The sequence below is a fragment of the Aplidium turbinatum genome, chromosome 2 (assembly GCF_918807975.1).
Source record: "Aplidium turbinatum chromosome 2, kaAplTurb1.1, whole genome shotgun sequence".
Taxonomy (NCBI): Eukaryota; Metazoa; Chordata; class Ascidiacea; order Aplousobranchia; family Polyclinidae; genus Aplidium; species Aplidium turbinatum.
This window is the reverse complement of record NC_137473.1, coordinates 47417569-47543499: the sequence shown is the minus strand read 5'-3', so window position 1 is coordinate 47543499 and position 125931 is coordinate 47417569. Positions and strand designations below refer to the sequence as shown.

Genomic DNA, 125931 nt, shown 5'->3' with positions numbered 1-125931 from the left:
AGGAGCAAATTTTGGTTTGTATCAGCTTCTTGAAGGGAAATATTTTCATCAGAAAAAATGACCAAAATAATAAAAAATGACCAAATTTTTTATAGTCATTTCAGACAAATGGCTGAAAAGACTCAGCCAACAAAAAAACCCCACAAACTTAGTTTTTGAGCTGAAAATCAGTGATATTTCCTTCTCCTGTGTATTCTCGACATTACCATTCGATGGTTCATCTAAGTATTGGCATTGACATATGGTGAGGAAATTTCAAATCAGATCGTAGAGTAACTTATGCTGCTGGAATAGTCACGTAACTATTCATGGCAACATTAAGTAAGCCAGCTAAACTTGACGCGCTATTTTCGACGAGGTCTTTCCGTTGTGAGATCAATTATGATTCAACAGAACACAATGTTTTGTTCGCAATGTGTGAGAATTAAATTGAAAACCGATAAAAGATAAGGTGTTTAATGGTCTTGGTCGCAGATATTGCCTGCATTAACGACGTCTCTTACCGCTATTATCACCTAGCGGCCTAGCCAACCTGACATCGTTGTTTAATGCGGCCAATATCCTACACGCAAAAATAAAAAAATAAGCTCTTAAAACAGCTCTTTCTGCTGTTTTGTCTCGTGAGCTTTGCACATTGCTCAACAAGTGTATAATATAAAGTTTAGAACTGACAAGAAATCATTAAATTTGAAAATTACGTTTAAATCACTGCAAATAACTGTTAGATTAAACGTATTCAAAACTTTTACTTCAGCCGACGCCATTTCACACTCTGCAATCTACGTCGGCAATGATTTTTCCACAGCAAAAATGTGTTCATTTTAAAAACGGGTCTGCTGCTAATCGGCTAGTCTGATTTGGCTGGTCCGATTCGGCTAGTCCGATTCGGCTAGTCTGATTTGGCTAGTCCGATTCGGCTGCAGTCTTTTTCGGCTGGTTTGTTGGATTTACTTAAGGATTTTGTTGGATTACAGAAGGATTATGGTTGGATTTTCAAAAATTTGCCGAATAGGGAACTAGCTGAGAAAGACTGTACCCGAACAGGGAACTAGCCGAATTGGACAAGCCAAATCAGACCAGCCGAATCGGACGTTAGCCAAATCGGACTAGCCGAAACGGGCCATTCCATTAAAAATTGCCAATCTGGAGACAACTAGGGATGCACAATACAGAATGTCGAATCTTAGAGATTCGAATCTCAATGTATTCGAATCGCATTTGCAGTTTTTTTTCGGATATCAGGAGTCGAAAATAAATATGTTAAATGAACAGTGTGCGACGTTAAACAAATGTAAAGTTGATATTTTCCGTCTTGCGCGCCGACTTTTTTCGTGGACTGTTTGTTCCAAGCGCCTTTTTTCTTCCTTCATATGGTTCACACAGTTAGGCCTATCAGAACTGCAGACACGCAGTGCGTTCCCGTACGAGTGAATAATTCAGGCCTCAAAATTCACGACAGACATGTCCGCCGTCACAGCATGTGATGTCCGCGGGAAGTACCATCTAGATCGGTCATATTTGTCCGCCGAGAAATAACACAGGAATTAGCGATACAAATCGTCACTGCATGGCACGAACAATTGTTGCGAGAATATAATTTTTGCGCATTCTAGCGCGCATCTTGAAAATGTAAATACTGTATCCCTTAACTTCTATTGAAAACTTTCGATTTTTACGTTGATTCAACGATTGATGACATTGAATCAGCGTAACAAAAAGAATTGTGACGCAAGAAGCCACACGACCTCGTTCGGTGAAAGTTAACCAGGTATGCGGCGTATTTAGCAGCTACACGGCGCTTTGGCTCTTCAGTCTTCAAGTGCATGTAGTTGGTCTGATGAAAGCCTTTCAGAGTGACTTTGCTGAAATTTTAAAACGCTTTCTAAACCGTAGCTATAGTTCTTAAATGGCAAAGAATTATCAAGATGAAGTAATTAAGCATGACAATTGACGCTAAAACTGGTGTGTCCGCCGATATAGCTGCTCAGACCAGACACGTTAGTCCACCGTTAACAAAAACGAATTTCGAGGCCTGATAAATAATTTGTGTGTGCGGCCACGAATGATTCATTACATGTGCTGTACAGTACTGCGAATTGATTTACACCACGCGCTTGAGATTCGTGAACTGGTGAGCAGTAGACTGTAGAGGATTAAAGGGATACTAAAGGAAAAACCTGACTTGGCGATTGTACACGTTCTTTGTGTTTAAAATACTAACCATAAAACGATTTTCAATAAAATTTTGCCCCATTGCGCTCTGATCAGCATTCCGCGCCTGCTTTTGTCAGAGCTTTCAAAACGGGAATAGGCGTGAGCAGCAAAGCGTGCGACTGTACAGTCTACGTCACTATAGACTAGCAATCAGCTGATCGAGCAATAGTTGTTGCTGCGGGCGATTTAACTGTAGGCAATTATGTATGTACATCAAAACATCAGATTTCAACATCAAAACATCAGATGTGGTAACGTGGCTTTTGTTATTGCTGTCGATAGTGATGTATTCTCGAGCAGTGTTTCCACTTTTTGGTCATTTAAAAAAAAGTAAAAATAAATGAAACATTGGACTTTGGGCCTTGCCAGTGCCATTGAAAACAACTTTTTTTCGGTAATTTTTTTTTTGAAATGTATTCTTGAATGTTCAGTTTACGCATTTTAATGCTTGATTCCCGTTTGAAATTTTTTGAAAAGTTTGATAAAAATCATAGATTCACAGTAACACAGGCATCAATTATTGCTTCGATATTATTTGGAAAAAATTGCCGCGTAATTTCAGAATAGATTCGAAATTCTGGATTCGAAATTAAGTATTCTAGAATATTCTAGAATAGCCAGGTATTCTGTATTGTGCATCCCTAGAGACAACAGCTTGTCCCGTTTATAAGTTGAACCTGTCTTTTTGAGGTGGAAATCACTTGCGAACATCTCAACCTATAATCGAGTATACACGGTATTGATAAAAGACTATAAAGATTTTCGATAAAAAACAGAAGAGAAAACGCTTCGCCGTTGTTAACGCTTTGAAGATAAGTAGTTAGCCAAATGAGCGAAACGAGGTTAATAAAACCGATAGCGGGTTTCCACTCTGCTTGAGATCATGATTTTTTGCGTTTTATTTCGATAACTTCTTTAGTCTTGATCGTTGTTATTCACTCGCACGAAAAGGAAATAAATCAGCTTGTTTTCCAACTGTTCCAATTATGAGCTAACAATATCAAAATTTTTACGACTAGGCGTACTGCATGCTTAAAACTAATTGTTTCAAGCAGCGGTTCTAATAAATTCGGTTTGCAACCTAGGTGTCAATATGAAAAAGACAGTAAGCTCACGTCCTATTTTAATTAAATAAAATAGCGTTATGGTTATAACGTCATCACCTTTTTCGCCCCTCAAGGTTTTTTGAAAAGTTGGCGCCTATGACCATAAAAGTAACCAAGAGTACGGTATGATGTCAAAATCGTAGCTTGCCAGATGTTTTGCCCCTGAGATCTTTCGTCCGGACTTTTCAGCCCTACAAGACATCAGCTACTGTCATGGAAAGCGCAAGATTACAAGTGGCAGAATACTGAGACCGAAACAACATTTTATTTGAAGTTGAAAAGAGCAAAAACAACTTGTGCAGTAATTGTTAGAAGTTTTATTTTTGCGAACTTGACTTAAACTATTGAATGTTCTTTGCGTTTGCATCATCTAAAACTCACTTACTTTAAAGAACATGATCTTACTGTAGTTTAAGCTTAAGAGACTTTTTGTCCTTTATCGACTTTGAATAAAATAAGATCCGAACTACGATGATCCAATTATCTGCACAACCGGAAAATGTGACGATAATTTCCAAAGCACCAAGGGCCGAAAAATCGCCAGGACAAAACATATGCCATCAAAAAACATATAAACCAAAATTCAGGGGACGAAGCGTTCAAGGGACGAAATAGGTCGCATCCCATAAATAATATGATGTGAATATAGGATCAATGTACGTATTTTTGACCATCGACGTAATTGCGACCACTTTACAAATTTGTAAATATTTTGTAATTGAAAAAAATTTGACAGTTTCTTTATCAATAATGTTATCGGAGCTGGTATACAAGTCCCCCCCCCCTCATTGGTAACTCAAGACAAAAAGAAATTGACCAAAACATGTGGATTGAAGTGTGTGAACAGTGAAGCAAAGGTAAAGTAGTTTCACCCTATATATTAGGTCGAGTCCTGTACCTTTATCATGAGTTACCATTGGGGACTTGTATACCAGCTGGATGCAACCTAGTTCGTACCCTGAGCAGTTCGGACCCTCAGTTCGTACCCTAAAAAGATCGAAAGAAAAAATTAAAAAAAGCGGAAGTCGCTGATCGCAGTTTCCGCAAACATTTTAAAATTTTCCCCCTGAAAAGATCGAGAGAAAGATAGCACAAAGCCGAAGTCGCTGATCGCAGTTTCCGCTAACCTTAACCATAGGCTAATCTATGCTCTAACCCTAACCCTCGCTGATCGCAGTTTCCGCAAACATTTTCCGTAGATTCCGCTAACCTTTACCCTAACTCTAACCATAGATTAATCTATGCTCTAACCCTAACCCTCGCTGATCGCAGTTTCCGAAAACATTTTTCCGCAGTTTCCGCTAACCTTTACCTTAACCCTAACTATAGAGCAATCTATGCTCTAACCCTAACCCTCGCTTATCGCAGTTTCCGCAAACATTTTTCCGCAGTTTCCGCTAACCTTTACCCTAACTATAGAGCAATCTATGCTCTAACCCTAACCCTCGCTTATCGCAGTTTCCGCAAACATTTTTCAGCAGTTTTGCTAACCGCAGTTTCGGCTAACCCTAACTCTAATCATCGAGTAATCTATGCTCTGCTCTAACCCTCGCTGATCGCAGTTTCCGCAAATATTTTTCCGCAGTTCCGCGGTTTCCGCTAACCCTAACCCTCGAGTTTGTTTGCGGAAACTCCGATCAGCGACTTCGGCTTTGTGCTATTAAACTGCGATCAGCGACTTCGGCTTTTTTTAATTTTTCTCTCGATCTTTTCAGGGTACGAACTGAGGGTCCGGACTGTTCAGGGTACGAACTAGGTTGCACCCATACCAGCTCCAATTATGCTATGTATGTATTTATTTTACTGCAACACAACTACTAACCCTATTAAATCTACAAACCATACAATTAATCAAAAATCTGATCGATTTTAGGCTACTACAATTTTCCAACACTGACAGTAGGCTGCAACAATAGGCGTGGATAGAAATAGAATTCCATATATCTCCTGCTCCTTATTACAGCTCCACTATAATCTAAAATAAAATTGACACTTTTGTAAATACCTGATAATTAAGAAAAACTAAGTGTAATGTTTACTAATACTAAGTGTTTTTGAGAGTTCTCAAACTTTTAAGGCAAAGACGAACAAAAAGTTGTTTTTGTCTCTGGACGATTGATTTGAAGATGAAAATTAAAAAGTGACTTTGTCAAACTTTTGGCCTCACCAGAGTTGCCAGTTCCATTTTATAGTTCAGTCCCAAAACTACAAGCAGCTTATGCATTTCGAAAAAGAAGTTGAAATTAATTATTTAAACGTTTATTTCAGACCTTGTGATCCATAAGAAGAAAAAAGAGAACGATTATTTTCTTCTAATCTGTAAGTTCACTTGCATGCAACATGCACTAAAAGACATAAGCAAATGTTTTCAGACTCCTAATGAATGCTTGGTTAAGCCTAAGCTTTCAAATGTTTAAATAGCTTGAAAGTAGCCTATACGAAGGCTAATCTGTTGTCTCAATGCTCAGTCGTGTTATGTCAGCAAACTCTCTTTTGAAATTATATTTGAAAAAGTTGTTTCAAAACTCAACAAGTCCTTGTACAACATCAACTCATTGGTGTTATTCAAAGTGTCATATTCACCAAGACGAAAAAGAATAGGCTACTTGAGGTTATTTCTGCGTTCGTGTGTAGGCTAACCGTCGATGTAAACAAAAAATGTTATGTCCAAACTTGATACGCAAACGGTTGCTTTAACGGTTGCTTTGTCTACTTTACTCTTTACATGCTGATTTTCTTTTGGCTTATTCAGTTAGGTTAAAGTAGGTTTGTAGGCCTAGTAGGCTACTGATGTCATGTATTAAAACCATGTTATTAAAACGTTTGAAAACCTTTGTTTTGTAGAATTTTATACATACGGAAGTAGGCCATACACTGTATACTGTATTTACAAATACACTGTATTTATATCTCTGCTTGAATATTTCACTCATTGATTGATATTGTTTATTCGTTTTTATTTTACGCCCACCACGATAATGTAGGTAACAACAAAACAAACACTAATATAAGAAACCACAATATAATTTGTTGACTGGCATGGTCTTGGGTTTTATTTTCGTGATGAGAGATATTTGATAAATGACTCTGATAACAGCAGACCGCCCCTGACGTGGGTACGTGACGATTGCTTCAATGACGATAGGAGTTTGTCAATGTGCTTCTTGACACCTAACATGTTCAGTTGGACTGCCTGAAGGGCTTGGGTGACAGGCTCCAAAATTGAAGAATACTTGGCGATGATAGGCTAGCGTTACCAGGGCCGGATTTACCAGTAGGCAGAGTAGGCAGTTGCTTAGGGCGGCAAAATATACGAATATATTACATTGATAATACTGTAAGCTACTGTACGTGAATATAATAATTCACAACAAATATATTCAGATATATAGCAATTAATAAATATGTTATCACATCACACACAAACAGTGCGGCAAGTCATGTATGACAAGTCGTCGCCCCTAGAGTACTTCACGCTTGATTGGTTTTCAACAACATGTGCTGCTTAGCGTTTCTTTTAGTTATCTGTCTCGCTTAGTATGGAGGACTAGGCTTATTGTCTGTGCAATTTTTATTAATCTTTGTTCGGTTTGTTTCACTGTTAGTAAATTTGAAGGAGTCTATAAAAAATGTTTTTAGTCAATGTTAGGTTGATGGAAAAGTTGCAGGCTATTTTGTATACTTTATACTTGCCTTGATGCTTAAAGTATGTAAACAAGCCAAAAAGTAAGACTAGTAGGCCTATACAAAAGAACTTTAGTTTCATGAAGTTTTATAAAAATGGCGGTATTGAAGACAAATGAGAACAAGTGCCTGTGTTGTAGGCTATCGAAAAATAGAAAATCACCATCAAAAAATTTTTTGGGGGGCGGCACTTTTCTCATCTGCCTAAGGCAGCACTTAGGCTAAATCCGGCCCTGAGCGTTACTACAAAAGTAGCGGTTACAGAAGCGGTCCGCAGCTGGTGTGCGGTCTGCCGTCTCTTAGCATTCGATTCGTGCTGCGCTAAATTCTCCAGCTGCCTGTGAATTTCGGTGAAATTTAGATTCTTATACTTTTGTATTTCACGCTCCACCTCGTTTCACATAACAATGGCGTGTTTGGTATTAGGCATCTTCGTTTCGGGCTCTCTCTAAAAAAATTTATCATAGCCTTCACTGTTCCAATAGTGTTCCGTACATCCGAAGGTGATCCGAAACTGCATTCAGATCGTTGACCACGAGATTAAGGCGATGAGCTGAACAGTGGACAAATACTGCCAACGGATACTCGCTTCTAATACGTGCCTGTACTCCATTTTCTTTGCCTGCCATAGTGGAGCATCCATCGTATCCTTGACCACGTAGTTTATTTAAATTTAGACCGTAGGCTACTTATTAGGCCTACACTGATTTATTATTGTCCCTGCAATCGTTTCTGCGTCCATTTCGTTCAGTGACGCAAAACCAAGAAACTCTTCTCGAATGACGAGATTTTTTTTCGTCGAAAAACCTCACTTCAATAGCCAGTTGCTCTTTTCCCATAAATTGTCTGGATTGTGTAATGGCCAAATTCTCAAAAAATTTTTGCATTTGGCCGAAAGGGCAGAGAAAACCCACGTTGACCCCCCTAACAGAAAACTTGCGGACGCCCTTGAACGGAATGTGGCTTATGAATCTCCATTTTTTTATTTTGTGAGTTCGTGTGGTGAAAATTCAGAAGCCGAACGAGACTGTGTTTGACAAAAAAACCCTAATGTAAACTGACAAATGATGCGATTGAATGTCAAAATATAATAATCGGTATCCGATCAGAATGATGATCCGAATTCCGAATGATTGAAAATTTGAATGCTGAATTACGAATGTAAAAAAATGATAATTCTATGTAGCCTAATAATGTAAAAAATGATCATTATCCTTAGGCCTAACACTTGTTTGTCTGGAGTATTTGTAGTAGCCTACCGGTATCTTTAGGCTTGGAAAAACACCATAGTCTACAGGCTGTAGGCTGTAGCAAAAAAGGCCAAATATGAAAATTGGAGCGAATTTCAACAAGTGATCAAGACAACTTGTTTAAAACAAATTAAAAAAGGTAAAACATGCTGTAAATACGATAAGGTAATGCAGAAAACTAGTTCTTTTCCACATTGACACAACGCGCGCAGACGTTAAATCTATGTAAAAAAGAACCCGTTCGTTGAAGCCGTGTTTTTGACTGACCAAAGTCCAAGTCAGCAGCCAAAAAAGACCCAAGCAGAAGTAATAAAAAATATTTTAAATTCAGATGTTCAGTACGAGGTTGTAAAAAGATGATAAGATTATACAGCGTCGATGTTGAATCAACATAAAAAGTGATAGTGACCAGTGGCGTAGCCAAGGGGGGGGGATTGGGGGTTACAACCCCCCTTTGGCACGCGTGTGACGTCACGATATTGAGAATGATGCTTTCAGTCAAAAAAAATTGCCTAATTTTATACAAAACTGCATTAAAAGAGCGAGTTTTTCTAATACCAATAATTCAAACATCTCAGCCAGGAATTAGCAACAAGAAAACATAGAGACTTAGCTTTATTTCCGAAAAATGCCGAAAAAAGCATGATTTTATCCTTTTGCTATGCCACCGGACAGCACCATTTTATAGAAATATTTATACCCACATTTTTGTTGAAAATGCTCTCAGAATGCACCAAATTCAAAGTAATTTTTCAAAAATTTCTTGGGGAGGCCCCTCAGACCCCCCGTCGCTGAGTCGTCAAACACCCCCTCTTTTCAAATTCTTGGCTACGCTACTGACAGTGACTGACTAGTAACTAGTTATATTTATATTATGCAATGAGAGAGCAAAGTCCGAGTCAGAAATCGAAGGCAAATTTAGAAATTAGTCGTTTATATTTCTTTGCTGTTTTAATATCTATTGTAGGCCTATCGTTTTTTGTTAGTCTTTCAAGGTTTTGTGCGTTACTTCCTGAAATGGCTCTGCCCACGGTAGGATTTCTTTCAGAAATTTTCTTTGCCTACCTGGCTTTTTATGATGAGCTAAAGTATCAATAGTGTTCTCCTGAATTTTGATAACCCACCAAGTTCGATCAATATAGCAATTGTCTTTTTGTCTTGTTTTTTTTTACTCATATTTTTTTATTCCTACAATGTTAAAAAAAATTCACTAGCCTTTTTTTTTCTAAATTTTTAAAATCTTTATTAAGGTGTTGCGACCTGCCATATTTTAAACTTATTGTCCTGCTTTAGCATCATGAACGTTATCATGTCCGCGTTTTGTCGCTTCTACCTTTTTCAAGACCTTTGTTATGTTTGGCATAATTATATTGTTTTTCGTTGTGATGGTCAAAAATAAAAACAAGTTGAACTGAACAGAACACATTATCAAAAATAACTGTCCAGGAAGAGGTATCCACACAAATTATTAAACTTTACAAAGTTCAAAATAATTAGCGATTCCAATTTATCAGCCAATTTCTGTTATTAAACATGTGGGCTTCAATGACGCAAATGTTACGTATGAAATATGTAGAAAATAAAGGAAAATTAGTTTGGGGTTGGGTTTTTACAGGTTGGAGTAAACGCAATTGGCATGATCCTACAAAGTAGCCTACAAAGGTGTGTTTCAGGCTACACACCACTTTGTCTAAAACGCAAAAATACAGCTTAGAGAGTATTTAAAACAACCATACTTTAATAGAATCTGATTGGTAAATAAATTTCTTTTTTTCACTCACTTTCTGTAAAGTGCTCCAAAAAAAATGAAGCATTTTATTTAACTTATTGCACATCAAAGCGTTTTAATTTCAATTTAAGTTTGCAATACGAACTCTCAAATTCAGAGATTTGCATTTTGATATTGAGTGTGTTTTTGGGAAAAGGACAAGTATTGAAATCACGCATTTATTCACTATAAGACAGGGATATGTCCAATGATCGAGATCTTTGACACCTTTTTCAGATTTAGTTAGTCATTAGTCATGAAAAAAAAGGAGTGTGGGGGCGGGTATCTTTTAAAGTTTGTCATGCTTGAGTTATTTTTATACTTGAATGATGATCAGAATATGTTTCTTCGCTTCGCTTATTCGCTAATTTCTATAGGTGGGGTGGCAAGAAGTACAGCAAAGGTGTTTCCATGTCACTGTAGAGTTTGGATGCTCGGCTTGCGTGTGGTTTTTTAGTTGCCCTGTGAGCACAAGCTAGAAGTGCAGTTCTTCAGGCTACGTAATAATATAGAAGGTAGGCTAGATGAGTGTTTTAAGGGGCGTCTTTAAATGTCCCAAAGCTTGAATGAGTCCGATTCGGTGAGTCCGATTCGGTGAGTCTGATTCGGTGAGTTTCTAACCTCTAACCCCTAACCCTAAATCGGCAATGATAATTAGGCTACGGTACCCAATAATTTAAAAAAAAAATTGAAAAAATCCTCCGTTAAGGGATCGGACTCACCGAAACCGGCCATTCCGGAATAATACACTGTACAGTTGAATTGATAGCTTTAAAGTTTGAAATTAAAGTAAGGTTTCAAGCATAACCTTATCATTGTTACCTTTAACTTATTAAAAAATTTATCTGCGCTACTTTTACAATCATAACTGCATCCTAGCCTATTTATTCTATGCAGGCTGAGAAAACCTCAATGCTGCCACAAAAAAGCCTTTTACAATTATCAATACAGCCTAGCTTATCTATTTTACCGTATGTAGGCTGAAAAAACCTCATAGCTATCAATTCAACTACTACAAGCTTTGTTAGGTTTGCAATCATTTAAAGACACCTGCTTAAACCTATAGTAATCACTCATTGAGTGCGAGTCAAAATATCAACTTCAGTTTAGCCTAAATTTTATGATGCATTTGACCATGTTCATTTTGCTTTGCTGGATGGTATAGGATGGTGTAGTTATGTGTACTTGTGCCAGCTGCTTAAAGTTTACTATGGTACCATTGCAGCTAGTTTTAGCCTACTATTTTATGCTCTCAGCAAAAACTAAGTTAACAAATCATAACCTGTCGCTTTTCTACGTCCACTTACATAGTGTAATGATACAGCCTTTGTGTGAAATGGTATAAGATGTTGGTTTAACACCACATGAAAGCAGCTTTTTTAATTGGCAAATCTGTTGATTGAAAATGGAAACAGTTTAGTTGATAAACTCTGCTTTCAGCTATCGCACTACTGTAGGGTACATTATTAATTGATTCTGAGAATCTTCATCCTAACATTGAGCAAGCTTTCTTGAGATTTACATCCTGGCAGTGTTGCTTTTTTCCACTAGGTTGGTCCACTAATTGAAGAGCTGTTCTTGAAATGCATTGCTAAAGCCCACACTCTGAAAGTCAAATCAACGCTGCTTAATTTTGACGTTTTTTTGTACACAAAGCTGGTGCTATTCGGGCGGACAAATTGTATCCTGCCACTACATTGTCACCAGAGGTGGGCATTTGCTACTTTAACTAGCTTGCTACCGCTACAAAATGACAAAAAAACTGTGCTACTCACTACCAGTCAAAGAAAAGTGGCGCACTGCTGCCACTCGGACAAAATGTAACATGCTCTACTGCAACTTCTACATGTTACTTTTGTCTTAAACTGACACTGGAAGGGAGCAAATCTTTTCGGCGCAGACAGTTAGGCTAGGCGCTGGTCAAATAGGTGCGCACACTGTGGCATCTAGATATTTAGGTGCGGAGCACTGTGGCGCTCGTTCATTTAGGTGCTATTCCTATTTACATTCCTGTATATTAGCCATTTAAATATTTAATTATTGTACTTAAATAACATCATGGTAAAGGTTAGGGTGGTCCAAAAAAGTTTTTTTATTTTTTTTTCAAGTGCTCATTTATTTTTGAGCTTCATTTGATTAAAAAGTTAAGTTTCCAAAGTTTCATAGTGATTCGTTCACTGTAAGTACTGCCTAGGGTTTTTCATTCTTTCAAAAATCTCAATTTTAAACCATAGGTCATTCCATATCAAAACAGCCAATATGAAGAACAGCCTCATTCAATTTTCATGAAGATAACTTATAAGTTATTATGGTACCTCTCAGATTTTGCTGAAAAGTTGTCATACTATGCCTTAGACTACCAAACGAAAGAATCCTAAGTTTTTGATCAATATCTCAAGCGGTTTTCCTATGGCGGCCATTTGAATTTCGGCTGCTACCCTCGTTTTTGACTTGGGGGGGGGGGGAGGTAGCGAATAGCAATTTCAGCCATTTTCAGAGCCCCATAACTTTTATCGTAATTGTGGTAGAAGACTATAAATTGCTGTGCTAGTTCATTATAAACTATACTACACAATGCAATAGTAAAAAACAACATCTCTTGATGCATAAGTAGGGGTGTTCAATTTTGATTATTTGGATATTCGAAATTCAATTTGTTTTCGATTTCCGAATTTCAATTTCGAATATCACAACTATTCACTTCACTAAACTGCAAAATGAGATTTTATTGAAAAAAACGACATGAAAATTCGTTAGAAAACGCGAAAAAAAGCCATGGAAATTTGCGGAAAAAAAAACACAAAATAACGTCTACAGCTCCAGAGCCCAGGCCCATGTTGGTGTTTATGAACACAAGCTGATCGACATGGTCACCCGTCAGTCGGGATCTCAGCTTCGTGAAAGTCAGTCCAGTTTTTGAAAACGATCGCTCCGCTGGAGCCGAGGTCGCTGGGATCCCAAACACTTCAAGTTCATTTTCACAGCGAGCGATTCACTGCCGCGACATTTCACTGCAGAGTGCAGAGGTTTCGACTCGAAAGCGACATCGAGTATGTTTGCAAGCGCATAAAGCTAAACGCACGCTCCGTCTACGTAGCAAATTATGTTGTTTTTGGGTGCATTCAACATTTGATGACATTGAATCGACACAAAATGGTAGATTTTTGCTATGTCCCAGGCAACAAAATCAGTCATTTTTACATTGATTCAACGTCTGCAGACATTAAATCAATGTAAAAATGACAGATTTTGTTGTCTGGTGTTGGATTGTAGCATCACAACTCGTCCATAGTGATTATTTATCGCGAAGCTGTTGCGGTTTGCATTCAAAAAGTGTTTTCCTGCTGCCGATCGCTAGTTCATCTATTGTTTTATGTATCAATAAGTGCGTGCACCTCAATAAAATATAAAATAAAATAAATAAAACAGGTCTTGAAATACCTCAATGTTTTCATTAATATTATGTTTGTATCTCTTGTGTAGACTTTAGACTTTATCGTGATGCATTTAGACTTTATCACAGACCTTGTTGACAAAAAAGAGTTCAAATTCCATGAAACGCCATAGTCTATCAATATAGATTAGGAGTCAATTTTACCCATTTTTACCAAAACAGCATTCAGATATCATAAAATCCTGATGTGATACAAAAAATCTGATGTGATTTTTGAATTTAGCACGCAAAATACACCCTAGAATGACATTTACTATGCTGACACAAAAAGTGTGTTGGCTTGTGTTATTGTTAAATTTTCTCTGACCTACATTACGTACTTGAGATCATTTGCCAAAAATGACCAAAATGTTACATTTTAAAGACATAAAATTTATAGTGAAGGAGTTTGATAATCAAAGATTTTATTTTATGAAATGAAAGAACAAATGTATGTGTTTGTCTGGTATAAATTTCAGCATGACCATAAATTGCCCACGCGGTCAATTGGGGCTCTAAACTTAGGGGTAAAAAGGGCCATTTCTGCCTGATAGGGTATTCAGACCCCCATAAGATCTCTGTTAATGGCACCACAACTCCCAAATTTAAGTTGGCACAAGAAAAGTTTCCAAATATTACAAATAATTAGGTTTTAAAGAAATATTTTGATTGGTTTGGGTGGTAGAAGCATTTGAAAATTAAAAAAAAACACTTATACGGGCAAAAAAGCAGGATTTTGATGACCCACCTAACACTTATGCATCAAGAGATGTTGTTTTTTACTATTGAATTGTGTAGTATAGTTTATGGTGAACTAGCTCAGCAATTTTTAGTCTTCTACCACAATTACAATATAAGTTATGGGGCTCTGAAAATGGCTGAAATTGCTATTCGCTAACCCCCCTCCCCAAGTCAAAAACGAGGGTAGCATCCGAAATTGAAATGGCCGCCATAGGAAAACCGTTTGAGATATTGATCAAAAACTTAGGATTCATTCGTTTGGTAGTCTAAGGCATAGTATGACAACTTTTCAGCAAAATCTGAGAGGTACCATAATAACTTACAAGTTATCTTCATATTGGCTGTTTTGATATGGAATGACCCTGTGGTAACTTGAACTCAATTCTTCAAAGTTTATCTGCTAACACTAAACGTTTAACGTCATTTTTTTTACAAGAGTAGCCTACATTGTTATTTTTTTCGTGTTATAAGAAGTAGGTTTGGTGGCTTTGCAAATCCCCAATACATATTTTAAACCTTTTGGTTTTGCCATCTTTTCCTTTTGTTGGTGCTACAGCTGTGTGTTTGTGATGTCATTTGCTATTATGTTTGCGCCAATAAAGAAAAATAAAATTGAAGAAATTGAATAGAATAGACACTTAAAAATAGGTTCAATTCTACAGAAAAAAGGAAATTCACTTGCACATTTGGGAAACGTTACTCTGGACAAACTTTCGCTTGCATGATTTTTGTGAATGCTGTGAGTGGATTTAGGATTTCCATTGATCTATCGTCTTAGGTTTTCCACACAAGCTTTAGCCTACATGCAGCATGTGTGGAGCCCATGATTTGTCCTGATCACCCAGGCGAATTTTAAAGTAAGCCTATCTGAGATATGCTTGTTTCACAAAACTTGTTATGGTTTGCCTTTGGTTAGGAACAGTAGCCTATAACTGCCACGTATGTAACAAAGAACATCAGAGTCATTTTCACACTTGTTTGAAGATGTCATTCTGCTACTTATTTACACCACAAACAGAATTAACACCTTGCTAATATGAAAAAATCTGAATACATGAAAATTCAAATAAAAATGAGTTATAGACAAGTTTCACATAAGCTTAAATCTCCACGTTCAGCGAAAAAGATAAAACCGATGTTATAGCCTATATCAAAAAGTAGAATGGTACTAAGCATTCAGGCGAAAGTGAATGTAACCCTGCCTGTAAGGGGTGGTTTATGGACAGTTCTTAGAAGGTAGCCTACATAAGTTGGATGGTCTACTACCATAGACAGATGATCCACTAGCCAGATGGTCTAGGTGACTCTTTCGACCAGTGGACTATCTAGCTAGGGGGGCTTCTGACTAGTGTACTTTCTGAAGGTAGGTCGGTCACTCCAATGGTCATGGTGTCATCATACATCTCCAAATATTACAAAATAAAATCATTTCCATAAATATGACAAATTTTCAAACACTATTGGCTCATAAGGTCTTTATAAAACGGTAACAGTAAGAGAAAATTTGGCCAAAAAGCCAATATTATGAGAAAAAATATCATGCAAAAATCTCAAAAACCTGATGTGATGGGTAAAATCTGATGTGATTTTTGAAATCAGCAGCCTCAATATACCCCAAATCACATCTTACATTGCCGACACAAAATTTTTGATCTTTTTTGTTGGCCTGTGTAATTTATCATGAAATCAGTGAAAGTAAGTAGGTACTATGCTTTGTGATCATAAACATTGGAATGCTGACACTGTTGACCATTAATTTATGTTCAAAATGATGCTTTCATCTCTTCTCACCCATGAAAAAGTACCCACTTACAATCAATAAGCTATGATGTGGAGATAAAATTGTAGGAAAATGATCAAGTCGTGCGCTTGCTGCAAGATGCTTGACAGTGCGTCCAATTCCGTCACATGGGCTTCTTCCATGCAAAGTGGCAAAAAAGTGCCATTCAGCAGAAATGCCAAAGTCATATTTGTGATAGTACAGGTGTGGTGAAGTTCTTAAATAATTTTTATATGTTTATGTATATGATCACTAAGCATAGTACCTACTTACTTTCACTGTTTTCATGATAAATTATTGTTGAATTTTCTCTGACCTGCATTACGTACTTGAGAATATTTGCCAAAAATGACCAAAATGTTACATTTCAAAGACATAAAATTTATAGTGAAGGAGTTTGATAAATAATCAAAGATTTTATTTTATGAAATGAAAGAACAAATGTATGTGTTTGTCTGGTATAAATTTCAGCATGACCATAAATTGCCCACACGGTCATTTGGGGCTCTAAACATAGGGGTAAAAAAGGGCCATTTCTGCCTGATAGGGTATTCAGACCCCCCATAAGATCTCTGTTAATGGCACCACAACTCCCAAATTTAAGTTGGCACAAGAAAAGTTTCCAAATATTACAAATATTTAGGTTTTAGAGAAATATTTTGATTGGTTTGGGTGGTAGAAGCATTTGAAAATTGAAAAAAAAAAAACTTATACGGGGCAAAAAGCAGGATCTTGATGACCCACCTAACACTTATGCATAGGGGTGTTCAATTTCGATTTTCGATTCAATTATGGTGATATTCGAAATTCGTTTTTTGTATCGGACATATTAGAAATTATAGCAGCCCTTTCGGCTGAACGTGGTTGAAAGTAACGCAAGTGGCGCAAAATCTGTCTTGTCGCATTTTGCAAGCGAAAAAAGACTTTGACGCATGCGCATCGTCGATCATGTGACTATCACACGTTCTCGCCGGTCCAACGGCCAGTCCTGCACCAGGGATGCCAGGTTGGCATTTTTAATGCCAAATTTCACAAATAGCTAGGTTGTGCAATAGCAGAAAGTGTAGGCTGAGCTTTGTCGCAGTTTTATCCATTTTTTACCGAATCCATAGGCGCCTAAGCCGTGGGGGCAGGGCCGTAGTCAGATCGCAGAGCAAGAAGGGGGCCGAAAAAATTTAAATGGGCAAAATCATTATAATTGTAGCTGTTGCTTGAGAATGTTGAGATTTTGCCAAGGGGTAAGCGAAATTTTTTTCAGGGGGGGGTGAGGCCCCCTTGGCCCCCGGCTGGCTACAGGCCTGCGTGGGTGCCAGGCCCTCACGCATATTTCTGTGTGGGGGCAACTTTTTATGCTGTATTGAATGGTTTAAAATTGAGATTTTTGAAAGAATGAAAAACCCTAGGCAGTACTTACAGTGAACAAATCACTATGAAACTTTAGAAACTTAACTTTTTAACCAAATGAAGCTCAAAAATAAATGAGCACTTGAAAAAAAAATAAAAAATTTTTTTTTGGACCACCCTAGTAAAGATGCCAAAATGCTAAAGTACAGTACGGTAGGCAATTTAATTTTTGTGAGCCCAACAAAACATCTTTTTGTTTTTTGTTGAAGTCATTTTGTAGTAACTTTACAAACGAAAACAAAAGTAATGTAATTCTAAATAACACTTTAAATTTTAGTATTCACTATTTCTTGTGTCAAGAAGGAATTGATGTTTATTTCATTCATGGAAAGGCTCAAATTTTAATTACAAAAATTATTGACCACATATGTTGTCATTGTAAAATATGTCTAGACTTTTTGTAATATTGCACAAGCTATTTTCTAAAAAGTTATGGCTGACCAGCATTGTTGACAACAATTTAATTTTATTGCAGTACACACTATCAGTATTCTTCAACAATAACTTTGTGCCATAATGTTTTTTTATTTATGTGAGATTTAACGTTTGCATGATATAAAGATACCAGAATAAACATGTCGCAAGCTGCTATAGATTCCTTGAATGTTTCACTGTTACCATTGGAAGTACGGGCAAAGTTGGCAGAACTGGATATAGAAATTTCAGAAGGTATGTATACCAACATGGTTTTAGAAGTATTAGCTGATTTTCTGCAATGGAAAAATAAGTGTCATTCTGTAAAACATCAGCATGTTTCACATAAATGACACTGGTTGCATGGTTGTTGTTCAGTATTATGTGTTAAACCTTTCATTCGACATTTACTTGTCAAGTCTGTTAATCTGTGTTGAGTTGTTCTTACATGCAACCAATTCTTCATATACGTAATTTATCGAGTCTTCATATAGCATATGATTTTCTGGAATACGATACACAAAACATAATCTTTTTGCTTGCATTTGTTGAAAGGTTGGCATTTTTGTTATACAGTATATATGTGTATTGTGTAATGTTGCTTTAGTTTAAAGCTGATTTGTCCACTTACTGTATCATATATTTTGTATGACTGGTTTTGTAAGTTTAGTTATAAGTTTAAAACGTTTAGTACCGTACACGTACGTCGTACGGTTTAAATCATTTTGCAATAATTTTTATATAATTGCAAATTCATTTAAAGATGATAGTCCAAACTTATTTTAGTAAAAGTAAGATCTCAGTTGTTAAAAGACGAAAATGTGTGTTTATTACTTTTATTGGTACAATTTTCTTGTCATTTAATCTCATCCTTTTTATTTTTGATTTCTTGTTGTTATTATACCAATGAACCTAGTATGAATTGATATGCTTTAAATTGTTATACCTACTTACTGCCTGTAAGATGTAAGTGAAGTGTCTTAAGTGTAACTTTTACCAATTGTTTTGTTATTCATTTTTACTTTATTTATTTATTTATTTGCATCAGACTCAAAATGGTCTATATCAGGGGTCCGCAAATAGTGGGTTGTGACCCAAATTTGGGTCACGAGACCATCCACTGTGGGTTGCAAAACAGTTTAAACTTACTATCAATACAACTTGTAGGGAAAAAATAAATACAATCATATACTCTGTGATGTGGTGAATTGCATACAATTTTGTACAAGAAAATTTACACTTTCAATGGTAGTAGCCTAGTCGCCGCTTATTAAGCCCGCAGTTAATAGGTCCATCCGCTTATTAAGCCCAATTTGGTCCATTCCATAATTACTGAAAGTATAGGGGTGGCAGAGAATCGTCCCTCGGTTAATAAGCCCAAAATTGTCCGGTCCGGATGTAGGCTTAATAAGCAGAGACGACCGTATAGGAATTGATAATAAATTGCAAAGTATTTTGCGCAAATTTATATGCTTCCGAAAAGTTTGGGTCGCAAAGCTTTAGAACGATTGATGTTTGGGTCGCGCCAACAAGTATTTGCGGACCCCTGGTCTATATTACAATCAAACATAATTTAACATAACAGTTCATTATGATTTCTATTTCTGCTAGGGTATATAGGACATGGGTAGGACAACTGCTGAGTGCTGGTAGGGAATCAGCATCAGAAGTAACAGTCTCAATATAATCTACCCAAGCATTATGGACAAAGTTTCTGTATTTATCAGTTTTCTTCCAAATACTACAATTAGTTATCAAAAAGGCTTCTTAAAATGCATGCACTGTATTGTATACACAGTGAAACATGTTTTCGACAATGCACAAAGAAATGTGCTTTCTGTTACACCTTTCCTGTCATGTCCTTTTTACTATAGTATACATTGAAAAATGTGTTGGATTATGATTTCCCAAACTCCATGTCAGCAATTATCTCACTTATCTACAATTCTATATGTACAAGTTAATTATTAACTTAACTGGAGGAGTGTCTACCATTTCCAATGGCATGTTTTGTTGGTGCCAGGAAGGGCATCCGGCCATAAAGTTTTGCGAACCTAAAATTTATGTGCAGTGATCAAACTGGTTGACCCTGATGTTTTGGGATAAAGACCAGGCTTCTTTGAAGCAAAATAGATGATGATGATTATTACAAAACAGTGACTTGTTTTGTAAAACGATTTTCAATTGTTGTAAAGAAAGTTTTGAGTTCATTATTTTTTTAAATGTTGCTATATTTCTCTATTGATTTTAATGAAGCTTACTGTTATTTGCTGGTTACACAAGGCAGGCAGCAAACGCTGCTGATGATCTTTGGTCTCCATCTTAGCACTAGAATTACCCTCAGCATCTTATGATAATCTGTATATAGTAGCCTATCATGTTGCTGTTCATAGGAATGTGTATTTTAGGATAAATTTGTTTGTGCTGGTGTGAAACAAACATACAGACCTTCATGAGGATAAAATTACCTTGTTTGAGGAAACAACCATTAAAAAAATGTATTTATCCACTTTTGGTGGCGAAATCATCACAGTTAGCAAAACCTGTTCTTTTTACATTGATTCAATGGCTGATTTGTCTGTCAATGTGGTTGAAAGACCGTTGACCACTTTTCATCATGAAAGTTTGTTGTATTTTCACATGGTAGTCACTTTATCACCAGTGTACTTCGGTATTTTGCCATTGATCGAACGTCTATTCTACAATCATTGGATCAATGTACAGAGGACAGCTTTCGTTGTTTGCGTTATCTTTCAGGAAACCAATATCCCGCCTCCCATTGTTGTAACTTTTTGGACCATTGAAAAAAGCGACTACTTTTTGCGTTACTTTAACCGTTTTGGCAATTTTTTCTTGTGACATAAAGATAACTAGTAAAATATCAACGTTTTATCGCCGAAGTCATAATTTAATCATTGACATGGTTGAAAATATACCATATTCAAAACCTTTCATGTCTTGTTTGGTTCCCGGTCTGGGTACCTTACCTTATGGGTAAAGAAATATACTTAAGTGAACGAAAAAACAAGACACTCCCTTCCTTCTTCAAAACAAATCTGCTCCGTTGTCTGTCAAACCCTAAACTTCCACTTCCAAAGACCCCAGCGCTTGAAATCTCGACGTCTTTTTGCCTCGCCATGCTGCAGTTTTCTGGAACTCCAACTTCCACATTTCTGAAGTTTGGAACAGTAAATATAAAAAAGGCGCGAGACCAATTCAATTCACAATCCTTCCCAATACCAATACACCACTTGGAGCAGAACTACCTTGAAAGAAATGGGTGAAGTTCAATCGCTTGCAAACTGGGTTGGACCGTTTCAAAAGCAACCTGTTGTAAATGTAATGGGACCTAGCTGACTCACTATCTTGTGCATGTGGCTCAGATTTTCAAACTGCATACCACATTATCTGCCAATGTCCTGTATACCGACCACAGGATAGATATGTGGATCTAACAACGCTCTGTGAGCACACAATCCATTGGCTGCTGTGCCTGAATATAATAATGTGACCTGCGACGGTTTCAAACGCAAGAAGAAGCTGATCTTCCACGCAGCCAGGAAAACTTCAGAGCAACAATTGTAATGTGTAATGACTGTATCTGTTTTCTTCAGGAGACATCACACAAAAAGGATATGATAAGAAACGGCTGAAGCTTATCGAGCCGTACCTCGCTCTTGCTGCTAAAGAGGGTGAGTGAAATTTTTAGCTTTTTTGTTCAGGTTAACGTATTTCAAATAATGGAACCACCAAAATATAACTTTGAAATATGGAGCAGCTAACCATTGCCAAGCGCAATGATACAATGAGTTTGGAAGCTTTGTTTGCGCCTATACTCCGCAGCCTTGACTTATTCGTGCCTTTAATTTTGCAAGTTTTCGGAACGCTTTGTCTAGGGTATTTCGAAATGGAAATATGATCTGTTTAAAACTGAAAGATATGCATATTCATTTGTCTTGGTTCCGTCTCAAAATAAAAGTAGTGTCGTTTAGTTGTAAACTCAAAGCAGCACTTTTCCGTACTAAATATTTCATGTTTATTTCGTTTCAAATCGAGTTTTTGTGACATATGTTTGTTTTGCCAAACATAATTAATTGAAAATAAGTTAAACAAACGCTTTGTTTTGACCAAAATAATGTTAATGTTTCTAAGGATGCAACCACCTACCAACGCTAAATCTATTTAATTCACTTTTGGTGGTCTTATGAGTATAATCAATTAATCATGTGATATCTAGCATAAAAGTCAACCCAGACAGCAAATCAACCGTGTTTTTATTGATCAATGTAAAAAACGGTTGATTTGCAGAGTGTGAACGAGCTGCCGCCCTATTTTGGAGAGGTTTACTTGGGATGTCATAAAATTTATTCGGGTAATTATTGTGTGGCATACTTAATTGTTGGTTTTTTTCGATTTTCTGTCTGCGTTTACTGGCTTATTTTGCTCTTGGTGACTTCTCTGTTCGTATTTGCTTCCCAATTATTGTAACTACATCAAGGTCAAACTGCGAGTTTTGCTATACAACAAACACAAGGACCAACAGTTGATCGATTTTTCTTTCAGCGCACAGTCTTTCAAAGCCAAGGGACCAAGGGTGGATTCGATCAGAATGGCATGATTAATCTGCCCGTCTCATGCTTCGCTAACGCGCGCTGTACAGTATTATCTTTTTATACTGACTGCGTATGAAATTTAGGGTTCAGATCAAGGCCTACGCAAATTGGTCACGGTTCAAAAAGAAAAAAGCTGGCTAAAGTTAAGACTCAATGCGCTTCATTCTAGGATCTGCATTATTCATTGGATGTTATTACCTACATATCAGGGTTTGTGGATTTTTTAAACAGTCCAAAGGTGTTTACTCGACCCATTTTTGCTCATACTAAACTTTCCTTATAAACCCGTGATCTCTAGACTCGAAAGGAAAAGAGAAATACAAAACAACAATCTAAAATCGACCGACATTGCTCTGCAGAAATTCACCAGTCTAAGTTCTTAGTAACAGCAGCCAAGGTCTTGTCTATGACCTGTCACTGATATTGGCTGGGATGTCCACTTTCGTTCCGAATGTATCGTAGCAAATTGCCGTGACGATTTTTAAAATACATTGCTATGGTCAATATCTTTGAGTCTTTTGCTGGGTTCTTCCCAAACAGGTTGTCATAAATTGAACTTTGAGGATAAACATATTGTGATTGCCGTTTGTCAAATTTCGTATGCAAATGCTCTTTATTTCCAACAGAATCCCATTGTCGTTGAGGTTCTATGACTGTGGGCGACTCATGAAAGTTTGAAACGATTTCATGCTACACACAATCAAGACGATTTGCCGGGAACATTATTAATTAATTAAAAAGCTAATGATTTTTTCATGTTTCTTTAAAGTATGCTGGTGCCACTCTCATAGTAATGATATTAAAATTTGCGCTTATTTCGATAACACAAGGTACATTGCGAGTCACAGATGCAACACAACAGAAAATTGCAATCAGAGAAGTACTATACAGTAGTCGAGTCACTCATTGCCATACCGTGTTAAGTATATTGCCTAGACACAGTTGCGTGCTTTCGAGAGGTTTCCAACCGACGCTCTTTGTAGCATCGCACGGTCACTTTCACCTCTCGGCCACGTAACCCACGGTGACAATACCAGTTTTAATCTTTGTCCACGAGTGTTAATATACCAATTATTGTAATTGGTGCTAGATTTATATTTTACTTTTTGTGACTAGTAGCCTGCTAGATTTACAAAGGCTAAATTCTTGTGCTAAGTTACTGTATTGATATTACTTTACAATTACAGAAGTACATTGGGGTAATTGTTAGAGTTTTGGTAGAAAAATAAAAGTTGTTAACTCGTCTCGCTCGTACTGGTTTTCTGATAGGCCGCAATCATTACCTTTCATCTTAAAAAGACTCACGCCTGTGGCTAAAATCAGCATTATGGCATTGTATGGCCAGTTTTGTACGCTGCACAGAATTTGTTAACGTAGCGGCATCTACAACACCGATTGGTGTCAGTGTATTGCGTTTAGTCAATTCAACGTTCTAATAAACGTAACCTATAGATCAAAAGCTGCTTGTAGTTAAGGTAATTCATACAGTCCTGTGCCCTCAAAGTATGTCGAACGGATGTGCTGTTCGGTGTTCGTAACATGCCCTCCGCCATGCTATTCATACCATCACAGAAATAGTCTTGGGCTTCCTTTTCTTTGTACTTTCGATTTCACTATGACATCACTTCCTGTTTTCATGCAGTAGTTTGCGTACACATCTGTGCCCAAACAACCTTTAGCTATGAAGTTTTTAGAAGTTATTGTTTTTAGTTTGCAGTTCATATTGAGTGAAGGTGTATGTCTTTTCAGTTATTCATTGCCAGAGCTTATTCAGAATTTATAGTAGCATTGGACTGCGGACGTAATCCAATTCAGATTACTTTAAATGTAGACTGATTGAGTTTTCAATCCTTGATGCAGGTAAACGTAATGTGCTTCAAGTGCAGTATCTACAGTGTAGCTCTTTGGTTAAATGAGAAGGGGTGAAATTTAGTTTTCGTTTGTATGTTTTTAGTGTTAAATTAAAAAGTCTTAAACCTTTTACTACAAAAGAAATAGAAAATACCAAACTAAATTGATGAATTCTAATACATTGTCGACCTTTCATCACACAAGTATGATATTGTCAGTAGGCCACTAACCATTCTTATTCAAATAGACATTTCTTTCACTATTGCTTGATTTTATGGGAATGGCCCGTTTCGGTGAGTCCGATTCGGTGAGTCCGATCCCTTAACGGGGGATTTTTTCAATTTTTTTTTTAAATTATTGGGTACCGCAGCCTAATTATCATTGCCGTTTTAGGGTTAGGGGGTTGGGGTTAAGGTTAGGGGTTAGAGGTTAGGAACTCACCGAATCAGACTCACCGAATCGGACTCACCGAATCGGACTCACCGAATCGGACTCACCGAATAGTAGCAGACCCGATTTTATACATCGATTGTGAAGAGTTATGATATAAGATAATTTCGAAATATACCTCGTAACGAAGGTTTTACAACACATAAAGCACGTCACGTAATCCAGTCCTTCTGACCTTTACTGAAACTCCATTTCAGGATAAACTCATTTTACCTAATTATTTTTCTGATCAATGGAATGGTGCTTTCCATTGCCAAATAGGCTAATTTAACACTGAAAAAATGCGTGTAAAAGCGTTTATTTTCTTTGGAACACATGCGCACTGATTTCTTGGTAACGTCAATTGCAGTAGACCTTTTGCTTGGATCATAGCTTTTCTGTGACATTTCAACAGATGGTTACCTTAAATGGCAAAAAATTTTGGCTGAAATGCAGTTTTGTGTCATGGCAGTGTGCCTTTTAAAAACCAGGTGAAATTCTCATGAGTCTTAGAATAAAGATTTTACGGCCATTTGTTCGAAACGAATTCAGAAAACTTTTTACCTATGTAATCTTTGTCTTCAAATTAAACAATAAATTCTATTACTAAAAGTGCTCAATACCAAGCAAAAAGCCAAGCAGAGCGAATTACATCGAATATAGTTAGTATTCACTAAAACCTCTACAGCCTGTTTCACCCTAAAAGGAGGATCATTAGAAGGTCCTAAAAAATATGCAAAAATAATAAAACGGTAATACCTGAAAAGATATTAAATATTATAACCTTAATTCAATCTGCAAAAAAAAACATCAGAATTACAAAGGGCTACCTCCATCCGTTACCACAAAAGCCTCACTGAAAATATCCAAATAGAAACCAAGCAGATTGATAGGCCTACTATATATTTATTTATTATGATTTGGTTCTATTTGGACATTTTAATTGAGGCTTTCGTGGTAACGGATGGAGGAAGCCCTTTGTAATTCTGATGTTTTTTTTGCAGATTGAATTAAGTTTATAATATTTAATATCTTTTCAGGTATTACCGTTTTATTGTTTTTGGATATTTTTTAAGATCTTCTGATGATCCCCATTTTAGGGTGAAACAGGCTGTAGAGGTTTTTAGTGAATAGTAACTATAGTTGATGTTTTTAAATTAGATATATATACGTCAGTCATGTCCAAAATTTCTCCAAACCATTATGCTCAACTGGACAATGGACATGCATCAGCTAACCGGATCTATGAATATATTTCCCTCAATCAAAGTCCACTGATAGACGTTCGATACCCAATTCAATCACATTAAAGATTTCTTTTAAATGACAACTTTTTTTATCTGAATAAAGTTGTATTGTAGTTGTACCACATGAAATGATACCGGTTTGGTCGATACGTTCATTGTCCCAGCGTTTGTTGCTTTTATCTGGATAGATTTCAGTTACAAGTAACACCGTACACCGCACCATTTCGGCTACGTCTTCGCACGACTTTGTTGAAACGGTCATGCTGACAGAGTAGCTTGTATTTGGATTGAACACGTCATCAATATGGATTATATTAGTATTCGAAAATCTGTTCCACATAATGTTACTGAGCTTGCTTCAAACCCTTGGTATTCCAAAGCTAGTGCGTACGCTTCTTTGAACTCTGCATGACTTCAATTTCGCGGCACTTTTGTGTGATAAGTGCTGCTGGTGTTGAGAAGAAGTGATCTTCCTGGCGTCAGCACAACCTGACTACTCACAATAGAACAGCGAGCATTGTGTTTCGCTAACCATACCGGTGTAGCCTCCACACTAGCCATCAAGACTTTTTCAAAAACATGTGTTTCTCGGCAGTCAAGTGCTGCGGTTGATAACTATGTGGCATGAATTAGTGGTGCGATGCTAATGAGCCCAGCCTCATTGGCGAAACCAATACCTTCTCGAAACACGTGTCTATCGCTGTCAATTTTTGCTACGCTCGACTGCCGAGAAACATAAGTGCTGGTGTTGGCTGTCTTTTTACATTGTAGTAAAATCGGCTGCGCGGTCGAATGGCGAGATCTCTGGAATGACGTTCGGAAGGACGTCAGCTCAACACTCAGCTGTGTCTTTGGCAAGAAACTTTGCCTGAAGTTGACATGAAAATTAGTTTCCTTAGATTTCCGGCCACTCAATTTAAATCTTTACCAACGAAGCATCATCTCGGATGCGACAAAAATTGTAGTAAACAGTCTTGAATCTGCGTTATATATCGAGTGCTTGCAGTTTAGGATCACGTTTTTACGACTTTGGTGTGTTAAGGCTTGTGAGATTTTGGTATGTTAAATAGATACTTTGTGTTTGCGTTGATGCAACTACGTGAAATGTCGCATCTGTTTGCCATGATTAAGACCATTGCTGAGACTACAGAGATTGCGTTAGGATGCACACAAAGCTTCCATTTGAATATTGTGAAGTGGTTTTTGCTCGTTTTCGATTGATTTATATGGCGTTCTGCATACGACACAAAAATTAATTAATCATCAACATGTGCATTAATTACTGTGATCTATACCAGACAGCCCGTGGTTAATGATAGCTTTTTTCATACCGCATTCGTTATGTCTCCACGTGTAAGCAACAAACTAAGCAGTACACCGCCCAGGTGACAAAACTGATCTCTTAACATCAGTTCAACGTCTGCATACGTTAAATCAACGTTAAAAAGACCCATTTGCCAGCTAGGCGTACTTAGGCTAGTTTGCTGCTTACAAAATACAAAGCGCCTTATTTTTGATTTACCCCCACAAATAAAATCATTGTGGTTTAATCATGGGATTTCTATTTAAACTGTAGCCTTGCTTTGGCTCTCATCTTTCTTGACAGTATTCCAGTTAGCAAAATACGTTATTTTTACATTGATTCAACTTACGTAAAAGATGAATCAATGTAAAAAGACAGATTTTACTACTATATTTAAGATGGTAATCTATGTCAAATAAACCAATGCGGGAGGTATTTTTTATTATTCCAGTCAAGATTTTCAATTGTGCTGTAGTCAGAATAGTGCTTTGATGCATCAATGTTAACCTATCTTTTTTCGAATCGCTGCTTGCCTGCGTTTAGCTTTCCTTCAATGTTGGTAGTTTATCAAAACATGGGAGCGATTTCGAGTCGAGATTCGTATAACTTTTATCAAATGAATTTGAAGTGCTGTCGTGCTTTCCTTGAATGCAATGTAGCACAACAACGTTACAAAGTGACTCATTTTTCAATGTTTGAAGATCCTTTTCTTGCTTAATTCATGAAACAGCAGTTGTGGTCAAATTTGATCTCTTCCTTGCAAAGAAGATTATTATGAATAAATGCTACATCAGCGATTATATATACATGCAGTTTCTGCGCTACAGTATTTTTGGCTTTTAAAGCCTAGTGAGGAGAATGGGACATTACCGTAATGTTTGTTTAACTGTTGATTAGGCTACGCTCAAGACTCAACAAAGTTTCAAATAAATATCAAAACGCTCCAATAACTAGGCGGTACGCTTTAAAGCTGCCCTTTAGAGGAATTTTTTAATGTTGAACAATTTGTATATTAGAAGCACTGACAAACAAGACAGTACGCCTTTTAGACTAACATAAACATTAAAGTCGATTTCTGTGCCCCGCTTGTTGACAAACCTTGTCCATACAAGATTCTAGGGAAAGCCACATTCAACATTTGCTGTATGATGTCAATGTTTTATGTGCGAGTGGGCAGTAGGGTGTGTTGTATGCTGAATGTCTTCTTTAGTTTGTATGTATTCGACTGTGTGTACTACTCGAGTTCAATACAGCGACGAGCTTCCCTTGGAGTGAAACTGAAAAAATGAGATATAATTTTTGTTGTTTTTGGAACTGTTTAGTGTTTATGTGACGTGGTAGTGAGTGTCACACATATCGTGTTGGCATGAGTTTAAAGCCCACGTCCCTTTTGAGCCCGTTTGTAATAAGCACATTTTTCCCCATTATTTCAAAGGCTGGCCAACTCTTATTGACTGTGACACTTGAATTTTCTTCAGCCGTCGTACAAATGCAGAGCCTTGCTCATTTAACATTGCTTGATTGTACAACATGCAGTGCTGGTCAAGTTTTTTACGATATAAAGACAGTTTCTGCTTAGTGTCCTACTGTATTATACACGTGTTCCGTTATGCCACTGTATCAACGGCTGCGTGAAGCTTTTTTATGACTTCACTCATTTTTTCCCCAACGGAAATGGACATGTTTTTGACACTTAAATAATGAACCTGATTGACTACCAAGATGTCAAAAGAAATCACGACTATCTCGCTTAATGTTTTTAGTTGATTATGGCTCAAAAGCAATTATTCAAAATTTCGACTCATACAGATGCTTTCTGAAGGAATAAATCTTTTGTGAATACCCTTCAAACAAAAGAAAGACACAAAGCATGATTGAAATTTTCCACTATTATTGCCCTTATGTAAACAAACCTCTTGGCCCGGATTATATTTCTGTGTCGCTGCTTTATTATTAATGGAGCAGAAGTAGGACATCGAACTTTGCATCAAAAGGTTAAAGATTGTTCAAGGAAATAAACCCATCTTTCGGTAGTTAAGTTAAAATGGTAATTGGTCACTAAATATAAATTTTCCGTTTGTTCGGATAGCAGACTGAACTGTAAACTTACGCCAAATGCAAATCGTTGCCATAATAGGGGAATACGATATCAGTTCTTGGTAACCGATAGCTGATTTCTGCTTGTTTTTGTTACCTGCACTTTGTTGAAATCGAATCTTTGAATCTCACAACATTTTATGACGTCAAATAGACTGTGGGTGAATTTGAGTCCACAGTGAAATATATCAAGCATGCATGCCACGTTTTCACGCAGGGCGCCTTTTTCTGGTCTATGCAATCTAAAGTATACAACCACAAATAAGATATTTAAGTAACAATCTTCATTTATTTCGACAATTCTAAACTAGCTCCTTAATGAAGTCGGTCGTGTTTGATTGGCGAAACGTTAAAGCAAGTGCAGATCATCACTTTTATTTTGCCATAGTTAGTTCAAATAAACAAAAAAATGTATCCTGCCACCGCTTTATTTAAGTCCAGTAGGCTGTGATCATGCCTTGAATTAAATGTGTAACACACAGTTTCATTTATGCTTAGTTTTTTAATCTACTAAAATGGCATCTGTTTACATTGTTCTTTCGGAACGGTTTTCATTTTTGATTAGTTCCACAGCAATGTTTGTGGTAATACAATACTTTTTCCTCTCTGATATCGAACTCCAAAAAGTTTAACCCTGAAGTAGCAAAAGAACGTCTTTGTAAGATTAAAAGATGATTTGTGTAGAAGGTTAATTTTTTTACTTTGCCCTACCCAGACTTTTTTGATCTGGATGAAAGCTACCAAGAAGGCAGATATCGTGCACTACTGCACCGTACTTTGGGTGACAACTTCTGCATCTTTAATTTCGAATTTTGAAAAAGTACCGACACCTAGGCTAGACTGGGTCAGATAAATTCTATTAAATTTTGTGTAATTTGTCGGACATTTGTCATGTTTTGGCGACTGGCGGTTCGAAGACTTCTCAAAACTTTTTATTATGATGCTGCTTTGATAACAAGTTGGATATGATACTATTTTACTGCACGACTGAACAGCATTGCTCTTTTAACGATGCTGTCAGGAAATCGTGAGTGAATAAGCATTACGTGAAAATAAATTGTACTTTGACGTCATTTGTATCAAACGAAATGTACAAATTTGATGTTAATTGCAAATTATGCTATTTTTATTTTAAGCCCTTTTTTCAAGAAACCTAATGTTGAAATTTGTGATTCTGAGGAGCAACGCAGCTTGGCCAACTCTTTACAAGACTGCATTGTCGACACAAAATGATTAGCCTGTATTTTTCTTTTTCTTAATTTTAATTCTAATAATAATTGAAGTTTTTAAGAACGTGCCCCACAACTGTTTTTCTTCACTTTTCATTGTCACATGTTTTTTATTCTTATTTGGATGCTTGCGAGGCGCCAGAAGGGATTTTCTTATTTGTTTATCATGCAAGATTCAGCTTCGGTTTGTGTGTAGATCTTGTCAATTTAGGTGCTTGGGTTTTTATTTCTGAGTCACATGGCGCGTAAAGTGTATCGACCACTGCCTATCAACAATTAGTTAATTATTTAGCACAGGAATTTACTTCAACCCCAAACCGTTATGGTTTGAGTAGTTCTTACAGTGGGTGGTGAAACCAGCCACAGTTCTCGCTCATGATATGTTACATCTCATCATAAACTTTCTTCGCAACGTTCTATTTTCTTTAAACATCAAATCATTCATTATTTATTTTACGTAGATTATTTCATCGCTTCAGCAAATCAGCCCTTAATTCGTTAAAGTTTATAACTTTTAAAGTTCATCTTTGACGTTTCTGATCACATGTGCCGTGTCTGATTTCAGGTTTGCTTAATTGCATCAATACAAAAGTGATATCTAGTTTTAGTGTGGATCATCGTACGCTAGTTTGAATTAGTAGCCTTTTTATTAATTGTCGTTTTTCATATGTGCAGTGGTGAAACACGACACCACATACCTCACAGTAAACTTTCGAAAGAATCACTGTTTACATTCGAAAAACACGAAAAACCTTTACAACTCTATCATTCAAAATTGCATGTACTGTATGGAACACTTGTGTTACAGGTTTACATGTTAGCCCTCAACTGCAACACCGACCTCCTACAGGTAGAGACGAGCCTTCACCTTCACGGCCAGGTGTGAAGCTGAGAAGACAAGTGCACAAGTCGCGCCAGTCGAGACGGGATGATCGTTACAGATCAGGTGCAATTGACTTTTTGAGATAAATGGCTATTTTGTCACATGTGTTTATAATACGAATATACACTATATACAGTATATATTTATACTATATAGGCTGCTTTGACTTTATGAGATGTTTTCTTTATTTGATGTTTATCGTATATAGAGTCGGTGTTTTTAATTCGAGCTTGCTTTGCTAGGCCAGATATCTAATTACAATAGTCTGAAGTAACAAGAATATGAAAAACATTATTTTTGTGACAGAAGTATAATATCTGAATTGAAAATTACCTGTTCAGATGCTCACACCGAAGCAGTACAAATAGCCTTGGCAAGACACCGAACTCATCGCATCCCTGAGTTACCTCTTGCGGTCAAACGACGGTCACTGATGGTCCACGACAGTCTTGGCGACAGCTCGGGTACGATGTTAAGTTTACTCATGTCAATTTGTGTTGTAAATTTGTTATATTAAATTTCGAGAATTACAGCCAATCTGCTGATTTTCTACTCGTAAGTTTTCGGCATGAAAGGCTAGAAACCTTTTTGGTAATCTGAAAATGTTCGATGGACAGAAATTAATAACAAAACGTCTGACTTCTATCCACAACTGTAAACAGATGTTTAGACAACTAAACGTATTAGTGTGTTTAGCTCAGCCTTGGCAAATGTCTAATCTACTTTGTGAGAAATCATATGGATATAAAGATTTACATCAAATATCATTATAACTTCTAAAACCTCTACAGCCTGTTTCATCTTGAAAGGGGAACCATCAGAAAGTCCTTATGCAAATAGAATTTGAATTAGAGTAGAATTCGAGATAAAATATTGTTGATAAAATATATTAATAAAAATAAAATAATTAATTTAATATTTGAATTAAGATAGAATTCGAGATACAATAGAATCCGAATTCAAATAGACTTTGAATAAAGACCTTCTGATGATCCTTTTAGGGTGAAACAGGCTGTAGAGGTTTTAGAAAGTAGTAACTATAGTTGATGTAATTTGCCCTGCTTGGCTTTTTTGCTTGGCATAGAGCACGTTTTGTAGGATTCTTCTTCTTGCCTTTGAATCCGCCGCAGGTCACGTTGTTATAGCATTTGTTGGTTGATTTAAAGATTTGTATGTTTTGATGTTAGTTTCAAAGCTATCTGAAATAAACGTTTTTTATTCTCTTTATCATCAGTTGTTGAGGGTCTGTGATATATTCCATGATTTCGCATTGTTTTGGTTTATCATGTACTTAGTCTTCACAACACGTTTTTAAACCAATATTTCAACAAAGACGATGAAACCGACATCTCCTCTATCGGTGACGCGAACTCCTTGCAAAGAAGAACCACTGATGGGATGTCATCCGGAGGGAGCGCCTCTTCCTCTCCAGCTGTGTCTTTGCAACGCACTCCTAAGCAGACTGTTGAACAACAAAAACTAAACGCTGTAAGCATTGCGTGAGATCCAACAACAACATCAAACACATTTTTTACCATTGAAAGCTGTTCAAATATCTTCTGCTGTGTGTTGCTTTTTATTTTATAAACGTACTTTTTATTTTAGATTTTTTTAAATAAAGCTCTACGTTGTGATTTAAGGTTATCTTATGTATATACATGTAGTGCAGTGTAGTGGTATTGGCTTGTTATTGTATTGATTGATTTAGAAAATAGAGACCAATTTTGTCATACTAAGCACTAGTAGTATGTATTTACTTTAAGAAGATTTGATTACTATTTACTGGTCAATAAATTTTAACTAGATCTTTTATCAGAGATACAAGTAAACTTTTTTAGATGAATTTTCGGCGCCGATTCCAAATCTGCGCTCATTTTTTCTCTAGCACATCAGGTTTTGAAAATACATTTTAATATTTTTATGTAACTAGTTGTATAAAAATACGTTTCTAAAATGCAACTGGTAATCACAATGCATTGTAAAACCAGCTTTGTGCAAGCTTGAGGTCAAAATTGTCACTATTATGTCAAATTGCGTCGCTATGGGTCAATTTTAAACAACAAAAATTCAAATATCTCAAATCCTGGTGTGCTGGAGAAAAAAATAAGGACATTTTCGGAACTAGCGTCAAAAACCCTTCAAAAATTGCCTAACCTGGTCTCTCTTTAAAACCTGCTGTTGACCAGTGATAATCAGATTAGTACTGACTAATCATAACAAATAATAAATTTGTAGCAGCTTTTTATGTCTTGCAAAGTTAACTATGCTTTGCAAAGTTGACATTTAAATCACATAGTATCATCTCCAATACAGGACTTGCTATTTTGTTTGGATAACTTTTTTCGATGATTGCATTCTTGTTCTAATGGTGTCGGTTTGTATGGTGAGTTGTTAGATCGTTGACCGGTTTCTTGCTGTTTTCTATTTCTAGGTGAAAATAGAAATATCCAACCCTAAGATCGTATCTAGTGATGCGGTATCTGCAGGTGACGGAAATACTGGGTCAGATGAGGCTCGCCATCCTCCAACTCCTTTAACCAAGAAACTAGCTAATATCATGCCCCAGATACTACCAGGTAGATATCAATACAAGTCATTTGTTTGCCTTCTTTGCCAATCATTGAAAATTGTTGCAATGTATTTTTTTTTAATCAATATAGTATTATTAGAATAGTTTATCAGGCAACGATTTTTCAACTACTAACAGCAACTATAAACTTTACTGGTCGACCAACGTCAGTGGTTTAAACCAGGGTTGTGGGTTTTGAATTGGGGGGATTTCGGAAAAGCCTTGTCGGTTTTAAATATTGTCTAGGCGTGTGTTTTTGGCCCCACTTCATAACCTACGCAAGACTAAGGAAGCTGGAGTTAATTGAAAGAATAAGTTCTTTCAATTGTGAAGAAGAGTGTTGCCCAATTTAAAAATCAAATTGCCCATCAATGGATTGGACATCGTTAAGATTAGACAAGACATTGCGTCATGTAGCATCTTTATTTCTTTTTCAGGTAGTCGTCCTCTTTCACAAAACTATCTTCCTGATGTTGCAAATATATCTGTTGTCAACAACGCTGTTCCCTCCTCTGTGTCCGCTCCCATCATGGAATCCGCGAACACCGAGGAACAGTTTCGAAAATTATCCATGTCCTCGCAGATTTCTTTTATCAATCCAAACCCGGAAAATCCAGGTCAATACATAGATTTTCACACAACGCATGCTATCTCAGGATAGCAATGCGTGCTGTTAATAGCGCCGTATGCACCTTGCAAGTATGCTTTGTCATCATTGCTTTAAATACAGACAGATTTAGAGCTGCCCTTGAAATACGCTACTGAGTACACGAAATTCTGTTTCACGCTTTAAAAGCTCATTGACATAAACTCACCGGGTATCGAACCCAGATTTACTGACTACGGGCCGAAAGCTGGACTTGCAAATCTTATTATTTGGATTCTCATAGTTTAAAGCATTAAAACCAAAAAAGTATCTGAAATCTTCTGACTTAAATTTAACTGCAAAAAAACTAAACAATATGAGTACAGGATTATTGCGCTGTATCTACTAGCGAATCCTAACACAGTGCAGTGCTGTTCTTGAATAAATTTGTTTTTTATAGATATCGCCGTGACCAAAGTTTCAGCGAAAATTCAGCAACTCCTACTAACATTAAAGGTATGGATTTTGAAACATTAACTTGTTAGTTTCTGGTTAATAACAATGGGTTTGTGTCTTGTATATTTGAAAATACTGATCGACCCAAAGTAAAATAATTTTGGAGATATAGGCCGCCATATGTTTTGTAATGAGATGTAAATAATTAATAAAACTTTCGCATAAAACTTCTGTTTTCAACTTTCAATGCAAAGAGAAAGCAAAAAGTTGTCATAAAATAGGGATTATATTGACAGAGTTGTTTTGTGATTGCTGACTAGTTTAGTGAACACAGTTGCAGTAGTAATTTGATTTTGAAATAATTTTCTTATTGATTTTGCCTGTATGATCATTGATCACTTCTCGAAGTAGCTTTAATGTAAGCCCTTGGGTGGAATATGCTAGTGATTTTAATGAATTAGTTTTTTATTTATTTTTTGTTTCAAGTCTAAACTGTAACCTGTCATGCAGCTGCATTTATCGTACAAAAAAGTTTAGCCATATAGGCTGTATTTAGATAACATGCTCTTCGTATCGCACTGTGACAAGTTTTGATTTATAAAAGTGGACCTTTGTACTTTAAGGCTTTGAGCCACTGTAAATCAATACAAATATGATTCCCTAGTCATTGTGTTTCCACCAATACAGGAAGACCACGAAAAAAGCCACGTCATTGACAAATTTCAACTACCAACTCATCAGGTTATGGTTGAACAGAGCTGAACCCTGTGTGTGGTGGATAACAAAATACAATTGAGCAAAATTTTTGCTCTTTTGTTTTTCGAATGAATGCTTTGTTTTCTGTTTTTCAACCTTGATTTCAAGTTAATTTTGTTTTATTTAGCATTGAACAACTTTTCTCTATCTTCGGCCTGAAAAAGATTCTTCTGCTTTTGTTTGAATCAGGGTTGCCGTTAAATATGGGTTCATTCCAGGCCATAGGGAAACGAGAAATTTTTCCATAAAAAGCAACATTGCATTTCTTGGAATTTTTTATTTGTTAACACGTAGATATGTTGCAATTCTATGCAATGTTTGCATCATATCGTGTTTAATCATTGTTCACGTATATAGTGTTAGTTTGAGCAACTACATGATTGTACGTGCTTGATGCACGTTCAAATTTCATTGGGATCTCATGTATATTATCTTGAACTCCTCATGACACGAGAATATGTTGCAATGCGGTTCTGTTAATACTCAAGTGTATTTTCATAATACAAGAATGGAAAAAAAAACTTGCACTATCAACGTGAGCACCCCTGATTTAAATCACATTTGTTTCACTAACCAAACCCTTTCCAGTACCTCTGTTCCAGTACTTGTCACTTGTTTGCAAAAGTGTTGGACCACGCATCTGCTGCATTATCAGTCTGGCAGCTCTTCGTTGTTGCTTCGTGCTTTTATGGTCATTGCTTTCTTTCTGACACAGGGTTATGTTATTTTTAAGAAAATATTTCATCAAAAACATTTTGTTTATGATTTCACACGAGCTCGAAACTTGTTCACGAAGGCATATTAGAAACATTTCAAGTAAATACGTAATCTGTCCCGTCGATTAGTAATAAGAATTCAAGACAAACACTGAGTTTTTCACAATTTTTCCACATTTTGAAATCAGACAATTGGAGGTGCCTAGATTCAAAAGCTTAGAAATTAGATTGAAGCAAAAAGTTTTAAGACCATTACAACACGTGTTGATTGGTCACCAAGAACAATAGATCACTGATTTTTGTCTGGTGCTATTTCTTTCTCTTACTGTTTAGCTTGGTTTTTGTTTGCTTTGTTCTTAACAGCCATGTTGATTTTTTGATCTCTTTATCTAACTAACAACCCGCTTGGCAGCAACAGCAGCAGCATCCTTTGCGCTGTTTCTTACTGGATGTTAAATTATTTAATCGTTTCTAAAGTGTTTGTCTTTTTATTGAGCATTGGTCGTGGTATTGAGCATTGGTTGAGCATTGGTCGTGGCTTGCTTGGACTTACTTTTACTGCCAAGTGTCAATGCTTATTTTTATCGTTTGTAACAAACTCGCCTGCAGTTTTATCAAGAAAATTCTTTATTTTAGAGACCGAAGAAAAAACCTCTTGCTGAATACTTTCAAGATGATCAGGTGATTAAATATGTGGTTAAACACATTTTACAAATCCGAAGTTTTTCCTAAAGCACACAGCTATAAACCTTGGTTATTGGTCAATTGTTTGTAGTGACAAAGACGTGCTACTGGAGGCTCTCAAAAATGGAATGTTGTTAGAATGATCTTTTTTGATTTGCGTGTGTTGTTACGTTTTTTGTTCACTGTATTGTTACGACTTTCACGATCACATGATGCCAGGCAGACACTTAGTCATGATAAATCGTATTTTTTTGGTTTTTAGACTTAAATCGTAATTTCACTTTTGATAGAGTTAGACTTTTCTTTCTGCCGTCACCAAGCGACTCTAGCCGAAAATGTATACGATTAGAATTTGCACTTAGAAAAAGAAAAGTTTGAGTTAATACAAGTTGGATTTTGATTGGTTTTGTCTTTCAAGAAATCGCATGGGCGTTTTCCTTGTTTTCATTTATTGGTTAATTGGTTTCCAGGAAGAACTGCTAGAAAACCCTCTTGTTGATGAAAACGCCCCCAAACCGGAAGGCACTGTGACCGCCCCTCGTCAGGGGGGACAACTGCCCCCTCAAACCAACCTCCCCCACTCCATAGAAGCTGCCATTCACAGGTTGGTAGAACGACTTACTTTATTGAGTTAATGTCGTTGAATAAACTCTTCTAACACGATTTGATTTAAGACGACACTGAAATTGTGCTGTTTTAATAGTCTGCAGACGTTGAATCAGTGCAAAACGATTGATTGGCTTGTGTTTTAATTTGATCTTACGAGACATTTTTGGTGTTGGTTAAATTTAATTTTTAAAGCTTGCTAATTTTTATAACGAACAATAATGTTATTTTGTCTTTGGCTCCTTTCAGATGCGGCACAGCCAATCCAAAAGCTCCTTGTCTAACTTCTGTGGAACGAAACGGAAAAATGTCATACACATTGACTTACGGTTAGTACCTTTTCAGACTGTTTCCATTATAGTCCGATTGGTTGCTTGAAGGGTGACATCACAAGGTCAGCCAAACAGCGTGGTAGTACCAATTGTTCCAACGACAGTGTATTGAAAGAACAAAACTTTGTTTGAAACGGCATTTCGTGTAAATTTTACAAAGAAAACTACCTAGTCCTAGACTGTTGCGCAGGAGAGTGATTCTATGTTTCTGTACATTCATAAGCATATAAAAGCAACCAACGACACGGTATTTAACATAATATGCAGAAAGAGATTAAAAATTGCAAACGTTTTTGGCTGTACGACATGTTAGCCCTTATCAAGCATCTGAACAACTGAATTACTTATACATGAAATGAAAGTGTGAACCAAACATGACAAAGGAATTAAAGTGTCTGTTTATTCACTTTCCAGGGAAGCTTCTCGAACGTATGCGAAAAGTAGCCTTCACTCTCACTAACAAACGCAACAATCTTCAATCTGGCCAAAGAGTCGCTCTAATTTACCCGAATTCCGAACCTGTCCCTTTCGTTTGCGCGTTCTATGGTTGCTTTCTTGCTGGCCTCGTTCCCGTGGTTGTTGAAGTGCCAATGTCATCTGAGGTATTTCGGCTTTCATCTGCTTGCAAACGTTTAATGATGGCAAGGTTTATTATATTGTAGCTCTGAATTCGTGTCATATCAGCTACTTCTCAGCCAGCAAATTAGTATTTTTTACATTGGTTCAACGTCTGCAGATATTGAATGAATGTAAAGAGGACTGATTTGCTGTGTGATACTCGTCAGTTCGATAAACGTCTAGAGTACACGACTGTGTTTTTACAAATGACTCTATTACGTCGTGTTTACCAGCCCTAAGCCTGTATGCGACAACTGAGCTAATAACTTCTTTTGTAGGATCCCGGGTGTCCGCAGCTGGGTTTCCTTCTTGGAAGTTGCTCTGTCAGCGTCGCTTTGACGTCAGAGCACTGCCTGAAAGCATTGCCAAAGAATGAGAAAGGAGAAGTGAATCGGCTCAAAGGTGAAAATCTTCTTTTACTGACGACCTTACAACAACAAAAACTTAGTAAAATTAGGCTTTAATCATTTTTTGTTTTGTCATTTTGTCATTTTTTTGTCATTTAATGTCCGTTTGCAGCTTTGTTATATTTTTTTTCTTTTGTTTTAGGTTGGCCAAAGCTACAGTGGATACCGACGGACTCTCGTAATCTCAGCAAACCCCCTTCAAGTTGGGAGCCCTCCGGACCCGAATCTTCAAACCAGCTTGCTTACATTGAATATAAAACCGACAAAGATGGGAGTGTCATGGGCATTACCCACACTAGAGCTGCCATCCACAGACATTGCAGGTGAAATATTCAATTGTTTAATGTTTCATAACGATTTTTAGTGTCAAACGACGTTATATTGACGTGTTATAAATCCTTTTTTAAAGTTCGTTTCTCATTTGAAAATCTTGAAACCTATCTCCCAATTCTCTTGATGAAAAAGTAAACAAATAAACTCCACGTAAACACAGATGTGCCAAGAATGGTTTAGCTTTGCCGTTGGCTATGACAACCAAATTAATAGGATTTTGACACCGTACCGTGAACTACATACATCCGCAAGTATCTTACTGAATTAGCTGTTGCCACTTTTTATTGCTATTTTTTTTAGTCTGCGCTTGTAAAATCTTTTTACTTGGTTGATGTGCTCTTTTTAGTATATCACAAACCTCCCAGAAAGCAACTGAACAACGTGAAACGCCAAAGCTTTTTTTCCAATCAGCACATAGACAGCTTTACTACCAGGATGTTCCGATAATCTCGCACGTCTGCGTCACGCTCAACTCGTGACATTAAAGCGTTTGCCATAATACCTTGTCACTTGTTGTTGTGCAAGCACCGTTTTTTTTACCTTAACGGAGCTTTCAAGGCAACCAAAGACGGTTCATCTCGATTCGACAAACAGAAATTATACTTTGAAAAAATGACTCCGAATTACGTCATAAAAACGTTATAACAAGATGATTGTTTAACATTTCGTCGTCTGAAAACGAAAATGTGCTACGTCCAAAAAACAAGTTTTTTTTAGAAGCTCTGCCTTCAACCTGTATGCGTGCGAGTTGGAGTTAAGGAATGTATTGTATTAAGTTTAAAACTATATGTCATAGACTTCACGAGAAACTGGCTAAAACGAGCACAAAAATCACATGGGAAATAAAATGCATCGAAAATTGACACAGCCGACTTTGGTGTCCAGGCGACGATTTTCATAGTGTGCAATTAAGCATTGTAGGTAAGCTCTCCATTCAGCCAGATTTGAAAAACGTAATTATATCTGGCAATAATCGCATGCGGACTCTTCAAGCTGTCAGCCACAATGATTTTATCGTTACTCTTACAAAGATACGTGGTTTAAACTTGGAAGAAGGGTTTACCAGTCCGAGCATACGTTCTCACAATCAACGAAATCATCGTTTTCCAGATAGTAAAATTGGATGGATGTAAAGCGAGCTGGTTTTGTTAGCTTGGTTGAGGACAGACATGTTCTTCTTTTGTTTGACGTTAAATTGACATCTTCACACGTTGAATCAACTTTGCTACAAAAATTTTGAAAGCAATTTTCTCAACAGAAGTCTGGTAGCTGCCTTCAGTTACAACCCTGGCGATACCATGGTCAATCTCCTCGATTTTAAAAGAGGTTTTGGATTAGTGCACGGCATTTTGGCGGTAAGTCGATTTCCTCTGCTTTAGTTTGCGTCTGATCTTGTCTTCTGCAATTGCGAAACCTCTTCTCGGCTTAAATCTATCATGCAACCACATTGAAGCCGTCCGAGAAAGTTATCCATTTTACTCACAATTTGAAGACATTGCTTTGACACAATTTTGTCGTAGTGATAGAAAAAAAAAACAAAAAAAAACGAAATACTCATTTTAAGCTAAAACCTTCAGTAACAATTCATCATCTCTATACATTCGATTTTACACAAACAGAGCTTGTTTTGCGGGATGCATGTCTTTTGCGTGCCGTACGCGCTCATGAAGCTCAACCCAGTCCAATGGCTTCACATTATCACTAAAAATAAAGGTGAGTGGATGTGGCCTTTTCCTAAAGTTGTTTCAAACTGCCGCAAGAATGTCATGCTGCACCTAAGTCGCTCATTTGATTGGTTCTTTTTTTTTTAATTTCTGAAATTTTACTCCATGTGCTCGTAGACTCATTGAAGTACCAATAAGAATCTTTCATGTCGAAAGCTTAATCGTTTTGTGGTTTTAGAACGTTTGAGCTATGACACATATGTGTTGGATCGCTGATTCAAATCCCACTTAACTATCACGTGTGTACAAGTGTAAAAGCTCAAACGCATCACTTTTTGGACACTCCTCGCAATTGATGAGCATTTGCTGGGACTACAAGGTCTAAACTTGCAGCCAAACATTTTTTTTCAGCATCTCTGGCTCTCGTAAAGTCACGTGACCTCCACTGGACGCTTGCCATGCAGCGGGAAAACTCCAGTGTCAATCTGAAGACGCTCAGAATGCTGGTGGTGTCCGACGGTGCTAATCCATGTAGGTCGAGGAAAATTTCATTTTTTAACGTTGATTCAACGTTTGCAGAAAATGTAAAAACGACGGATTTTTCTTCCTGGGAGTTTATGTTCTCCTGTGTATTGTATTAAGATGAAACTAATATTGTTACCTTTTTCTTTTTGTTAGATGTCTTTTGGTGAAATGCACGCTGTAACTTCATTGATATAAAGTATATTATTAGTTATCACTACTGTTGGTATAAGTTTTATACACATATATTATAAGTTTACAGCACTCCACATAGAATGTTTTTGTCACTTGGTAAACTAAAAGTGGTGTCTTTTACCTTGTGTGATTAACTGTTTCCCGCTTGAATGTCAGTGAGTGGTTTCCCCGTGATTGATCAGCTGACAGCTGTCCATCAATCACGACCAACAAACGTTGCCTTTTCGTAAACTTTTAGAAGTTTGTTTTAACGTCGCTAGTTCAACGTTGAAACAATGTAAAATAGCAACGACATTTGCTTCAACTTCGTTTCAGGGTCAATCGGATCGTGTGATATGTTCTTCGCCGAGTTTGAGAAGAGAGGTTTGAATCGAGATGCGATTTGTCCTTGTGCTTGGTCCCCCGAAGCACTGACCGTCGCCATGAAGAGGTGAGGGCTTGTCTTTCGTTGTCCACCAATGCCAGACCTCGGCTTTTACGTACCAAGCGACCTTTTTCATACGAAATCTAGAAATTGTTGTATTGATCGTAGAATGACAGTACAAGCCGCGGATCCTGCTGGGAGGTTGATGGTTGATTGATTCATCAAAAATAAATCTTTCAATTCGGTATTGAAGCTTTTATAAATTAATTATTTTCCGATCACCAAAGAAATTACTCAGATTTGTGGAATAGTGTTTAGAATTTTGAGGAAGCTTTTTGTTTTGTGCAACTCGTAGCCTAATCAAGGAAATCTGTTTGCAAGCCATTTAAAATGCTTTAAGTATCGAAATTCGTACAGTTTGAGACGTTTTTACAAGGGTAAAAAGTTTTACCATTGCCCGACTATTGACTACTAGAAAGCGATCGTTTGATAACTGAAGGCATGGGTTCGGTGCACGGTTTGTTAGCACACTATTTGCTTCTTTGATTTGACGTCAAAGCTACTTTCCACTCAGGAATGCATTTCTAATTCAGTGGAAGAACCTTGTGAATATTTAATAGACACAAAACCAACTGCTGCTCAGTGCTGTGTGCGACTGTGCGTTCACGTAGAAAAACGTTAAAGCAACGTAGTTGCACAATTTTGTTAGCTGTGTGTGTGTGTTTCACTGCTTGCATGAGCCTGATAATCCCAAGTTGTCCCAACGTCTATCCCAGACAGCAAAATCCGTCAATTTTACATTGAGTCAACGTCTGCAGACGTTGAATCAATGTAAAATTGACGGGTTTTGCTGCCTGGATAGTTTTCTTCAATTGCGTTAAAAGTAATTTCTTTGTTCACCTCCATTCTATGCTTTCCAACCAGCTAATCAATGCTTTTTTACATTGGTTCAACGTCTGCTCCATTGGTTCAACAACTCGATCTCTACATTCGTCCATGTAAATCAATGTAAAAACCTCTTTTTCTGACTGTTTTCTGATACAGTGCTGATAAACTAAAGTGCTGAGCCAACACTTTTTGTTTCGCTTTCGATATAATTCCGAAATTTAGCCTTTTCAACTACCAAGTCTGTAAACAATTTTTAAGACTTTTACATTGTTTTAATGTCTGGACGACATTGAATCAATGCAACAAAACTGTGGTTTGAAAGTAACATATCATATAACTAAACAAATGTCATTTGTATCTACAGTTTATTTATTGTGTAACTAAAAAGTTAAAGAAGGTTTTCTACTTTTTTTTTAGGTCTGGTCGATCGGCAGTGCGCACAGCGTTATCATTGACTGATATGTCATACAATGTCATACACGAAGAAACTCCTTTAAGTCAAACTCCATCCGTAGTTTTGCAAGATTGCGGAAATATATTACCCGGATGTAAGTTCACGATTGAAGTTGCCATTTTTTATGTTTTAGATATCCAGCAACGTGAAAGCGATGCAAAGATGATAATATTGCTTTTTGGGTTGTGTGTGAGCTTGTATGCGAAAGATCATGCGTCTCCGTCTACGTTATTGTCTGAGTTTTGCTGCAATAATGGACAAACAGAACTTTTTAGCGTATTTATTTCTACCTTCTCGTCCGTTTCAATTTTTTGCTTAGATGTCTCAAAAAAAATCTCAAAAACGTCATCAATTCAATTTTCGCAGGCGCTGCTGCAGTTGTCAGGGTGGAGGACGAGCCGTACCTGTGTCGAGTGGACGAGGTTGGCGAGATCCTGTTGTCACCGAAGCCATCCGATTCCTCAGAGATAGGCTCCTGGTATTATGGCCTTAAAGGGATAACTGACAAAATGTTCAAAGCCCACCCCATCGACCAAGGGAACCATGGACAAGCTGATACCGCATCCTACATAAGAACAGGACTGATGGGTTACATTAACCCGGTTAGTGATAAAAAGTAATTGTTCACCCCAGAGTTAGGGAAGGCCCTATATTTTAGACCTGAACCCAAAAATGCAGCCTTAAACCCGAAAACTGTATGGTGCGTCATCAGCGAGTAGTGGTATATCTTTGATGCATTTCATCAATATTTTTTAGTAATAATTATTGTTTCTGAATCCCATCAAGCACGTTTGATTGACAAGTGCGACCCTTGAATAAATCCACATTTAAATATTGCTAACGATATTCCTTGAGGATTTCCAATATAGCACAAACAACACCAGTGTATTAATCTTTTAAAACAATCTATATAAACAATAGAAAGTTTCCTCTTTTGGTTGACAGAGCGGTCGAGTGATGGTGACGGGCAAAACCGAAGGCATGATCAAGATATCCGATCGTTTTCACAACGCAGACGACATACTGGCTACTGTGCTGGCTGTTGAGCCTGTACGCTTTGTTTACCGAGGAAGGTAACATTTCCAAATCCCTATAATCGGGGGATATCAAAACTAATGGTTTGGACTTCATGAAACCCCCATGTTTATGAAATAAATGGAAAAATATGAAGAAATTATAACGTTTTTGTTATCTCTCTCATGGGCTGTTTGGTATTGTAATGCCCATAAATTAGTCAATGATTGATTAGTGTCCACAAAAATCAAGTTCTTTATGCCATGAAATCAGGTCCTTTATACCTCTCAAGTCACGAGTACATTTCGCTAAATCCAACTCAATATTTCAGAACTAGATCGACTACTTTTGGTCAGCATATGGTTAAGTCTAGAAACTTTAGAATCTAGTTAAAGGCGAGATGTGTTTAATATAGAAGTGTTTGGTAGAGGTTGTTTCCACATGTTTTTTTTCCTTTCGAAAGGGTTGCTGTGTTCGGTATTTCTGTGCTGCGCGACGAGAGATTGGTTATTGTCGTGGAGCAGAAGCCAGATTGCCTCGAAGAAGAGTGCTTCAAATGGATGAGCAGTGTCCTTCAGGTGGGTTGCTGACTCTTCTTTTCTGCATCACTTGCTATAGCTAGATATTCGCCGGGTGGCTGGGACTTTGAACTTGGGAATAAACAATTGTGTGGTCAACAGTTTAATAACACAATATGATAGTAATCAGTGGTAAAGAATTTGTCTGTCCTAAAACATAAATACGTTTTTTTCTCGCGTTTGTGTGCGACCTTTGACTTGTTAGCAGGGCCACAACACGCACGAAGCCATTTTATGCCCTTACCCAAGCAATTGATGTGGTAAATGACCCACCTTCGTTGCTTATAAGCAACTTTGCATGCTTATTGGTTATACTAAATACGATTTCTTTAGCCTGGAGTTTTTGGTATTTCAAAAAATAAGAGTCGTACATTCTGCCACTTCATGTCATAAACGATTTGTATTTTGCGTCATTTCTTTGATGTTGTTCTCTGTAGTGGAAAGTTTCTGAGCTTCTTTCATTTCCAGGCTGTTGAAGGCATCCATAATGTTGGTGTGTACTGTCTTTCCCTTGTCGGCCCGAACAAGCTTCCCCGCACGCCTCTTGGAGGCATCCATTTATCAGAAGCGAGAAGTCGGTTTTTGGAAGGGAACCTCCAGCCTTGCAATATTCTGATGAGTCCTCATCTGTGCGTGGTCAATCTTCCGAAACCTCGCGAGAGGCATAAAGACGTTGGTACGCGTTTGAGAGTACGCTACATTGAAAAACCTTAGCTTTTAGGGTGTTCATAGGACGATTCTTGCACTATGTGATCTCCGCTATACCTTTTCATGCACACTCCTGAAAGCTTAAAAATTAGACAATTTAGCATACAAATCTTCTGGAATGTGTTTTTTCAAATGGATTAGTTAATAAAATGGAAAAATAAAGGTGCAGAGTTAACTATCCACAGGTACAAGAAAAGGTATAACTGGCATGGTGAATTTATTTTCAAAGTCAAGCAGGTGTAATTGGAGTTACTTTAGCGTTTTTGTCAACATGCCTATTTGCATTTGTAGGATCAGCAATAAAGCTCAAACACAGTTTTGTTTCCGATTTTTGAAATATTACGTTTAAAATGGTACTTTGTGAGAAAACGTGCTTGAAATGACCTCATTTTACCTACCACAGGGCCAGCCTCCATTTTGCAAGGCCAGGTAGTTACTGGCTTGCGATTGGCTGAAGCCAAAGGTCGTGACCTCGCACCTCTTCAAGACGAAATCGACGCGGTGGAATCCAGCCCTAAGTTTCAGTATTTGTCGGAAATCCTCAAGTGGAGAGCCCAGAGCTCCCCCGAGCACGTTTTGTTCTCACAAATTGGAAGCAAGGTGACTTGTTTGTGCGGTGTATGATTTGTTTAGGTTTGTGTTCAGTGTTTTGCACGCTAAAGTCGTCACACAACTTTTCGTATGCACGCTTTGGCAATTCTCGTCAAGTATAACCGTATGCGAAAAAAGTAGACTAAGCAAAAGCAGTCAAAACTTTGCATTTTTTTTTTCTTGAATGTGGGTAGAATTTAACGTTTTATTTTCATCATTGCCGCACGTATAGCTGTATTATAGTTTTCTATATAATTTACAGGGCTCTATATCGAACCAGTATACTTGTTTGCAACTGCACAAGAAAGCGGAGAAGATTGCTCAGTTGCTTCTGTCTCATGCCCTACAGCAAGGTAGCACATCCTTGTCTACAGGAGACCATGTGGCCCTCCTCTTCCCACCAGGGATCGACTTCATCGCAGCCTTTTATGGGTGCATGTACGCCGGTTGCGTCCCTGTGCCAATTAGACCTCCTCACCCACGGTCGTTAGCTTCTACACTGCCGACAGTCAAGATGGTTGTTGAGGTATAGATTTTTAAACAGAATTTTGGTTTGAGTCAAATTGAGTGCATCATTTTTACTCATCATTTTTATTGGAGTGCTGTTTTCAACACCAACATAACACCATCAGTCAAAGTCAGTCAAAAACTTCTGCTCTGTATCGCGTATCTTACAAAAATGAAGTCTGTTTGTTTTAGATGTTGCAGGTGTAATAGAACACCAGTTTATCTTTAAAAAATTTACGTGCCAGTCGCCCTACCACATCTAAACACGTGGCTATCATCAGGTTTCGAAAGCTACTGCCATCTTGTCGTGTGGTTCGATTATCAAAATGCTTCGTGCGAAGGAAGCAGCTGGCATCATTCAAGGCACTGGCTTGTTGTCGTGGCCGCCTATTCTCGACGTGGAGGACACCCCTAAAAAGCGCGTACCGATCACGTACAGACCCCCCACTTCCGAATTGTTATCTTACATCGATTTCAGTGTTACAACAGCCGGCACTCTAGCTGGCATCAAGGTAATATTTCACTTTTTTTTAAATATAGCAATTTTGTGATTTTTGTCGATTGTACACGTTAATACAACGTTTCAACAACGTAAAGTAGCGTTGTTTGTCGTTTTATTGACAGTATCTTGCAGATGTCTCATTACTCGTCAAGCCAATTGTGTCGTTCCATGAAGCTCCAGTGTGAATTGTACCCATCGCGCACAGTCGCACTTTGCTTGGACTCGTACAGTGGCCTTGGTCTGGTACTGTGGTGTCTCAGCAGGTAAGATGGATGTGAACTTTACCCCGCTCAGACAACAAAGTCCGTCATTTTTACATTGATTCTGCAGACGTTGAATCAATGTAAAAATGACGGATTTTGCTGGCTACGTAAGCTTATGAAACATTTGGCTATTGCCGCCAATGGAAGACGGTTTCCCTGTAAGAAATCTTAGTTGCTTTGTTTCTTTGCATGTACGTTGTTACAATGTGGTCAGGCTGAAGCATTTTCTCACGAAATTTTAAAAGAACGTGTTGGGTCATTCTTTCTGCGCCAATAACGTTTCAAAGTTAAAGTTCTAACTTAGTGAAGAAGATGATTACAAAAAACTACAAATTGTAAATCCGGGGCATTGATAAACCTGAAAAGCCCATTTTTGATAAAAATTGACGAAAGTGAACTTATGTAGAAAAGATCGTTTTTCCTGGCTACGGTGTAGCTTCCACGCTAGTCATTAAGACTTAGTTTATGAAACTAAGCTAATGCTTCACTACTTGCTCTGTCTACAGTGTGTATTCCGGACATCAGTCGCTCCTCATAGCTCCAAGCGAACTGGAGACCAACCCGCAGTTGTGGCTCAACGCTGTCAGCCAAAACAAAGTCAGAGACACTTTCTTATCGTACAACGTAGTGGATCTCTGTACCAAGGGCTTAGCACCTCACATACCCGCCTTGAAAGTGAGATGAAACATCATTGTGCCCAGACAGGAAATCAGTCGTTTTTTTACATTGATTCAACGTCTGTAGACGTTGAATCAATGTAAAAAACGACTAATTTGGTCGTTGTTGGACTGGTTTCCATGCATAGGGTTTTGTAATGATTGACATTGCTTGTTTTATGTTGTGGTTTAATCTATTTCGTTTTAATCAAGTAGCCTTGCAAGAGTGAGTGGTAATCTCTATTTATTCAATAATAATTACTGATTTTGTCATGTGACGACATTGATGGTGAGTCTCTAAGATCTATTTCAATGTAGCTTCGCTTACCTCACATTAATTTTCATTTTCAATTAAACAAAACGTACGTTGTAAAAGCATTAATTTAAATCGTAAATGTGAAAATTACTGAAGTGCTTTATTATAACCGGGACACTAACGACCAAAAATGACTAAATGGAGGCAAGAAATAGGATATAGAGGTGTTTAATGATAAAAAACTATTGACTTCACACTATGCTCATTAAATTTGAAGAGCTTTTGCCCAACAATGGACATTTTAAGCTAAATAATTAATTATCAAGTTAAAATGATGAAGCTATATATTGATCATTAAGCCGAAATAATGATCATGATGATAACATTCTCAGAGTCGTGGAGTCTCGTTGAGTCAAGTCCGGACTTGCGTGATTGTGGCCGAGGAACGACCCCGGGTTCTCCTGACTACAAACTTCACTAAGTTGTTTCGCGACCTCGGCCTCTCACCGCGCGCGGTCACCACTGCTTTCGGCTGCCGGGTCAACGTCGCTGTCTGCCTGCAGGTGGGAGAGAAAGTAGATTGGTTTTTACTTGTTGAATATGACTATTGTTGAGAGTGGATAATGGAAGTTAGGTTTTGAGACAAACGTTTGAATTACAAACAAATTTGAGCTATTTTTTCAAATTATATTTGATATTTAATTATTTACATAATTGCAGCACGAAAGCTTTTAATCTATGACATGATTTTAATCCAGTCTTTATATTTTTAACTCAACGTTAAAGCCAGTTAAGCTAGGCAAGCTCTCCGAGCAGCGGTTAGCTGGTGAACCTTACCTGGTATGTCGTGTATTGTGGAGTCGTGCTGAGTGGGAGTCTTGTCTTGTTTGTTAATTGTTAGCGTCACCGTTCACTGCTTCAAATGTTACCATGACGTCAAGATGTCTTTCCTTGACGTCAGAATTTTTGTTCGTTTCCCGATAGCCATTGAACACTTTTCATGTCAACGATTCTTGCTATTTCAATGTTTAAATTGTCTTGGTAATGTGCTTGTCAGATGTCGCTTTTCTCATGCACTTCATTCATGTTCTTCAACAGGAATTTGTTTTAGTGTTGCCAGTTGTTGAGTAAGTGTTGCCAGTGATTTCATCGTATGAGAAATACTTTGAAAGTATGTAATTCGGCATGTCAAAAAAACGTGAAGTTTGATTTAAAATCTCGTGTGGGTCATAATCAGAACATGGAACAGTTTTTGATAATTTTTCTCTCTCAGAAAGTAAAACTCGTCTTTTTCAGATTGTACAAATGAGATTTTACCAAGTGACGTCATGTTTCTGTTTTTCAGGGAGCGTCATGTCCCGACCCCACGACTGTGTATGTGGACATGCGGTCGCTACGCAACGATAGAGTGTCGCTTGTCGAGAAAGGGTCGCCTCACAGCCTTTGCCTGATGGAGACTGGAAAGGTATGAAAGCATTTCTCTTGTCAGATGTTCTCCCAAAAAGTATTTTACTTCACTCTGCGGCCACGCGTAGAATCAAGTTCACGCGGCTGTTTTAGCAAGATGTATAAGGTAGACACATAGATTGCCTTCCTTGCCTTCCATCGACTTAATATAAATCTTCAACTGTCAGGCATAAGCTTGGTTACGTCAAAAATAGCATGCAGATGGCAACGAGACTTGTATAAGCTCGTTGTTTTTTAATATTTCTCATGAAATTTAAGAGAAGTTCTATTCGGGATGAGCTAACGACTCATTTGTTTGCGTAATCTTTTGCCACGTCATGCTTGTTCGCGAATTGTTTTTGAAGTAAACTATTTAATTCTCATTCCGTGTAAGTATGACGCAAACTTTCAAGTCATAAATCATACCAAGATAAAACTTCATCAAAAACTTTTCAAAAAATCTTTCTTTGAATAATTCATCAATGATCCAAATGGATGCGCAGTGTGATAATTATACAGAACCAATTTATTTATGTAATTTAACTGTTGGTTACCAAATGTGATGGAGTGACGGCAGTTCCGATACTGCATCTTAAACTCAACATCTTTGTCTCTTCAGTATCTGTGTAATTGAGAAATTTATTCGAGCAATTAGAATTAAACATTTCAAAAACTTTGTGTTTTTCAACACTTCTAGATTTTACCCGGCAGCAAGATCGTCATAGCTGACCCGGACACCCTGGGTCAATGTTCCGACTCCCGTTTGGGGGAGATATGGGTGAGCAGCCCCCACACCGCTCAGGGTTATTTTGCCGTTTATGGAGGAAATTCAGACGTGGCTTATCATGAGCACTTCCAGGTAATGAACCAAACAACAAAATGTGCCATTCTTTCATTGGTTGAGCGTCTGCAGACGTTGAATCAATGTAAAAATGACAGATTTTGCTGTCTGGGGAGCCTTGATAGCAAACTCTCATTTGTTATTGCGAAAATTTTCTACTAGATTTACAGAATCTACTTGTTTTAGTTTTGATATAAAAAATTGTTCAAACATTTTATTGTCTTGTATATTGGGATGTTACGGGATGCGAAGCTCCGCTTTTTTGGCCGCATTAGAAAGTCAATTTTGAATTCAACATTTTTTATGTCTCATTACAAGCTTGCATTCAACAAGAAACCTTAAATTGCTTTAAATTTAACTTCACTACTTTTGTATAACCCATAAAAACAATATTTTGTAAATAAAAAAAAAAACTGTAACTTTTCTAGTGTGGCCGATAAGCCATAAGCGGATGTAGTTTCGCATCCCCTTCATCTAAAATTTGTGGTTGTAAATAACGAGACGGTTACTTATCCCTCTTAAAATTCACAACTAATGAAATGTCATATTAAAGTCATTAAAATTTTGAAGTTTTTTTTTTCGACGACTTGGAACTGTTGCTCGTGCTCGTTTGCTTTGCTGTACTGTACTTTATTGTTAAACAAACCGGTTTGAACGTATTCTTTCTCGGTCAGGGCCAGTTGAAAACCGGAGATATTGAAACGAAATTTGCCCGAACCGGATTTCTCGGATTCCTGAAAAGAACAGACCTCACCTCAGCTAGTGGAGGTAACTAAGGCAGAGCGCTTGTTCAAATAGCCACCGTGCCATTTATCAAACCAGGAGTGGTAAACTTCACGATCCGCCGGCCCGATTCTGCTTTAAATATCTGATTAACTATAAAAATGTGGCTGGAAGGGTTCTTGGAAGTATTTTAATGAGTCATGATTAACATGATCCATTGATTATAACAATCTCTAACCAGTCTTCACTTTTTGCTTTATCTTCTAGACAGGCACGATGCGCTCTACATTGTTGGGTCTCTGGAGGAGACGATTGAGATGATGGGAATGAGATATCATCCCATAGATATTGAGAACACAGTGATTCGCTCCAGCGGAAAGATAGCAGAATGGTAACTACCCAGACTGCAAATCAATCGTTTTTACATTGAATGTGCAGACGTTGAATCAATGTAAAAACTGGTTAAGTAACTTTGCTCGAAGGAGTGAGATTTTTGAGAAAGTTTGTGGTTTACTTCAACGCTTATTCATCATGAATAAATAATATAAAAGTCTGCAACAAAATCAGATAAAACATTTTCTTCTATGTTGAGTTAATATCAAAAGACGTTGAATTGTTGTAGTGTGGTCACATTAACTTGACTTGCGTTCGTTTGACAAGCTTTCTTTTTCCAGTGCTGTATTTCATTCAAGCAACCTGCTGGTTGTGGTTGTGGAACTCAACGGACCAGAAACCGCAGCTTTGGATCTGGTACCTTTGGTAAGTCCAAAGAGACAAATTTAAGTCATAATTTAGTTTCACAGTCATCGTTTTATAATCAAGTTCGGAATAGTATCTTGGCTGTTGAGTAGAGTGACTCTTGAGTAAATCAACCTTCTGTACTTGCCAGGTGACCAACGTTATAATAGAGGAACACTACCTCATCGCTGGCGTGGTTGCCATCACCGACCCGGGTTCGATTCCCGTCAACTCCAGAGGAGTGAAACAGCGCGTGCATTTGCGAAATGCATTTTTGCAAGATCGCTTGGATCCGATTTACGTTGCTTACAATATGTGAAGGTTGGATATGTTGATCAGAGATATTTCTTTACATTGTTGTTGCGTCAGATTTGGTTTTGCTATCAAGATTATTGTTACAAGAGAGTTTTGCACAGTACACAGAAACATGTGAAACAAATAAGTAATCACAGTCAGGTTCGAAAACTTGTATAATTTATTGATAAAGCTTACAGTATCTTATTCTATGAGCTTGATCAAAGGTTTGGTAAAAATAAACATCCCATTGCGTTGTGAGTACGTTATCTCCCTTTGGACAACTCAGCACGGCAGTCACTATTGGATGTGGATAGATCAGTAGCCAAGGGCTCAAGAACCCTATTTGACCCAAAAGGTCATATTGGGACCATTTAAGACCGTTTACTCAGGGATCTCTTTTTTTAGACAGCAATGAACAATAATGAGTTTTTAAAACAAACAGTTACGTTTTAGTCGAAAGCATCCAGATTTTTGGCACCTTCGTTTGAAAATGACCAACCACCGGTTCGGTGTAGACATCAGTCTTTACACTCGAAGTCGCAAAATTCCAACAGGGTAAAGCGCTTGGCTGATCGAAAAAAGAAAAATATGAGCCGAAACGTAGCAATTTCTAAAATTTTATTTCTTAAGATCTTCACCCGTAAAACCTAATTGATTTTTCTATTTCCTATTATAAAATCATTGTATCGTATTTCAGGCATATTTTCTTCAAGCCGCCACCCAGCTGCTGCAAGTTCTGAGTTTGCAAACGAATGCCTGCGGATATCATTAGTGTTTTTTTCTATTTTTTTGTCGTTTATGGCCAATGGTTTTATTTGATGAAATGAAAAAGTGTGGGAGAGACTATGCAATACTACGGAAAGATCACTTTTTCCTGTTGTTCAACATCTTTTCGGTATTAACATGTAAATTTAATATATTTGTGAGTTGTAAATAATGTAAATAGAAGTGCGTAAAGCTTATTTGTCTCGTTTTTGGTACACATACTTCAGGTGGTACACAGTAAGCTAAATGGAAAACCACGACGGTACATTTTATTTTACACCACAATAATGTCATGCAGTGCTCTACAACGATTATTCTCTGTTCAGTATTTGAAGTATTTTTGGTGGCGCATCGCTTAAAACGTATGGGTTGAATAAGAATGTGTTGCAGAGGCTTTAGCCTAGATATAAAATAATATATACTTTTAAATAACTTCTTTGCTTGGTGAGTGATGGTTTATGTATTTGTTCATGTAAAAGTGTTACATTTGCGCTTATACAGCGTCATAAAACTTTAAATCAATCTCATGTTTGAGAATAATGTCACTGGAGACGGATGTCTGTATATCGCGATCAACGATAGATTTTCCTATTCACCTGCAGTCGAATGTAATGCACTGTTTTCATTCAATGCAGTCTTCTCTTAAAAATGTATTATTATTTTTGTTGCCGTGTAATTCAGAATAAAATACACGCATTCCAACATCAGTCAACTGGATTTGAACTTTTTGCCGATTAATCGGCTTTGTGCTAGTTTATGCCTAACCAAGAGTGGGCAAACTTTTAAGGCGGGGTGGGGGCAAATTAGCTTAAGGAACTGCTCTATACACTTGCTGCTGTTTGTTTTGCAATTTGTGCTAATTCCCAGGACTAACGTCTTGAATCGCAATCAAGTAACCTACAGTTTTGGAGCTGGCCTTTTTATCCCCAAGAGCAGTGTACCCAGCGGTTGCGAACGACGTTGGGAAAGTACGACAGAACCCCATCCCTTCCTCTGCTTAATGCCAAGCTGGAATGAATTAGGTAGCCCTACCAATTTTAAAAGGTTATTGACATGACCCGGTAGGAAATTAACCTTTATCTACCAACACAGAGGCAGGCACTCAAACCACTGGGCCATTGTACCGGTTTGCATTTGCTGCTAATTCAGCTTTGGGTGCCTGTACTTCAGTCGACCCGTGTTCATTTGATTGGTTGCTTGCTGACCATACTATTTAAACGTTTTGACCGGGCGTAGCCTATAATTAGTGAAATAAGTAGGATGTTCCCTATGAGGAGCCCTTTTGACCTATCCTTGATTATAACATTGCCTACCGTACCACACTTGGGAAATCAAAAGAAAAAATATAGGCTATAAATAGTGAAACAGGAGTTCATCATGTAGTCTACTTGGGGTTGAGACAAGATCAAGAAAACACTACAGTAGCTTGCTAGTTACTTTGGCTACACCCAAGGTTTCCAACTCGAAGGTCACAAACTGTCCGGGCTCGCTTCAAGTGATGTCCTTTCAATTAAAAGTGAGCTACAGCAGATGGAGCAACGCTTTCTGTCAAACATTGCAAATGGAGCTTCAATATGAAAAAATAACTACTTTCAGTAAATATGCCGTAAATTAAATAGGACAGCCATTTGAAGTCCACTTGACCAAAGAGAGAAATTGTTCATTTGCCTTTGAACGTTGGAAGTTAAACACAGAATGAAAAAAAAGCAACATGTAGACAAGAAGCACCAACAAACCTCGCGGTTTTCTAGTCAAAGTGCTTCTTGAATGATTTTTTTTTTGTTTTGTTTTGTTTATTATCTTTATCCTGCAGTGTGGGAAAGCGGACTTGAGCGCTATGCATCGGTGTACGCCTTCCGACGTACACCTGACCCACGCTGCAGCCGACTCCAACGTCTGTTTCCGGTTGTCTACTCTACTTATGACTTAAATTTGGTACTACCCATTACTCGAAATCGATCACTGGGTAGAGGCAATTATCGTAAAGTTTCTTGCCCAGAGAAACAACAGCAAGTGCGGGCTGTACTGTTTTCGCAACAGACAAAAATAAAAGTTTTTCTATCTCTATACATCAGCCCAAACTTTACATAAAAATCGATACAGAATTACGGATTCGGAATAGTTTGATTCCGGTTTTCCGTAATTTTTTTTGGTGTTTTGTTGGCCCATTTTTGTTGTCGTTGGGTTTGACGTTTGAGTCAATTTTGAGTTGTGCTACTGTACTTGTTCATTTTAGTCAAATTATCTGTAGGGTGTAGGCTATTTTAGACTTATGCTATTTATTCATATATCTTACTTTATTTGTCAACAAACCTCCAGAATTCCAAGAATCCAGTGTAATATAACTTGGCAATGAAACAATCATACAATGTGCAAGTAGCGAGTCAGTCTAAAAGTTAGCCGGCTAGACGATCAAAACTACTGTGTGGCAGTTCGGCAACCACAGTGTTTTTAAACTAATTTTTGATGAGTTTTCAGTAGTCAGTTGTGCATAGCTTTCTGTGGTTTTGGTGTTGCCTAATGTTGCACAGTGTCATAAGTCACCATTGATAGCTCAGTTGGTAAAGCAAATGGGTTTGTCAATGAAGCAACAGCAAGAACACTGATTCAAGTCGCAAGGTATATGCTTGAGCAACGCACGCACATCAAGGATTATTTTTAAAGAAAAACAATGTCTCATCTAAACTAACTTGAGGCAAATAGTAACCCATTTTGTGGAAAGCATTTCAATTCTTCTATTCTGTTCATGAACAACTAGGACTTGATCTTTCTGTAGTACAATGATGTTCTATGAAACAAAACACTCATTTTCATAAACTTACGCCATGATATACCTAGCTGAATAATTTGTATTTTGATCAGTTAGATCATGGTACAGTAGGCTATGGATAGAGTTTTTGATTTTCATCATCATCAACCAATTTTGATTGTACAGGCGAAAAATTAATTGATGGTGCAAGTGTTAAGATATACTGATCTGAATCAGGCATCTATTCATTTTGTTTTATCAGTTTTATACAAGAAAGTGCAGTCAATAGATTTTGTACAAACTACTAGTTGGTTAATTGTTTCACTTAATAAATGAAGAAATCTCAAGATCTAGGCTAGCAGCTCACTGTTACTTAATTTTTTGGTAATTTTGGCTTATCATATGGTTAATAGTTGAAGCTGCAAACTTATTTAAAATATTTTTTATTTAGCTTGTGATTATACAAATTCTGAGCTGGCTTACAATATCAATTTGTGTCAGTAGACCATTAGATCTACTACAATTTAAAATGTCATCATATGCTTCACCACCAAGCTCTGTATATTCATTTGCTTCTTCATCAAAATCAGGAAGAAGTACAAGAAGCATGGAATTTTCATACAATGTTGGGGATCATCATCAATCAAAGTCAAAATGGTGGTAGATCAATCATTAAATATGTTATAATAGCCTACAATGTTTTTTTAAATCATCTTTTATGATGGGTTCACATCTTTTAATTCGGTACCTATCAAATAGGTGTGCACATTGTGGTGTCATCATATTTTTATGGCGTATTGTGGTGGTCGTCATTTAGGTGTTCTATGGTGTACCGTACCAAAGTTATCAGAAATGCTTGATTAATGATTATGTGACAGTTCTCCCCCCTGTGTTACAAAGTGAACATATCAGTGTGCAGTGCCTGATTATGCAACTAGCCTACAGCCTAGAACCCACTTAGCAAGCTCTTTTGTTTGAACAGTTGCACGAAGTGTAAAGATGAAGATTTTTATTAAGCAATAAATAAAATACGGAAATGCGCAATTAAACACTGCAAATAATAAAATATATACGTAAAAAACATAATAGACAGACAAAAAGTAAGTTAAAAGGTTTCTTTTCATTTTTTACTGATCAACCTATCTTCTTTCAACGTAATTTGCTGATGCTTAACATTTGTCACATTAAGAACAGGAAATCATCTAACTCGATGACTAATTGACTAGTCTTTGCTGCTTTCTGTCTATTGTGGAATCGGATTGTTATGGTGCTATTTTATTTGTATTATATTGTTTACATAGGCGTCGAAATAGGGTGGGCCGGGTGGGCAAAGCCCACCCTGCCGTGAAACGAGGGTGAGCAAAATATGTTTTGCCCACCCTGTTTGCATGACACTTATGAAGTGTTTGTTACAATTAGGCTATTTCCGTTTTTGTTAAATGTTGAATTATTATCCAACCAACTGCAGCGCAACTTCTTGTTTTACGGTTTGTCTCTCGCTAAGTATCCGACAGAACAAAGCAATTCTGCAAAAACGCTGCGTTGAAAAAAATGTAGTACTCACTGCATTGTTGTTGCTACGGCAACTGCCATACGCTGGCAATTCCTGGTAAGAGAAAGCTACGTATGGTCTCACTTTCGTTACGTCACAATCAAACTTCAGTTCCGGGTCAGCGTAAGGGAATATGAATGTGACATCATAATGAACATGACAATAAAATAACCGATACAAATTAAAGACGTACCGAAACAATCGCTTTTTACAAATCTTTGCTTTTTGCCAGTGTTGACGCTGAGGCTAGCATCGTCAGTTTATTTTTTAGTTGACGAAAGTGATAGCGCCGTCAAATATTTAGCCAATTTTAAGCGTCACGCGCTATGCATCATTTTTTGTTTTCATGGAAAATCTCGTTTCACAATGAGCGTTTCACAATGTATTCTGGCCAGCGCGACTCATCCGAATTACCTGCTTTTGCGTTGGTTGGAATGGTTACCTGGAATACAAGTGGAAGAAGTTCGCCAAATGTTGATCACTCATATCGTGAGCAGTAGGCTATATCGAGAACGAGGGATCAGTGAGAGAATGAGAGATCAATAAAAGAAAGCGAAAAATCAATGAATGTCATCGCGGAGGTTGAAGATACTTTATTTGTTCTATGCCCCTGAAAAGAGCGATGCTGGTGCAGTGGACCTCGTTAAAAAATGTTATATGCTAAGCCAGGGTTGTCCAAACTTTATGGGACGCGGGACGCATTCGGCAAGGAAATTAGATCGCGGGCCGCAGTTGACATTTTTCCTCTTATACACTGTCTCACCGTACCAGATGTAAAGTAAAACACGTACATGTGTAAATGAATCTTTATATTTATCATAAAAACATATTGGGGAATAGATTAAAGAAGCTAAGATGTGAATACTACGAATAAGAGAGTTTTGGAAATTTTAAGCAACGTCAGTAGACCAGGAAACCTTAAAAATAACTGACAAGTATGAATAAGAATACACCATAAATTTATTCGTAAAAAATATTTAAGGAAGTACGTAAAACGGTACAGTTTACTTAAAATTCAGTGAGATGGGTGTGCCTGCATTTTGGAAGCCAGCTCCTTTGTGTCAATGTCAACTGAGGTTAAGGCTAAACGAAGGCAGGCTTCGAGAGATGTTTGTTTAAGTAGATTCCTCTCTTTGGATTTAATCGACTTCATTGCGGAAAATGCTGCTTCACAAAGGTAGGTACTGCCAAACATTGACAGCAAGTGCAATCCAAAACGGCGTAAATTAGGATAATGCTCTTCAGAAAGAAGAGGCCAAAATTGAGTGATTGGCAGTGTAGCTTTGCTTAATAAAAACTGGTCACTTTGCAAGTCACACAATTCAAGCTGCAAATCGTCATCGGCTTCTGATATAGTTATAGTCAGCGGAGCATTGAATACATTGAAGTTTTTTGGATTTAGCCATCAAAAGTGATACATCATAAGAAGCAATGGTTGTAGAAGACGAAGGCTTCACTAATTGAAACAGGTTTTCTTGACGCTTACGCAGGTTTGATTTGAGATCATTGAGTAGGGCTCGCCGCGCCTCACCAGTGTATTTATCATAGCCAGTGACATGAAGAGTGCTGTAGTGTCGTTGTACATTGTACTCTTTCATAACAGATATCATTTCATTACAAATTAAACATAAAACTTATATGCGGATTTTTATAAATTTACCATTTTAAGGTTGTTTTTCTAGGGTCGGCTTATATGCGAGGATATACGGTAATTTTTAAAAGTTTTCTGGAAGAGGCGGCGGGCCGCATTGAAGGAGGTCGCGGGCCGCATGCGGCCCGCGGGCCAGGCTTTGGACAACCCTGTGCTAAGCCATCACTGCACGCCTGGAACAGTGATAGGCTGCCTTTCCGAGTAAACGTTTTCAAGACTTGTTTTTGAAATACAACACCATCCAGCGCTGCTGTGGAACGCATGTTTTCACTTGGAAAGGATATTATGCGTCTCAAACGCAGCAGATTGTCAGACAAACGTTTTGAAATGCTTGTGTTTCTACAAGGAAATAACTAATAAGCTAAGCAGCTAATTACAATACAGTATCAAAACATAATAGTTTAATACCTGCTCTTTATTTCGGAATGGCTCATTTCGGTGAGTCCGATTCGGTGAGTCCGATCCCTTAACGGGGGATAACCCTAAACTTGGTTGAAATTAGGGATGGGCAAAATAGAAGAATAAACTATTCTAGAATTATTCTAGAATAATTTTTCGAATTTCGAATACCTATTCTAGAATAATCTTTTTTAATTTCAGAAAATGTCAAAAAGCTTTGTTTTTATCGTGGTTTTATTGAAGACGCATAATTGAAAAGTGGCAACGAAACGAAAAACAACAGTAACTGCCTAGGAGAGCAAGTCTTTGTTGCGATGCAGGAGTGGCTGAATAGTAAATACTTCCTGGCAAGATCAAACCACAGCAGGAACTTTTCTTTATTTTTGTTCCACCATTCACTTGCAGTCTTGCATCGCTGTTTGGCACTTTTGCCTTAAGGTACGATCGGATTTCCTCAGCAGCTGAAAGCTGTTCATTGTCGTCGTTACTAGATGCTAAAGTATTTGTCGCTTCAACACAGGAGCTATCATCCATTTCATTGCTGCATTGTTGTGGAACTTCCGACACTAGGTGTAGCGGTAGCCTCATCCAGAGTTGAATTGTGCTCCATGCTTTGTACGATAAAAATAAATGCAAATCCACAGCACAAGGGTCTTCCGACGTCCACAAACCGCACTGGTAGAGAGCTGGCTAGCCGTTTTCGCTAGAGCGAAGAGCTATCGCTGAGCCGAATGTAATTGATCAGCAAAAAATCGCTAAAAAATTTTGGTAGTCGGAAAAGGGGATTTATTAATTTCGGTTTGGAAAATTCGATTCGAAATGTCATTTCAATTCGAATAATTAGATATTCGGATTGCAACTATTCGAAATTCTATGTTGCCCATCCCTAGTTGAAATGCTTCCGTTTTGTGAGACCCTGGCTAAAATAGCGCTAGAAATTAGCGCTGATGCCGTCAATTTCTTTGAGAGCTGACGCAGCACTTTACGCCGTAAAATTTTTAGGCAATTTGGGCTGACGCTGACGCCGTCAATTTATTTCATTGACGCGTACAACACTGCTTTTTACAAATCAAAATGTGGCAAATCTGAAGGCGCCAATTTAAAGATAACAGGTCACGAGACGCGCTTTTTAGGTTGCAAAGGAAAACATAAAAGAAGTTTGTTTAGTTTAGCAGCGCTAATAAGATCGCAAGGAGCAGGAAAGCAAACATCAAACCTATTATAGCTTAATTGCTGCAACGACGTTAAACGCAGTCTTTGTGAGAAAGACTAACCATTGCGAATTTGCGAACATACACATTCAATGAAATCTGTTTGAAAACTCTCGCCCACCCAGAATTCCCCTCTTCTAAGAAAAAATTGACGCCTATGATTGTTTATAATTATATAGTTTCGAGAAAGAGTTTGCTTTTTTGTACCAAATACAGGCACGACACAATAATACTACTGGGTTGAGCATTATAACAATATATTTTACATATTTGCAAATAGTTTTAACAGTTGAACGACGACGACGATCAGGAATCTGAAAATATTTATAAAAATACAATAAATTTTATCTTTTTTAGGTACCGTACCGTTCCTAGCTAACTGACTATAAGCATAAAGAAATATGCAGCTATTAAAAACAATAGTGTGGAAAACAGGTAGACAAATGGAAAAACAAATTATAATGCACTAGAAAAAGGCAGCTATGTAACTACAAAAGAATTTGCACCACAGGGTACATGATACATCTAGTTAATGTTGAGAAAAATTTGGGTTGTGGCGTTTGATTAACTGAATTTTTGTGTTAAATTAGGATTTGCCTTTGCGTAAAGTTTTAAATGAGTCAGTAGCCTGGAGAATTTTCGATCTGTGCAAAAAGAACACTCCATGATTTGGTCTAAGTCCCTAAAGTTCAGATTCTCTCGTAATCAAATGTCTGGTGGACACACCGATGTATGTCAATGCCAAATCACATGGACATGTTAAACTGTATACGACATCTGAGCAGAGAGACTTCTTTTCCCACAAACAGAATGGACAAGCAATGCTCCATTGCTCCATGTTCAACTCATTTTCAACCATTTCTTTTTGGTTGGAATTTGCGAAGACAAAGCGATTCAATATTCTCTCAAAGTAGGCTACAATTTGAATTACCATTATTAGGCTATAGAACATTTGTTTTAATTACATTGAAAACGTTCGACTGTTAAAACTATTTGTATATAAATATGAAAAATATGTTGTTATAATGCTCAGCCCTGTTGTATTGTTGTGTTTTGCCTATTTATAATTGTACTGTTTTATTCTCGCAACAGACAAAATAAAAGTTTTCACTAAAATTTTTTTAAATTATTGGTTACCGTAGCCTAATTATTATTGCCGCTTTTACATCGCTTTAACGTCGCTAAACGTTGAAATAAGACCCTAACTTCAACTCTAACCTCTAACCCCAACCCCTAAAACGGCAATGATAATTATGCTACGGTACCAGATAGTTTAAAAAAAAAATTCAAAAAATTGCCGAATAGGGAACTCGCCGAAAAGAGCTCTCGCCGAATAGGGCACTCGCCGAATCGGACTAGCTGAATTGGACTCGCCGAAACGGGCCATTTTGTGCTTGAACATACAGTATATATGTTTTTTACTGATATTTAGTGTAGTTATTACTTGATTTAACTAGAAATGAACTCAATCATGTTTGGAAACTTAAATAATTTATTGATAAAGCTTTCACCGATGCAAACCTGGACTAACAACAAATAAATGCCATTGATTGAGTTTCGCTTTTAGCAGCATGAAAAGAACCACTCACTGACTTCAACACCATTCATCATAGCACATGACTAGGGAACTGTGTTCCGAAAGCTTGCGCAACTTACTATTGCCACAGCAAACTCGCAGCATCAGGCTAAGACAGATCGTTTAAATCTACCTTGTGAAGTAAAATAAATGCCAGACACGCGCATTAACAAAAATGTGTATTTTTCTGTCAACATAACATTTTGTGTGAAAAATATTGCCCTACCTGCCAATCTGATATAATCTGCAGTATTACCATCAAGCACATAATGAATAGACTTTACTGGGAGTAGCACCTAAATGACTGGCCGCCACAGTGCGCTGCAATAAATATCCTGACGCCATAGTGTGCACTGTGCACACCTATTTGGCAGGTGCCTAACTGTCTGCACCTAAAAGACGTGCTTCGTTTATGAATGAGCTAGCAAAATATTGTACAACACCTTAGGCTTGGGTCCACGTCTTTTAGGCGCAGACAGTTAGGTGCCGGTCAGATAGGCGCGCACACTGTGGCGTCTGGATATGGGTCTGCTACTATTCGGTGAGTCCGATTCGGTGAGTTCCTAACCTCTAACTCCTAACCCCTAACCCTAAAACGGCAATGATAATTAGGCTGCGGTACCTAATAATTAAAAAAAAAATTGAAAAAATTACCGAATAGAGATCGGACTCACCGAAACCGACCATTCCGCTGGATATTTAGGTGCGAAGCACTGTGGCGCCTGTTCATTTAGGTCAGAGGTGACAAACCTGCGGCCCGTCAAAGAATTTTGTGCGGCTCTCAAAACGGCCGGCCAAAGAGGTGACGAACCTGCGGCCCCTAAAACATCTCAAAGCTGTTTTATGCCTTCACTGGTACAACTTTCCTTTGCTACAGGTCGTTACCGGTCGAGGCTGACAGATGAAAATCTTAGTGTGCAGTTGAGAGTTGCCACATCGTCTGTTCGACCTAATATTGAACGCTTAGTCAAGCAAAGAACTTTCCAAAAATCCCACTAAGCAAAAAAATTCAATGTTATTTTTTTAATATTTTATGCTTCAATGCTGCACTAGATAGCTTCAGCTGTATGATTCGCATGGGCTTTTGTTTGTTGTTTGAAAAAGAAATTTTATTAACTGGTTTGTTGTTTCGGAGCATAATGGTCGAAACATTTCGTCAACTTGAGCAAAAAGGATAGAGCTAAAAAAAGAAGAAATCATACTTATATGAAAGCAAACGCTTATACTGGAAAATTAAACTTAGAAAATTAAACTGTCTTCAGTGCAAGTACTGTTGCTCTATCCTTTTTGCTCAAGTTGATTTGTTTTTATTTTTACTGTTGTATGATATGTTTCGATTCTGCGTAAGATAATTTCAATTCTGTGTAAGATATCTGTCTAATTTCAATTCTGTGTAAGTTTCTGTGTAAGATGATTTCGATTCTGTGTGGGTTTTATTACTTTCATCTGCCGATTGTTACTTTTCATGAATAATATCTTGAGTCGCTTCTAAAACATTTCATAGTAGGTTATGATGAAAAAGTTGTGTGGCCTGATATCTCATGTGTAATTGACAAAGTGGCCCGCGACCGCAAAAAGGTTCGTCACCCCTGATTTAGGTGCTATTCCTAGCAAAGTCTGCAGATTGTATCAGCTTGGCAGGTAGGGCAATGCTTTTCATACAAAATGTTATATTGAACAGAAAAATATGTTGTTTTGTTAATGTGCGCGTGGAGATGAGGTGCGAGAGAACGCTCTACTACTCTTGATATTAGCACATCTCCACAGGACATTTGCTATGCATCCTGAACACAGGTTGCAGCCAGATGGAACTTTACTTAATCTGTTATCTTTCGCAATTACTTCTACTTGGGATGGATTAGTTGTGTAGCAAGTTCGTATGAGACAACGCTCTACTACATGAATAAATTGAATACATTTCTATAGGGCATGCATATGAACCCTGGCTACAAGTTGCAAGCATAATGGTGCGACTTTGCTCGTTATTAAACCTAGTCGGGGTTTTAATGGAAAACTAAGTTACCCTTCACTCAAGCCTACCACCCGCTTGAATGTAGGCTACGGTATATTTTTTACTGATGTTTTGTGTAGTTATTATTTGACTCACTAAAAGTGAACTCAGTCATGTTCGGAAACTTGAATAATTTTTTGATAAAGCTTTTGTCGACGCAAACCTGGACTAAAAATAAATAAATGCCGAACACGCTCATTAAAATACAATACGGTATATTTTTGTGTTTAATATAACATTTTGTGTGAAAAGCATTGCCGGTTTAAGCAGTTTCACGCACGGAAGCCATAATATAACATATTTTTCTGTTCAATACAACATTTTGTGTGAAAAGCATTGCCCTACCTGTCAAGCTGATACAATCTGCAGACTACTACGAATAGCACCTAAATGAACGAGCGCCGCAGTGCTCCGCACCTAAATATCTAGCCGCCACAGTGTGCTCACATATTAGACCAGTGCCTAACTGTCTGCGCCTAAAAGACTTGCTCCCTTAGGCTTAGTATATATATATTTTGAAAGCCAGTAAGAAATCTTGCTGTTCCATTAAACTATTTTTTTCAGTTTGTTTTATCTGTAATTTAATTTAACAAAAGACAATATAACATTGTAACACATATAGTAATTTGTTCACATTATCTCCAGTACCGGTATTGAATTTTAAAAATTTGCTAGCAATTAAAAATATTGCCAATAGGTCAAGGAACACTTGTGACGTGTCTTGTCTTGTAAATGGTCAGGTTGTGGAATGTAGCATTTTGACCGCTTTCTTATCAATTAGCTGTAGCACATTTTCATTGTTAAACCCCTTGTCCTGTCCATATTGGTCAATGGTCATAGATATGTTTTCAGAAATTCACGTGCACATTTTTAGAATTTGATTGTTTCGTGTCTGTACTTTGAAGATATGTTTGATAACCATATGATTATCTGATAATACATTATATACCTTCTATTTATAGTCTTTTAAAAACAACTAACATTATATATTTCATTTTAGTGGTTCAGCATCAGAGAAAGGACGCAAGTATTTACGACGGTTATTTCGCTTTCATCAAATGGACTTTGAATTTGCATTATGGCAGATGATGCATCTCTTTATCTCTCCACAAAAAGTGTAAGTCATTTTTGATGATCATTCGTTTGTCATAGTGTCACATTGTCTTTTCCCTTAGTTAGTGATATTTTATTCGACTGCTTATTCTATAGTAATGACCTGTAGGGTAGGATATGTAACACATTACACCAAATTATATCTTATTTTGAGTCTATTATAATTGAACTATATTATAACGTTCAAGGTTATGTTACTGTTAGCAATAATGCAATATATCAATAACCGTCTTACATAAAGTTTTTTCAACAGCACCCAAGAAACAGTACATATATATTAAATATTTTATTTTTTTAGCTTATGATGGTATCACTTCAGGCTTTCAGCATTTATATAAACATGCAAATTGTACGTGTAATTATTTTGTCTGCTTAAAATTAATGACTGGTTCGTAACCTCAATTCAACGATTCAAAATTTTGTTAATTTAGTTGATACTGCAATAAAAGTTGTAATTTCATAAAAATCAGTTGATAAATTATTTACCAACCAGGTGTTCTTATATTTCTTTTTACAGTTATCGAAACTTTCAATACAGAAAACGTGAGTGAAACTAACTATACTGTCACTTTGTTTTTTTATGTTGTATAGAGTTGTAGGCTACCCATTCTTTTATTATGTTTCATGAAACCGTTGTATCGTCATTGGCTCATAGTCAATAGAATATGCTTTTAAAATTGTCTGTTGATGGTGTCTTGCCACAGTAGTACTCTCAGTACTTAAATTGCTTTTTATTTTATGTTCAGTTCATCACCAATCATTTGTTTAAAAGTGTTTGATAAAAGATAGGCTACACAATTACACATACACAGCCTACTATGTATGTGATGCGACCGCATACTTTTGACGAAAAAAAATCTTTACTCAGAAACGAAGAATCAGTTTGCCAGAGATGATCCTGCATTCCTTGTGCTCCTCAGTCTATGTTTTTGTGGTTAGTAAAATTGCTTGTATTTGCTGTTGTTAATATGTTATGAAAGCGTTGTGAATATATTGTTTCAACCTCCTTAACATCTAATGTTACAGGTCTGTGATTATGCAACCAGTTTTTTTGTGCTGTGTGACACCATTTTTATAGAGTAGTAAGATCTGCTTTTAAACTTCAGTTTGCACATCTACTTATAGTGGTTTAACGGCTTGCTCTTAAAATGAAAACACATTTTGAGTATTCAAAACATTTTTTATTGTAAAAGTTACCTCCTTCAGAAAAGTTAAACTATTTTTTGTATCCTTGATTTCGTTGATATCATTTTGTTCTAATATAGTATAACACATTTCAAATTGTCATACTGTATTATTCTCTATTATTCTCTTCATACTGTACTGTCATACTGTATTATAGTATTATTCTCTTTTAGAAATTCTTTGTCGGTGTCTCTTGTTTCTTTTTCCCCAAAGATATTTTTTATTTGTGTTTCTTTAGCTACATCCATTGGTTTTGGAATTGTGATGAATCTTTCATTTGGAAAGACATTGAAGCTTCTGTTGTGGGTTGTATTCATCGATTGCATAGCAGTGGGAATCGTCATCGCAACTTTCATGTGGTAAAGAATAGAAAACTTCGTTGCAATAATTACCTGAAACTTCAAAACGTTATGTACAATTTTCAATTTAAAAGCTTTATAGCAAATGTAAAAGAATCTGTTTCAACACTTTAACTTAGGTTTTGTATTGCTAATCGTGCAATGAAGTATGAGAGACGCTAGTAACAGTTGCTGCTCATTGGCTTCGATGATGAGACGTTGTAATGATGTTGCGTTTCAATGCTTTTCTAAAATAATGTTTCATTAAAATCTTTAAGATGTTCCCAAACGTCTGCAGACGTTGAATCAATGTAAAAATGACGGGCTTTGCTCTATTGGTTGTTGCTTAAAGGGAAAAATGGTTAAAACGTCTAGTCAATTTAATCAAGAAACAAACACCCCCTAAACGTAGATACTAAATTCTTGTTCAGCAGTATTTACAGAGAGTAGAGAGTTTAGTATCTACATTTTGGGCTTTTTATACTTGGATTAGTTGTTGCTTTATTTCTATTGATGCTGTGTTTTAACTTTCAATTCTTAACTAAAATAACGTTTATTGAAATCTTCATGTTGCTGTATTTTTTTGCTATTGCCGTTTCAAGGTTTTTGATCAATCGCTATATGGTTCTGGTATCGAGGGCAGGGCAGGATGTGGAATGGGGGTATGCCTTCGACGTACATCTGAATGCATTCTTTCCCGTTCTGATGATATTGCATTGTCTTCAACTATTTCTGATTAATCGTAAGTTTTCATAATAATTTTTACTAAAGTATAATCTGTAGCCTTGTTTGATTATTTCGCTTTGTTGATGTAGTGGCAAAATGATGTAGAAAACGTTAGGGTACATTAAAACTTATAACAAATACTGTCTTTGAAGAATAGCAGCGTGTGCAAACCTGTATCTAAATTTATAAAAGTACATTTTAAGTTTTTAACCGTAGAAATTTGACGGATGGCTTGTACTATTACTGTTTTTCGTACTCTTGGAGACTGCACCATTAAAAGTTCAAATCTTCAGAGTGCTCAGAATCTAAATCAGTTTCACTTTTAAATTTCAGCTCTTATCGCCAAAACATGGTTCATATCCACAATAATCGGAAATACGTTTTGGCTTGTGGCTTTGGCTTATTATGTCTACATCACTTTCTTGGGATATAGTGGTAAGCTAAAAGAGTGACTTAGGCCTAAATAGCGTTATAGTTAATACCAGTTTTTCAAATTGTTTTAGATTAATAGCTTATTTTAATTTCCACTGTAGTGTTTGTATGATATGTCAATGGACGATTGGACATTGTCTGTATATTTTCATACAAAACAAAAAAATTGTTTAAAATCTTTGTGACCATTCATAGTTTGACAACGCTATTAGAGCAGTTGCCGTTGCAGTAATTTTTAGCAAATACAATTTGGATAGAAAGGTAACTTTTTTAAACCATAAACAGACATAACCCAGCAACAACACTACATTTAACATTATAAAAACAAAAACAATAAGCCAGTTGTCAGTTCTTATAGGCTTGAAAAGGGCTGTATGACTAGCCGAAAACGTTAGCTTATTGTTTGTAATGTAAAATGTAGTGTTGTTGCTGGGTTATGTTTGTTTATGATTTTTAGCAAATGTTGCCATTTAGCTTATTTGTTACCAGTTACCATTTGTTAATTTAGCCATTAGCCAATTTGTTACCAGTTACCATTGCTTAATAACTTTCTTAACCCACTCCTGTATCATAAACATTTTTTAAACACGTTGCCTCTTTGTTTTGCAGTCCTTCCATTTGTCAAGAAAAGTGTTGCCCTGTTGTCACCAATGGTAGCCCTGTTCGTAGTCTATTTCATCACCATCGCTTTAAACTGGAATACGACCAGGGCTCTGCTTTGGTTTTACGAGCACAGAGTCTGAATTGAGACTTTATTTAAAATATATATTATAAATGTATAGCGTTTCAAAGGATGGTGGTGACACGGTTAAGGCGCTTTTTAAGTCGTTTTTGACCCTTTCTTCTGGTATTCCACACGAACATTGACGTTGTATTGATGTTGATTAGGAATGTAGTCCACGCAAGGTACCTATAGATACTTATTATCAGGGTTGCCAGTTCCAATCATACTAAGTTTGCGGATTAAAGTTTGGGTCATGATTAAGGGTTAGAGTTAGACGATTCGACAACCCTTGAAAATGTCTGCCAATCTCTAAAAATGCGACAATGCCAGGGCTGCCAGATCCGCGACTTTTTCCCACGAATCTGCTAGTTTTGCTTCCCAGTTGTGGGAAAATTTTAGCAGTTGTCGGATTGTGGTATCGTTGATTTCTTTGATTTCTTATTATTTTAAATCGACTTCAATGGAAGAAACACTATTTTTGGTTGAAAACATCCTATAACACTGACGATAGGTGTTTAGAGGTACCCGTCCAAACATCGACAAGCATTAAGAACAATAATAATTGGAGTTGTTCAGTTTATGTGTCGGTCAAAAGTGCTGTGTGTGTGATTCTGCGATATGCAGCTGAAGATTTACATAGCGTGTTGTGAATTCGTGTGCAAATGTTTTTATTTTAAGTCCATCCTATTCAGTTTGAAGGGATTTTAAAGGCTACAGATTTTGGTAAACAAGGCCACGCATTTATGGGAGATGTGAAGGTTTAATGAGTTCAGGTGTTAAGTTTTAATAAGATTAAGTGTTTTGCTGAAAGAATTTATCATCCACCGAACGTTATAAGTTACCTTTAGTATGAAAGGAAGTATTGCCACAGGAAAACGTTATTTCTAACGGCTTAAAATTTGTAGAAATAGACCAATATTTCCCACTTTCGTGGCCAATTCATCTTCATTACCGATTCAAAAATACAGTGAAATGTGACAGGTAGAGTAGACCTTTTTACATGGTAAACTAGCAAAACATTGGACGTGAGTTTGTTTTCTGTACTGCAAACGCAACTTCTAAAACGTGTCCCACGTCTACGCTAGTTTCTCTGATCAACAGACCATGAAAGCCAGAAATGTTCGACTTGTTTCTTTGTACTTTTCGTTGTTTAAGTTGGAATTGTAGGCTATACTCTTATTCTCGTGGTGTTGCTGAAGCCTTGAATAGTATATTTTTGTTCATTTTTTCACGATACATGTGACACTCTTGAGGTGGAACATTCAGAACCGTCAAAATGTTCCTAAAAGGCATAGCACCACTTGCTCAAACTGTAGCTTGAGGCAGATAATTTTGACATTGCTTCATCGCTATTTGATTGTTATTGCTATGAAACCGATTTATGACAATACGGCAACATAATTGATTTTTTGTGTCTTTTTTGTCATTCGTAGGCTAGCCTAGCTTACGTTGCTTATGTGGAATGTAACGCATTTACAATTTGTACTTGGTTATGTTTTATTTGTTCTTTGATTACACCTGCTTTATATACATGCAAAGTAAGACTTGTGCTTGTCCGAAGATCAATCTTTGGATGGAGAAGGAAGTAATCATAACAGCTGGAAGGACAAAACTTCCAGAAAATTGAAGATTTTCTTTATTGAGCCACAAACCAGGGCGGCAACTCAGTAACTCTGTCTGATTAAGCTTATTTCTTTAAAAACAAATAACTGTAATGCTTAGCCTTTTGTGGATCCATATTCCGGCAATTCAACGCAATTTTGTTTCGAACTTCATTCAAACAGCTTCGACCATGATGCCTATACTTGTGGTTTTTTCAGTTGCACTCGAAATAGATTGATTGTTATGGTTAGGTTTTTGTCGCTCAACAGCTCAGGTCTTTTAGCGACAGTCATCATTATGTGTTGCAATTGTCATTTAGCACAGTCAGAGAGCACATCAGTGCCGGATTAAGGGGGAGGCGGACTGGGCTGAAGCCCAGGGCCCCCACTTTTGGGGCCTCCACCTCAAAGAAAAAAATCTACTAATTGTTTTATAGTTGCACAGCTGGAGATTAGCCTACTGCTTTAATTAGTATCTCAAACAAGCAAGGGCGGCTCACCCGTAGGCTATGTGCTGCGGTGCTGCAGCACCCCTGCCCAGCCCCAGTTATTCAAGTTTTCTTCGTTTTTTTAACAAAAAACATATTTATTTGATACTTTCATATTCGAAAATGGTAGGCCTACGGATTACGGGTCAAAGTTATGATAATGCTGCCAATATGAGTGGCAAGTATAACGGTCTTCAAGCTCTTCTGCGCGAGAAATGTAGGCCTAGTGTAGCTCATTATGTCCCTTGCACACCACATTCATTAATTTAATCGGTAGCCTAAATGTCCTGTAGAAACATGCCGTTCTGCCGCTGAGCTTTTTGAATTGTTGCAAAGCCTTTATTCATGGCTCGTCTCGTCTACTCATCGTTGGCAAGTCCATCGAAAATTCCTAGATGGTTTGCCTGTTTTGAAGACATTATCTGATACAAGATGGTCAGTTACAGGTGCGGATTTATGGGGGGGGCCCGGGCCCTCCCGAAATTTTGTGAAAAATTGTATGTTTCCGCATCAAATGGTTTGATATGCTTCTAAACAGCTGATATTAGTCGCTCGGCATCACAATTGATGAAAATGGTTGTTTTAATGTCTATTTTCTAGCATATCGTATATGTCGTAGTATCATATTGTTCATATCTGTTTAGCTTTTTCTTTCTTTTTAATTGATTTTCAAATTTTCTGGACCCCCCCCGAAAAAAACTCTTAGATTCGCGCTTGGTCAGTTAGATATGATGCAGTTCTTCTTCTATCGAGTCTTCTAAAGTTCGTTGATAGCCTACACCACAGATTGAAACATTCTTCCGCAACGGAGTTATACACTGACAGGTCCCACCTACTGCACCGGGTGGCAAGCGGAGGGCAAACAAGAAGGTGATCCGCTACATAGGCGTAGCCAGGGGGGCGAAAGGGGACATGCCCCCCCCAAATTTTCCAAGTTTGGATTCCGAAGTTGAGCCCTTTGTTGAAAATATAATAAAGTTTGTATAAATTTATATCGTTTTCCAAGACATCTGGCTATTAACACCCCCAAGGACTTGTTTTAAAAACACAGAAAGACACCAATAAATTTCGTAAATCGCGCAAAATTTACGCGATTTACGTTTCTTTGAACTAATTTGTGGAAGCAATTTCAGAATGGCTTACTCTGTTAGGTTTTTGTGTAGCTGAGTTTTTACTGTTCTCTAATTTAGCTGCAGTTTTTGCCCGTTCGTGTGTAAAAGCTATCTTTAATAAGTTAATAGCTGTTTATCTGCTAATAAATTTCATACAAATATTACCCTAAAAGTGTTTTCAGAAAGCGCTATAATCCATTATTTGAGTGTAATTTTTCAAAAAATTTCCGGGGGAGCATGCCCTCGGACCCCCCTAAAATACGCGTGCCTTCGGCACGCTCTAACCCCCCCTACCACTTTTATTGCTTTAACCCACCAGGATACGCCACTGCACATCAAGTGGCGATGGCTTTAAATCAGACACTTTGTTGTTCTCTTCAATTCATCAAATATTTGGCCCCCCCAAAATTTTTTTCTGGCTGCGCCACTGGTCCGCTCTTTGGGACTCGGTGCCACAGATACATGCAACTGGGCCCGTGTCGTAGCCCCGCTCCACCATTAATTTTAGCGAAAAATGTCACTTGATAAGGGCCCCCACTTTCAGCTCAGCCCAGGGCCCCATAAACCCTTAATCCGGCCCTGGAGCACATAATCGGGCATGATGAAGGTACGTGTGCAACACAACCCAAGACTGTACGGTAAATTAATTACAGCATTAATTGACTCGAAATGGATATTTTCAGTGCAGTGGTCTGGAAGTTTTTAGGCCAACTGGAGTTTTCAATTCAACTGTTCATCAATTGATAAAGATTCAATCAATCAGTTTTTATGAAAATTATGGTACCGGTACCTAACTAAGTCTTATCTGTTCAATGGAATTTGGGTGCAGTGTTGCCAGATAAAAAATTGGATACACTATTTGAGTAAATTTTATTTCAAATTATTGAAAAAAATGTGATGAGGGGAGTTTTAAGGTGATAACCAATAAACGCCAGTCTTTGGGAGAACCAAACTTCTTTAGAGACGTTGTGGGCTGGTTGATGTAGGAGAAATGACTACTGTATTTCAACGCACTGTATCTGGCAACAATGCTTCGACCTGCATATTTGCTGGCAATGGCAACGCTTGTGCTACGGACCGGAACTTTGGAAGAGAAGGGTAAAAGTATTTTCTACTAGATAACTAGGCATGTTCAAGCGGTCGTGGGTTGCGTGTTTACCATCTAAAAGTGGCCAAGTTAACAAATAATGATTGTTTCAAAAGCATTTCCGCTTTTTTTCCAAAATTTGATTGTTCTGGATCGAATATTGCTTTTGCTTAAATTTTTTCAGATTATGATTGGCTTCACATAGTCTCCAAATTTTTAACTTACCGCACAACCTTGATGTGATTGCAAGCCAGGCCATACATTACTAAACTGTAAACACCTAAAAATGAAAGAATACTGACTACTTTAGCCTATGTTCTTTGATTTGTGTAAAACAGAAATTAGCGTGTAGGTCACCGACCATTGTGTCCACTTTATAAGGCTGCTCAGTACTGAAATGGAATACAGACTTTAAAAATATATATAACGGTACATTGTATAAGTTACTATTCATATAGAGTTGCTACTGTATATAGCAGTGGTACCTGAGCTACCCGTACCATATATTTAAAAAAAACTTTAGTTGTTATGAAACAACAAAAACTAAACTACCGTACATATTATTACCAATCTGGTTTATTGTCTGTTGAATTTAAGGCTATTGAATTTAAAAAGTCGTGTTATCTTCAGTTTTTTGTCTTTATTTATTTTTGATATGAAAATGATAAATCGAGCAATTGGATCACTTTTAAAAAGAAGATTGTGGAAGCATTTTTGGAGGTTAACAGTGCAAGGTGATGGACAAAAAGTTTGTTTTAGTGATGTTCCTTATTGCAGCAATGCAGAGTTTATGAACAATCGATACAAAGAACTGAAAAAGTTGATTCATGAAGACCATGAAGCTATGGTTAATGTAGATACCAGAGCAATTTTTGCCGTCAATCAAATTAATCTTGGTGAAGTCAATATATATGGATTTGATTATGATTACACATTGGCACAGTATTCTGACATCATGCAAGACTTTATTTATCGAGAAGCTACAAACATTCTTGTCAAAAAGTTTCATTTTCCAGAGGACTTGACAACCCTTCAATATTTACCACACTTTTGCGTTCGAGGTCTCCATTATGATATTCCTCGTAGTCTTTTGATGAAAATTGACATTTGTAATGTTGTGCAAGTCGGTACAGTACACAGAGGCTTAAAAGCATTGCCAGATGAAGAAGTTGAGCATCTTTTTAACGGTTCACGCCATATACCTAAAACCATAATCGATCAATCTTATTCTGGTGGTGAATCGTTGAGGCAGTTGATGGATATTTTTTCTATGCCAGAAATGATGTTACTTGCCAATGTAGTACAATATTTTGATGAACGCAGTATACCATACGATCCTAGAATTTTGTTTGAAAGTGTACAGCTAGCAGTAAGGCAGGTGCACATTACTGGCTTGCTTTATAAAGAAGTTTCTTCCAACCTTGATAAGTATTTAGTCAAAAATAGTCTTCGTTCTTTGGTCAGTTTCTTGACTGCTGGTGGCAAAAAACTGTTTTTGATCACTAATAGTGGCTTTCATTTTGTCAACTGTGGCATGTGCCATATGATCGGTGAGGACTGGCAAGATGCATTTGATGTGGTGATAGTGCAAGCAAAGAAACCATACTTCTTTAAAACTGATAATAGACCTTTCAAAACAGTTCTGCTGAAAGACAAAGCAACAGAGGACACACAGATTTCTTGGAATCGAGTTGACGAATTTAAGAAAGGTCAAGTGTATGCAGAAGGTTGCATGGAAGAATTAATGAAGTTATCAAAGTGGGAAGGAAAAGATGTATTATACTTTGGAGATCAAATTTATGCAGACTTGTCTGATTTAACTTATGCACATGGTTGGAGAACAGGTGCAGTCATTCCTGAGCTTGAATATGAAATTGAAGTAATGAATACAGACGTTTTTGGACGCTCGGTTATTTGGCTTCAGACATTAGAACGTCTTTTGGAAAGAATACAGGTAAGTTAGTTTGAAGTCTTTTGGAGTTTGTTTTGTATTTTGGTTTGTTTTTGTTGAAACAATGTACCTTGCTTTCATTCCCCTTTGGTCTTCTCTTAATTGCTTTTTTGTTAATCAGCGCTTCTCATTTTGTTTTACCATATATTTTAGTTGCACACCTTTTTAAAGGTATAGTTTCATTCTTGCAATTTTAAATACAAGTAGAAAACTTTTGTATGACTCTTGTTGAATGAGTTAAAAACACAACTGTGTTCGTAGCCTACTCAATAGCAATTTATGGACCAAAAGATTTCACTTCTATAAACCCCATAAGCAATATTACAACACTTTCTTTTTGCACAAACTATCAATTACATAATGCATATGTTTTTTGTAAAAGCAAACATTTCACTCAAATTCATAATGATGATGTCCAAACAGCACTTGAAATTGAGTAATCGTTGGTTCGTTGCATCGCTAATTTACTTTTACCATGTATTTTGCTTTCTGATTTGACATGTTGAATCACTGATCATCCTTGTCCCAAATATCCATTTATAGAACTGTTGATCATTGCAAGCTTATGAGAAAAAAGCTAGTTGTTGAAATTAGACTGTATGGTGCATTATATTGTAAAAAGTTTATAATATTTTTAATTAATTGAAATTCATTATGTAATAAGAATTGGTAATGTTAGTAAATTTGGAAAAAATGAAACCTGTTTTTATTTTATAAAGATTTAGGTTTTCAACAACATAGTTAATAAGTGATACAGTACAATGCACATCATTGTTTTTATTTAGAACTAACAAAGGTTTCTTTGCATTATTTTAAATGCATTTGTTTTCATTGTAGATCTATAAAGATGCTGAGAGCAAGCAGTTGTTGAATGACTGGTTACAGGAAAGGCAAGATTTGAAGACGACAGTGAAGGAAATATTCAATCCTCATTTTGGTTCCATTTTTCGCTCCAACTTATCCGCTTCATTTTTTGCCGGTCGCTTGTGCAGGATTGCGGACATTTATACATCTTCTGTTAACAATTTAATGCATTACTATCCAAATCATTTTTTCTTTCCAACTCGTGGGACATTGCCACATGAACACATAGTGAGCTTAGCATATCAGCATGATGGCTATGACTATGCAATAGAAAAGGCTTTGAAAGAGCGAAAAGTTGAAGAGTCAAACAAGAAAGAGAAAAAATAATATATACAAAATTTTAGAAAAATGCATTTTTTTACTTTGATGATGATCTAATATTGGGTACTTCATAAGAATTTTCAACGTATTGCTTTTAAATAGTATAAATTGTTATTGAACCATGTTTTGTCAAACATCTTGTTTTTGTTGTTTTACAAAAGCCATGTTAATAGGACTAAATAGTATATTGTGAAAAAACACAATGCCCATACTACCAGTAGCAACTGTTATTCGTAGAGTTTCTTGGATTTTACCTACCGTATATGCAATTATGCATGCTCCATTTTCAACTAGTGCTATTTTAAAAATTTGGTTAAAGTGATGCATTATATATATACTTAGGTATTGATAGGTTTGTATGTAAGTTGTGTTAATAAAAATTGAAGGGTTGCCACCCACAACTTTTACGAAAAATTTTTTTTTTCTTGAGCAAGTGAAATAAATGTCTAAGCAATTCATAAATATGGGATGTGATACTGTAATGGAGTTTTCTTGTACCGTAGTTCCAAAACTCAATTGTGATTTAAGAAAATCCTTCAATAACTTGTTTTTGAAGTAGATATTGACGCAACAGATATGGCAACAACACTAGATATTATCAACAGGTACAATGGGCTGCGGTGAATATTCAGACATCAAATTGTCCACATCGAAAAAATTCTAATTCCTTGTATGATGGTCGGTACCATCAGCGTTTGACTCAAATCGCCAATGTTTTCTCGTGTATCGTTCTCAACTTGTGTTTTTCAGTATTTGTATTGCTCTGAGATTTCTGTGCAAACTTATCTAACTTGTGGGATCATCAAAAAACATCAACTTTGATGTATCATGCCTTGCCTAAACCCACCATTTGTCATACACAACAAGCAAAATATTTATTGACTTGAATACAATACACCATAGCTTTCTCCTGCATATTTGCTGAATGCTGACCCCTTTGCCACACTCAAATGCACGTAGAAATTTACATACTTTGATATTCTTGCATTAGCTACTTTTTTAATTTCGGGGTTTGTTTCTGTTATATGGGTGTGTTTCCAATAGCGAACATTGAGAAGTCAGGGTTAAAAACAATTCTTCTTTGGAGCTATATGCGCTACCACGTGTAACTGAATAATAAGAAAAGTCACTGATGGTACGATGTCAACTTGTCATTTTAAGTGAAATCACTGTTGTTAGTAAGATGCAAGAAGGGTATCTTTTCATTTCTTGTAACCTGTTCTGGCACGTGTTTTCATGTTTTTTATGTGCAATTTGTGCATGTTAAATTTATGTTTTGCATGTTTCTCATATTCTATTGAAATGAGAGAATATACAATTATACATCTTCATCAACGCATCATCATCATCGGCCCTACATAAATAAGGGGTCGGCTACCATGTTTTTCCACAACGATCGATCGTATATTGTTCTTATTAGTCCACATTACTGTTTTTTTTTAAATTTCCAGATGAACGTTCCCGGTGCCTCTAACGTGAAAGTCGTCCCATCATTACTGAATGTTTAATTCCACGCTTGTGATAAACATACTCAATGAATGTCAATTGCCTTTTCATATTAGTTCTTACCCGAGACACCAGGTTTACACCTAGAGCGTCTCCACACTTCATCAACTACAACTTGAATAAATCATTTGCAATAGGCGAAACTTCTTTGGGTGGCTTTTCTGTAACTGTTGAGGTGTGCTTTCCGGATTGTTTGTGACATTTTATATTTTCTTCCAATTGTATTTTAACAACGTTTTTTGTTTTCGCGTATTGCCTGATTAATTGCTCGTCTTTCAGGCTTGAATGGAAAATTTTAACCTCCTGGAAACCTTCAGCCTCTCTGACATGAGTTTCTATCAAATCTTTGTCGTCCTTTTCTTTATCTGTGATGTCACTCTTACCAATAAGATCTCTTGGCCCCAAAAGCAGAATCTTGTAACAATTCAAGACACCTCTACAAAAAGAAGTACGTAACGAAGGAGAGGAAAATACAAGTAGATTTATCAAAAAATAGGTAGTTTTTCGAAAAGCAGAAGTTGTTTTTAAAACGAAATGGACGGAATGAAAATGAACTATGGGTTTGAAAAATAATATGCGGTGTTTCTTCCAAATTTTCTGACCCCTTGGACAATTTTTAGACCCCAACATCACCCTGTGTCGAGAGTGCTTTCCATTTATTCTACTTTGTATAGCTTATGAAGATTTTTTTTCAAGTCCAAACTCTAGTAAACAATCATACTAGCACAAAATATAACACTCAGCAATGAAATTTCATGAAATACTTTTTCTTGAGCATTGCGCTGAATGGCACCGCGATTATCATAACCACGAGTTCTCAATGTTCCCGCATGGGAACACCATAAAACAATGTAAACACACCCTACTTCCATATTTTTGAACTAACATGAAAATGCATGTCCATTTCTCAATGGGGTATCAATTAAGCTTACAACTAGATCGTGATTTTCACTTTCAGTTTATCATAAAACAAGCGTGAGACGAACCCCGAAAATCGGATTTGGGCTGAATTTGACTGTTACACACGGTGAAATAAGCAACTCAGGTCAGATCAAATACAATTATGTTTTAGTTCCGACGTTATTCTTTTAAAATGTACCAAAAGATATTCAAATATATTTTCGTTAGCCTACTTGCCAAAAAACTCTGTCGAAAAAATGTTCTAACAACACTTTGCTTCATTTTTACCACTTATTATGGTGTATTTGAACACCGAAACAATCTATTTTTCATTTACTGTACTTTGTTAAAACAATCCAAAGTACAGTAGAACTCGGTTAATCCGGATTCGATTTGACCGGCGATTCCATCCGGATTAGGCGAAGCTCCGGATTAACCGATGACGGTTCTATCAATCCTGACTCATTTGTACTTCCAGTTTCATCCGGATTAGGCAAAGATCCGGATTAACCGAATCCGGATTAACCGAGTTCCAAAGTACTTTCCAAATTGCCACAAGCATTTAATTAAGTAAACTGTATGTTAAAAATCAGCGATGCAGCAATTACTGCCTTCGACCACATCATTTCTTTCAAAACGTCAACTGATGGTTATTGCATTGTTCTCATAACAAGCATCACTGTGATCACAAGAGGATTAGCATAATACACTTTTGAAAACTACACTGTATACTGTATAATCCATACGCTTAAGAGTTTAATCTCTCGAAGTTGAAATTTTGTGTTCCCAAAATTAGTTTCGATGTTGCTTTAATAGTTTCTGGTTTGTAGCCCAGCTCCATGCGCGTTTTGCGCGTTATTTCTGTTTAAGTTTTTAACCTTTCCTTTGAGCAAAAGCGTGTTTTTAGTTTAAATTACCGTTTCATGTAAAATTCAGTTTTACTTTTAACTCGGTGTGTTTTGTATGAAATTGTGTTCGATCTAGCATGGGTTCCTGTGTTTACTTTATTAACATTTTCTTAGCCAGTAAGTCAATGTCATTGTTAAGTTGATGCAACGTCTGCATACAATTTGCTGGTTGAGTAACCTTGTTACCTCGTTTCTGCACGTGATCATGCTATACTTTCAATTTATTTCGTTTCAAAATCGGAAATATTTTGGCGCAAGGTGGCTTCCTTGCGGAAATTGTGTTTTTCTAACTCGCAAGTCAGTAACTGCAAGTTTTTAAAATCTTTTATTTGCATATATTAGGTGTGTGGCGGGTGATATTATCATTGTACGGCTGTACGCACTACGCAAGATATATTAATGTCTAAGACAGTCTTGTCAGCTTTATCTCCTGAGTGTTGTATTGTCTAATTGTGCTTTGCTGAAGGTTTTTCCAACGACGCTAGTTAAGGATTTTCGTATACACGTGTCATTCCCTAATTTGTTGATAATCACCAATGGTTACTTCCTAATTGCTTAAGGAAGACATGTCTGATGCTGAGTCACCAGCTGCAGATGGATCCAATGATGACGCAACACAATCATCAAACTCAAGTATGTTGTTCGGCTCCAGTTGCTGGCTTAGAGCAGTAGCTTATTTCATGACACGAATAACGTTTAATGTATTCTTTTTTTGGTTGCTGTTATGCAATTGCAAATTTCATTTAACTGATACCACATGATTGTGACATATGACGAGTTATAATTATTTTGTTTGCCAAGTACTTTCTTTTTGACAGACTGTGTTTGTTTTTTTTTATTCAGTGGACTATTTAAGGCAGCTTTTCGCTCGACTGGGCGGTTCAAGTGGTCAAGAAGAAGAAGACGAAGAAAAACCAGAGCAGTTACTTGGCGAAGTTTCCTTTCAAGGCATTGCTGACTACATTCTGTCAGATAAATGTAAGCAAACACTTTCAGTAAAACAATTTTATCTGGTCTTTTCATTGTTGGTAATGTTATCGCTGTATTGCTTTGTTATTGCGTTACGCTAGGATGCGAAAAAACAAACCAAAAAGAAAACTTTTGTTTAGGTAGAAACATCTTGGTCATGTGTGGAGCAGGAATCTCAACGTGTAAGAACGTTTTATACACTACATACAATTTTGTCTGGAATTTTTGATTTTGCATATTCAGCTGTCTCCAGTAGCATGGTTATTTACTTTGCCTTATACTAAATACGCTAACATTGTCTGATGTAACTTTTTAAAGAATTTAATCTTAATTGGTTGGAAAATTGTCCGAAATTCAGGTTATCACTTTACTTACAACATCTTGTGATAGTTTTTTTTACGTCAGAAGAACGTACAATGTTTACAAACTCGATATCTGCCGTAGTTTAAGAAAGACTTCAGACAGAAGAATCGTCTTCTAACAGGTGCCAAACTAAAAACGATGCTTGTGGAAACAACTTGGTTTAACGTCTCACAAAATCAATTATTTTCATTTTCTCTTACTCCATGGATTGGATATAGACATGTACTGAGCGCTGATGAATTTATTTGTATGTTGAAAAAATAATTATTTAATGCAGTAGTCCCCGCTTATTAAGCACACTTTGGAACCGGACAATTTTGGGCTTATTAAGCGAGGGACGATTCTCTGCTACTCATATAGATTCAGTAATTCCGGACCGGACTAAATTGTGCTTCATAAGCGGGCTATGTGCATGAATACCGTAATTTCAGCTTTATCAGCAACTATTTTCTGCAGCTGCAGGAATTCCCGATTTCAGATCCCCAGGTACAGGCTTGTACGACAATCTACAAAAGTACGATCTTCCGAGCCCTCAATCAATATTCGAAATAGAGTTTTTCAAGGTACAGCCCGAGTAAATGCTCCTCATCGTGGTACATGTTAAACTTGTATCACAATGGTGTCTTTTATCTGTACCTATTTTTCTGCAGAAAAACCCACAACCCTTCTATACCTTGGCAAAGGAATTGTACCCAGGAAAGTTCAAGGTTAGTTTGTTAATTATTGTTAGATAGTTGACATCAAAATCGCACTTAGTGTACAGTAATTTTTACTGTTATTCGGTTTACCGGTCAATGATAGAAGATTGAATGAAAGGAATCATTTTCTATCTGTAAAAATAACAACCAAATCAGTCTTAAGTTATCTTTTTCCTGAAATAGTTTGAATGATTTTTTTTTATATATCAAGCTCAAGAATATTTAACGCCTTGCTGAAAGTGAAAAAGATATGGTATCTGAGAAGAGAAAACTGCTTTCATGATATGATGATTTATATGATCAGTTTGGTAGCAATTCAATAAACTTTTTCATTGAGAATTTGTATGCAGCCAACATGGAGTCATTATTTTATCAAAGTGTTGGAGGAAAAGGGCTTACTCTCCAGAGTTTACACCCAAGTATGTTGTTAGTGTTTATGTAATTTCCTGTTAATCAATTGTGCGTAGAAATACAAGCTATGGTGTCAGTATTAGAAATACATATAAACGCAGGGTTATTTGCTACGGAAGCAATTTGCTAATATGACTAATTGACTATTTGTTATGTTCATGTGTTGTGTTAATTACCGTAGTAGGCTGTTACAGTTTAACGCAACAGTTGCGTTTGTAGAAATAAATTGTTAAAAGATTAACACGTGTTTCATGAAACCTTGACTTCGACATCAAATAGCGAAAAATTACGTATCTGGCTTCAGTCAGGGTTTTTAAAAAAATTTACACTAGCTCGGGTGTCTTGCAAAAAAACAACAACTATTAAAATGACCCTACAAAATGGTAACGGCAACACGTCACAAATGACATTTTTTAGCAGTCTCTCAATCTCATTAGCATGTGGCGTGAGATCGTAGTTTAGATGTAGCTTCCCAGACAGCAAATCAGTCTTTTTTTACATTGATTCAATGTTTGCAGACGTCGAATCAATGTAAAATGACAGATTTTGTAAAAATAAAAGATTTTTGTAAAAGTCTCAATCGAGATATCAATCATCTCAATCGAGATAAGTAGCGACTGGACACCAAAGTAATGTGGAGTTGCACATTTCTAGAACATTGATACACTTGAGAGAGTGGCCAGGATATCAGGCGACAAGATGGTGGAAGCTCACGGGACCTTCTATCTCGCACACTGTGTCAACTGCAAAGCTGAGTATTCCCAAGATTGGGTCAAAGGTAATGCATTGCTTTTGTTATATCTTGTATGGTTGGACTATCTGGCTACTTTTTTCCTATATCTTGTGTTGAAGTTACTTTCTTACAGTAGTAACAATTCCATCAATATTTTTCCCACTTTTTGATCTGTGTATTTGTAGTTCACGCACACTTAGTGAATCTGAGTCTGGAGTTTAAAATCCTGTCTGAAGCATGCATTTTTTATTGGAATTAAAACAATTGCCAACCATCCTAGCACTGGTAGGCATGGTTGACTCAACAACAACCCTGAACCTGTGACTTGTTTTTTCAGAAAAGATTTTCCAAGATGAGATACCCCACTGTACCGAATGTGATGCTCTCGTTAAACCAGGTGAGGAAAAAAAACGTTATGTCAATTTATCTCCACAGCCCGAGGTCAAAGGTCAAGAAATAAATGTCTACAATATGGCGACAACTGTCAATTGTTGGGTTTACGGATTTTTAAGCGTTCAGGTGCTTTACAGTCATATCGACTTTTGTTTGAACCATTCATGTTGGTTTATGCCCTGTTCAAATTGACAAGTTTTGCAGATATTGTCTTTTTTGGAGAGCCACTGCCCAAAAGATTCTTCCAGTTGCGAAGTGGAGACTTCGAAACCTGTGATCTTCTTATTGTAATGGGGACTTCATTGAAAGTGCAACCTTTTGCATCACTAGTAGGATCGTAAGTATGTTACCTGGTTAGCATAATGAGGGGCACAAAGACATGATGATGTGCTGTATATTTTGAGACTCAACGGTGTATAACTATCACCGAATTGAAAAGACCAGGTAATTCTGAGTTTTTCATGCAAATCGGTTCATGTCTAAATTTATGTTGTTAATGAAATGTGAGTCCTTGATCTTCACTTTCAAATAATTATTCAAACTTGGTTAGTCAAGTTTGAGGAAAAATGTATTTTGGTTTAAAATCGATGTTGCTGCTAACATGCATGTGGCGAGCTTTCCAATAAGGAACGTTTCACCTACTAGCTGTTCTCCCGGGCATAAACATAAACGCAACCACCCGCCAACACCATTGTACGGCACAGTCATCGCGTAAGTAAGTTTTGATAATCTTTTTTATACAGAGTTAAAGACGCGACACCCAGGCTTTTAATTAACCGAGAAAAATGCGGAGAGGCGGACCCAATGATGATGTTGATGGGAATGGGATCGAAGGGAATGGACTTTGATTCCGAAACTGCATACAGGTTTCTTCTCTCAAACTAAGTTGCTTAAAATAGATTGCATCAGCCCACTGTTTGGACTGCCTGTTTAGACCCCTCCGATTTCGGCTTTTTGAAAGTATGTATGTCCAGTTTTAATCCGGTGATGTCCCCGTTACCGAAAGAGGCCGGATCTACCTCCACGTACCGCAATCGCCTTCACACCCCACCTTTACATCGATCTGTCTGACGGGTCCTCTCTTCTCTTGTCAAGCCGGCCTTGCTGCTTTCCTTCTCAACTTGTCTTTTTCATGTTTTTTTTCGTTTATATCAGTAGCTTCATATTTGACGTAAAATTTTACACTTAATCTGATGGTCCACACTTGAAAGTGAAGCAGGAGCCATCGTTTCAACAAATTCAAGCTCCAGTGCTTCGAGAAAGTGAAATATCCCTTCTCTATAACGTAAAAAAGTAAACAGTAAAATAGTAAGCTATTAAATTCACGTAGGTGAGTCCGATATTTGATCCAAGCATCAGGGGATAAGAAGATAAGATTTTCATTGTATTAAGCCGTCGGCACTGACACCTGTACGGAGTCGCTAATATAAACTCAACAGGCAGAGACGAAAGTTACTCAAACGTATAATGTGAGTTTTTGTCATGCTTTCAGGGATGTCGCTTGGTTGGGTAACTGTGATGATGGATGTAGAGCGCTTTGTACCCTTTTGGGTTGGAAAGAAGAGCTGGAATCATTAGTAGAAAAAGAACATTCGCGCATTGATGAGGAGCAAAAAGAAGAGAAAAGAAAATCTCCTAAGAAAGATGCGAAAAGTGATAAAACATCCGACAGCCCATGATATTTCAACTAAAATGCCTTTTGAAATTTATTGTGTGGCCCCCCAATTAACTCTCGATCGTATATTGCTGATTTTTTATTTTATTTTAACAAGTCTCATACCGTCAACGGTTACAAACAACAACCAATAATTAAGTAGATAGGCCTGGTTGAGATTTTTTGATTTCCACACACGTAGGACTTCAGCTTAGCGCCTGAATTATTGTCTAATGATCTAAATGAATTTATTTCCATGTGATTATAATCAACGTCATTCGAAACATGCTTCGTTTGCTGTAAAGTTGCCTCATGCAACGCCACTGGATTTATCGCGTTTGCAATTATTCAGAGATGTACGTATACGCCGCAAATTCTGCGCCGTAGACTTGCGGCGTAGACTTTTTGTTTACGCTTACGGCCACATATTTTTTGGATAGTTGTCGCTTGAGGCTACGCCGTAAAGTTTTCGCGGTTTTTTAGCGCATAGCGTCAACGCATACTTTTTAATGTCTTTTTTTCGCTACAACACGCCAATACCTTTCAGCGCTGCAGTTGAAAGAATGTTTTCAATGGGCGAAGACATATTGAAACCAAAACGCAGAAAAATGTCGGTAGGCACTTTAACATGCAGATATCCAATCCACCACGAACCAATCAGATGTTACGTCGTCTGTCCAATTATGACCATTCCAGCATTCAGCCAGAGATTTGATCATCACTTTGAACTTTGTTCGGTAATTACAGAAGAAAAAAGAGCTATAGCAGTGGTGAGAATCAAACCCACGTCAATGAAATGACTAGTCTACCACCGCCCTAACCCTCTGCGCCAAGCCAACCGATGGCAAAGCGATGACTTAATTTAGCTAGAATTCGCGTTTTTCCTTTGTTCTTTCTAAACACAACCTTGATGACGTCATGAACAGCGTAGCTTCTGATTGGTTCGTGCTGGATTGGATATCTGCATGTTAAAGTGCCTACCAAAAATGTCAGATGAACACTTTCAGATGCTTGTGTTTCTTCGTGGAAATTCAAAATAAAACTTGTTTGTTTCGAATGGTTTATACCGTGTGAATGTTTGGCACCTAGCAAACAAAATGAGTTTACGCTAGTGTATGCGTTGACGCTGACGCCGCCAACTTTTTTTACAAGTTACGTTGACGCATACGGCGTATGGTTTTTCGAACGTTTGCCTTTACGCTGACGGCGTCAATATTTTTTGTATGCGCGTACATCACTGCAATTAGGTATGAATTTTTAACAACTGTGGTATGTTTTCTCGTTTTCATTGGTTGTTCATATGGAATAGACACTGGAGTATATGCTGTTATTCAAGAAAATAATGCACTGAGAGAGGGTTGTGAAGTTATGTTATTTTTATTGATCGAGATATATCTTAGCTTATTTACATAAACTTATTCAAGTTATGATTCTACTTGTGCCATGCCTGTTGTTAATTGCGTTGACAGGAGGGTCCAGGGGTAATGTTGGACCCGAGTCTGAGATAATGTTGGGGGTCCGGTATCTTATCAAGGGGGCCGTAAACATGACGAAACCACCGCTTATTTTTGGGTACAGTGGGTTTTTCTTAAAAATCTTGATTTGAGACCCTAGAATCTTATTAGTCCTGGGCCCGAAATATCCTGTCAACGGCCCTGCCTGTTGTAGGCCCAAACCTTCATGTCAGGTTATTTGTATTTTCTCATTGCCAACCGTTGGTCGGACTTACGGTTTTGTATCTTCATGAAGTTGTGTGATTCAGCCTAGACCAAGAACTCTGTTATTTCAATAAAAACTTGTAAAGTAACCTGATTTTAGAGTTTTTGTGTTTTTCTTTTTTTAGTCTAATCAAATTCTATGGCAGCCTACTTTGTGGAAGGATCGTTTAAATCACATAAAGGAATAACATATTTCAATTACGAAAGTTTTATTGCTCTGTTTAGCCTGTAAGCACTGGACTCAGTAAAGCGAGGTGAAATCGGATTTTTTTTACTCTAAAATAAAAGTATAAGATTTGGTGTAGGCCTAACTGCATTTTGCTGCTTGTAAAATGTGACTTAGTCGAATACAAGCGTCGGATGACAAGTTCAAACATCAAATAGCTCTCGTAAGTTTTTCAGCTTTACGAAGAACTTATTATTATTCGTATGCAGACCAGTTTATTTTTAACCATCATAACAAAAACAATGCATGCCAAAAAGGTAGAAACGACAAAACCGAAATTTTGGTGACACCAAAACAGGATAATTAAGCTGACTTAACTTAAAATTTGGCACGGTTGCAACGCTTATGAACAGATTAAGTTTAGATAATAAAAAGAGTAATTGAAATTTATGAGTTAAAAGGAAAACGAAAACCAAAAAATTGCTATGTTTGGCCTCCGTGAGTTATCAATAGGGATTTTAGATCACGTCATGTCCCTAGTTCAGTGCTATTCAACCGGGTATACTGTATACCCAAGTGTATACCAGATCAAAACTAGGGTATACGAAGAGTATACACCTTAGATCTGTGATAGTGGAAGTCACAACAGAGACAGCAATTGGCATATTTGTGTAAACTTTTAACCGGCTAGCCATTAAATCAACTTCAATTTTGACGTTTTTTTGCACTTTTGCATGCGTAGTTTCTTGTGCCCAGTTCAAGACTACTATAATCACAATTAGTTAATTGTTAGTTTTTTTTTTACTTTCTGTGCACAATTAAACATTGCTATTTGTGAGGTATACGAAGTTATTAAAAATAGAAAAAGGTGTAGGCTACCACGGACAAAAAGGTTAAAGAGCACTGCCCTAGTTATCAAGAGTGCTGATGATTGTGAGGGAAACACTGTTGATCCGTTTATCTCGTCATAATGAAGAGCTTAAACGAACTGTTTTCTGACAAGAAGTCAAGTTATTTCTGGAATCTCGGATATCATAATCCGTATTTTTTTTACATTGAACATTAATCGTTACAAAGACGGACGAACGCTATTTTTTTACCTGAGTTACGGGTCAGTAATCAAGGTTGCGTAATAGTCTTGTACCCTCAGCACAGGTGTCCATCCGCTATGGCGCGCTACCGTTGCAATAGGCGTATTCGCTACCAGTCGATAAAGGGAAACGCGCTACTCGGACCAAAAGTAGAGCACTACTTTTGACTTAAACTGGCACTGGAAGACTTTATTCAAGTAGGCCTATCTTGTAAAGCCAAAATGACCTTGAAAACCAATCATATTATCACCTTTCAGTACCACAACGTTTACTGCCATTTCAACGTCGTTATAGAAAACAAATTTAAAGGTAAAATTTTATTCTTATGAAGCAGTGTTTCAATCAAAAATGTAATTCGTTTTTTTTCCACTTAAATTGAAACACAGCAGGGAGCGGAAGTAGGCTACGACTGAAACAAATGTATACCCTATCTCCGCTATCGCTACATTTGGAAAAAAGTAGTGTCGTTACTGCAGCCGCTTGGCCTATTCTAACGAAAATGTAGCGGTGCTACTGCTCACCTTTGACCTTCAATCACTCAAAAGGTGTTTCACTGTTTAAAACGAGGTTTTGTTTTGACACAAAAATTCTCTTTTGTTTCGTTATGGCCTGAAAACAAATCGTCTGACTTATTTTGGAGCATTACTTTCTGAATAAGGGGCTATCCTATATTAGTGTGTAATGTTCCATTCTTTATATAGCCCAACATTTTGTGCTTCATCATAAGCTTCAGTCCCATATCTGTAGCTCAGTTACAGACTTTTTATGTTCTACCAGAGGGCAATGTCACACAGGTTGAAACCCGTTTCGAGTTTCGACTCTCACCTAAGCATAAAACACAAGAGAAAGTTAATTTAATTATTTATTTGATTCTATTTTCTTCTAGACTAGGCTACTTATCAAGTTAAAATTAAATTTCCCAACAAATTGTGATGATGATGATGATGCAATAAAACAATTCGATTGGCTGCTTCGTGCGTCTTTAAATTCATCATTATCATGTTTCTAATTCGAAAGACAATAAGTTTAATAACCATTGTCTTTATAATATTGCGCTCGGGCAGTGACGTCATTTGAATAATCATCTCCAGTGGTGCCAACGTCCATGTTGTCATAAGTTTGAACATTGGAAACCCCGCTGTTGTATGCGCAGATGCCTCCTTTCAGTTGCATATCTTGAGTCCAGTCACGGTGTTTGCTACTGACGCCATTAATCATATCGATGAGAATTTGTGTTCCTTGTGCGATGTTGTCGTACGAGAAGGGACCTCCTTGTATGTTATGATATCTGTCGTCAACCTGATGCAACAAATAAGGCAAAAATAACAATAAAAAGGTGATAGACTTTGTTCATTATTACAGCTTTCTTTTGTGGAAAGGCAGAAATAAACTACGCGGCCATGCAGACCTGTATTCATATAGTGTTGCCATCTACAAAGATGGATTTTTATCGGATGAGCTTTCCACACTTTAAAAACAAGGAAGTACCAAGATTTACTACAGCAGCTTAGTCATCCGATGCTGTAAAGTGTGAATGATGACAATAAACATTCTTGGTTGAACCTTCGGCATGTCCAGTTAGGCAAGTCATTTCAAAGACAGGCCTCCTCTGTCTAACAGCATTTGTTACACGGAAAAGTTGCTCAACAAACACCACCGACTTTAAGCAGGAGTTTCGAAATGTGTTATCTTATTGGCACAAAGCCTCCTCTATTAGGCTATTTAATCTTAATCATCACAACACCAAAACGACGTTGCACCTGCAGGGAGAAATAGCTTATAACAGGGATGGCCAAATAATTTTGGCCATGATCCATTACCGCCAAATCTGACAACTTAGAGATCCACAATGAGCTGAAGATGTGCATTTTTCCTATTGTATAATACAAAAAACATGCAATTATTTGTGTAAATCTAAAACAAAGCGTGTGCTGTAATAAACAGGTCTGGTATTAGTGAGAAATATGATCAGTGGGCTTTGATTTCACAATACTATCGAAACGTGGTTTCCTGCTACTTATAACGATTCTTACAGAGCCAACTTGAAAGATCCACAAAATAAGTTGAAAAGATCCGGAACCGGATCGCGATCCGCCATTTGGCCATGCCTGGCTTATAAGGTAGGATAGAGGAAGATAGAAATCATAGAATTACTAATGGTTGAAAGAGATGGAAGATTTAAATGACCAGATGAAAGGAAATTAGCCCGTCAGCTCAGTTGTTACGCGCTCGACTTAAAATCATGCGGCTTTGGTTCGGTTCTCGGGGTATGCGCTTGAGTAACGCATTTCAAGATCGTTCTCCGTTCAGCAGCGCCTGGTGAATGGAGTAATTCTCTGGCAACAACGCTTCAACAATCGGAAACTTTACTCTACCAATCTCGGTAATCGGTCTTTCGTCAAAAGCCTCTGCAATTATGCAAAACTACCAGAAATATCCTTTAAGGCTTTGTCAGATCGACGATAAAGATTAAAAACCAACCATTGATAGTATTCTATCACAAACTTTCTATCACTGTATCAAAACATACAAATATTGTAACATGAGTTGGATTAAACAATGGCTTAATACATTTTACATCAAGAGAACTATTTCAACATGAGACAATTCGAATCAGCTGAATGAATGGTTGATAACTTCTAGGCGACTTTAGGCCCGGCTTGTAAAGGTCTCAAAACGGGACTTTCAAACCACAAACCATCACTACCGGATCAGGCCTATGGTACTTTTAATGTAGCTTACCTGCATAAGGCCATAATCGTGCCCATCAGCTCCATAACCATCTGAATTAAGCGCCTTTCCAGCTCTTGTTTCTCGGCTAATTATTCCTGTATCATGCATTTTTTTTGTAAAACACATTATGGTATCTAATACTGTTTTTACATGAATCAGTTTGAAAATATAGGCTGCTGTAGAACCAAAATAATCTAATTTCATCATCTGTGAGCACGTGTTAACTATCTAAAAAACGCCTTTGCTTTTAAAACCAAAAATGGCAATTGGATATCACATCAGTAGAAAAACTAGCAAAAAGTAGCCTACCACATTAAATTGATACAGTAAATCAAATTTATTGAAAAGCTTTAGCTACACAAGTATGTGGTTTCAGCAGCACATATCACTCTTATCAAAATAAAGTGATGTGCGGGCGTCTATGTAGTCTATGGCTCTATACTATGTTGGCAAGTAGGCTTATTTTTTTCTGGGATATATTCAGTCGCCATCTCCGCTTGAAGCAGATTGCCCATCAACATAGGTTGTCTGTAGACTGTTTCCATAAGTCACGGTTTTGAACTTGAGTTCGGTCAATGCCTGGATGTTGTCATGCCATCGTCTTGGTGGTCTGCCTCGTTTTCCCTTTTCGTTGACTTTACCTTCCATGCAAATTTTACGGACTATGTAGGCCTATTTTGATCTTTTAGTAGCCTATGGCCGAACATTAAAACTTTTGATTTTGATGTTGCTATAATTGTTTGTTTGTTTGTTTGTTTGTTTATCTTTATCCTGCATTGCGGGAAAGCGGACTTGAGCGCTATGCATCGGTGTACGCCTTCCGACGTACACCTGACCCACGCTGCAGCCGACGGCAATGTCTGTTTCCGGTTGTCTACTCTACTTAGCCTATGACTTAAATTTGGTACTACCCATTACTCGAAATCGATCACTGGGTAGAGGCAATTATCGTAGCTTCAATATAGTCAATAGGCTTTCTATTTTCATGGCATCCTTTTGTTGGTCATGCTTTTCATAATGTGATTTTGGAAAGTGGTGGTTTTTTTCATTGTTGTTGACGTCTAATTTACGCATTCTAGATTGTATAGCACAACTGGTAAAACGTAAGGGTTGAAAATTTTTGATTTTAGTTTGATTGGGAGTCGAATGAAGGTTAAAATCTCTTATTCTTTACAAATGCTGCCCAGCCTAAACCGATTTGGTGTTGTAGGCTACTGCAGTTTCTCTGTAATTTGTCGAGGATAGTTTGTGGCCAAGATATACCAATTCTGATTGGCCTACTTGTTTTATTTGCTTTCCGTATACAGTGAGATTAAGTGAACTGTCAATTGTATCGGTTGTCATACGTTTGGTTTTGGACACATTCATTTAAAGGTTGAATTTAGCAAGGATTTTTAAAGCATTATCCAGGAATTTTTGTATATTCTGTTTAAATTTGTTAACGACGGTCAGTCGGTCATGTTGTCTGCATAGCTTAAGTTGGATAGCACGTGACCGCCAATCGTGAATCCTCTTGTAGCCTGCATCCATCTCCCGTTTCTGAGACAATTGTTGCAGATGTGATACTAAACAGGATAGCGGACAGGATGTCTTGTAACTTATAACATCTTTTAGGATATCGATCGATATTGATATCGCTTACTGAGAAGATCAGATTTTTAAGTAAACTGAAATGAAGTTACTCCAACACCAAATTGAACTGACACCTTCTAATGAATTATATTGTCACTTTTTTAAATGTATTTTTTTTTAATGACGCAGGCCTATTTCTATTTAAATAAAAACGGTGTACTGACGAAGTCACATTCGCGTGACGAACTCTTTACAAAAAAAATAAATTTATCGCTTGCTGTTGTATCCAATCTGCCAGAATTTCTTTAGTTGTTACATATACATATCACACTGCGCATCCAGTTGGATTATTGATAAGGTTTCTTCAGAAGAAGATCCCACGAAATCTTTTAACAAAGAATTTTTGTAAACTGTGGTTAAACCAACCTGCTATGACAGCGGGGTCGACGCACAAAGAAGAGCCAGCTTGTTTAATCCAAGTTTTGTATTGACTCATTGCATCGAGGTCAGTTTTAGCCATCTGTTGTGAAGCACGGACGCCTGAAAAGCAAACAAAGTATTTTTTTTGAAAGAAACGCATCAAAGAAAAGCCTGTTGTTGTCCTAGCTCTGCTCTGACTTTTCGATTCCATCGAGAATGCAAGATATAGTCTACAAGTTTCTATTAATTTTGAGTCTAAAGAAAGAATGGATACATAAGCTACAGTAGAAAATAAAGTCTGCCAGTTTTAACACTGTGAACACAAACAATACACTCCGGGTCCAATGTCATCAGACATCATTGATCAAAGCCGTGTTTAACAATTCAATTCAACTCTTACCGCATACCTAATTGTTGTCGTCGTGTATTTTTTGCGATTCTTTTATTCATTCCATAACCCTGTTTATTTGAAACAGCCTACCACATGCTTATACTCTCACCGCTGTATGGAAGATTATCTTGGGAGGCAGTTTCTCTCGAAGTTCCGGTTGTATCTACATTTTTAATATTTCCATAGCATCCTAAAAAGCATTTTGTAGTAAACTTATATCATTTCATAACCAACTCAAATTGATTTTCCACAACGCTTTTTGCTTCTTCAAAGCTTTCTGTTCTTATCCGGACTTTGCTTTGTATGATGGGCCATCTGAAGCGTCTAAAAATATGGCTGACTTTGATCGCCCAAACATGTAGGCTTATGTAGGCTAAGAGGAAGCCTATGTTTAGTTTAGCCCACACTTAAAACTGAAATAAATGTTTAAAGTTTAATACCTAATTGCAAGTCATAACTAAGTCTATTCTTTTTTTAAAACAAAAAATTTCAGTGATGTCGGTTATTTTAGGCCTACTGCCATTTTTAACAAATTTGTTGAAATAGCCTAATGCTTACCTGAAGCTGTGATTGTGCAGCGTTATTTCAATTTCGACAGTTAGATTAACGTAAACGGACATGCAAAGAAGAAAATAGTTTAGTAGCCTACATAGTTTTAAAATACAGTAATTTATATTTCTATCAAAATATATAAGAATACTTTCCTGGTTTGTTGCACATTTAGCCTACATTGATAAGCTAATGCTAATGAAATCATTTTCTGACTTCTCAAAAAACTTAAAATGTAAACACTAAATTATAATTTGCACCACAAGCATATAAGCCAAGTAACATTAACGGATTTAACATATACTGTATATAATTAAACATTTAAAAAATACATTATACAAGGATTTACATTTACTCCAAACATTATTGACACTTTATCGTATCCTCATCAGGAATTACAATGACGAAATTTAGCTAGCCTACTTCTAAAAAACAAAATATACAAATGAGAGGCTGAATTTATCTAAATACCATCAGGACGATTAACCATGGTGCTTGGTCACAGCGGTAAACCATAATCTCTTCGTGGGAAAATTGTAACATAAGATTCCCGAATCCGTTCGTCTGTATGTAATGACCGAAAAAGAAACACTCCTTTGAAACGTCTATTCAAAATTGTATTTCTGTAAAATTAGCCACCTGACTGTCGAAAATGGGATGCAACGCCGTACACCACTAAAACTTGTCACTACAGAACAGATTACTTGGATAAAAGACGGAAAATTTGTCCAGCTAGCAAGCAATAAGCAAAACAGTTAAATTTGCGACTCACTTTCAAGCAACAATTTTACGAATGACGAAAATAATTTTCAATATCTCAAACTCACGTACGCAGTACTGTGACGTCATAACGAAAGACATTGTCACGCAATTCAAACCGGTGTTCAAAGGTAGTGATGCAATATTTCATAAGGTCTTACGACCGATGGTGCAATATTTGGACATTTTCTAGCAATTTCCATGACGTAAGATGCCAGCTAGGTTAAGTAGACCATAACGGTTTTATATGACGTTTGATTTAGTGAATAATTGTCGGGAACAGTGCTGACAAACCTTGCTGCGTAAAATTTTACGAAAAAATGTTGCTTTTTGTCAAGTTTTTTGATTTTTTTAACTTAGTAAAAGATTTACTTTTTTGTATCATGTTTGTATATAAAAAATAATTGCTCAACTATTGCAAACACCAATTAAGCTCAACTATCTATAGAACAATACAATATAGATGTTGTCTTTGAAGTGACTTACCGATGATAGTTATGCTTGAAGTAGCAAAAGGCCTATTGCAACAAAAGCAATCTTCATTGTTAAAGAAGCTACTATTGCAAAGTTTTTCACTTACGAAAACGTCTGTAACAAAATTCAGGGCTGTGGAGTCAGAGCGATTTTGACGTATCCAGAGTTGAAGTCGTTAAAAAAAGGCTTACTCCTACTCCGGCTTGATACTAAAAGATAAACAATCACATTTTTGTTTGCAACTTTTTTTTGAAATATTGTTTCTTGTTTTCCAAATTGCGGCCAGTTATAAACCGAGGTGTAATACTTTTTTCGCCTGACTTTAAAAAAACAAAGCTTGTAATTTAGATGTTGCCTTAATGTAGGCTACATGTTTTTATCTGAGCAGCACAACCGGCAAGTTATGAGATAATTGTTTACAAAATTATTGAAAGACCTTGTAGATTTGTTTAAGAAAACTGGCAATTCTTCAACGGACGATCCTTATATTAGCAAAAGTGAACTCGGTCGAAGCAACACCTCTGCAGGCGATTTAAAATATTTCTCGCTTGTCGAAAAACTTGCTTCAGCATTGCTTTTCCACAAAAAAACACGTTGTTTTTCTATTCATGGACTGGATGTATTGTAAAAAAAGTTTCCAAATGTTTTGGCTAAAAGTCGTCTTTGTTAATGGAGCATTTTCCATGACTATCTGTTCATTTCAATTACTCCCTTCCATACCAAGGTTACGTTTACATGAGAGGCGAAACGAAAACGACCGATATGAAATCTCAAAGCTACATGGTTATAATTTAGTTTGTGTACCAGCTGTCGTAGAAAACAAATGAATATTACATTTTCTGCTTAATTCTTGTATAAATTTCAGCATTCTTTCCGTTTTAAGATGACACACCTAGCCTATTTTTAAAAAAATTAAAAAAATTTTTTTTAGCTATGTCCCTTGACTTCAAGGTGTGCTTAAATATGAATAATATGGTTTGCTGACGTGGCCTTTACGATCCAGTCTATATCATAATTTAAGCAGCCTATATAAGGGGTGAGTTTCATCTTACGTTTTAAACTGCAGAAAAGCACAAAGCTACAAACATTTAATGTGCATATCGGCACAATAATGCGGCAGTGTAGCTGCAACCGGTAAGGGCACTATTTTATATTTCGATTAAGACTAAATCAACAAATGACATCTGGTCTTTCACAGAGGAAAGTGGGCACTTTTAAGGAATAATTAAAATTACCATTTATTTTACTCCATGTGACAACCGATTTAACGCTGAACAATTATTTTCCCGAATTGCAGCTTGAAGGTTTTAAAAATATTTAAGTTTGTTGCCATCTGGCGGCTTTTCTAACAACTTTATTAAACCGTGGTAATAATCGCTTGTCCATAAGTCGCTGCGGCAATAGCTCCAAAACCCAGGACACCGTAGCTTCAAGTTGTCTATCATTTTTCATTATTGGCTGCATTGCCGATTGGTGACAGCTCTTGTACAGAAGGACGCTGGTTCAAGGCCGCTCACGAGCATGCAACTGTGTCTGACAGGAATTTAATCAAATGCCTGAAGGTTTCTACCAAGAAGGTAGGCTACTTCAATTACCAACCGTAAGTCTGGTTAAACAGTAAGTCAGCAAAACAAAAGATGAAATTTGCGGGACATATTTTGAGAGGATCGGCAGGACAGCTACATCAATTGGTTATTGAAGGTATGGTGGAAGGAAAGAGGTGCAGAGGAAGAAGGAGACGAACATGGGGAGATGACGTTATACAGTGGGCTGATTTGTCAAGCATTGGAGAAACAAAAAGAGTAGCGGAAGAACGTGACTTGTGGAAGAAAATGACAGCCAACCTTCGGATCGGAGACGGCACGTGATGATGAAGTCAGGTTAAAAAAAAAAATTACCCTTTTTATGTTACTTAGTTCTGTTTTTGTTGTTTCTATTTTTTGGCAATGTTGTACTTGAATCTAGATGCATCTTAGTTAGACTTGCTCAAAAATCAAAAATTGTAAATTTTTTAGATTATATTGTTTCCCTTCGTTTTGAGAAGTGTGGGGAAATAAGAAGATTAAGAAGCAGCACCTAGCGTCATTAGTGGTGAAAAGGCATTTTGCTTATTTCAGCCAACCTGTGACACATCTTTTGAAATTTCCCAATGGGTCTGGTCTGACCAGGGCCTGATTAAGGTTCATGGGGGCCCGAGGCACAGCTAAGTTTAGGGACCCCTATTGGCAATCGCTTTCGATGCGGAGCATCAGCACTTGCTAAACTGAAGCCTAGCATAGCAAGTAACTTTCCAAGTAGCAAATGTGCCCAAGACCATGCAAGCAATGCCAAGCATTAATAATCATATAATATTATGCCTCGGTGGGCATCTCGGTGTATGCTAGCATGAAATTCTACGTTAAAACCATAGGCACGTTAAAACCATAGACAAACTCTCTACCGAAGCTGTATCTACGTTAAAAGTGAAATAACAGGAATATTGTGTACAATTGTACATTGTACAACATTTAACACCATTATGGAAGAAATTAGGTAACTACACAAGTAATTTGCTACAATATATACAAAGTTACAATAGAATTCACAAAAAAATAGTAAATACAATATAACAAAAAAAATAACGCAATACAGTAATACAATACACGCATTAACTAAATTGAAAAAAAATAACTACACAACACTTGAAAGTAACTTGAAATGTAAAAAAAAATTGGGGGCCCCCAAAACCAGGCGGCTTGAGGCCTGTGCCTCGTGTGCCTCATGGTTAATCGGGCCCTGGGTCTGACAGAAAGAGACTGCACATTTATTTTTGACAATGACGTCAAGGTGTGTCGTAAAAGTCATGATGACGTCATTCTGAAATTTTAAACTTGCGCTAAATTGATTTATTAAAGGGCAAGAAATAAGCTCATGATTCTGTAAGACAAAAACACAAAATTAGTAGACTACATTGCTTTATTGCTACTTCCTATCCCTGTCAAATTGTAAGAGTGAAAACAATTGAACTGCGCAAATAAGAAAGAACACTCATTTTGAAAGAAAAACTGTTGCTGTAATATCGATACTACCTTTTTCAAAACAGACTTAAATTTCTTGCATAATAATAAACATCAGAAAGTAAATTACAGCTGAACATTACTAAAATACATGATATACAAAACAATGGTATGCAATGCTACACAATGTTACAGCTTTAAACTGGTCTGCTTTGTAGCTTGGTGCATAGTAACATGATTGAAGATAATGCCGTTGAATTTTTCGTGAGTGAAGATAGAGATTGACTGATAACCGTCGAGATGACTATGTTACAGAATGCAGGCTATCAACATTCAGAAACAATTCTATTGGAATTTCCAAAAGCACTTATTGCCAATGGAAACATTTGCACCAAAGTTTATCATCTTTCGATGTCAAACAATCAAACAGCTGTCATAGCCGTTGCTGTATTGAAAGCTAGTGGAGCAAGCTTTGACGAATTTTAAATCTCAATAGCGACCACAAGGAAAGAATGAGTTTAAGGTGCCACTTGAGCTTACCTTATAAACCAGTTTCGAGAGCAAGTACCAAAGCATTGTGTTCTTCATTGGGTGACAACCTATTAAAAAATATGCTAGATTTGCAGTCAGGTCAGACTAAAGAAACTTTGGCAATATCAGTGTTTGGGACACTAAAATATGACGAAACAAAACTTCTGAGTGTGCCAAATCTCAGAGATTCTTCTGGTGCATCTCAAGCAAAAGCATCACTTGAGTTGCTCAGCATATGCGACCTAAAGAAAATATTGTTGCATTGGTAGGTGGCACTTCTGCTAAGAACAGCAGAATTCATAAGAGTGCTGCAAAACGTTTGGAGGAAGACCTGGATAGAAAAATGGTGGTAGTTTGCTTGACTCAACCATGGGCTGGAAATAGCAGTTTATGCAGTGTGAGATATTGTTTTTAGTAGAGTAAAAAATCCTGAAAATCCATGGTGTAAAGAGCTTGAAGGCAAATAATCAGAACAAAGAATGCCCACAGTTAATGAGTTGAATCTGAGAAATTTTATGGTTTTTGGCTCAATGAAAAAAGAAAATTAAAACTTTATTTTCTGCGTAAAAATTTGCAAAAGCCCTCATCCCCAAAACCAGACAAGGATGTGGCAGAAATAATCATGATAATTCACCAAAAGGCGTCCTTTAAAAAAGATTCCTTGCTGCTTGTTTGTAGATCCCATACGATACGCTGAGGAACTAAAGTGACGCTTTTGAAAAGTTGATTGGTGGTACAGAATTTACAAATAGCAAGTACCTAGAAGTGTTGCTAGCTCAGTTGTCACTTGCTCGGTCACAACTGCTGCCGACTTGTAGGAGACTCTTCGATAGCCACTTGAACATGCTGGTTCCCCGTAAGATCCCTATCAGAGCATGTTTTAAGCGGCTACCGTCGAATTGTGACCTTTCTAGCACTCAGCCAGAGAGTCAAAGCCCCGTCAACGAAATGACTACTACCGCCCTAACTTCCTGCGCTAACTCAGCCGATGGCATAACGATTTCATTTAATTAAGATTTGCGTTTTTGAAAGAGATGCTAAATTTTTGCTATTGTCCTTTGTTCTTGCTGGAAACGCAACCTTGATGACGTCACGAACAGCATAGCTTCTGATTGGTTGGCTTTGTGAGCAAAAACAATTTGAATGAATACAATTTTGGTAAAGAGGTTACTTTCTTCAGCCACAGACATATACAACCAAGCAACCACACGGCATTTAACATAATGGATTAAAATTGAACATAAACTATAAGCTACAAACGTTTTCGGCCATACACACGTTAGCCCTTATCAAGTAACAAAAAATAACTGCTTATCATATCTACAATGAAAATGAATAACTGATCTAAACACTGAATTGAAAAACGAAATGCAAAATGAAACGGCAGAACATAGAAGAAAGGCACATCACGTGGCGTTTAAATTACACCAGGCAAAGACGCAACATATGACGTATCAAGAAAAGACGTTGAGTAGATAAGAAGCACCTGAGGCAAACAACTGTGTATTGAGGCGAGGATTGTATGATTTTATTAGCAAAGCCTATTAGATTTTATACAATCCTCGCCTCAATACACAGTTGTTTGCCTCAGGTGCTTCTTATCTACTCAACGTCTTTTCTTGATACGTCATATGTTGCGTCTTTGCCTGGTGTAATTTAAACGCCACGTGATGTGCCTTTCTTCTATGTTCTGCCGTTTCATTTTGCATTTCGTTTTTCAATTCAGTGTTTAGATCAGTTATTCATTTTCATTGTAGATATGATAAGCAGTTATTTTTTGTTACTTGATAAGGGCTAACGTGTGTATGGCCGAAAACGTTTGTAGCTTATAGTTTATGTTCAATTTTAATCCATTATGTTAAATGCCGTGTGGTTGCTTGGTTGTAAATTTGAATGAAACACCCAACACAATTTTCTACATTTTCAAACTCAGTGACCTAAATTTTGCCAAAAACGTCCCCAATACTTGATATTTTTCGAACTAAAACAATGTTCTGTGTAATCTGGGATCGGGATCCTTCGTTCATTATATTTTAGGTCCCGCAGAATTCGCAGGGAGAAATATTATAAGGTAGGTTTTTCCAGACTCATCTTGCTTATAAGCAATGGATCACTTCAGTCCAACGATTCGTAGTAGGTTACAGTATTGCAGCAAAGCATAAAGTAGAAAGGTGCAATAACTACAGATTGTTTAAATAAATAAGAATAACATTTCAACTAGCTACACAACTTTTCTTGGCAACCTTCGCAATCGTAGATGACAATATCAAAGTTCAGTTCAGCAGGCCATAGCTGCAGGCATTTCTCTTCAAAGCAGCGTAGCCTACTGTTCATAATCATGGGAGAATTCGAAGGCTCTTGTCACAGACAGCCACAGCCAGTGGCTCCGAGAGGAGGGGGAAGTCGGGCCAGTTTCCCCCCTAGCAAAACATTGTAAAGAAAAAACAAGTAGTTTTTTGTTTTTGCACTTTTGAAAAGGGCCCATTTTTAGTACAAAAGTAAAAATGTACCAACTAAATAATCAACAAATTCTTAAATGAAGTGCGTAGTTCCAAGCATTTCTCAATCATTGTAAATGTCACTCTCGATGCTTCTCATCAAGAACAAATCATTTTCGTGTTGAGGTTGGCGATGTTGAACAGCTTCAAGCCCTGGCTTCAAGTCGTAAAATCTGAAGCTGAAATGATTTTTGTATCACTGAACGGTTTCGATTGTATTGATAGTGTCAACTTGAAAAATGGTGCTGTTTTAGCTAAGCGGGAACTATTTTTGCTTGACAACTGAACCTTAACTTCAAAATCTGCGTTGGCCAGGCTGTTATATCCAACATAAGTTATCTGGGAAAGTTAAAGGCATCAGTCCAAGCACGATCAAAGAAAAAGTGAAAAAAATTGAATGCAGTAATATTGACGACCTTTTAAAGTACATGTAGTTCAAACAGAAATAGAAAATGTTGGGTGGAAATTCAATGTTCATGACAAAGTCAAAATTGAAATTCTTTTGTTGCAGATCGCGATTTCGGGTATTGAACCCTCTTCAGTACAACTTATTAGCTCATTGTATCAGTAAAATTTACAGCAGTTCACTTTAGAAAAATAACTAAGAAAAGTAAATCCTGTATATTTTTTGTTTATGGATCATCATCATCAGTCATCATCTCCGCCTGCAGCAGATTGCGCATCAACATGAGTTATTTGCTTCCAGGAGTGGCGATTTTGAGCCAACTCGCCCAGTGTCGTCAAGTTGAGTCCGGTCCATGATTGGATGTTGTCTTGCCATCGTTTTGGTTGTCCGCCACATTTTCTTTTTCCTTTTACTTTTCCTTCTGTGCACATTTTGGATGAGTTGGTACTTTTAACAGAAAGCCACACAGCAAACTTCAGCTGCAAACCAGAACGAACTACCCCATAACCTCTACACAAGGAATCATTGATTGCAACTTTCGAAAGGTTTTTCCAAATAGTTTTGTTATAATTTTTTGTGTGTTCCGGTAGCTACCTCCAACGGTTGCGCTTTGAGAACGTGGTTTTAGCAATTACTGAAATTTGTAAAGAATTGTTTGCGCTCCAGTAGGCCTATGACTCAAAACCGATTGAAAAGCCTAATTATACAAGTTGTGCATCAATTCAGACGTCGCAACATTTTATCATTTGATGCTGTGATCCGTAACTTTGCATTGCAAAAAGTCCAGAAAGGGTTGAATTAAATCAGGGATGTTCAAAGTCCGGCCCGCGGGCCAACTCCGGCCCACGAGAAGTTTTTGTATGGCTCGCGCCTGTTGTTGTACAATGTGTTATTTTTGGCCTGCAGACACACAAAAATCATATAAATTCAACATGCAGTTTTCAGAGAAATTATTGTGGCTGTTGGCCGGCGAACACTTATTATCAAATCTGGCTCGCGTGGAAAAGTTTCGTTGCTTGTAGGCTTATTGTGTGTTTACAAAGCTTTCTAGACAAAATAGTTAGCCTCAGTGGCATTTTTGCTGCAAGTGTAATCCAGTGATTATTATGATTTTTACATTGAACGAAGTTCTTTTCATGCTGAGGAAAGTAGGCTAATTTCAGCTTAACACGAACATGCAACGCAATATTTGCTAAAAAATATTATGGGGGCCATTTTTCGTATTGTTTCCCGACCAGTGCTGACTTCTCTCGGAGCCCCTGACCACAGCCACATGTTCTTGAGTAGTGTCGAACCGGCGCCCTATCGAACGTCGAACCATGGCTCTCACCCCTCGGCTTGCACCCGGTAGCCTAGTACTGTAATACCAAAGTAGTCTGCTACATCAAACAACACTTACCGTACGTAAAGTTATTTGATGCACACTGCAAAAGCATAGCCTATGTAAAAAGAGTGATGCAGCACTGCAGCAGTGTGTTTGCAGAGATATTGTTCTACTTTTTGCGCTTATATCTGCAATCTGCACACACATGCAAGTTGTTAAAAGAGATCTCATTTGCAAACAATCAACTTTTTCACTTAATGTTGCATACCTACGCATTTGTTCAAGACTCATTTAAAGCTATTGCAAACAAATTATATATAGCTAGCAAGAAGCAATGCCCATTAACAATACAAACACTTAAAACTATTTTTAGCTATAAAGCCTTTTGAATATTCCTTTCCGTAGCAGCCAGATGTGCTTTTTTCCAAGCCAGACTATCCAGTATATTTGACTAAAACCAAAGTATCCAGCAATCGTAAAGTGTTTGATGAGTTTCTCCAATGATATCGTGCTGTGTTCATTCACGTTAATATTTTTCCAACAATTTGCAATCTGGGTTTATTCTTTATTGTTTTAGCGATACGTTTGAATAGATATTTTACGAGAAAAGATATTGCAGTAATAGACTGGTTAAATTGCAAGACTTCGATAAACTTCCACTCGATAACTGGTTGTTGGGAGACAGGTGACTGACAGATACAACACAATGTAAAACTTTTAAAATGAAGTATCAAAAATGATAGCCTAACAGAAGTAGTTAATTATTTCACACATTCAGATGACATGTTTTATGGTTTTAATCAAAGCAAAGCTGTTAAAAGCATCATCCGTGTTTATTAACTTGTTGTTGGGCCGACAGGTGACTGACAGATACAACACAATGTAAAACTTTTAAAATGAAGTATCAAAAATGATAGCCTAACAGAAGTATTTAATTATTTCACACATTCAGATGACAAGTTTTATGGTTTTAATCAAAGCAAAGCTGTTAAAAGCATCATTCGTGTTGATTGTTTTTGAAAATTTTGTTCTCAATGCATAGTAAAGCTAAGGATTGCAACCTTTTCTGCCCCATGGACGAAATTAGTTGAGTTTGTATTCTTTTTACAACGAAAAATGAGCACTCGCCCTTACACTCGGAACTCCAGACAAAAATAGCCTACATTCTCACAAAAGATACGTTAGGAAATGTATACATGAACTCATTTTCACTGATAGCCTAAATTTAAACTTTTAAATTAGATTGCTGCAATCACTATCTGTTTTTCTTCGGTGGTTCACATTCAGTGGCCTACCGGTTCGGCACCCTGATCCATGCTTCATATCATATGACATGACCTGTTAGTACAATTTTCAAAATAAATATAAACCTTCAAATAAAGCAAATTCATCCAGCCCTGGCGCTCATGAACAAATGTTTGAAGTTTCGGGATTCAAATTAATTAACTTCCAGGATTAGGATTTAATAAACGTTAAAATTTGAAAACTTTCCCTACTCTCAGTTACATAGTTTTCATTATTAAAATCACTTAAATTGTTCTTAGTAAGTTTTTATTAGGGTGCCCGTTTTAACAGACCTAGAGCTGCAGCTCAGCCAACCCCTGCCTTAATCCGGCCTTGCATATAAGCCCTCTTACATTTTTTCATAGGCATATATGTTTTTACTTTTCATTAGATTAGTGACCGAGCTCACTAAAAAAGCACAAACATCTTATTGCTCTTAGAGAAGGCAAAATTTGTTTTCGTATTTTCTTTATTCTTATTTTTCTTTATTCTCTATTATTATTCTTAAAGTTTAGTTACATAGTGATCAAAATATTGGCTACTGTGAGCATTTTAAAGTTATTAGTAAAAGAAAAAAGTTTTTAGATCTTTAACATAAACTAACTTAGACCTAATAGAATATACAGTATGCTATAGTAGACATTTTGTGATAGACAGTCAGATGAATACCTACAGTTAGTGTCAAAGGAAATTAGAAGCAAACAAGTTAACATCCAACAGCAAGTTTCATTTTTTAAATTACTCCTTTCCTTTGCAAATATTTACATAGGCCTATAGTACATTCGTGGTGTCGTTTCATGTTGACATTTATTGAAGTTAAAATAGCATAATATATACAATGGTACTAATATAGCCTACAGTAAACCATTATGTACAGTAAACAAATAAATATCTAGCAGTTTTCAAGGAAATAAGTTGCTATGTATAGACTATACAGTAGAGCTTTGGTAGGAAGTTTGCTTGGCTGTTAGTTTATATGAGTTACTGCAGCTAGTAGTCCAGGATAAAAAGTGTGGTTGCCATATTATTCCCATGTTAGCTGTAGGCCTACATGACTTTTTTTTCCATAGTTTGAAGGTTATTTTGTTTTTTATCTATTCCAATTTTGTAACCTATTCAGGTGATATAGGACTGTGCTGAAACCAGAAAGTTTCTCGGAATATGACATATATCAGGTGTCAATATCTCTCTGGCTGACCAACCATCTTGCAAATGAAGGGAGCCAGAGCTGCAAATCAACTGCAGTCAACTTTTTTAATTCAACACAATTTCAGATTTACTTAGATGTAGTAGAGGAGCACGTGAAAGATAAAAGCTTTTGTGGGAAAATAACATACCAAATGACTGTTTAGAATTGAAAGTAATTTCATATTAGTTAATTTCATACAATGGAACAGCAAGTATTCTTTAAAAGTGACTATACGTCTGCTGTGTTTTTGACATGAAAGGAACTATTATGCTTAGACCTACATTACCAATGGGTTCATTCCCTGTCTCTCTGTTAGATATATCCCTAGTTACAATTTAGAGTTAAGTTGTTTTATTCCAATATTTGCAACAACAACAACAACTACTTAGTGTATAGCCTAATATGTTCTCAGTATTGGCACTTATTTAAACTCTTAATACAAACAAACACGAGTTATAAAGTGTCTTAGATAAGTCGTCCGCTCCGATAGCTCGGTTGGTTAGCGCGTGACTTCGTAAACGAAGAAGCTTCAAGATCAAGCGATACTGGTTGGATTCTCGGGGTGTGCGCTTGAGCAACAACGCAGTCTAAGGTCTGTTCTCCATTCAAGGCACCTAATGAATGCTAACAACACTTTAACTATCGGAAAAATTCACTCTGTTGATCTTGGTAACTGGACTTGTGTCAAAAGCCTCTACAAGTATGCGAAACTACCAGAAATAACAAATCAAGGCTTTGTCAGTCCTAGGATAAAGATTCAAAAGCCAAAACCAAACTAGACATCACCGTTGTGGCTCCACTGCGCATTTATAGGCCTAGCACATGATTCTTCTTCATCCAATTAATCAATTTAGAGTCTCGGCCACTGCTGTTAGAAAAATTTACTGGCAAATCGATCTATTTACCTACGTCAGGATCTATTTACCTACGCCGTAAATTTTACTGGGATTCTGTCCGTAAGATTTACTACTCTGTTACGTAAATTTTACCGTATGATGTCCATCTCTTTACTGTAATAAACTGTAAAATAAATTACAGTTTTTGCCTGGTGTCAGAATCTACAGACAAGATTGCAGTAAATTTGTTTTACAGTCGAGGTATGTATTACAAATTAACTGACTTTTCGGCAGTTAATATAAAATTTTACTGTAAAAACACAAACCAATTTACAATTTGCAACATTTAATACAGAATAAATTTCAACAATTACAAAAACATTGAAATCAGTAAATGTGTTTAAGATGGAAACATGTTTAAGATGAGATTTCAGTTCAGTTGTCACTGCTGACCAATTGGTCAATCGTGACAACTGAACTGAAATCTATAATCGATGTAGCCTATTTTGTTCATTAAGCGCTTTGTTCATCAAGCACTTGTATTTTGTTCATCAGTGTCAAAGCCAGCGCTTCCACTTTTGTGGTAATTACCACAATTGTGGAATTTTCATCATGCTTGTGGTAAAAATGTGGTAATGAAAAATTTGTGGTAAAAATGTGGTAATATGGAAATTTTGTGTGGAAATGTTGCCAAAATGTGGAAATTATAAATTTTGAAAATTTGACATCAAATACTATCAATAAATAAGAGCATTAAAACTGTTGTCCTCCAAAATCGAACAGATATGCAAAAAACTACTTATAACAGCATGTGACTAGCATGTTCCGCTGTTTTCGGTTTGATTTTGGAATGCGTCCTGACTTTTGACTTTAAAGGTAGGGTGACCATGTGATCATATTCATAGTCAAGATGTCTTTCAGATTCTAGCTGCGGTGTCAAGTACAGAACTTTGCAGTGGCGCAACCAGGGGGTTGGGAGTTACAACCCCCCCTTTGGCACACGTGTGACGTCACGATATTGAGAATGATGCTTTCAGTCTCTATATCTCTAAAACAAAGTTTGCCTAATTTTAAACGAAACTGCATTAAAAGAGCGAGTTTTGCGAATACTAAACATTAAAATATCTCAGCCAGGAATTAGCAACAAGAAAACATAGAGACTTAGCTTTATTACCAAAAAATGCCCAAAAAAACATGATCTTATTCTTTTGCTATGCCACCAGACAGCACCATTTTACAGGAATATTTATACCCACATTTTTGTTGAAAATGCTATCAAAATGCATCAAATTTAAAGTAATTTTTCAAAATTTTCTGGGGAGGCCCCCCAGACCTCCCGCCGCTGGGTGTCGCCTTTGGCAAAAGGCCGGCGGGCTTTGCCCGCCGGCCGTCAAAACCCCCCCTTTCAAAATTCCTGGCTTAGCTACTGGTACTTTGCTTTCTTATTTCGGACATTCTATTAATTAACTGAGTAGTTGTTTTAGGCCTTATTTTACACTATAATAGTGTAAATATAACCAAATAATAGCGTTGCCGGATAAGGAATTCTGTCGTAATTTGAGAAAAGTTTGAAGCTGTTGAATAGTTCTGGGTAAAAATCAAAACCCAAACCTTATTCCTAAGTCTTACCTTAACCCTTACTAGCTTTAATCCTAACTCTGACAACACCTGATAGTAACTATGGCAACAAGTGAGTAAAAATAGCCACTGTGTTAATGTAAAAGTAAGTCGAAATACGGTTAAGATCGGGTAAAAAATCACAGTAAAAAATGTGGTAATCCGAGGACAAATGTGGTAATACAAGTGGTAATCTAGCTTTGTAAAAGTGGAAGCACTGGTCAAAGCCTTGGGGTGACATTCCTTCTTCCTTTTCTTTCTCTTATTGCCTCCAGTACCCGATACATTTACAGCCGCCATGTAAAGTATTTTCTGAGGTTATCATTGCCTTGAAGTTAAGTTTAAAAAAAAGTACACAAAACACTTGCTGAAACTTTTAGAAAAGTGCAGTTCCTGTACACTTCTTGAATCAAAGAGCTATTAGCAAAGTTTATACCTGCAATACACTATCAAGTATCAACAATCCCATGTAGGCCTACAAGCTGCTGTCGAAGAAATGGAGCTGGTACCGTTCTGCTCTCAAGTGCTGTCAGAAGTAGAGGAGAACATTTTTTCTAATGGTAGGCTACTTTAAAACGATCCCAACCCCCGTTGACTGGCCACTAGAGGTTTCTGATGTTGATGTTGCAGGTACAGTATCTCTGGATGTGCTGGAATGTTCGTCTTCTGTAGTAAAACAATGATGACGCTATTATACTGGCACATATGTTTTCAAAAACGCAGTGGTTACTCTTACCTTATATTGTGAATATAGCCTCTGAAGCTATATTCACATGTCCACTCGAGTATGACATATTCTTTTCTTTCACCTTCTCTTTTAAAACAAAGACAGAAGAACAACGGTAAAAAAGTGGTAATAGGCCTCTATACATACTTTATAAATTTAAAAGTTTTTGTGGTGTTATGATTCGGAAGGATATCAGTTCGATACGGCGCGGAAGCGCTTGTTTTAAACACTAAATTGTAATTCGAAGCGAGTCAATTGTTACCGCTTTTTTGTGGTGAATTTTTAATTGAGGAGCCTAGAGCCCAATTTTTTATGATTTTTGAAATATGAGTAATAACGTTAGAGTTTTTTTTTAATTTGCAGGAATTGGAGAATTTCTCTAGGTAAGGTTTCATTTGTCATAAGGAGATGTGACTATACGATCTTTGTTTTGACCACTACGTTTTTCCTATCAACAAATTAGTTTGATGGCTATAAAAAGTAGCGGTATAGGTCAACAACATTTCTGTATAGGGTAACTTTTTATAAATCAGTTTCGAATTTTTAGTTGCTGTTTTAACAGTCTAAAGAACGTACTCTTTGTACGAAAAAAGGCAGTATATGTTATGGACTTCTATTACGGCGTAAATGTTATTGATGGTCCAGTAACAGGTACAGACATTTCGATTGAATATACATTAGTCTCAAGTAAAATATCATTACAGTTATTACAATACAAAAACAGGAAGCGTTTTTTTACCATAAAATTGCCAGTATTAATTTCGGCCTTTTTTAACAGTGCAACTCTTGTCTCTCCACATTTCTTGATTTCACGCAACCTCTTTTAAGTCATCCATGCTGTTCTACTATCTTTCATTATAGGCTACTGTGTCGATCCATTTCTTTTTTATATGGCCCTTCCTTTTCCCTAGCTGTCCAAGCTAAGCATGGTATCTTTTTTAGTGATTTAATTTCCACTTTGTGGCCAAAATATGAAAGTTTCTGCTTTTCTGACGATTCTAGCTTTTAAACATAGTTTGGCTTAATTTGGTGAAATATTTGCTGATTTGTTACTTTTACTGTTCAAGGAATACGCAGCATTCTTTTGTGTGCCTCCAGTGCAATAACATTGATGATATGTATGATTATATTGTTCTAAAGTCATATATTGGCAAAAGCAAACGAAACCAAGGAAGGCCAGCACAAACTTTCATGCGAAGATTTGGATTTTTTTACAGAGCACAGCCGTAAGCATTGCGACAGTTGGCTGAACATCGCGAAAAAAGAGATTTTATAGACGCTAGTTTGCACCCAACAGGTGGAAAATATTAAATATATTATTATTATCATTTTCATTGTGTGCAATTTGTAGCAAGAGGATGCACGCGTTGAACGCTGATATCCATAGTTAACGTGTATGATGTATCCAATGCTGATGTATTGCGTTGAGCATTGTGATGGATTGCAATCTTTCGACAGACTGGTGCAAACTTCAATAAATCTTATCCAGCAGTTTGCAGTGAATTAGCTGTTTTTGGTCGTCTTGCATAACGAAGTACCCGAATTGTAATACCAAAACTATTGAAGCAATGTGTTCTTACGTTAGCTCACGAAGGCCATAGAAGGTAGTTGTCAAGAAGAAGCGTTTTTGCACAAAAGCAACATGAGCAGCTTGCATAGATAAAGATGCCGAAAGCTTTTGTAGAAATAGTTTTGGGTGCCAACTTGTTTAGAAATCTGCATCCCGGAATCTTAAAAAAGCGTATGCTACTGAGGTGTCAGAAGGTTTGTTTGTTTGTTTTATCTTTATCCTGCATTGCGGGAAAGCAGACTTGAGCGCTATGCATCGGTGTGCGCCTTCCGACGTACACCTGACCCACGCTGCAGCCGACAGCAATGTCTGTTTCCGGTTGTCTACTCTACTTATGACTTAAATTTGGTACTACCCATTACTCAAAATCGATCACTGGGTAGAGGCAATTATCGTAAAGTTTCTTGCCCAGAGAAACAACACCAAGTGCGGGTGGATGGAGTCGAACATGCAGACTCTCGACTGCGAGCCCTACGCGCTAACCACTCGGCCACTGCTGCCGACTCTAGCAAGACCGTTGAATTGATTTCCTGGTCATTGCATTTCTTCTGGTAATTGTACTTTTGTTGTAATTGATTGTTTTGGTAGTTAATTTGAAATTGAAGTAATGAATAGTAAAAATATGATTGAAAGTTTGACAAAAAGATTTGCCACGCATGGCTTTTTACCATTTTTAATCACGTTTAATAATGGTCCGCAGTCCGTCAGCATCGTATTTCATATATTTTGGGCACTTTAGAAATATTAGAGAGATTCCATTCTGGCCGTAAGACAATGGAGAGGTCGAAAATTAAAATCGCTTATTGTTTAAAACCACTAAAATTGCACAAGCTGAAGATAGAAATTGTGGACAAAGTTACTATGCATTGATTGCTTTTATGACTATGGTTTTCAGATCGTTTGTGACAAAAATTATGAAGTAAGGAAAACGGGAAAGGGCGATGTTCCTGCCAAAGAAATGGTGCAGTCGAATATGATACTAATTACAGACTACAGTATATTGATTAATACATGTATGATTAGGATATTACCAGCCATGATAATGAATATTATGACTTGCTCCGTAGCTTACCAGTTTTTTTTCTTGCTCATACAGAAGTGGAAAGGATGTGGATTAAACGTTAAACCATATTTTCTTCATACTTTGCGCAGATAGGCCTATATTGCCAATTTTTTCATATGGTAGGCTAAATAGCAAAAGCTATGAAAAGCTGGTTTTTCGCAATTATCCTTTTGCTTCGTCAAGCTGATGCTGTGGATTTTGTGAAAAGTGAGTAATTAGAACTTTAACTAACTATTTTTGTGATGAGCCAATGTTAAAATAGGCCACTAATTTATTCCAAGTGTGTTTTCCTCACACATTCATCTTTTTATTTTCAGTGCTACCCGTTTTAGAATATCTTTCAGCTTTAGATTAGGTAATGATCAAACAGTTGTAGCCTACTTTTTGCTTCTTTCATAGGTTTTCGAAGTGATGTGGGCTGCACAGCTGGAATAGGAGGGCAATGTTTGGACTACAGATACTACATCTGCACAGCCGGTTACATCTCTGGAGAATGCAGTGGAGATATTAACAGAAAGTGCTGTCCGGAATGCGATCAATCATGTAACTTATGTAGCATTTGCTTGTGACTCTATATAGTTTGTTATTGCTTTAGCTTGCTATTTTATAGCGTTTCCAATCTTTATATAGTTTGTTATTGCTTTAGCTTGCTATTTTATAGCGTTTCCAATCTTTTTTCGTCTTCCTCAAATCCAAAGCTTTTCAAACCGTGGAGCAATAATCAAAGTGAGGTCGCAAATTATAACTTTAGAGTCAAAAATCAGTACTAAATAAATTTTCATTATCATAAACATCCAGAAACGGGAACAAAGGTTAGGAGACTACAACGTCCACTACTGCATTTCATCACTTAGCCTATCAGGCAGTGCGTACATAGAGTCTTGGCTATGCTATAGATAGAGATTCTAGTCTATCTATAATATTGTAAACTACCTCATCAAGCAATCGAAAAAAAATGCTTAAAAAAAAAGGTGTTAACATTTTTGAAACAGCGGCTTCATTATTTAATATTTTGAAACTAACAGTGGCATCTTATAGCCTACTCTGAACAATAGTAGGCGTATTAAGCTGTTTTACAAGACTTCTTCAGAAGTATATTCACCCAGCTGACAGTGTTGATTTTTTTATCACCAAAAAATGAAACTTGACAAAACAAGGAGTAAATTGATCAATTGGAAGGCTGCTGTTGAGCTTTAATATCCAGACTAGCGGTATTATTGATACAAACAAGTAGGTCTTAACTGCTATATCTAAATGTGCAAAATCACTTAAAATACAATATTTAAAGGCAAAGATCAAGAAGAACTGTGGCAAAGTTGCTGTGATGATGCATGTAGTGACCAAGGTGGAAAGTGCTTGGACAACAGTAACTATTGCAGTGCATATTATTCCAGCGGTCTTTGCGCTGGTCCATCTGAACGCCAATGCTGCATGACATCATCTAGTGACGGTTAGAACATGCTAAAAAGCTGAAAGACTAAATAAGATTAGCCTAGTATTCCCAGTAAATGGCTACATAGCTGTGCAACTTAAAAACAGCATAATCAAACAGCAACGAATCATCTTTTGGGATATTCGCGGTTGAGCAACGCAGTTCAATAACAACTCTCCATTTACCCGATTAATGAAATAATTTGTAGGAAACAACTTTTCAACAAGAAGTGAAAATTCACACGGTTCGTTTTCAATGAATCACCAAGCTTGAAAATCCATACTTAAAATAAGAGTGGCTTGAATGTTAGTTTTAGAAGATTACTGTCATAAATTTTGGTACTTTTTTGTGAAACCAAATCTCTTTTAAAGTCTTTAGTATGGTGACCTAAGTAAAATCGAACTCTAACTAATCGGAACATCTAACTTCATGCTCTATCGCCACCCTATGCTTCCAATCAGACCAAATTTGTCCTGCTTAGTGGTTGTGTCTATATGTCTCTGTTCTGGTGCAAGCCGGTGTTAATATAACTAGGGTCATACCAAAAGGCTTTTTAAAAAGGCTTTTGAAGCAGCAAAGACGGGACGGGTTTTGATGTAGTTCCTTTTTACAACATGTTTCAAACAGGAAATGTAGCTTACACCATCAGCCTATCACTGCACTGCGCATGGGGATGAACATAGACTCACAGTGCTGAAAACTTAGCCGAGACAAGAAGGCCAGGCTTGGTTGACTCATGAAATACTTCCGCGTATTACACGAGCAACAACGTGACATGTCTATTTTTCAGCATGGCTTTGTTTAATAAAATTAATTTTGTGCCAGGATGTTATGGACACATCAAAAATGTGAATACAACTGGAGCTTCGTGGCAAACAGCATCCCAAGACAACCTTTCCTACAATGGTAAGAACACAGTCACGCGTGTTTTAAATTTAAATAATGGACTGTAAGTGTAGATTTATTTTAAAATTGTTTTAAAAAGGTAAAAATGATAGAGTCTATTAGAGTTTGAGCCTACACTGAGCAGAGGCTTATTTAGATTATACTGCCTGTATATTATGTCACATTTTCGGATCCGAAAACAGTTTCAATAAGTTAGCCTACTTTTTGTTTAAGGCGTTCCAGCTTCAAGCGAAATGGCAAAAGCAGATCTATCTGCAATGAGTCAATACAAAACTTGGATTCAACAAGCTGGCGCAGCTTTATGCGTCGACCCTGCTGTCATAGCAGGTTGGTTTAATATAATGCAAATTACTGTAGTTTAATTGTTAGTAATATAGCCTAATGCGTAGTATACTTTCTTGTGCCAGGTTGCCATCTTACGTAGTTTGTTGTCTTCGGGCTACATAGCTTCCTCCAGTGCAACGTATAGGCACAATGGCGGATCCAAGCCGGGGAGGCGACTGGGGCGATTACCCCACTAAAAGTCCGCCCCGATAGCTTAGTTGGTTAGCGCATGATTTCATGAACGAAGAAGCTTCAAGATCAAGCGGCGCTGGTTCGACTCTCGGGGTGTGCGCTTGAGCAACGCATTTTAAGGTCTGTTCTCCATTCAGCGGCACCTAATGGTTGGAATAATTTCCTGGCAACAGCACCAATAACAATCGGAAAACTTCACTCTGTCAATCTCGGTAACCGGCCCTGCGTCAAAAGCCTCTAAAAGTACGCGAAACTACCAGGAATAACCTATCAAGGCTTTGTCAGTTCAAGGATAAAGATTCAAAAACCAAATGGCAAAAGAGTAATTTTATTCACTGTGTATTTGCAAGGTCAGATTAATGTAGATCTACAGTTCTACACATCATTGCATTTTGTTGAAATCGCCCCCCCCCCCCCCCAGGCTACTTTCTGGATTCGTCCCTGTGTAGGCGTGGTCAGTAACGGATCCAATGGGAACTTGCACAATATTCTTACTTGCTTTGCTTTTTCAATGACATTTCATCAACACAATCTTTAGCATGAAGTGTGTTTTAAATTTAAATAATGGACTGTAAGTGTAAATTTTCTTTATGTAGCTGTCAATATCTGAGAAAATTATGCAATATTCCAAAGTAAACACGTTGCTCATTCAACTACCGGTAGTTAACAATTTTTAACTTATTCTGGTGTTAACATCAGTGGTAAAAGTAAGCCGGAAGGGTTCGTATTAAAGTTGATATTAAGAAAATTTTAGAGATCTGGCAAGAGTTTATCTCATACGACAGGATCAGGACGTTAGCAGTTTGACGCTTACGCGATTGAATCAACAAAGAGATAATATCACAAATAGGCAGAGAGGTGTAATGACCCCAGCTTTTTCACGAAAAAAAGTTACACTTTTTTCGTCATTATTTACCGTATGTTTACAATAAAAAAAATCAAAAATTCTGATGGTAAAGGCTGTAAAATTCTTTGCAAGGTAGGTTATGGTTGAAGTTCAGTGGATTTTGTTTATGAACATTGTGTATGCAATTGTATAAACATCGAACTTTTTATCAAAACACAACACAGGAATAATAAGCCGAGAAACAAGAGCTGGCAAGGTACTCGGTCCAAGTGGATTTGGAGCTGATGGGCACGGCTATGGACTTATGCAGGTAGTGGCTTTGACTGAATTACTTTAATTGACTAATTACTGTTCAAGCTAGCTAAAAAATAGGAAAAAGTCAGCCTACCGCACAAGTGTTGACGAAGCAGCATACAGTAGCCTATTTTTTTCACCCTATAGCCTACTACAAAGCATAAATTCATTGTACCGGCCTACTTTCTGTGAAGGCCTCTTAGCATTGCTGCAAAGCGTAGCCTACATTGCTATGGCCAAGCATGCTTGCTTGTAGACCAGCAGTTGGTTACTTGGTTTTGAATCTTTATCCTCGGACTGATAATGCTTTTGAAAAGTTATTCCTGACAATTTCGTACACTTGAAACACTAACGCAAGCCCGATTACTGAAATTAACAGAGTTGTGTTGTTGCCAGGGAATTATTGCATCTACTAGGTGCCGCTGAATGGAGAGCAGTCCTGAAATGCGTTGCTCAATGCTCAAGCACACACCCGAGAGCCCAACCAGCGCTTAACCACTGAGCTAACGAGGCGGATTAGTGTATTAGTGGTTGGTAAGTGAATTAGTGCTAGTAAACAACTGTAGCTTATTTCTGCTTCAGGTTGACGACAGGTATCATACCCTGCAAGGAGGCCCGTTCTCATACGAAAACATTGCTCAGGGAACACAAATTCTCATCGACATGATTAATGGGGTCGGTAGCAAACACCGTGACTGGACTCAAGATATGCAACTGAAAGGAGGCATCTGCGCATACAACAGCGGGGTTTCCAATATTCAGACTTATGACAACATGGACGTTGGCACCACTGGAGATGATTATTCAAACGACGTCACTGCCCGAGCACAATATTACAAAAATAATGGTTATTAATGCTGTCATCAAACTGGAATCATGAAACAACTATATATAGTAATATAATTTGTTTGGATTAAGCCTCAGGCCTATCTGTAATTAAAACTACTCCAATATTTAACTGTAATACAGTAATTCAATTAAACGATGAACTAATCAAAAGAAGACTTTTGTTGGGTTCTAAAATACCTTAAGCGTATAGTCTTTGACTTTTGTATCGTTTCTGAGATGTCAGGCGACATTGGCCTCATGTAGTTGTAGTAATTTTCAACTACAAGCTGCAAAGTTGAGTCTGTGCCAACCCATGTCAGTCCGCCCCGTTAGCTCAGTAGTTACGCGCCCGGCTCAAGATTACGCGACGCTGGTTCGACTCTCAGGGTGTGCGCTTGAGCAACGCATTTCGGGAGTGCTCTCCATTTAGCGGCACCCAGTGAATCAAACAATTCCCCGGCAATAACACTTCAACAATGGGAAACTTCACTCTGTCAATCTCGGTAACCGGCCCTGCGTCAAGTGCCTCTACAATAGAAACAATGCCCATTATGAACAACATACAGCTTGGACCGACGGATTCCTGACTTAGTTAGCACCTCGAAAAGCGTCAGTCAACTAGTCGTCAAAAGCATTCCTTTATTGCAAGGGCCACCGCCGTGTAATGCCAATGGCCAATCAGCCCAACTTAGCTCACTCAAATCAACAGATAAACCAATCCACTTGCTAGTCAGGCTAATATCAGTTTTGTTTTTAGCCTGACTAGTAGCCTAGCTGACACTTTCCTTTTCGTAAGTCAATCCACAGTCTACAACAGTGTTTTCTTACAGTGTTTCTTACCCTTTTAGCGCTCGTACCCTTTGAGTTTTCATGAAATTTTCTCGTACCACCAGTCAGTGCTGGTCTTTGTGTATTTCGGGCCCTGTGCGGAATATACTTTGCGGCTCCAATGACAATGATCCAATTCAGTAGCGTAGCTAGGTATTTTGAAAGGGGAGGGTCTTTTTGACGGCCGGAGGGTGAAGACCCAACGGCGGGGGTCTGGGAGTCTCCCCCAGAAAAATTTGAAAAATTACTTTGAGTTTGGTGCATTCTGAGAGCATGTTCAACAAAAATACCGGTACTTGGATACCGGTAGGCCTACTTGCTTGTGAATGAACAAAGACGGTTATTTTTCTTAAATGTATTAACAAAAGAAAAATGATCGAATCGCAATTTCTGCAACAAAATACACAACGTAAGATTGTTAAACTCAACACTAGAACTAGAACAAAAGAAGCTGTTGTTCGCTAGCCTGCCAGAATGAAATGATACGAATAGAACAGAGTACTGCCTCGCGGAGTACACGTGACAAAAGGAGTGCAAAAGTAATCAAGGAAGCATGCTAACTGCAGGCATTTGTGCATCCCCCCCAGCTCGTAAGGCGAAACTGTAGACTTACGAGCTCGAACCCTTGATTACCCATTGACCAGAGGATGCGTCTAAATCCAATGCCGGCCGTCGGGACCGCGTAGAACGGCGCAAAACAGGCGATTTTTCAATATGAGGGACTCCACTTGTGGGTTCGGTTGGTTCCACTGAATCGAAAGGTAGCGGCTGCTTTGGAGGTTCCGGTGAGTGCTGTGGCTCACAAAGCTTCGGGCTTGAGGCTGGTGTGGGGCAGGAGAGTGCAGGCGGACTGTGATCTGCATCGAGAGGCAACATCGGTGATTCTCCAATTTCTGGGCTAGGGCCTATCTCGAGATGCGGAGGGTGGGGAGGGCAGTAGTCCATTTCAGGAGGCTGGACAAAAGAAGATGATGGGAGGCTCTGTGGGTGAGCATTGATGTTTGGTTGAGGAGGGATGGGATCGGCACATGCTTTAGTATGTGGAATTACTCGCAAGAAACGTCGATTCCGTTTTGTGATTCTGCCCGACCCGTCAACTTTCACTACATATTTGTCATGCGGCAACGTTTCGACAACCATTCCCACTTTGTCCCATTTTCGAGGATAGTTACCGTTTTGGTTTTGGATAAATACGCGGTTTCCACAATGTAAAGTACGTAAAGGACGAGTATGCTGAGACAGCGCCTTATCGGTTCGACCAGCTCGCAGACGAAGGGCGTCTTCCTTTGCCTTCCATGTATCCCGCCATGTACGACGAATGTGACGATTGGAGAACTTGACTAGGCGGTTTACAAAACCGAATGCGTCGCGTAGAGGGTGACCGAACACGATCTCTGCTGGAGAGATATCACAGTCAGGATCGGGTGTGTTACGCAACTGTAACAATGCACGTAAGAAGGAATCGTTGTTCAGGTCTCCGTTTGGGCTCACATTAGTCATGAGCAAGCGTTTGACAGTTTTGACAGCCACCTCAGCTCGACCATTAGATTGAGGGAAGTAAGATGACGATATGCGGTGCTGCACACCCCAATTTTTAAGAAAGAGTTCAGTAACGGCAGCAGTAAATTCGGGACCCCCATCTGTAGATATTTCCTCAGGAACACCAAACGTGGCAAAGTACGAGCGCAAAAGTTGAGTCAAAGCAGCTGCTCCTGCGGCACTCGATCCTGATGGCGTGGCAAATACATCCGACCACCCCGAGAATCTGTCCCCAATGACCAAAAAGTGACGGCCCCCATAGTCAAAATAATCTGCAAAAATTTTCTCAAACGGTGTAGCTGGGGGATCACATGGCGTCGGGGGAGGAGCTGCTTGAGATGGAGCATTACGATTACATGATGTACACGAATCACGAATAGCATGGATATCATTAGTCATACCGGGCCAAAATACTATAGCACGTGCCCGTCGTTCCATGGCAGACACACCTTGATGACCAGCATGCAACGTTGAGAGTACTCTAGGCCTAAGCGATGGTGGTACAACAATACGATCATGATATAGAATAACGTCGTCTTCAACAAAGAACCCGTCACGATAGGGGAGATATGGGCGAATGTCGCCGGTGTTGGGAAAGGTGAATCCCGTTTCAATAGCTACCATTAACTTGCTAAGGTTTGGATCGGCGGCTGTTTCCCGAACGATTTCAGACCATTGCAAGCAAAAGGTATGGGCGGCATCTGCCTGTATGGTAGTAACCAGCGCCATTTCTGCTACATTATTTTCTGCACACGACGCTACAGCAATGAGATCGCATGATACTGGATGACGTGAGGCAGCATTGGCTGCGCAGTTGGTTGTGCCGGGTAAGTGTGCGATATCAAAGCGCCACATTAGTGTACGCTGTTTTAAACGAAACAGGCGAGTGTTAGTGATTTCGTCCAACGTACGGTCTCCGAATATTTTTACCAATGGCTTATGATCCGTTACGATAACCAAATTATCACAGCCTTGCGTAAAATACTTTGTCTGTTCTAGGCCCCACGCAACTGCTAGGGCTTCGCCTTCTATGGGGGCATAACGTCGTTCGGCCGATGAGAGGAATCGGGATCCTGCAAGAGTCACTTTCCAACCTGATGAGCAGCAGTCCGGTATAGTGGAAGCACATACGCAATGTTTTTGGAGAAGGAAATATCCGATGCCTTTATTAGACCAGTCAGGGCGCAAACATGTTCGACGGCAGGGGTCAAAGATTTCTACCCCATGGCGAATAGCGTCAACAATTGCCGATTTGGAGGCGGCAAATGCGGAATCCAGCTCCTGAGACCATTCGAACTTATGCTTTGGGCTAAGGAACGGCTTGAACGGTGCCATTAGGTCACGCAGTTGAGCATAGTTTCCTACTTGGTTGATTAATCCGAACCAGCTGCGTATGTCTGTGATATTATTCGGGACTGGAAATTCTTGGATGGCGAGCAAGTATTTAGGGAGGGGCTCGACCATTGCTTCTGAGATACGGAATCCAGCAAAATCTACGGTGCGTTGGGCAAATTGAAACTTGTCAGGGTTAAGGACAATGCCCGCCCGTCCCACTAAAGTGAGGAATCCTATGGTTCGCCACCAATGTTCTTCCAGTTCGCTATCATAGAACACTGTGTCGTCGACACAGCGTTCTTTGCGCACAAAATCAGTTAATATGGTATTGAAACGGCGATTGTAGCCATCCCCAGAGGATAGGAATCCTTGCGGTGCCCTAGTGTAGCGCCATCTTCCAAAGGGAGTGATGAAAGTTGTGAGGTGCCGATCAGAAGGACGCAGTGGAACACTGTGATAGCCGTTCCATGCGTCAGTCACCGATTTCCAAGTGTTTCTGGGGACACGACGGGATAGCTGGAATGGAGCTTCAGAGGCGAAGGTTTCTCTCTGGCAGAATTTGTTTAAGGGGGAAAGGTCGACAGTACGGCGTGGTGAGCCATCATTTTTGCGTGTGATAACCATACGATGACACCATGTGGTGGGTTCGCCGTGGGGGACTTTTTCGAGGATTCCCAGAGCCTCGTCGCGGAGGAGATCAGCGTGTACTTTTTCTTGCCAATGCAAGGGGATAGACGCTGGTGTATGAACAGCCACTGGTTTCGCGTTGAGGTCAACATGTATTTCTATGGGAGGACCAGCCATACAATGTAGCGCGCGGTGCGGGCAAGTGTTGAAAGTGGATGCGGCGTACCTCTGGAGTAGCCAGTTTGCCATCTTGTCATTGTTTTCAGGTGTGCACGGGAACGGAAGCTTGGTTGGGGGAGCTGGAACTGCACCACGTTGAGGACAAGTGCACGACTCCAGTTGCTTGCTGGGTAACGTGCAGCCACCGTTAACAAGTCTGACGACGTTGATTTCTGGTTCGATAAGATTGTGCGCCATTTCTTGCTTGATCTGATGTTCCCCTAGAGTTGGGAACTTCGAGGATAGGGCACCTAAATGCAATAGTGTGTCATGAGATAAGTATAACTTGTCAACGTCTTGACTGATGTAAATCATGCTCCGACATTCAACATTGCAGCCGTGCGCTGTACCCCGAATGATGGCACGAAATGCTCCTGTAATGGAAATAGTAGAGCGATTTGCAGCTATTAGGTTTGGTGCGGGTACAAGGGTCTCTTGTCCAAAGCCGGATTGCACAAAGTTCTTCAGTGACCATACATTTATTTGGGCACCAGTATCTGCGATTGCTGTTGCTTGTGCTATCACGCTAGTGTAACTGCCATGATGACATGAGTCATCCATAGATATGTCTACCCGAACTGTGGGATGTTCTCGCATGCGGGATGGTGTCCAATGCCCTTTTTGGAATGTGTAGTGAGGACCACGAATTGTTGAGCACATTGGGTCTCGGGCTACGATGTCAGTTTGTGTTGAGGCAAATGTGCCTATTTGAGGTACAGTAGGTGCTGCACAGAGTGCTCCGACTGATGCATCTTTAGGAGGAGCGCCCCATTTGTTTTTATGACGAGATGACCGAAAGCATTCGAGACAAAGTGAATAAGGCGTAGTGTTCCAACCTCTGGGGCCTTCTCTGTAACGATTGAATAATCTATTGCATTTAGGGCAGTGAGTTTGTTTTGACCAATTGGGAGAGGAGGGTGCTGCCTGGATGTGTCCACGGTCTCTTGGAATAGGGCTTTGGCTTTTCTTGCGCTTGAAAGTCGACACTGCCGAAACGTCATGAGATGGTACCGCATTGCGGGCCATTTCTTTATTCTCGACAAGGGCGATGATATCGTTAATGGGAATCGACAATACTTTGTCCATTCCCATCATGTCGCGACGAATCTCATTGTCAGAAATTCCACTGAGTAGTGTGTCTCGGATCATGTGATCTGTATAACTGACTGTCAGGCCGCAAGAACATGTAGTAGTGAAAGCACATATATCCGCTTTTCCTCGAGCACGAGCTGCAAAAGCGCGAAATTTTTCATCGCGCATTTGGTGCATAGCCATAAACTCTGTCCGTAACACCCCTGTGGCGACAGGTATAACGGCCAGTTGTCGCATTGCAAGCAAAAGGTCATCTACAGGTTTACTCACTGTTTCAGCGTCAGCTTGGAGAAGGCTGTCCCCTAGGGCTTGGCCGGTACATTGGAATAACTGGGCTGAAGCTGCTTCATCAGAAATTCTGCAACCTTCTTTGAAAGCCTTCCATCTTCTGGTGAACACGTTCCATTCTTCCGGAGAAACTCCAATGTCAACAGTAGGTCGAATAAGCTTCGGACCAAGGTTTTCGGGCGCTGGAACGTTGCGCGTCGTAGCAGCATGACTGTACGTGTGACTTTGCAGCACCACACAAGCAACCGCTTCGGGCACGTCGGCTGTTTCAAAATTACAGTTGGGAAAGGCGCATGTTATCACCACCATTCCACAAATTTCTTTAGATTAACCTTATCCTATTGCGATTCGATCATGAACAAAGACGGTTATTTTTCTTAAATGTATTAACAAAAGAAAAATGATCGAATCGCAATTTCTGCAACAAAATACACAACGTAAGATTGTTAAACTCAACACTAGAACTAGAACAAAAGAAGCTGTTGTTCGCTAGCCTGCCAGAATGAAATGATACGAATAGAACAGAGTACTGCCTCGCGGAGTACACGTGACAAAAGGAGTGCAAAAGTAATCAAGGAAGCATGCTAACTGCAGGCATTTGTGCAGTGAATCGGATTGAACTTTTTCTATTAGAAATGACAAAAATTACTGCATTTTCTGATAGTGACAGTACATTACAGTATGATCCCTAATTTTCTGAGTAGCCTAAATTGCGAGCCCTGAAAATTTTGAAAAATTGCTTTGATTTTGGTGCATTCTGAGAGCATGTTCCACAAAAATTTGGGCATGAGTATTACTGTAAATTGGTGCTGTCCAGTGGCATAGCAAAAGGATAAGATCATGTTTTCTTTGGCATTGTAACCCCCAAACCCCCACTTGGCTACGCTACTGATCCAATTTGTTTTAAGAAAATCGGTTTACTTTTACTTGGTTGCATAAGTATGGATAGAATGCATGAATGAAAATACATCAAAAACACAATGCTCAACTTCCAAGAAATGTGTGCATATTGTCTTTTGGGAATATTTAAGCATGAACTATAACAATGCAAAAGAAACAAACCCAACCAATTGTACCTGTGCAACAAGGACTCCTTATTATGCTTAAATTGTCGGAATCTATCTGAACTCAGAAGTAGGTAGATTGAAGTTGTCTGAAATGCTTGCAAAATGTCCACCAGGTTCACTTTAGAAAAAGTTTTTACTAAAACTGCTGGCTGTCAAACCCAAAGTAACCCTGCAACTGAAGATGGCCAATATTCTCTGCAAGAGTCATTTTCTATATAATACAGTGACAGAGCAGCATTTATTTAAATTGTTTGCCTCATTCCTGCAAATGCAAGTTAAAACATAATCAAACAGGCTAGAAATGGATTCGTATATCATGAAACTAAGCCACAACAGGTAACAAGGGGAAATTTTGAAGACGAGTGAAGGTGTTATTATTGAAGACATCATGCATCAAGTACGTAAACCATGCATCTTAATACTTTGCGGTGAAATACCTCATGTTATACAAACTTTGAAAAATAAATACAGCTACTCGATCGAAGGGAAAAAGCACATTGAGATGTATATCTCAATAAGTTAAATAATAGTTACATTTTGTAAGCACACTAGCTCTTCGAGCAAAGACTTGGCGTTCAGGTCATTTGGGTAAAAATTAGCCAGCACATCACACTTAGAGGAAATCAAGCATTTCTGCTATTAATTTAACATTATAGGAAGCGGCTGGAGTTTGAATAAGGCAAAGCTGACCTCAAAATTTAGTAGAGTAAATCTGTTACCACCAGTAGTGAAATCATTTAAGATGTTGTCAAAGAAGTAGACTCACTGGTGTCATTACTGCAACTAGTATATTTTAAAAACTTAGAAATTGAAGAATGCTTTGCATAATTGCTCTACAACTCTTATTTTAAATCTTTTTTTTCTTTGCTCCACTTTTACAATGATTAGGTATCAGTGGCGTACCGTGACCACTTTGACAGGGTGTTCAGTGACGTCAAAGCAACAGCGGGGGCCTGGGGGGCCTCCCCCAGAAAATTTTTAAAATTACCATTGAATTTGGTGCGTTCTGAGAGCATTTTCAGCACAAATTCTGAACATGAACAGAACTGACAAAAATAATGTTGTCGGAATGGAGAAGAATACAAAATAGATATTTATTTGACAGCGCATTGAATGAAAGACTTTATAATATCAAACATTAAGTTGCATTTCTAAAGTCACATACTTCAGTTCACTTTTTATTTCCGACCATCAAAACGAACAATATTACTTGTCATAACACAGCAGGAGTCTGAAAAAACGCGAAAGTTAAGGCGTGCTCGAGATGGAAATGATTTACTTCATGGAAGGATTAGGCACAGCCGCAACACCTTGAGAAATGTACAAGCAAATTAAAAACAAACAGGTGAAAGTTAAAACAAAAAACAATAGCAAAGCAACTCGATAATAAACAAGAAAAGAAAGTCGATTGCTATGTTGGTCGGCTGTACTTTTATCCGCCGTACTACTTAGTAAAAACGAAAATGTTTAACACCTCGACTACAGAAGGAAAATTCATCTATAGCATAATTCGATTCTTCTTGTTTGTGCAATAAATTTTTGAATTACATCGTCGTAGAAAGCTTGCTTTTGCTTCAGTTCTAGCAAAAATTGTTTCCAACGCTGATCACCGCAAACTCTAATCCAACAATTAAGCTAAAACTTGCTATTGCCTGGGATTCCCCCAATGACGCGCCAAGGTGTGCAGATCAGCGAGTGCACAGACTGGCTGACCTAAAACCATTGCTGTTTTCGCTGCCTTGTGACGTCATTTTTCTTAATTGTTTATTTTAAATAGCACTCGCAAAGCTGTCAGTGCACACCCAGCTTAAAGGTAATGACCGAAAAAAATTAAAGGCAATGACCTCAAACGTTGGAGTATTAAAATTAGAAGGGGAAGAGTTTTGCAATTGAAAAGAAAGCAATCAGCATGCAGCAAGATGTTAGAATATCATGAAAGTAAAGAACATCGACAACTGATGGAAATTTTCTTTTTTTCTGGATTTCTCGTGGTGTGCAGTGCACACCTTGAACACTCTGAATATACGCCACTGTTAGGTATAGCTAATGGATAAATCACTAATGGTACTCTATTGTTGAGCTCAACAACCTTTGCTGGTACAAAAAGTACATTGATATATCATCAATAAATCAAAGGATTATATTACTATTCAGTGAAAAAATCCAAACAATGAATAAGTGTAAAATGTAGCCTACTGCACAAACTGTATCTAAGTACAGTAACAAGTGTATTAAGATTTAAAAATTGTTTAGGTTGGGTACTACAGAGTAATCAACTTGAAACAATTTGAAAAGATCCGGGCCCCTTCAATGTTATTTTGAAGCTATGGAATAACAATATTTCAGTACTGGAAGTAACATAGGCTATGTCTAAATACAGTTGCTACAAGATTGAAATTTTTGGTTTATGTTGTCACTGAGCAATGTTACACATTTGGTAGCCTAGGCCCTAGATGGCGTTTTGAAAAAAACTGGGCCCTTCAATAGTAGATTTTAAAAATTACATGCATAGGGCATAATAATGATAGTATTTAATACTGGAAGTAACATGCATTTAAATTTATAAAATATTAAGCAATTTGATACATGGCGTTTAAAAAATCCGGTCCCTTTAAATGTTTAGTTTTAAAACTACATATATATATATGGCATAATAGCGATGGTTTTGTATTGAAAGTAACATGTATTCTATTTAAACGCGATTGCCACAAAATGAAATTCTGATGTCACACTGCAGTGTTAACTATTTGGCACATGGTGAAATGTCGTGGGTGGCCTAAAAGCATGTAAGCTTTTAAAGGTGGCCCGACGCGACAATCTCAGTAGGCTACTTGCCTCACCCTAAAGCCGCAACTGACTTCAAGGATACCGGTACTTGCTTGTGAATCGAATTAAATTTTTTCCTTTAGAAATAACAAAAATTACTGCATTTTCTGAGTAAATTGCGGGCCCCCTAATTTGCGGGCCCTGTGCGATCGCACGGTTTGCACACCCCAAAGACCGGCACTGGCTACACGTACCCCTGGTTAAGAACCACTGGTCTACAACGTGAAAAACTTCATTCTAGCTTAAAACGCGTTCTTTCCCAATGT

The 125931-nt window shown here is 37.6% G+C and overlaps 6 protein-coding genes across 7 annotated transcripts; 5 read left to right on the top strand and 1 right to left on the bottom strand.

The window, feature by feature from the left end:
• Window positions 1–17955: 17955 nt before the first annotated feature.
• LOC145764349 (disco-interacting protein 2 homolog C-like) lies at window positions 17956–54188 on the top strand. The gene is made up of 36 exons (XM_082575966.1): window positions 17956–18049; window positions 21409–21486; window positions 31372–31509; window positions 31788–31910; window positions 32780–32934; window positions 33878–34022; window positions 34453–34632; window positions 35062–35117; window positions 37166–37210; window positions 37684–37817; window positions 38069–38148; window positions 38566–38753; window positions 39048–39171; window positions 39319–39499; window positions 40768–40864; window positions 41129–41222; window positions 41585–41704; window positions 42206–42320; window positions 43560–43690; window positions 43963–44198; window positions 44542–44669; window positions 45074–45188; window positions 45657–45864; window positions 46300–46496; window positions 46750–47013; window positions 47276–47506; window positions 47629–47759; window positions 48266–48434; window positions 49064–49234; window positions 50017–50136; window positions 50815–50976; window positions 51633–51726; window positions 51949–52072; window positions 52356–52440; window positions 52571–52740; window positions 53414–54188. The coding sequence occupies exons 1-35, from the start codon at window positions 17956–17958 to the stop codon at window positions 52736–52738; spliced, it is 4881 nt and encodes a 1626-aa protein (XP_082432092.1). The 3' UTR covers window positions 52739–52740; window positions 53414–54188.
• Window positions 54189–56689: 2501 nt separating this feature from the next.
• On the top strand, window positions 56690–70940 carry LOC145765106 (protein unc-50 homolog A-like). 2 transcript variants are annotated; one of them, XM_082576860.1, is made up of 8 exons: window positions 56690–56887; window positions 65631–65747; window positions 66261–66286; window positions 66612–66677; window positions 67167–67287; window positions 67869–68008; window positions 68326–68427; window positions 69034–70940. In XM_082576860.1, the coding sequence occupies exons 1-8, from the start codon at window positions 56760–56762 to the stop codon at window positions 69165–69167; spliced, it is 834 nt and encodes a 277-aa protein (XP_082432986.1). In that variant the 5' UTR covers window positions 56690–56759; the 3' UTR covers window positions 69168–70940. The 2 variants fall into 2 exon arrangements, with proteins under 2 accessions (XP_082432986.1, XP_082432984.1); XM_082576858.1 differs by having other exon boundaries at window positions 56690–56890.
• A 3157-nt stretch (window positions 70941–74097) lies between these two features.
• LOC145764348 (5'-nucleotidase domain-containing protein 3-like) lies at window positions 74098–76578 on the top strand. The gene is made up of 2 exons (XM_082575965.1): window positions 74098–75390; window positions 76225–76578. The coding sequence occupies exons 1-2, from the start codon at window positions 74098–74100 to the stop codon at window positions 76576–76578; spliced, it is 1647 nt and encodes a 548-aa protein (XP_082432091.1).
• Window positions 76579–77776: 1198 nt separating this feature from the next.
• LOC145764618 (NAD-dependent protein deacetylase sirtuin-2-like) lies at window positions 77777–86919 on the top strand. Its single transcript, XM_082576255.1, has 11 exons — window positions 77777–80519; window positions 80730–80864; window positions 80996–81037; window positions 81675–81781; window positions 81869–81925; window positions 82267–82335; window positions 82982–83105; window positions 83398–83457; window positions 83658–83790; window positions 84197–84319; window positions 84946–86919. Exons 1-11 carry the CDS (start codon window positions 80453–80455, stop codon window positions 85130–85132), a joined length of 1104 nt encoding a protein of 367 aa, XP_082432381.1. The 5' UTR covers window positions 77777–80452; the 3' UTR covers window positions 85133–86919.
• A 2143-nt stretch (window positions 86920–89062) lies between these two features.
• LOC145765159 (lysozyme g-like) lies at window positions 89063–92907 on the bottom strand. Its single transcript, XM_082576935.1, has 3 exons — window positions 92814–92907; window positions 90825–90910; window positions 89063–89381 (listed from the first exon to the last, which is right to left on the bottom strand). Exons 1-3 carry the CDS (start codon window positions 92905–92907, stop codon window positions 89109–89111), a joined length of 453 nt encoding a protein of 150 aa, XP_082433061.1. The 3' UTR covers window positions 89063–89108.
• An 18201-nt stretch (window positions 92908–111108) lies between these two features.
• Window positions 111109–116004, top strand: LOC145764975 (lysozyme g-like). Its single transcript, XM_082576693.1, has 7 exons — window positions 111109–111228; window positions 111421–111564; window positions 112310–112471; window positions 113279–113359; window positions 113573–113686; window positions 114947–115032; window positions 115599–116004. Exons 1-7 carry the CDS (start codon window positions 111162–111164, stop codon window positions 115869–115871), a joined length of 927 nt encoding a protein of 308 aa, XP_082432819.1. The 5' UTR covers window positions 111109–111161; the 3' UTR covers window positions 115872–116004.
• Window positions 116005–125931: the final 9927 nt, after the last annotated feature.

Bases quoted from the DNA above. Each gene is read 5' to 3' on its own strand.
- LOC145764349 (XM_082575966.1), top strand. From the start codon at position 17,956: ATGTCGCAAGCTGCTATAGATTCCTTGAATGTTTCACTGTTACCATTG. The intron at 34,023-34,452 runs GTAGATATCAAT...TTTCTTTTTCAG, and splicing joins CATGCCCCAGATACTACCAG to GTAGTCGTCCTCTTTCACAA. The intron at 45,189-45,656 runs GTGGGTTGCTGA...TTTCATTTCCAG, and splicing joins GGATGAGCAGTGTCCTTCAG to GCTGTTGAAGGCATCCATAA.
- LOC145765106 (XM_082576858.1), top strand. From the start codon at position 56,760: ATGTCATCATATGCTTCACCACCAAGCTCTGTATATTCATTTGCTTCT. The intron at 68,009-68,325 runs GTAAGTTTTCAT...TTTAAATTTCAG, and splicing joins TCAACTATTTCTGATTAATC to CTCTTATCGCCAAAACATGG. The intron at 68,428-69,033 runs GTAAGCTAAAAG...TTTGTTTTGCAG, and splicing joins CACTTTCTTGGGATATAGTG to TCCTTCCATTTGTCAAGAAA.
- LOC145764348 (XM_082575965.1), top strand. From the start codon at position 74,098: ATGATAAATCGAGCAATTGGATCACTTTTAAAAAGAAGATTGTGGAAG. The intron at 75,391-76,224 runs GTAAGTTAGTTT...TTTTCATTGTAG, and splicing joins GTCTTTTGGAAAGAATACAG to ATCTATAAAGATGCTGAGAG.
- LOC145764618 (XM_082576255.1), top strand. From the start codon at position 80,453: ATGTCTGATGCTGAGTCACCAGCTGCAGATGGATCCAATGATGACGCA. The intron at 83,106-83,397 runs GTAATGCATTGC...TTGTTTTTTCAG, and splicing joins TTCCCAAGATTGGGTCAAAG to AAAAGATTTTCCAAGATGAG. The intron at 83,791-84,196 runs GTAAGTATGTTA...TTTTTTATACAG, and splicing joins TTTGCATCACTAGTAGGATC to AGTTAAAGACGCGACACCCA.
- LOC145765159 (XM_082576935.1), bottom strand. From the start codon at position 92,907: ATGGCTAAAACTGACCTCGATGCAATGAGTCAATACAAAACTTGGATT. The intron at 90,911-92,813 runs GTTGGTTTAACC...TGCATGATACAG, and splicing joins CGACCCCGCTGTCATAGCAG to GAATAATTAGCCGAGAAACA. The intron at 89,382-90,824 runs GTAAGCTACATT...TTGTTGCATCAG, and splicing joins ACGATTATGGCCTTATGCAG to GTTGACGACAGATATCATAA.
- LOC145764975 (XM_082576693.1), top strand. From the start codon at position 111,162: ATGAAAAGCTGGTTTTTCGCAATTATCCTTTTGCTTCGTCAAGCTGAT. The intron at 111,565-112,309 runs GTAACTTATGTA...CAATATTTAAAG, and splicing joins TCCGGAATGCGATCAATCAT to GCAAAGATCAAGAAGAACTG. The intron at 115,033-115,598 runs GTAGTGGCTTTG...TTTCTGCTTCAG, and splicing joins ACGGCTATGGACTTATGCAG to GTTGACGACAGGTATCATAC.